We start from the raw sequence: 117,601 nt of genomic DNA, 5'->3' as shown, positions 1-117,601 counted from the left end.
GCTTAAAATTTATTTCTGGTTTATATTGTAAAACTTAAAAAAATAGTCTTCTTCTTCCTGTTAGATGCTATATTTTCTTTTCTACGTTCCAGACCTTTCTCATAGTTCTATATATTTTTTATGCTTACTCATCCTTGAAGGTTAAAAGTTTTATCTATACTTTGCCTTTGTTCCCAAACAGGATGAGCTAATTCTTGGCTCCCTGTCTGTCTATTCGGAGGCTGTTAGAATCTTCTCATATCTTAGGTTGAAGGACTGGTTACCTTCCAGCAGCCTGAAGAGAGAGTGGAGGGAGACATCTGACAAAGAATGTCATACCTGCAAGATTTCTTCTCAATGCAAAGCCACTGTCCCAAGGGACCAAAGGTTATCTGGTCTTTGTGCTCGAGTCCTTCCTGGCCAGCAGCCAAGCTGGATGTGGCCTGGCCATGCTCCTGAGATTGCCATCTCCAGTGTCATAGAGGAGACTTGCCACTCAGGGTAAAAATTCCCCTTCCTTACATGCAGTGGGCCTTTTCAATGAGAATTGGGAAGGGAGATTCAGAAGGCTTGGCCAAACCTCCACTTTTATCTGGAAGTATTCTGGTTATCTATTGCTCCATAAAATAACACCCCAAATTTTGAGGCATGAAACAATGATTACTTACTGTTGTTCTCTCTCATGATTCTGGTGATTGACTGGGCTCAGCTAGGTGGCCTCTCACCTGGCTGCCATGAGACAGGAATGATGCTGGAGTCATCTCGAAGGATTCCTCATTCACATGTCTGGCCCTGAGACTGGGACAGTTCAAACGGCTGGGGCTGGTACAGCCGGGGCTCCTCCGACTCTCCCTTTTTCTTCATTTGGGCTGTGCACATGGTCTCCGCAGCATGGCAGCTTCAGAGCAGCTGTACTTATTATATGGCTGCTCAGGGCTCCAGACGCATATGTTCTGAGTGAGAGAACTAGATGAAAGTCGTATCACCTTTGAAGACCCAGACTTGAAAGTCACATGGCATTACTTTGGTTGTGCAGTCACAGAAGCCCACCCTAGAAGGCCACCTTAGAAGCCCACTCAGGTTCATAGGGAGGGGACAGAGATGCCATCTCTTGACTGGGGGCAGGGAGGCAGGGTTTTTGGAAAAGCATGTAAGACTGAATTGGTCACATTGTTGTGACCAATTTTAAAAAATACAATCTACCACAGAAAGTTTGATACAATTTCGTTGGATTAATAAATGACTGTATACCATACACAGTAAGACCTATTGACATCTACTCTATGCAAGTATCTAACTCATAGAGCTGTTGTGAGGATTAACTGATTAGAACTGTATATCCAGAGCACTTAGAATAGATTGGCACATAGTAAGTGCTTATGTAAATGTTAGCTATACTCTAAAGTTCAGGAAAATTAGAAATAATAATTACAGGTAGCATTAACCACTCTTCCTTGCCACTCAATTTTCAGTTGTCCATTCTGCTATTCACTTTTTTTTTTTTTTACCTTCTTGGTTTACCTTCTTGTTTTGGTGGAACACATCATCTGAAGGCTTCTTAAGAAAAGGCACATGGGAGATAAGTTTTTTGAAATCTTGCATGTCTGAAAATATCTTTATTGACCCCCAACTTGACGGATAGTCTGGACAGGTATGAGAATCTATGTTGGAAATAATTTTCTCCCTGATTTGTAAAGTCTTTATTCCACTGTCTTCCAGTTTTGTGGGTTGCTGTGGAGAAGTCTGATGCCATTCTGGTTCTCGGCCCTTTGTATGAAAACTCATTTTTCCCTCTGGGTGTTCGTAACATCTTCTCTACGTCCCCAGTCTTCTGAAATTTTATCATGATGTGCCTTGGCGTGGTTCTGGTTTTGTCCATTGTCTTGGGCTCAGTGAGGCCTTTCAGTGTGGAAACTCATGTCCTTTCGTTCTAAAAATATATACAATTGAAGTATTTAATGGATTTCTTCTCCTCAGTTTCCCAGATGTCCTGGACGAGCTTTCTAATTTTCTGATGCTTTCTTACCTCTTTCTCTTCTTTTTGCCTTTTATCTATACATTCTAGGATATTTCCTCTACTTTATCTTCCTACCACTCTATCATATTTTTAATTTGAAAGAGCTCTGTTTGGTTCACTGAGTGTTAATTTTTTAAAATTTTATTTATTTATTTAGTGTGAAGAAGATTTGCCCTGAGCTAACATCCATTGCCAATCCTCCTCTTTTTTTGCTTGAGGAAGATAAGCCCTGAGCTAACATCTGCACTAATCTTCTTCTACTTTGTATGTGGGATGCCTCCACAGCATGGCTGATGAGTCAGCACCCGGGATCCAAACCTGTGAACCCCTGGCTGCCAAAGCAGAGTGCGCAGAACTTTAACCACCCGGCCACAGGGCCAGCCCCAGAGTGTTCATTTTTTAGAGAATCTATTCTATTGCATTCTATTTTTATTTCTCAAAGGAGCTAGATAATAGATTTTTCAAAGTTTTCTTCTCTCCGTGTAGTCTCCTGTTCTGTGTTTCATGCCTGATCCCTCCCTTAAATTCTGATGACCTTCGGCTGTCTCCTCTTATTTAAGAATGCCAGATTTAGCAAAGCAAAATACAACAAAACAAAACAGGACACCTATTTAAATTTGAATTTTAGATAAACAACAAACAATTTTTAGTGTATGTTCCATGCAATATTTAGGACAGACTTATAGCATATAAGTATTTTATACTTTAGTAAAAAATTTATTTGTTGTTTATCTGAAATTCCAATTTAACCAAGTGTCCTATATTTTGCCTAGCAAAATCTCAAAAATCTCTTTACATTTAAACTTTAAAATTTGCCTAGTGAAATCTCAAATGCTGCCTGGGAGCTCTGTGTGCACGTGTAAGTGAGCAGGGCTTGATTACTGCCAGTTGCTCCAGTTTCACTGAGTAACTGATGACAGTTCTTTAGGTCTTACTTTTCCCTGAAGGAGAGTATTCAAACTCCCTAGCCTGGCTGCCAGTGTTGCAGAAGCCAAGTGAAGGAAGAACACTGAGCAGCTCAATATTCATCATATTAAGTTTCAAATAGACCTTCAATTCCCCTACCTTGTGTGGTGGATTAAAGGTGGATTAAAGGTGGTTGCAATTTTTTTTGCTAGTCCCCCCATTCACAGATGGAAGGGGATTTAGCCCCTTCTCTGGAATCTGGGCTGGCCTTAGTGACTTGCACGGCCTAGAGAATGCAACAGAAATAATGCTCAGAGGCTTCCAAGCCTAGATAATAAGAAGCCTGGTAAGTTCTGCCTGGCTCTCTTGGAGCATCCTTTCTAGGAGCCCTGAGCCTCTGTGTAGGAAATCTAGCTACCCTGAGCCTGCCATGTGGAGGGAGCCCGTGTAGGTGCTCTGGTCCACAGTGCCAGCTGAGACCAGACTTCCAGCTCTCCTTGCCATGGTGCCAGACATGTGAGTGAATCCTCTAGACTGGCCCATCTGCCAGCTGAATATCACCAAGTGACCTTTGTTGATGCCAGGTGGAACAGAAGAATTGCCCAGCCAAGCCTTGTCCAAATTTAGACCCACAGAATCATGAGATATAATAAAATGGTCATTGCTTTAAGTCACCAAGTTTTGGGGTAGTTTGTTCGGCAGCCTTAGATAACCAGAACATCTTGTCTACACCCGGTATGCCCCACTCCAGAGATCCTCTGCTTTACCTCCTCCAGAGACCATGTTTCCAATCTTCTGCCCGAGCGGGAGAGGGGCAGTGGCATCTGTGCAGTACTGTGAAGGGGGTGGAGGAGACTGCTTCCTGTACACACTTACAAACAATCCTCTTGTTTTCAGTCTTAACTATATACCCACTTTAAGAAACACCGGGGGCAGCAGTTTCCTACGTATCTTGAGAAATTCTACAGTATCGTGTTGCTTCTCAGCTTTCCCTACTCCTGGCTTCGGAATCAGTTTTCTCAAGTCTGCTAAGTCAATTCTCACCTGTCTATCTGCTTTCCAGTTTCCAAAGTTTTGCTATTTTTCCTCTCTTGTTCTTATGAGATTAAAAAAAAAAATCTACTATTGCTTGAGTTGGATTTCAAGAGGGAGCTGAGGTAAATGTTTGGGTTCATTCTGCTCTCTTGAATTCAAAGGCTCCGTTTTGTCTTTAATTTCAACAATTGTATGAATTTTTAAAACACTCTGTGTTAGATCAGGTTCCCTAGAAGCAAAGCGTAAGAACGGGATTCTTGTGTAAGTGCCTTAGTGAGGGAGAATTCTCAGGAGAAACCTGCGAGTAAGTAAAATAGCACACAGAGGGAGGCAGAGCGAAGCCGTGGTTTCCGCTGAAATGTAGCCTCAGCCTAAACCCGTGGGAGCTCTGGAATATAAAGGTATCACAGGTTTATTCCTGGCCTTTGGTACCCCATAAAAGCCAGCTTCTGCCTGTGGCCTCCCAACCTGGCCTGAGGGCAATTACGGAGAAAAAGGGGCAGCTGTGAGCTGGGGGCCCCCTCCTGGGAGAGGTGATCTCAGCCGGGTGCTAACAGCATCTGCTCCATTCCTAACCTTTTATTTTTTAGGGTGGCCTAATTGTTATTTTTTAGGGGATGCCATAGTCTTTCTAATCTCTCTGAGGAAATGAATTATCTTTAATTCCTTCTTTTTATACTGTTTGTCTTGTTAATTTTGTTTCCTCCAGGTAAGTTCATAAACTGAAGCTCAGGACTTTTAAGCAGACCCAGGTCTAGAATCCCCATCAGTCTGATCCTTGCTCTTAACCATGTTAAACCAGCGCCTTTAGCTACATCTTAACGAAATAATTTAATGTTACCTCTCCAGCTTTAAGGGTGCAATTAGGCGCCTGGATTTTGGTCTGCTGGCTGGCAAACACACTCCCAAAGCTACCTACCCTTTGCTAAATAAAATCGCAATTTGCCTGTAGACTCAACGGATTCATGCTGCAAGCATTCACTGAACACCTATGTGCCCGAAACGGTCCTGGGCGCGGGTACAAAGATGCCTTAGACTCAGCTGGTGCCTTCAAGAGGCTTGTCTCCAGTCGGGGAAGCAGATAGGAACACACAAAACCGCGTTACAAGAGGGGAGCGCTGCCCCAAGGCCGAAGTCCGGAGCTACTGATCAGTGCCCAACCCTGGTAATTTACAGGGGAAGAGAGACAGATCCGGGCTGCTCCTGACCCTCTTTCCCAAAGGCTTCCCCAAGGGAAGGGAACTCTGTTTTCCTCAAGGGAGATGTAAAACTCCTGGGAACTTTTTGGAACGCACGTTTTAACGTGCCAAAGGGAAACGCAGTGTGCCGTTTTGATTTGACTTTCCACTCTTCCGGCCACAGGCTCGACGTGAGTCCTGACGTTGAGAGAGAAAGTGCAGTTTCCTAGGAGGAAGTTTGGATTCCCGGGCGCAGGGAGGGTGCGGGCGAGGCCCGAGGGCTCAGACCTCCGAGAGGGTGGGGGCGCCCGGGCGCCGACCGGCCGGAGAGTCCAGCTCTCTGCGGGGGCGGGAGCCGGGCTGGGCGGCGCCGGGCGGGCTGTGCGATGCGGGCGGGCACGAGGCTGGGAGCGGGGACAGCGGGCCAGGCCGCGGCCCGGGGCAGCCCCCCACCTAGGGGCGAGGCCGGCCCCTCCCTGGGCGCCCTGCGCGGCGGTCCCGGCCCCGGCTCCAGGTGCGCTCGGTCCGCGGAGGGTTTTCCGGTCCCGTGGGCAGAGGAACGACCAGGAACTCGGCCTGTCTCCACCCCGCAGTGGGGCGGGTCCGCCTGCAATAAGACCCGCTGCCCGGCCCCCAGGAGGGTGTGACCTCCGTGGCCGCAGAGGACGAGCGCCGTCCCGTCTCGGCACGAGCGGTAAGGGGGCCCGGGGCCGGGGGGTCCTGGGCTGCGGGAATGGGGCGCGGCAGCCCCGAGCGCCTCGCGGGGACGGCCGGTTCTGCGCCGGGCCCCGGAGGGGTTGCCCGTCGCCGGCCTTCGGGCGGGGCCCGGCGGCCACAGGGCGGAGCGGGAGCCGGCGGCCCGAGACTGGCTCGCGGTGGGCGAGAGGCAAGCCCGGGATTATCCACTGGCCCCGTCGAAAACGATGTCCAGGGCGGGTTATACTCAGGATGTAGTGCTGTTAGAGACCAGAGCAGTTACCTACTGAGTTCATGTGCCAAAAACACGGTGTTGGGTTTGGGCATTAAGAAGAAAGGATTGTATGATCTCGCTCATGTGTGGAAGATGAAAAACAACAAACACACAGATACAGAGATTAGATTGGTGGTTACCAGAGGGGTAGAGGGGAGGAGGGAGGGGGAAAGGGGTGTAGGGCGTGTGTGTCCTGTGACTGATGGTAATTAGTCTTTGCCTGGTGAACATGATGTAGTCTACACAGAAATCGAAATGCAATGATGTACACTTGAAATTTATAAAGCGTTATAAACCAATGTGCCCTCAATAAAACTTAAAAAAAAAAAAAGGAAGGATTGAGTTCATATTCTCTGGAGCTGACTCAGACTAACACCCAAGTTTTACTTTTTAATTCTTTCTTTGCTCCTTTTAAGAAACTTACTGCTTTCTCCTAGTTTCTTACTGCTTCTCTCCTTCTTGTGTATCTAATGCCTTCTGCACTATGCCTGGCACATGGACATCTGTTATTATGAGGTCCTTAACTTGGCACAGTCTGGCTCTTTTGTCATGGCTTTGACCAGCGGGAGACTTTGGGACCAAAGAAGTTATTGCTTTTCAACAATCGGCCTAATTTCAAGTGCTCCCCAAGTTGGTGCAAGTCCTCTCTGAGCTGTTTGGGGCATTGTGGGTCCTGAGTAACCCACACCTTTCAGGAAAAATGAGCATTTGCTCTCTCCAGCTGACAGAATGGATAGGGTCTCCTTCACCAAATTATGTATCTCTTTGCCCATCAGTTCTAGAACCCTCTGCCTCCTTACACTGCAAGTACAGTGGTCCCTCGATTTTGGGGTGGAATTGGTTGCAGGACCCCTTTGGATACCAAAATCCGTGGGTGCTCAAGTCTCTTATATAAAATGGCATAATATTTGATATAACCTATGCACATCCTCCCGTATACGTTAAATCATCTCTAGATTACTTATAATACCTAGTGCAATGTAAATGCTATGTAAATCGTTGTTATCCTGTATTGTTTAGGGAATAATGACAAGGAAAAAAAAAGTCTGTACATGTTCAGTACAAGCACAAGCATTGGAGGCCTTTCGGTCTGTGATTGGTTGAGTCCTGGGATGTGGAACTGCAGATATGGTGGACCAACTGTAACTCTACTGATAGCCAAACCGGAGCTCTTTAGTTGCCAGGGAATTCTCAGATGACAGAGAGATAGGAGAGGAAGGGGACAGGCACGAGAAAATGGGTAACCATAGCCCCCTAAGACCTGCTTTCTTCCCAGAGCCCTATCTGGCCAAAGCCACATCTCCTACATTCAGCTCAGGTCAGATTTCTGTTGCTTTGGGGACACACACACACACACAGACACAGACACGAGCATGCCCAAATACACAACTAGTAGATCAAGGGGTCTACAAATTTCCCTCCTGGATTTTCTTGCATTTGGTTAGGGATAAGTTTTCTCTGCAACGTAGAGAGTAACATGCGCAGTCAAGTTGGACCACACCAGCCCTCAGCATCTGGAGGGAGCCTCCTGGTCCTCCCAGGACTCATACCCAGTGGCCCGTTCCTTTGTTTACGTCCAGCACTCATTCGTTTTCCCGATCTTGCCCATCCACTTGCAGACTAAGCCTGCTCTTCTCCATGAGAGATGAAGGTGATGGCAGGCCCTGGAGATGGTAGGCTGTGTGCCAGAGAACACCTGAAGCTTCAGAATAAACAAGGGGGGGGATTTTCCTTGGATGTCAATTTTACCCAGATATTTGAGGATAAATCACTTTTCATATTCAGACAATCACGGATATATTGTGGACTGAAGTTCAAAATTTAGATACTTTCTTAATATAAAGCAAGAAACTTCAAAACATTTTTGCTTTGGCTTTGGGTTGCACTTTGGCCCCAACTTAGTCCTTGAGAGTTTGCTTTCACTGCAATTAGGGCTGCTGATGGAGGCAGTTTGATAGATGCAGCAGTGTCCTCCCTGGAGAGACTTTGAAAGACAGTCATCCTAGGTGACTCATTTAATCTTATTTCAACCAGAGGTGGGGTCGTTAACCTTGTTTTACACGTGAGGATCCCAAGGCTCCCAGCTGTGGTCCTTGGTCCAGGTTAGACCACTTGTAAACAGATATATTCTCTCTGCCCCACTGTGGCTCCATCAGAGCTTGGTTTATAATGACTGGGGATTTAGATTTGTGGCTTCAGGGCTTATTAACTAAATCTTTACCAAATGTTTTCCTTTCGCTCTTCAACTTTCTTCTTGCTGAGCTGACATATGCGATACGGTTAAAAGAACTGGAGCTGTTTCACCCGGAAAGGGAAGATTGCAGTGGGTGATGGAACGCGTGTTAAGGGCCCTAAATTCTTGAGGGCCTTGGTGTGTGGACGAGGGAATAAACTCACTCCTTGTGGCATTGAGTGGAACTGGGTAGGAGTTTTTTGGATGGTGAATTCTGGTTAAATTTAGGGAAGTTGCTTTTGAAACCCCCGGGTCAGGTGGCCTGGAGTTGGCCAGAGCTTTCTCACCAGAGGTGTTGAAACGGAGGCCCCACAGCTCCTTTTTTTTTCTTTTTTTTGAGGAAGATTAGCCCTGAGCTAACTACTGCCAGTCCTCCTCTTTTTGCTGAGGAAGGCTGGCCCTGAGCTAACATCCGTGCCCATCTTCCTCTACTTTATATGTGGGACGCCTACCACAGCATGGCGTGCCAAGCAGTGCCATGTCTGCACCTGGGATCTGAACCCGCGAACCCCAGGCTGCCAAAGTGGAACATTCGAACTTAACCGCTGCGCCACTGGACCAGCCCCCACAGCTCCTTTTTGATAGAGGGTTTTGGTAGAAGGTTAAACTAAGGTGATTTCTAACGCCGTAGTTCCCAGACTTCAGGGTGTATCAAAATCCCCCAGGGAGCTTGAACAACATCCAGATTCTTGCCCCACTCCCAGAAATTCTGATCCACTATGACAGGTGGGACCCAGGAATCTGCATATTTAATAGGTTCTCTGGGTGATTATAATTCAGGTGTTTCTTGGACCTTGCTTTGAGAAACTAAGCTTTAGAAACACGTATATGAATATGCACATGCTTGTTAAATTGAATAAAGCATTGACAAAAAGATAGGACTTAAGGGATCTTAGGGCTGTTGTTATGCTCTAAACTCTGGGTAACGTGATAAATGCTGAAATTGTCCCCACTCACAAGGATAGCTCTTTATTACACTTATCACGTCAAATTCACCCCATGGTTTTACGGTGCTTAACACTTCTAGACATACATGGGGCTCCAACTAAAGATTTTTTATTTGTTTTTAAATTTAATTGAAACTGAGAAGAATTACTGTATTAAGATTAATTTCCCTAAGAGAAATCAGTACTAGAGACGTAACGTACGGCTTGACGACCGTAGTTCACGCTGCTGTGTGACATGGAGGAGAGATGTCCAGAGAGTAAATCCTGAGTTCTCTTCACAAGGAGAAATTTTTTCTTTTCTTCTTTCTTTTCTTTTTATCTATACGAGATGATGGATGTTAGTTGAACCTATTCTGGTAATCATTTTACAATATATGTAAATCAAACCAAAAAAAGAAATTAATTTCCCCAGGAGTTTAGGATTTCCATCTAAGGCCGGTTGTCGGTTTTGTTGGGAGTAACTTGTCGTGTTCAGTTGTGTTTGAACTGGACTGAGAGCTTTTGCTATGGGAACCTGAACCACTGCCTTTGAAGAATTCTTTTTAAAGGTTCAAGATGTTTGAGGTCGGTAAATTGCCTACTGCTTCTTGGTCTGGACTGCTAGGCATAAAACCCAGAGTGAATGTTTTATCCACAATCAGCAGCAGCGATAAATTGCAGCTAAAGGCCGGACTGTAAATTATTCTGCAAAAGACCTTCCACCTTTCCCCTCTCAATGTCATTAACCCTTTAAGGCCTAGATATAGCAGCATGAGCAGCAGGAGGCCCCATGAGTGGACTTCTGGGAAGTCATCAGAAAGGCCTTCCCGCCCAGTCACTGTGGATTCAATCCTCTGGGTTAAGGCCCTCACTTCCCCCCTCCCAGGAGGTAGCATTAAATTATTACCAGAAGCTAAGGGAGAGGGGCTCCGTGATAAGTGGGAACAAGTTCTCCTGATTTATGTGTGGTTGAACCAGCTCCCCTGGAGGAGGTCCTACAAACACAAGCCCGGTTATATAATCAGCCCCCAGCATCTTCCCACTCACTCCTCTCCAGGGGGCTCAGGAAAGCATTTTCTGGGTCCTGCTTAGCTTCAGCTTCTGCTGTTGCTGCTTTTTGATGCTGTACCATGACCTGTTGACTCAGTCGTTCTCATCTTTGTTAGAGTCACAGACCCCTTTAAGAATCTGGTTAAAGCCATGAATCCTCTCTAGAGAAAAATAAACACATATTTGACATTTTTCATACAGTTTCAAGGGTTTATGGACACTCTTCTACACCCAATCATGTATACCTAGCAGGTATGTAGACATCATGTTAAGAATTACCCTGAAATTTGGCAGTGTTTGTCAAAGTAAAAAAATGCATTTACCTTTGTTCCAGCAATTTGAATTCTAGGAACTTATCCTAAAGATATACTTGGACATGTGTAGAAAGACATATGTACAAGGATATATACATTGTTTATAGCAGCAAAAGATTGGAAATGACCTAAATATCTATGAGTGAGGGACTGGTTGAATTATGGAATATCTATGCTGTGCAATATTGTGTAGCTGTTAAAATTTTTTTTTTAAAGATTGGCACCTGAGCTGACAACAGTTGCCAATCTTCGTTTTTTTTATTCTTCTCCCCAAAGCCACCCAGTACATAGTTGTATATTCTAGTTGTAGGTCCCCCTGGTTGTGCTGTATGGGACGCCATCTCAGCATGGCCTGATGAGCGGTGCTGTGTTTGTGCCCAGGATCCAAACCAGCGAAACCCTGGGCCACCGAAGCAGAGTGCATGAACTTAACCACTTGGCTGCAGGGCCGGCCCCTGTGTAGCTGTTAAAAAGTGATACAGGTTGATAGGAACAGATAGAGAATGATATTGAAGGTACATTTTTATTTTTATTTTTATTTATTTATTTTTTTGAGGAAGATCATCCCTGAGTTAATATCTGCCACCAATCCTTCTCTTTTTTGCTGAGGAAGACTGGCCCTGAGCTAACATCCGTGCCCATCTTCCTCTAACTTTATATGTGGGACTCCTGCCACAACATGGTTTGACAAGCAGTGTGTAGGTCTGCACCTGGGATCTGAACTGGTGAACACCGAGCCGCCAAAGCAGAACATGTGAACTTAACCACTGTGCCACTGAGCCGGCCCCTGAAGATACATTTTTAAAAAAACAAAATACAGCCTTGCATGATGTGCTACCGTTTCTGTATATGAGAATGATGGGGGCTGTTTATAGTCTTTTTTTTTTTTTAAGATTTTATTTTTCCTTTTTCTCCCTAAGCCTCCCAGTACATGGTTGTGTATTTTTAGTTGTCGGTCCTTCTAGTTGTGGCATGTAGGACACCGCCTCAGCGTGGCTTAACAAGCGGTGCCATGTTCTTGGCCAGGATTCGAACTGGCGAAACCCTGGGCTGCCGAAGCAGAGCGAGCGAACTTAACCACTCAGCCACAGGGCTGGCCCCTATTTATATTCTTATATACTTGTTAATGCATTAAATCCTTCTAAACGAATACACAGGAAGATTACAAGCATGGTTGCCACTGGGGGCGAGGAGGTGGAGTTCTTACAGATTTATCACTATATACCTTTTTGTGTCATATTCTTTATGTGTCATTTATTCATAAATTTACTTATTCGCTCGTTCAGCACATATTGATTTCATAGCTACTTTTGCTGTTACTACTCTAAGCGCCAAGCTCACAGTCTGAAATGAAGCAGAAAATCCCCAAGCTCCCTGAGGTTTCATCTAAGCATTTACTCTGTCCTGGGGCCGGGTTCTCTGAGGTCCTGTGACAGAGCATGTAGCTTCTATAATCTAAATGTCTCTAGGTGACTATTTAACCAGTGACCTCGAAATCATTTTACGAGCTTTGTTAGAAGTTCAGTTCTCTTAAATATGAACTTAAATGGTTTAATTTGACCTCTACATCTGAAGTATGTGTGAACCACATAGAGATTTTGAGGTTTTTTTAATCATATTCTTGTATTGTCAGTTTTTTAAGATAGTTACAGATATCGCCTGCCCATTTAACATTGTTTGTGAAGAAGGGAATGAAACAGAAATGAAGAATGTATAATTACCAAATTTTCCAAGCTCAAAATTAATATATGACCGTATATTTTCTTATTCGTATACAAAAAGCTAACGTGCACCTAGGCTTCCTTTTCCAATGAGATGAAGTAGCAATCGCTGATTCTTATCATACATTTCAGTTGGGTTATTTTTCCGTTTGGCTATACTTCAGCTTGTTCCAAAAATACTGTAAGGTGCCTTGAATTGCATGGTGGGGAAAGCTCTGTATGTAAATGGTCTGGTCGGTTCCATGTGTCTTTAGCTGCAGAAGCAGAGAGAGGAGGTGGGCGATAAGTCACGGCCTGTAGACCAGACAGACTTGCTGGGGTGGGGCGCTTTGTCAGAGAAAGTCCTGGCAGTGATATCAGGTCGTGGGCACTGAGGGGCTTGGCTTTGGCTTCAGGACCTGCACCTCCTTCTTCAGCCACACTGTGCCTTAGTCTTTGAGGGTGCTGCCTCTCTGCATGCCGGAACCTCCGTGCCGCAGCTATCAATAGCTAATGTTCACCAAGTGTCTCCTATGAGCCTGACCCTGGGCCAAACACCTGGCGTGGCTTTTTAAAAATTTTTCACCCATATTAGGTGGGTGCTACTAGTATCATCCCCATTGTACAGATGAGGAAACTGAGGCACAAAGGGGTTGAGCAGTTTGCACGAGATCACCTACTAGCAAGTGGTAGAGCCTTGGCGGACTGATTCTGTATCCTGTGCTCTACCACTCTGTCTACTGTATAATGGGCTAAAAGTGGGGAATCAGCCTGAAAAGGCAGGGCTGGGGGATTAAACTGACCATGGGGCTGGACTCTCTCAGAGGGGAAGTGGTAGAGTCTGTCCAAACCACTTGTCCAAGAGGAACTTGATGGTGACCTGGGTCATTCTAAGTATCCAGGGGGTCCCAGATGATAGGTGAGGAGGGGAGGGCAGACAGTGAACCGGGAGGATGTGCTGTGTCTGGATTCTGGGGGCACATCCCTGTGGGAGCAAGACGTGGAGCAGCATCTAAAGGCAGGAGAGGCAGCTCAGCACCTCAGGGAAGGGTCTTCAGCTGTTATGCAGGATGTCAGCAGCCCCTGCCAAGTGGACCAAGGTTCATTTATTTATTATGTAATGTGACAGACACTAGAGATTCAAGGATAAAATACACAGACCCCATCCTTAGGGAGATAAACAATCGAATCACCAATTCAAAAATCATGGGACTGTGCAGTAAGTGATTTGATGCTTTATGCCAGACTCCCCATGGAATAACAGACGAGGTGCACCTAACTCATCACGGGTAGTCAGAGAAGGCTTCCTGGAGGTAGCATAGGAGAAGGGCTTATTTACAGGCATGGGGATGAGAAAGCAAGACCAGGCACACTGCAGGAGTGGCATGTTGATCAGAGCAGGGCTAGTCTCAGAGGACAGAGCAAGAGGGCCCTCAGAAATTAAGGTCATTCCGTAGGCCTATTGGAGACATGACCAATCAGTATTGGGGGACAGGTCCTAGAGAGTCCAAGGGTCCCAGGGTAAGAACTGCTGGCCTGGATTATGAATCCCTCTTTTCTTTTGCATCTGCTCCACTGCTTAGCACAGTTATGTAATACATGTTTTTGAATAAGATGGAAGCGCTGGATACCAGGAAGGAAATCAAGGCAGAGATCCGGCCTTGGAAAAACAAGACTCCCCACTGCCCTGTCCTATGGCTGGCAACTCGGCTTGGACACAGGCTCCTTCCCTGACTGACTGAATCTGGGTGAGGGCTCACTGTGTGCTCCTGTCTCTGGGATTCCCCATCACAGGAATGTTCACACCTTATTGTGTCTGATTATAGGACTGTGTCCTCCACTCAGCTTTGAGCTCCTCTGCAGGTAAGGACCACGCAGCCCCCATCCTCTGGCCTAGCACATAGTGGGTGCTCACCAAAGGTATGCTGAATGAATGTACGATTGCCCATGGCCTGGAAAATTTAGTCAGCCTCCAAGCCTGGCCTGCTGCAAAATGATCCACTTTTGAAAATTACTTTCCCACCCCTTGTCTCCCACCGTTCTCTTCATTTCCTTAAGCTCCAGCCCAACTCCATATGAATGACCACTATTTTGCAAGGGTCTTACCATTTGTGATCATAGCTGAGGCTTCATTTTTACTGTTCTTTCTGCCCGAAATCTCCTTCCCTTTTGAAATCCTGTCTGTCCTTATAAGCCTTAGTCAAATAGAGCCCCTTACTCTCTGGAGTGTAGAGGGGGACTTAGTCTGTCGTCTCCGCTTATCCTGCAACTCCGGTAATAGTACCGCATGCTGCTTTGTCATCGGATTCGTTTGTTATATACCTGCTTTGTTTCTCTTCCTAGCTTACATGCCCCTCCAGAGCAAGATCACGTGTCCTCCATCTTTGTTTCTCTCACAAAGTCTGGTACTTGGTAAGGGTAAGATAAATATTTAAGGAAGGGCTGTAAGTGCCTGCACACACAGCCAGTGGAGGTTTTGGAACTGGGGTCTCCTGCAGGGACTGTCTGCATGAGAATCAGGGCCTGGAACTGGGTGCGTGGCGAGTAACCAGGGGTGCTTATTGCAACTTGATTAAATGAGGTCTCTGGGCCCCACCTAAGGTTTCCTGACTCAAGCTCTGGAGTCTAGCATCCCTCAGATCTGTGTTTCTAAATGCCCCCTGGGAGATTTTGTACACAGTAAACTTTGAGAACTTTCCCCGGGTACCATGGTAGGTGCTCTGCCCTCTATATTAGATTAGGATCCTTTTGAAGCCATTGCTCTGGACACTGTGTCCTGACATCATCCAAGGCCAGAGAAAAGGGGGAAGTTGGCAGGCTGACTCTGCCTTTTTCAGCCTGGGCGAAATCCTTTCTCCAAGTTTCTGGGCAGGTTTATCTTTATTTCTCATTGTCCAGAAGGGGGTCACACGGCCACTCGTAAACCACTCGTAGAGTTGTAATGGGCTTGTCTTGGACCAGTCATTATGTCCTCCTGGGGTGAGTCCCGCCTTCTTGGTTTACCAAATCCACTCCCTGAACTCATGAAGGTTCTCTTAATGGGGAAGGAGGGTATAGTGGGGGTTGACGTTATTGCTAATCCTCAAAGACGTCCTGCACAATAGTCACTACTATCTGAATTTTATGCCAGAATAAACTGGCTGTTATAGGTGGGGTTAAGTCTGGAGAGCAGAGCAGGCACTGAAATGTGCCCTTACTCTGGATTCCCAGCCTCTGGTCTGCAGCGCTGAATGATCTTCACAGCCTGTGCTAGCGCTCACCTGTGGGAGGAGAATTGAATTTGCAGTTCCATGGATTTCATAAAATAACAGATCAGGCTTACCAGGAGTAATGCATGTTTGCAGTGGGTGGTTTGAGGACTCTGGTGTTTAAATCATCTTTGGCCAACACGTTCCCTGAGTCATATTTATACAGACATTTTAAAAAGTGTTAATGTTGTGGTTCCCCCCTCCATGAATGTAATTCCTCTTGTTTTTCCCCCCTTTTTCCTTATACTTGATGTAAGATCAAGAGTGGGAATGTACACTAATAAAATGCCCATGAGGTGGAATCACCTGGAGGGCTTCTTAAAAAGCAAATTGCTGGGCCCCACCCCCGAATTTTGGATTCTGTAGGTCTAGGGTTGAGCTGGAGAATTTGCCGTTTTAACAAGTTCCCAGTAGATGGTGATGCTCTTCGTGGGGGGACCACACTTTCACAACCACTGAGTTATGTGAACCTCTTTTGGGTTGAAATACTGCTCTGGATCTATTGAAAAGATAAACACAGTGAGATTCTAATCATGCACATGGCACATTCTACCCTGTCCAAATTCTGTGTGCTTCCTCTTAAAGGTGCCCTGGGACCGCCCCACCGGGGCTCTGCTATACGTGGATGGGAACCCGGGTCTTCTGTACTGTGAATCTGGGCTGGGCTTATTCCTGGGAAGGGAGACGGTGGAGTAACATCCACACACCTCCCTCCAGGCCAACCATGGTTGTCTGGGCAGCAAAGGTGGCCCTAAATCTTGGCCTTAAAATCCCACTTTCACCTTGAAAAGGAATGAAATTTTGATACATGTTCAAAGATGGATGAACCTTGAGAACATTAGGCTAAGTGAAATAATCCAGACACAAGGACAAATACTATATGATTCCACATACATGAGGTACCTAGAACAGTCAAATTCATAGAGACAGGAAGTAGAATGATGGTTATCAGTGGTTGGGGTGAGGAGGAAATGGGGAATTATTGTTTAATGGGTACAGTTTCTGTTTGGAATGACGGGAAAGTTCTGGGAATGGATAGTGGTGCTGGTAGCATGACATTGTGAATGTAGTTAATGCCACTGAAGATTACACTTAAAAATAGTTAAAACGGTAAATTTCGTTATATGTGTTTTACTACAATTACAAAAGAAATCCTGTTTTCGTTACTGTTGTGTCTCACAGTGGTGTGCTGGAGCATCCTTTGCGTCCTTGTATCAGCTCATCAAAGCTGATTATTAAATTTCCAGGGTTTTGCCAACTGATTGTTAAATATAGTCATTATTTTAAAATTAAATTATATGAATTTAGGAGTAAATAAATGATATTAAAATATAACTGTTTATAAATAAGTTATATTTAAAACAACTCATCGCTTTCTAATTATTTTACTACCTCTTACTATTACATACGCTCTTGAGGTTATTTATGTCTATTCTGTCTGTGTGGTGGAAATGCTATATAATGGTGTACTACTGCCTACTTATTCCCAGCTACTAAGTACGGTAACATCACATTGGTGACTTGAAACCGGTCATGATAAAAATATTTACACCAGGAGCCAGCCCTGTAGCCAAGTGGTTAAGTTTGCCCGCTCTGCTGCAGGAGCCCAGGGTTTCACCGGTTTGAATCCTGGGCGTGGACATCGCACCCCTCATCAGTCCATGCTGAGGCGACATCCCATATGCCACAACTAGAAGGACCCACAACTAAGAATATACAACTGTGTACCGGAGGGGGGCTTTGGGGAGAAAAAGGAAAAAAATAAAATCTTTAAAAAAAAATTTACACCAAAGAAATAGCTACAAATCAGGGTTTTCTTTCCTTGGAGAGCCATTTGTGAAGTTCTTCAGGACCCCTCTGGTCTTACCGTGCCTTGTTGGTGGGGCAGAGTTGGAGTAAGTTTGGAGGAATAAAGCGTTAGCTATTTGAGATCTTCCAACGAAACTTTCTTTTAATTGAATTCTAGCCCCTTCCAAATAGCACTGCCTTTGGGCGTTTTTGCGGTGCCTAAAAAAGAAGAGGTTGTGGCTGAGTTTGGTGGGTGGGAAACAAGATGAGTCATATGATAAATGACTGACTTATCCTCCTGGGCAAGAGTTTCCTCAACTGGAACGTGAAAGGGGTGGGAGAAAAACTAGTGGAAATAAAATAAAGTGATTTTTCTAGCAATGGGGAAGAGAGACTTTTTTTAAAAATTTGTATTATGGACATTTTCCACCATACAACCAAGTGAGAGAATAGCAGAATGAACCCCCATGTTTGTATTCAACGCCCAACTTAACAATTATCAGCATTTCACCCAAAAACAGACTTTTCTAACTATTGAATAACAGGGAGGAGTACAAAGGAAAAGATGGATAGGTATGATTTAACATTTTTCTTCCAGATTTTGAGTATACTAAAAGGAGACTATTAAAATTGGAAAAATACCTAATAATAAATTTTAAGTATAAAATGTTAAATTTTACAATGTATACATAATTTCTATAAATATGTTAGTAAAGCAGCAAGATCCTAAAAATGGGCAAAAAATACAAACAGATAATTCACAAATAAGGATACTAGTAGGAAAAAAAGTAAGATTCAGTGTTCCTACTGCTGATTTTAAAAAGCAAGTTAAACCAATGATAAAGTTTAATATTACACCTAAATATTAAATTATAAATAAATAAAGCAAGCTTATAGCTGGCTGGGCTTTGGATAGCTTTGTAACTTTGAAGAGCAAAGGGAAGTGTTCATAATTTTCAGATATTGTAAGGAATAGGTCAAAAGGAGAATAAAACATCTACAAAGCTCATTATGGAGATTGTAGTCATGGTATAAAAAATCTGAACAACCAATAGTAGGGACATTGAATAAATTATATCAATATGATGGAAGAGTGTAAATTTATTGAAATGATAAATATGGTGATTGTGTAGAATGTGAAAAATTAAGAGGAGAGAGTAGAACACAAAATTATATGCATACTGAGATTACAGATGTTCTAAAAGATTGGAACAAACAGAAAATCCAAGTAAATGGTAAGTTACATTGTTTAAAATGTCCTTTTCCGTGCTTACAGTTGATTTAATAACTTACAAAATAAAATGAAAGGGGGGGTAGATGATTGCTAACGGCCTTACAGTCTGTAAAATTCTATGAAAGTTAATCTTTTCGAAGGCAGTTCAAAGATCCATAATTTTCAGCATTACAATGGAAAATGTTGCCTCTCCCCACATTCTGCTGGGTTTGGGAAACAAGTTTATTAGATTAGGTAACAGCGGGAGGAAAGGAGAGGTTAGGAGTGGCAGGTAGAATTAGCACTCACTCTCCAGGCTCCATACTTCATTGGCACCACCATAAAATCCTGAGTTGCTAAAAGAGACATAAAACCAAATAACAAATTTTATGCCATGTACATTTATTATCGGTAAAATTTAAAAATAAAGGTTATTTTTAAATAGCTAACCAGTATATTCTGTTTTATCTTTTCTGTGATTTCCTGAAGTGTTAATATTCAATTTTCTATGATCTCTGCAAATAGTCTCCATTTCTTTTAGAAGGATTCCTGCTGGAGGATTCTATTTTATGAAAAAAAATTTTTTTTTAGTTGAAACCCAATAGTAGTGAAAAGAATGATACTTAGATATGATTTGGTAAGCCCTCTTAAATATACTTGTGTGTTTTAAAAATCTAAAATCTCTTGCCTCTTGATTAAATAGAGAAAAGGAGGAAAAGAGTGATCATAGAAAATTAATCTTGGCCTTGATGTGCTGAGTACGGAATATTTAAGCCAAAATCTTTAGTCTCAAAGGATTAATTGATATTCCTATGCTAGTCATTTTTCTCCTCCTATTTAGAATGCTGTTATTCTGCCAAATATTGAGGATGCCCAAGAGTTCCCTGAATGTTTCTTCTGAATAATGAAGTGGATTATTTTCAGGGATAAGCTTTTCCTTTAAATATTCCAGGCTTTGTTTCCTTCCCCTTGTTCTCTAGCATTTTGTCCTAGGTCCACATTGTGTTTTTCTTGCTTTTTTAAACAAATGGGTAAATGAATGCATTAAGAAGATAGGTTTTTTTGTGAGATTTAAAAGAGATAATCTGATCATTCACATAAAGTGTTTAGAATAGTATCTGATACAGAATAAAATAAGTGCTGGACAGTAGATCTGATTATTACTAAGCAAGGTGAAATATGTCTAGAGCAGTGCTATGCAATAGAAATAGAAAGCGAGCCACAAATGTAAGTTTGAATTATCTAGTAGTGACGTTTTAAAAAGTAAAAAGAGGCAGGTGAAATTAGCTTTAATAATATAGATTATTTTACCCAATAGATCCAAAGTATTATCATTCCAACATGTAATCAGTATGAAAAAATTTTTTTTTTAAGATTTTATTTTTTTTCCTTTTTCTCCCCAAAGCCCCCCAGTACATAGTTGTATATTCTTCGGTGTGGGTCCTTCTAGTTGTGGCATGTGGGACGCCGCCTCAGCGTGGTTTGATGAGCAGTGCCACGTCCGCGCCCAGGATTCGAACCAACGAAACACTGGGCCGCCTGCAGCAGAGCGTGCGAACTTAACCACTCGGCCGTGGGAAAAATTATTAATGAGATATTTTACAGTCTTCTTTTCATACTAAATCTTAACAATCCGGTGTATATTTTACGCTGACAGAACATCTGAATTTGAAGGCTAAATTTTCATCAGAAATACTTGATCTGTGTTTAGATTTCATAAAATTGAGTTTTCACATAGATTTACATACCCAAATTGTTTTGAACATACGTAAAAGTTTTCCAGTATCTGAACTGAGTACCAAAAATAATTTTGCTTTAATATTTGCATACACATTAAAAAAACTGGTTCATCTTTTTTAGAATTGATTTGACTTTAAAATGAAAAGCATATCACTTTTAAAACTACATCTGCCCATGTTAATTCACTAACTCCTGTTCCGGTTCAGTCTCTCTTTCTTTACTTACCAGTCTTAATGCTTCTGCCTCTCCATGTAATTCCACATCAGTAACATGCCTCCATTTAAAATTTTAAAATGTGTCCGTAATCGTTTTTTTCAAACTAGAAAATAATTTGTTATAACTGAAATAAGTATTTAGGGGCCAGCCCCGTGGCATAGTGGTGAAGTTTGGCACGCTCTGCTTTGGCGGCCCAGGTTCAGATCCTGGGTGCAAACCTGCACCCAGGTTTGCACTTGTCAGTCATGCTCTAGTGGTGACCCACATACGAAATAAAGGAAGATTGGCACAGATGTTAGCTCAGGGCTAATCTTCCTCAAGCAAAAAAAGTGGAAGATTGGCAGCAGGTGTTAGCACCGGGCAAATCTTCCTCTGCAAAAAAAAAAAAAAAAGTATTTAAATTTAATGACAAATTACAATTTACATAAATATCACTGTAACTCGTGCTGTCTGTAACACATATTCAAATAAACACATTAAAAATGTTTCATCAGTGCATAGAAAAATATCATTCCAAGTGGATAACTCTGTTGATACCGACTGGATTGGTGATGTGGTTAGGTGTAAGACTAGAAAAGATGGCGTGCCTGACGTGTGCACTACACAGTGTGATGTGAAAGTGAAATAAACGTAGCAGGACCAAAACATTAAAGTTGTGTGTTATGGAAAAATGCCTTATACCGCTTCAGTTTTAAAATTTAAATTTAATTAAAATTAAACGAAATTAAAAATTCAGTTTCTCAGTCACACTAGCCACATTTCAGTTGCTCAGTAACTCCCTGTGGCTGTGGCTGCTGCATTGTTCAGCTTGGGGATAGATTGTGTCTGTCAAAAGACATGGTGAACAGAACACCTTAGTCTCACCCTTTCCACCTTGCTGTGTTGGCATTGGCTTTGAGCAGGAGAGAAAGTGATACAGTGCCTGGTCCAATTCCCAGTTTCTAGCTGGTTTTCTCTTTGTTCCCCTCTGCCTCTCCAAGGTAGCAGCTTCTCCTATCTCCAATGCCTGATTCTCTGAGCTAAATATGTGTATATACATCCCAGCATGCATTTCTGCCAGGGGTCTTCTCATCGGTCGTCTTTTCCGACATCCACTCTGCCACCACAGTGTCCACCCCAACACCTCTTGGCTAGTTTGGGGGTGAATAGGGTCAGTAATGGGTCCACCTCACAGCTCCTCAACTCAGGAGGGTGGGCTGGGATGGGGTTTTCTGAATAGATCTCTACATCAGACAGCTGATGGAGAGTTATAACCCGTATCCCCAATGTCACACACACACACACACACACACGCACACACACACACACACACTCCATCTGCCTTAAGTTAGTTTCATTTCCTCTCAGCTTCTGACTTTATCTCATGTCAGTCGCAGTCTTTTTTGTTTTGTCATGAGTTTCTTCCCTTGCCTCCCCATGCCTCCATGAGGTTTTTAATGAAGAATTGGGAGGGGCTTCATCAGAAATAGCAAGTTCCCTATGTGAATCAGATATTCACTGTGGAAGAATTTTAACTGTTCTGTTTTTGTATTCTTCTGCCAGAGTCAGCTTGAAGTCTGGAAAGATTTGGAAATAGAGCCCTGCCCTGGCCCACTGAGGGCGTGGCTGATCCAGGGGGAGGGGGAATTGTCCACAGAGCTAGCCCTCACATATTTGCAGGGCATGAGAGGCGTCAGAATAAAATGTGACATTTAAGAGAGCAGTGTTTCTTCTCTGCTCACTTCCAGGTCTCCAAAGTTGAAACCAGTGTCATCTATGAAGGTAGACTCAGCTGCTTTTCCTGTTCATCTGGGAAGAGAGTTTTCTTCCCTCATAGGCAAACAGGTGGTGGTGTTAGTAAGGAAAAGACTGGCCTGCATAATGCCTGTTTTCCTACCTACAGGCAAATAAAACAATGGGAAGCCTGGCCACTTGTCTGGCCTTCTCACTGACTCACTGCAAATCTCTTACCTCCTGTACTTTTGTTTTTCATTTGGGTCCAGTCTGCGTATTCCTTTCCTGCATCACAAGGATTTTGTAAAGAAGGATGGAGTGAATTTTAGTTTCTCTGGGAAAGATTGTAAGAGAAAGACCAGATGCTAGACTTAGTGTTCTTTTTTCTGATGAGGTGCTCCTCCTGTTTTATCCCCAAGACTTGTGATTGCTGAGACAAGAGAAGATATCGAGAGTACTGGTCAACCTTGGAATTTGAGTCTCAGGATATGGCGGCCTGCAGTTTGTGATTCGTAAGGAGAGGCCAGGGGTGACCCAGATGCGGTTGGACATATGAGAATCCCTGGTACTAGAACAGACGAGACCTGGAGATCAACGCTAGTAGCTTGTGATCAACTAGTTGGGGTTCCTGTATGAACAACTAGTTGGGATTCTTGTGTGAACAACTGGTTGGGGTTCCTGTGTGAACAACTGGTTGGCCTTCCTGTGTGATCAACTAGTTGGAGGGTGGTGTCGCCAACTTCACAGCCTAGTTGCTAATTTTACATGATGGCCATTCAGATAGGCAGGAACTCTTCCCTCCTTTGAATCATCCTTCCTTTCACATCACCCTACGTCCATAACAAAGTGTCTGGAGCCCAGAACCCAACCACTCAAGTTTATAACTCTCCTACACATACTTCCTAGCTACATGATTTGGGGCAAGTTATAATCTCTCTGTACTTCAGTTTCCTCATTGGTAAGATGGAATTAGTAACAATGGTTACTTTATAGGGTTGTTGCAAAGGTTCATCAAGTTATTACATCATATGAAGTAGTTAGAATGGTGCACCCATTATGTACTCAACAAATGTTAGCTATTCTTTTTATTACTATTCTCTCCAAGTAACCACATCTACGTGTTCTAGCATTACCTGTTTAGTGAGCTGTTTAAGGTGTGGGTTACCAACTCTACCCATATTAAAAACATCTGTGGTATACAGAGATCAGGCTTTCACATCTACCAACATGTCAAACCAGATTTACCTTATGGTTCTTTTGGCCTCCAAGTCAATGAGGTCCTGTGTGTCCGTCATCTGGCAAGATCGTTGTCCTCACACTGCCTGAATTCTAGGACAGCACCTTCACTGGTGCCTGATGGACCCACCCCTTACCTGGAGACAGGGCTGTTTCCTTACCTCTCAGCCTTGGAATTGCTCGCTCACCTGTGGTTTACTTGACATTTTGATTAGAAATAGGGGAAAATCAACTCTGTGAGAGGAAAAGAATGGTTGTATTTTAAAGTCTAGAGGGGCACTGCCTCTGACGGCATAAGTAACTGCCATCTAGGGCTTGAGAAAACATGTCATAGCTGCGCCAAACCCATCTTAGGCTTTGAATGAAAGCCCAAAATGTTTTCTGTTCTTAGCATAAGCTAGAAGAGCTATTTCTGGCATTCCTTCTCTCTCTCTCTACTGCTCTACGCTGGATAGTCTTACTCTTGCTGGCACTAGGATAAACATAACCAAATGGGGTCATTACTTCTAACCTCCTTGGACACTGGATTCGGACTACCCCAAGGGCGCGAGGCATCGGTCTGTCTCTGAAGCGGGCTGCACTTTGGGCACTTTTATGTTGTGGTTGAATCAGCCATGACCTCCCTCCTGCACTGAGCTCAGGATGCTGGGCCCTGTTATGGGGCGGGGGTGAGTACAGAGTGTGCCTGGATGGAATCTTTATGTCCTTCTCAACTGGAGATGGCACGACTCTGACCACGTGTCTGCTCCGAGAGGCATTGTCAGGAACCGTGTTGCATTGTTCTCCCACCAGAAAGGCCGGATGGCTGAACTAGGGCAGGCATTTGTGGGGTTGGAGCTGTCCTCGCTCTGCAAACAGCCCCCAGCCTTGGGTCAACACTTTCGATTGGGAGCTGTCTGCCAGTCAAAGTGTGGTCCAGTGTCCACCAGGTTAGTCTGGGAGAGGAGTATTTTTGTTGTTGTTTTATTTTGTTTTGTTTTGCATGCAGCTTGTTAAAGATATGAAGAACAAGAAAACGTTTAGCTCAGCAAAAAAAGTGACAATTTAAAGTTTTTATTCCGTTATTACCCTAAAAGCTTCTAGTATTGTCACCTGCCTTTATACATAATTACACACACATGTACATACGCATGCATTTGGCCTGGCATGATACAATGCTTTCTAGAGTCAGACGGACCTGTGAAAACACAGCTCCTATCACCTACTACATGAGTGACCCTGGGTGCTGTACTTGACTTTTCTAAAACTTAAGTTACCATGCCGAGTTCATTGGACAATGAGAGGACAAAATAATACAATATTGATAAGAGCACCTGGCACTCATATAACTAAGTAGTCAATAAATATTTATTTAAAAATAAACTCCCTCTAGCTCCAGTGCACAGAACAAGGACCACAAGGCCATCTTTCCCGAGAAGTGGCAAAGCCTGCCCCGTGGAGGAGGGAGCCCCGTGACCAGAGGGAGGATGACTGACGGCTGGGAGATGACCATTCAGAGAGGTTGTATCACGCCCTCGCAGTGGGAAGGAAGTGCAACGACCTCATTGCCAACAGCTTCCAGGATATTTTTTTCATGATAAGTTATTCTTGAACAGACAAGACATAGGGGATAATTTTCTGCATAAAGGGTATATAGATGGAAATTTAAATTGTGCCTTTTAGCACCTAGAATGGTATTGGTCATGGGGCAGGCATTCAGATATTATTGCATGAGTGAATGAATGTGCGTGAAACATCAGTTAAACTGTCATATCAGTCCCATGACTGTGAGCAATAATCGGCATTACCAGTACATCCACTTCTTGTTTCTGTGGTCACTGGCCTGAGAGGAGGGGAATCTAAACAGTTTGTCTGCGCTTAAAAGGCAGAATAGGGGCCAGCCGGGTGGCATAGTGGTTAAGTTCGTGTGCTCTGCTTTGGCAGCCCAGGGTTTGCAGGTTCGGATCCCAGGCACAGACCTAGCACTGCTTGTCAAGCCATGCTGTGGCAGCATCCTGCATAAAATAGAGGAAGATTGGCAACAGATGTTAGCTCAGTGCCAATCTTCCTCACCAAAAAAAAAACAAGGCAGAATAGTTAAAAAATACCACCAATGACAAAAAGGCCAGCCAACCAGAATTCCAAAGATCTCCAGTCCACAGGTGGCACTAGAAGTTGCTCACATAAGAAAAGAAAATCACTTAGGAAAATCTGAAACACTGTACTATGCAAACTGAATACCAGAGAAACAAAGTAAGGTAGCTACACATTTATAAAGTTTATTAGAATATGCTTTGGTTTGTACCCTACTTGAAGCTTGAGCCTAGGGAAACTGAGGTATTATGTGAAGTAGAAAGACATTTAGTTAGGCACACATTGAACTAAGAGTGCAGGACTCAACCACCTCTCCCAGTTATCATTTAGGCTACCTCAGTGCTCTTTTCATTTTTCTAATCTTATCTCTCTCTCTTTTTTTTTTTTTTGAGAAAGATTAGTCCTGAGCTAACATCTTCTGCCAATCCTCCTCTTTTTTTTTGCTGAGGAAGACTGGCCCTGAGCTAACATCCATGCCTATCCTCCTCCACTTTATATTTGGGACACCTGCCACGGCATGGCTTGCCAAGTGGTGCCACGTCCGAACCCAGGATCCGAACCAGTGAACCCCGGGCCACCCGAAACGGAACATGTGAACTTAACTGCTGCGCCACTGGGCTGGCCCCTAATCATATCTCTTAATACAATATAGAACTCACCATAGCCAGCGTTCGTTATTCTATCATCCAGCTGGGTTGTAAAGTGGAGATGATAATTATGACTGTAAAGGTTATTGGGTAGATTAAGAAAATGTAGAGGAACGTTTAGTAAATGTTCCTCCCCTCCTTCTCACTGCCTTTTGGACAAAGGAATTGTTGGAGTAAAACCTTTAATAGACTTTGGCATGATGTGAGAATGGTAGAGAAGGAGTGGGGATATTTTAAATTGTGTATAAAATATGTGTTTTCTATTATTTATAGATTGAAATTACTATTATTATTGTCCCCCCAATGCTGTGAATAAGTGGCTAAAATTTGGATGAAAGATTGTCAATAAGTTACCTGCCAGGAGCTGGCCCCGTGGCCGAGTGGTTAAGTTCTCACGCTCTGCTGCAGCGGCCCAGGGTTTCGCTGGTTCGGATCCCGGGCATGAACATGGCACCGCGCGTCAGGCCACGTTGGGGCGGCGTCCCACATGCCACAACTAGAAGGACCTGCAACTAAGATATACAACTATGTACTAGGGGGATTTGGGGAGATAAAGCAGAAAAAAAAAAAAAGGATTGGCAATAGTTGTTAGCTCAGTTGCCAATCTTTAAAAAAATAAGTAAATAAATAAGTTACCTGCCAGGTGCTGGGTTGGAATAGATCCTTTCCTAAGATGGTTAGCAGGCAGGTTTCCAAATTTGTCTGCATTCATTTATCTTACACATCTTGCCTTTGATTAAATGTTTGAAAATGCTTATTTCTCCAGACTCAGACCCATGGTTGCAACAAAACTTCCTTTACCTTTAGAAGGATCTAAGTTCCAAGGAAAAAGAGTTGCTTTCATTTTCCTACTTCATAGACAGTTTTGAAAGCTTTTAGTCTTGGGTGGGGCCCAGGCACACCCTCCACAAATCTACAGCCTAAAAGTTTAAATTTGTCATCCTGTGGGATGTAAAATGAAACCATGTACCAAAGAAAAATGGTGAATGACTCACTCACATGTGATCTTTGGGGAAGAGAGGGATTCAGTAAGAATGTGCCACAAGGACAGCAAATCCCTTCATAATGAACGTTCCCGTTGCCTGTCCTGGGATGTGGGTCAATGTTGTGAGTCTGAATGGAGGCCATCCAGTTAAGCTGGAGTTTCAAAGAGAGCATCTGGTACTGGGGTGAATTCATCATGGTGCCACATCCAGCAGGACCAGAGAGATTGTATTCATCAGCCCACCAAGAAGGGATTCAAGTCTCAGGGACAGGTTCATATTTACAGGCTGACCATACACCTGCACACGCATGTGTCACACACAAACACACACGCTGCTAATTTATTTATTTACATTGAGAAATGTAATTGTTACTTAGACAAAAATTCTCCTGCTCCAGGACTTTGTAGACAGATCCACATGGGAACCCACACTCTAGTCCAGAGGTTGCCTGGCAACCATGGAATCAGAACAGAGGGTTTTAGATGGGTAAAATTCATCTTCACAGTGGGGAAATATCTGACCCTGGACCACTGGATCCTGGGGCCACCCCCCCCTTTCCTTAGGACAGGGCTTTGATGAATATTTCGAAGTAACCTCCTCTGAGGGTTTTGCGTGGAACTTGCATTGCTGGTGGACACAGTTTTTCTTTAAATATGCTAATACCTTTCAGCAAGCTGGCTTCATCCCAGGAGCCATTCTTTATCTTTGAAATGAGTTTGCATATCTTTGTTTTGATAGTGATTTGCTGATTTTAATAGTTTAATGCTCAAAGAACAATCTAATTTGCCTGCTCTCCAAGTTCTGGGTGAGCGGGGAGGAATACACCGCATTGCTGCCTCCACGTGTGGCATACTGAAATATTGCTTGAAGTCAGAGGCCCTTGTTCCACGGACCTGCAGTCTGCTATGGGGACATAAGAAACTTTGTACTTGAGTCAGCACCTGGCTTGCCAATTTCTAGCAGGGTACAATAGGACAATTTGCGGGATAGTGAAATAATTATCCTTCTGGACATCGAACTGGAAAAAAGTAGGGATGTGTTCTTTTTTGTTTGTTTTTTGTTTTTTTTAATTAAGATTATGATAGTTTACAACCTTGTGAAATTTCAGTTGTATGTTATTGTTAGTCATGTTGTAGGTACACCCCTTCACCCTTTGTACCCTCCTGCCACCCCCCTTTCCCCTGGTAACCACTGATCAGTTCTCTTTGTCCATATGTTAACTTCCACCTATGAGTGGAATCATGCAGAGTTCATCTTTCTCTATCTGGCTTATTTCACTTAACATAATACCCTCAAGGTCTATCCATGTTGTGAATGGGACGATTTTGTCCTTTTTATGGCTGAGTAGTATTCCATTGTATATATATACCATATCTTCTTTATCCAATTGTCAGTTGCTGGGCACTTAGGTTGGTTCCATGTCTTGGCTATTGTAAATAATGCTGCGATGAACATAGGGGTGCATGGGACTTTTGGAATTGCTGATTTCAGGTTCTTAGGATAGATACCCAGTAGTGGGATGGCTGGGTCATATGGTATTTCTATTTTTAACTTTTTGAGAAATCTCCGTACTGTTTTCCATAGTGGCTGCACCAGTTTGCATTCCCACCAACAGTGTATGAGGGTTCCTTTTTCTCCCCAACCTCTCCAACATTTGTCACTCTTGGTTTTGGATATTTTTGTCATTCTAACAGGTGTAAGGTGATATCTTAGTGTAGTTTTGATTTGCATTTCCCTGATGATTAGTGATGATGAGCATCTTTTCATGTGTCTATTGGCCATCCTTCTATCTTCTTTGGAGAAATGTCTGTTCATGTCCCCTACCCATTTTTCGATTGGGTTGTTTGATTTTTTGTTGTTAAGCTGTGTGAGTTCTTTATATATTATGGAGATTAAAGTAGGGATGTGTTTTTGACATGCCTAATTTTTCTTTATGAATCCATCATAAATTATGTATGCAAATTTATGTAATCTTCTCTGAAATAGGTCGGACTTATTTACAACTTATTAATCCTTTATGTAACTGCTACTGGGGTAGATCTCTTATGTGTACTTCCAAGCTGTGTTTCAGTTGCTCTAAAACTATGTCTTCAGATCGTCGGGAGCCGTATCATGGGCTCTAGTTGTGGAGTTCCAGTATTATGAAGGTAGTGTAGTTTCCCGCCCACAAACTGCATAACCCTTAGATTTTTTCAGACATCACTAACATATGGTCCCTTCAGTCTTTACCTTTCCATCTTGAAGAGTCCTGGTGCTTTTAGGGCCATTGGAGCCATGCTCAAACCTGAGTGTGTTTGCATTTTATAGATGTAAAAACTGAGGCACAGTTGCTAATTATTTTGCCCCACCTGTGAGCAGCAAAGGAGTTTTTAAAAAACCAGCACAAAGTCTGAGTCATTGGGAACTTGGTGATATTGTTCAGGTTATGGAATTGTAGGCCAGCCTTCAGAGAGAAAGAGTGAATCAAGGAAGTGGAGGCAGAAAAGGATTCCTGTAAAGAATCCTTGGCTTTGCAGGGCGGTGGAAAGGGTGGGAGGACGTTTACAGATGGAGCTTCAGGGAGAAAGGCCTTTATTGTTTGGGGGCTGGTTATTTTGTGCAGTTAAGAAGAGGCCTACAGCCATTCTGTGTCCGGGGAGGGGTGTATGTGATTTCTTCCCCTCCTTTCCGCTCCCCCCTTCCTTGCCGAGAGTAATTGAGACCTTCCTCAGTGCCAGACGCTGTGCTAGGAAGCGTTTGTGTGGATTAACTTTACATATATTATCGATATCTAATGAAAGAAACACGGAGTACCATTGTCTGCATTCATTTCTATAATCTATTTAGAAACTCAGTTGGTACTAGTAAATAATAAATATACAACAGCTGTCTGTGTATAAATGGACTTATGCTGTGTGCTGTCCAAGTTTCAAAATAAATTGTCTGGCTAAAAAGCACCCCGTGTTCGAGTATGATACATTTTTTTCCTGTAGTAAAATATTTCTAGCTCATTGAATAATGGCTCTCAGTATTTCCAGAAGGCTTTGCTCAAGCGGTCTTTCTACTTCTTGATATGGTAAAAAGGACCAGAAGTGTTCATATTAAAGGCTGGCTTCTTGGGGAGGAGTCCCCATTCTCTGCCTCCTCACTGGTTGTCATTGATTCCAAAACCACATGGAAGCAAAGGGCGGGCCCTTGCTCCTAAAAGCTGTGTATGCCAGGTCATCAACCAAGCAGCAGCAACTCAGTCCAACTCACATATCAATTATACTTAGGGATATGGATGCATTTTGATAATTCATATGATGTGAGCCAGGGCCTCCAGGTGAAGGAGTGGCTAAGGCCCATGAAAGTCTCAAGCAGCCCTGCTCATGGCTTCCCCTAGCACATTCTGGGCAAGTGAGAAAGAGGCACCCCTTCCTGCCCCACAGATGGTCCTGGCCCACTCCAGCCCCATCTCCTGTCACTCTGGCCCTTGTTCTTGATGCTTTTGTCTATCCCTGAAACACAGTAAGTTTATTCCTGCCTCAGGGCCTTTGCACTAACTGCTCCCTCTACCTGAAACGGTTCTCCTCCAGAACTGTGAATGGCCAGCTCCTTCTCATTCAGGTCTTAGCTTGGATGTCATCTCCTTGGAGATGACTTCCCTGATCACCCTCTCCAGGCCAGCTCCTTTCCAGTAACCTGATCATGTCATCCTCCCTACCAGGGGTCAGCGAACTTTTTCTGTGAAGGACTAGATATTAAGTATTTTCAGCTTTGTGAACCCCACAGTCTCTGTCATAACTACCCAGTTCTGCCATTGTAGCATGAAAGCAGCCATAGACAATATGTAAACCAATGGCTGTGGCTGTGCTCCAATGAGTCTTTACCTATGAACACTGAAATTTGAATTTTATGTAATGTTCACATGTCATGAAATATTACTCTTTTGGTTTTTTTTGTCAACCATTGAATATGTAAAAACCATTCTTAGCTAGTAGACCGTACAAAAACAGAATTTGGCCCATGAGCTGTAGTGTACTGATTCCCATTCTATACCATTATCCTGTTGTATTCTCATCTTACTGGTATCTGCAATTGTCTTATATATTCATTTGTTTATTTGTCGTCTGTCTTTCCTGGTAGAGTGTGAGCTTCTTGAAGGCAGGTTCCTTGTCTTAGTCACTGTATTATCTCTGTCAGCTAGAACAGTGCCTGGAATATAGAGGGGCTTTATGAATGTTTGGTGATTAAATCCGTATAGTCCATGAGCCACTAAATCCAGTAAAGTCTCCCTTCCAAAGTTTCCCTGTGTATATCCTGTTCCAGGTGCCACACCCTGCTGAGGCATTTGCCTCGGCCTGTCTGTTCCTGTAGTGGAATCTTATGCCTTCCTGAGCCCTTATCTCTCACTCCAATCTACCCCATGGTATAGTCACTTGCTAAAGCATGTCTTTTATTATATCATTTCTCTGGAAGAACCAAACACTTTCCCCTGTTTTCGCTTTACCTACAGTGTGATGTCAGACTCCTCAGCTGGGCATTCAAGGCCCTTACTAATCAGTTCCCCAGCTGCTTTTCCAGTCTCATCTCCGAGCCTTCCCTGGAATGAGCCCTCTGCTCCAGCAGCCTCCTGTCCTCATTGTCCCTGAAGCCACTGCTCGTTCCCACCCCTGCACCTTTGTCCAGGCTGTGCCCCAGAACCATTTCCCCTTAGGAAGGGATTGACCTTCTGTGTGATATGAGGCGAGTCTGCAAGGAGTGATGGGAAACAAGGAAGAGTGGAGCTGAGCATAAGGGAAGCTGGAAGATGAAGACTGAATGTGACCAGACATGAACTAATCAGTAGGAAAGTGGGTTAAGAAGGATTTAGTTATTCTGGGGAAATAATTGAAAAGTGCTGCTTGGTAGAACTGTCTAGGTGAGGGCTTCTCAAACTACCGTGCAGACAAATATTTGGAGAATCTTGCTAAAATGCAGAGTCTGGGAATAGGTCTGGGGGAGGCCTGAGATTCTGCATTTTTAACAAGCTTGCAGGTGATGCTCATGCTTCTGGTTGTTTGAGTATCAAGGATCTAACTAAATGCTTAGGAAAGGAGCCTTTTCCATAGGACCTAGATATGGAGACAGGAAGCCAGTGGGCCTGCCCTTCAGAGGCCTGCCTCTATGTCATGAGAACCCCCCAAGGGTCCTAGTCTACAGTAAAGACAATGCTTGCATTCTGAATGACTGAATAAATGTGTGATGGTTCAAGTCTTTTTGATGAGGGAGGGAGTGCCAAAGAGAACTAAGGACAAAGCTGAGTGTGGAAGGCTGCAGCTTAAAGGGAAGAAGCCCCTCTAAGTCCTGAGATGGTGGCAGTGAAAGTGATCACTGGGAAATGAAAAGAATCTAATGCTGGTTGGGCCGCTGACCTGTCATCACACACGCACGCACACAGACGTGCGCACGTACACAGAATAGAAGCGGGAGTGAAGTACTTTTCCCTGATGCAGTTGGATTGTCTCTTCTCTCCAGAGAGACACCTCTTCTGATCCACTAGAGCATACAGTTCAAAATCTAGGTTAGGCTTGAGTACAAATATGTACTTCACCCTAACAACACAATAGGAATCATTTCTGTAACGCGGATCTCCAGACAGAAGAGCAGGTACGTCTTTTGCTGGTGTAGTAAACTTGCCCGTTCAAACAGTTTCTCTTTAATTATTAACCTGGCCCTTGTATCTTTGGCTAATCAGTAGCTGGCTTTTTGATGAAATTGGGTGTTATTTCCCTATGGCTTCAGTTCATGCAAACTACAAGTTATCCCGATTAATGATTTTAATGACACTCCCTCACCACAGTAATTTCCCCTCTGCTTTTCTCACAGAGGAGCTTCTTCAAGGCGGGCTGAACTCTGATCCCGACAGAGAGTCATGGCCATGGTAAGTAGGGGAGCGCCTCACCCTACCTGGTACCAGCCACAGACAGGTACAGGATGTATACTTAGGGACCGTTGGCTTATACAAAGGCTCGTTTGCTCAACAGAGGGGCGGGAAGAGGAAATGAAAAGGCAGGTTTTTTTTTTTTAAACACCAGTTTAATTTCTTTCAGAGGTGGTGAGTAACTTGACCCTGAAAATTAATTCAAAGAGAGACTCCTTTGAATTCTTCCAACATCTTGAAATACAGAAACAAGTTATAGTTTTCTCGCTGCGGAAGCACCACATGTTCGTTGGAGAAAATTTAGGCAAATAAAAAGGAAGAACTAAAAATCCTGCAGATTCTACCAGCAGGAGATGACTGCCATTCACTTTTTGGTGTAACCCCATCATTTCAGGCTCATCAAGAAGGGTGGTTCTTAGCCATGTGGGCTTGTCATCTGCCTCCTGCTTCTGGCCGCGACTGGACTCCTCAGAGCTTGGTTATCCGATCTTTGAGACAGGCAGGGAATTGGATCCCTCTGAGAGTTCCATAAAGTTCAGTGCTGGTGTGGAAGCTGAGCCTCTGCACTGCTGACATGGCTCTCCCTGAGGCTGGCCATCTGCTCTCCGTCTCCCACCCAAATGAGGTTTCTGAATGGGCGGGTGATGCTGATCCCTGGTCTTCCAGGAGAGAGTAATGGAAGTAGAATCTTATACCTGGAGAGGAGCTAGGGATCCCACCCGTTCTAGATGCCTTTCTTTAGGAAGATGGGTGTGTGTAAACTGTCCTGAACAAATAGTAATATACTCTTAACGTTTTTTTATATTAGACATTCTAGAATTTTATTCATCATCCCTGATAGCCAAAGTCCTACTTATGTCTGCTCAGAATCTCTTATGCTTTAATTTAAAATCCATTTCTTCTTGATTGAGTCTCCCAGGACATGGAGAACATGTATTTAGAAAGGTTTATGGTGCTCCTACTTTGTGCCAGATGTGGTACTTGGCTCGGGGACTCAGAATTAATGGGACAGTCTTTCTGTCTTCAACAAGATCACAGCCTTCCTACACTGAGAACTGTAACCAAGTGACCCTTTAGTGTGCCTTCCACTCGAGCAAAATCACCTCAGTCGCTCTTGTCTTTCATCTTAGAACCTGTTTTTCCATCATGACTGTTATTTATTGGACAGATAAAGAACCTTTTTAAAGGAAAAGAAAAACAAACAATAGTCACAATATTATAGTTCCCAAATATTTTCCATCATTTTATTTTAGACCCTATTCATATGTATAATGGTTTTTAAATAGTAGTAATAAGAGCATAAGTAACAGTTAGGTGTATACTTACTCTGATCTTTGCTACGCTAACATGTTTATATTACTTTTTATAGCATCTTAAAATTACTTCTATGAAGGGGTAGAGTTATGGGTGTTTTAATTTTCTTCTTAATTCTTCTTTTTTAAAAATTTCCAAATCTCTACAATGACTGTATGATACATTTCTAAAAGGAAAACATGTTTTAAAAGCCATTGTAGTCAAGTATTAAAAATTTTTTTTTCTAGAGGTTTAATTAACATATAGTGAAATGCACAGCTCTTATGGTTGCTGGTAGATGAGTTTTGACAAAGGCATGTACTCTTTTATCAAGATAGAACATTTCATCACTCCAGGAAGTTCCTTCATGCCCCTTCTTGCTCCCACCCTGCTCCTAATTCCACACCAGAAACGCAACCACTGTTCTGATTAGCCCCATAGATTAGTTTTGCCTATTCCAGAACATCCTATAAATGGAATCACAGAGCCTGTACTCTTTTGCTGGTTTCCAGTGCTGAGCGTTATATTTTTTGCAATCCATCCATGTTGCTGTGAGTATCAGCAGTTTGTTCCTCCACTCCTTTTTATTGCTGATTAGTATTCCATTGTATTTTAATCTTGTGGACATTTTTCATCTTCCTGATTATTTTAATAGCCAAATAACATTTCATGGATTGTGATATAACATCTATTTCTAGCTGTTAGTTTTTATCATTCTTCCCTACATCCTCCCTGTTTCCTTTGTCTGCTGCCACAAGAAGCCTTCCTGGGTGGAATCCCCTGCCTTCCCAGAACAGACAGTGGTGCATTATACCCTGGAATTTAATCAATACGGATACTTTAGGGCTGACAGGAACAAATTTCCTGAGCTTATCTTTTTCCTGGAAAAAAGGAGTCACTAAGAATGTTAATTGATAACCTAACTATCTTTGCAAATCCCCCTATCGATTCATCTTGTTAGATATTAATTTTAATCCCACAGTAGTGTCCCACAACAATGCAGTTTGCTTTAAAGTTGAATGCAGTATTTGAATACCATCCAGAATTTTTTCAATACTCAAGTTCCAAAAAAACATTGTGGAACATTTGACTCACAAAGCTGTCTCCTGGTGGGGCCAAGGGCTGAGTTAGGCCATGTTGGAATTTTGACAGCAAATCACCAATTTGCTTATTACTATAGATATATAGTAGAAAAAGGGGAATAAAGTGCTATGTTAATTTCCTAGGGCTGCCATAACAAAACACCACAAACTGGATGGCTTAAAATAGTGGAAATTTGTTGTCTCAGTTCTGGAGGCCAGATACCCAACCAAGGTGTGGGTAGGGTCGTGATCTCTCTGAAACCTGTAGGAGGCTCCTTCCTTGCCTCTTTCTAGCTTCTGGTGGTTTGCTGGCAATCTTAGTCATTCCTTGGCTTGCAGCTGCTTCTCTCCAGTCTCTGCCTTCATCCTTATGTGGTGCTCTCCATGTGTGTCTCTGTCTTCACATGTTGTCTTCTTATAAGGACACCAGTCATATTGGATTCGGGGCTCACCGTGCTCCAGTGTGACCTCATTTTAATTCAATTAATTACATTTACAATGACCCTATCTTCAAATAAGTTCACATCCTGAGGTGCGTGCATACTGGGGGTTAGAGCTTCAACATGCCTTTTTGGGGGGAAATACAATTCAGTCCATAACAGTGCCCAAGGAAGTTAATGTTATAGATTTCTGCTTTTCTCTGTGAGGTATACAGAGCATAATGACTAAGTGCTGGATGCTGACCATATCCAGGAGGTGAAAGCCTGGTCTTTCAGCAGACGAGGCCCATACCCTCTGGTACCTGAGGCCTTTGGATGGGCTCGACGTGAGCCACAGTGGGCCTGAGAGGTGCAGGCCAAGGTGGACTAGCTCATAGAGCTCAAATCTAACTGGCTAGAGAACTGCCCTAAGGGTGTGAAAATCCTCCATTCCTTTAGATGGCCCATATTACATCCTTGGATCAAATTAAATCATCAGAGAGCTTCAGATCTATTCTACATCGTTTTCACTATCTACATCGCATTGTACAAACTCCCTATTCTAGATTTTGCTTTGGAGTTACCCCATAGGCTTGTGTTAAGGGATATTATCAGAAATAGATGTAAGAATCTCATTATTATTTCTACTGTGGAGATGTTGTTGACATCGTATTTAGTAATAATGGTGATGATGATAGCCGCTAAGTTTGAGTCTTTGTTTTAGTGTTCACTGTTGACTGGATTCTGTGCTGAGTGCTTTGCTATATTATCCTGCTTCATTATTAGAACAACCCTGTGGGTTGATATCATTATCAACACACATGAGAAAAACAAAACTTCCCCTAGCCCATCCAGCCAGAAAGATTCAAACCCAGTTCTATCCCACTCAATGCCGTGTCGCTTCCCGCTAAGCTTTGCTGCCTCTCACTGTAGGCCACCATGTCTCCCTCATGAAGACCCGCAGATGAAATTCCCCCAATACTAGGATTCCCTTTATAGTGTTCATGACTCTTTGAGTGATGTAGAAGAGACAGCACTGACTGTCTCCATGAATATTAGTACATTTTAGCGGAATCATGGGCACGAGACTATGGGGTACATTTCAACCAAAGCTTATATAAAACCCTTCTCCCTTTGTAATAATTCATAGTCATCCCCCTGTTCTGTTCCCTCCCATCACCATAACATCTTACCACTCATGACTACTAAAAGAGGCATTATCAGAAAGGTTAGGAGAAACAGACCTGTTGATGTAACCTCAGCCCCAAGTTTAGCCTTGGCTGTCTCTTCCTAGCCTCAGCTGTGAGCTCTTAGCATCTTAAAAGCACAAAGTACCAGCTCTGGACAGAGGACGGTTTCCAGATGGGTCTGAACTCCATCGACATCTGGGCACCAAGAATATCACTTAGATCCTTGCTCCTGTGCAGCCTTAGCTGATCAAATGTACACCACAATGGCAGACACCTGACAAATTAAGGGAAAAGAGACAAGGCAGAATAATTTTAGAAAGTGCTGCTTATGACTGATTAGGCCGTTTTTAAAGACAGAATTCAGAATATCAAAACATGAATTGCTGAAGGGTTGTAGTAACGCTTAGTGTCAGCACATAGACGGGAAGATATATTAAAGAGTAAAGCTAGTTTGATTCTACTCTCTGCTGCTAAATCAGGGAGCCGAGAAGAGCTCCGCTAACACAGATTGCATCTCTCTAAACTCAGTACAAAGAAAGGCGGGGCGTTTCTTGGGCAACTGGTTTCTTTTCTTCCCATGAACACAACAATCCTCATTACTGATTACAAATCTCTCTTGCTTTGGCTTCTAGGCAGAGAAATCTGTGGCTTCTCTCTAATAACTGCACAGGCCCTTAAGGTCTGCAGTTTGGTTTCCTTCCCACCTGCGTGACTGTACCTTAATTTTTGATGTTTTATGTCTCATCACTGAATTTCTTCATCTATTTATTTACTTTTTTTTTTTGGAGGAAGATTAGCCCTGAGCTAACTGCTGCCAATCCACCTCCTTTTGCTGAGGAAGACTGGCCCTGAGCTAACATCCATGCCCATCTTCCTCTGCTTTATATGTGGGATGCCTACCACAGCATGGCTTGCCAAGAGGTGCCATGTCTGCACCCGGGATCTGAACCAGCGAACCCCAGGCCGCCAAAGCGGAACATGCGCACTTAACCGCTGTGCCACTGGGCCAGCCCCTATTTACTTTTTTATACTGAGTTATATGTATTTCTCTTTGCTGTCTCATATAACATAAATCACATATTAATAAACTGGTAAATACATTAGAAATATTCAGGGCACTTTGATATTAATCGGTAAATTATCTCTAAGTTTTAATCCAACTGAGATGGTTCCTACTGGTCATCAACCCATGTTTTGCTTGTTGATGTTTTTCATTTTTCATCTTTCTTTGCAGAGGGTCAGGGTCACTAACTTTTTGTCCCTGGTACCGTATCAGAGTACGTCTTACTTTAAGGCAGGTTGATCATTTCCAGTGATACTAGTCATCATCTCGGTTGTCTAGAGTTGGTGTCTCCTCTTCATGACTTTCCGTTCTCCCCTCTGCCCTCTCAGTCAGGCTGTGTCATCTCCATTCCACTGGGAAAGCTCTTGTCAGGATCACCAGGCACCTCCATGTTGCCAAATCTGACCATCCCTTCCGTGTCCTTCTCTTATCCCTGCCTCAGCCGGCACTGACCGCTCCCGCCTTCCTCAGCCTCTGGACTGCACACTCTCTTGGTTTTCCTTTTACCTCAAGGACCAGTCGTTCTTGGTCATCCTTTCTGGATTCTCCTTCTCTGCTGGACCTATACTGCTGGAGAGGCCTAGGTTTGTCCTAGGATCCCTGTTCTTCTCTATCTTCATCTCGTTTAATACCATCCAAATGCTGAAGTGTCCTAAATTTATTACTCTAGACTTGACCTCTAGACTTAGATTGTATAATATACTGTCCTTTTGACAACTCCACTTGGATGTTTAATGGACATCTCAAACTCAGCGTTTGAAAACAGAAGTTCTAAATCCCACCCCTACTGCCACCCCAAATCTGGCAGTCCTCCGGCTGTCCCCATCTGGGTAAATGCTACCACTCTCTGCTCAGCTACTCAGGGAAAAAGATTTAGAGTTAGACCTGATTCTTTTCTTTCCTCACCTCCCCCGTCAGTCCATCAGCAAGTTCTGTCGCCTTTGCTCCAAAACATGTGCTGAGTCTGTTTCTTTCCATCTTGACTGTTTCACAAGGGTGAAATGGTGGGCAGGCATCATATCCCTGGATCTTGGCCCAGATTCTCAACTGGCCTCTGCATCTCCCTACAGCAGCCTGAGTGGTCTTTTAACATGTAAATCAGATTGTCTATCCCATCCCCTTGCTAAAAACCTGCTGGTGGCTTCCCACTGCACCTAGAATAAAATATAAATTTACCCAGTTTGTGAGGACTGCCTTGTTCTGGCCCCAGCCCACCTCTCTGATTTTCTTTCCCTTTTAAAAAATTTTTATCAGGGAAAATTGTAAACACATACAAAAGTAGACCAAATATTAAAAAGAATCCCATTGTTCCTAACAATAATGATTAACTCATGGTCGATCTTCTTTCTTCTTTATTTCCACTTACTTCCCCCCACCTGTGTAATTTGAAGCAAATTCCAGACATCTTATCAGCTCTCTATAAACTATATATAAGATTAGAGCTATTAAAAAAATGTGTATAACCAATACCATTAGCATACCTAAAAATGTTAACACTGATTCCTCAATGTCATCTAATATCAAGTCAGGGTTCAAATTTCCAACTGTCTCATAAATGTCTTATCTTTTTTACTGTTTGTTTGATTTAGAGTCCAAATAGGGTTCATGCATTGTAATTATTGACATGCCTTTTTAATGTTTTTTAAGCTACAGTTCCCTTCCATCTCTTTCTTTTCTAATTCCCCTTGCAATTTCTTTGCTGAAGAACCTAGCCCATTTGTCAAGTGGTGTTTCTCAGTCTGGATTTTGCCAATTACAGCCCTGTGGTGGGAGTGAACATTTTCCTTTCTTCTTGATTTATGGTCAATTGGTATTTGGCTCCACAGGCTTGATCGGATTGAGGTTTGAGTTTTTCCCTTTTTGAGGGACGTGATAACTTCATAGGTGGTGGTGTAACATATCTTACCACTCTCCTCCTTGCTGCCAATTTGAGCCACTCTGGCCTCTGCCCCTCTCCTCCCATAGAAACTAGTTCCAGCCTCAGGGCCTTTGCCTTAGCTGTTTCCTCTGCCTGTGATGCTTTCTCCTCCTTTGCATGGTCAATGCCTCATGTCAGTCGGATCTCAGCCTAAATGTCACTCAGAGCAGCCCTTCCAGGACCTTTCAATCTCCATAGCACTTCTCACTGCCAGGCACTTGTTAGAATATTAGTTTGTTGGCTTGTTTACTATCTGCCCTCCCACCCCACCGCCTGAACTAGAACCTCAGCTCCATGGGAGCAAGAGCCTTATCTGTCATCATCACTGCTATATCCCCAGCCCATGGGGATGTCTGGCCCATGGTAGGTGCTCAGCAAATGTTTGCTAATGAGAATCTCTTTGTCAGTAAGATGCTGCCTGTCAGTCACACCTTTCTCTGTACGCTTAGGCAGCCAAAGGTGGCACCGTCAAAGCGGCTTCAGGATTCAACGCCATGGAGGATGCTCAGACCCTGAGGAAGGCCATGAAAGGGCTCGGTAAGTGTCCCACTGGAGGTGAGCACTCTCATGTGTTGTGTCTCAGAGTCACACAGAGGGTGCTGTGTCCACTGGCAAATGTGAGCAGGTCTCACTCTCAAAAAACACAGTGGGAATGAGTTGCTTTTCAAGACAAATTAGGTGGGAGGGCATTAATTATCTACTTTTACAACAGAATTGTAAATTTAATGCACTCATTCTGGAGTTCCCCAATTATTTAAATCTGTTTTGCATTACAGCATTCTGAATCCGTATGTAAAACTTTAGAAATGTATTTGTTTTCCAATTAGTGCTGTATGTTTGTAGTGCCATGAGGTTTACAAAGCACTTTCACAAACATTATCTCAGTGTGTACATGCAACAACCCTGTGATTTGGTGAAAGCAGCTATTACTGTTGTGATTTTCGCCTTGCTGTACAGATGTGAAATTGAGATCCAGAGAAATTAAGTAACATAGTAAGTCACATTGTAAGGGGAACTGAGCCATGAGTCATGCTTGGCAGAGCCCGTCTTGAGGTTGGGCCTGCAACTCTAAGTCCATGGTCTTTCCCTTGAGTCCCTCTGCCTGTTGCTGCTGTGATGGGCATAGCGGGGAGGTCCTGACAGGCAGCGTGTGGGATTTCATGTGAGAAGGCTGTGTGTACAGGACCAGAGCACTTGTCTTCCAGTGCTCTACCCTCCAGCTGGCTCCCCGAGGGCAAAGGCCTCATGCTGGGTGGGCACAGCCATGCGGGGTGCGCTTCAGGCTGCCCTGGCCTAGCCCCTTGCCTGGGTGGACATTTGGCCAGAGAAGTGCCCTCTGGTTTGTAGCTGCTATTTAGAATCTGCTTGAGATTTGGATTAAAAAACTTGACCATGAGGCTTTATTTCCTAGTTTTTTAACCCAAAAACGGTTCACTTTACTTAGCCCCCATGCTACTAACAGCAGCAACAGCAATAAAAATAATAGTGGATGTTTGTTAAGCTCTTCTATGGGTTGGGCATAATTCTCCACGTGGATTGTTTTAATCCTGACAGCAGCTTGTTTTACTGATGAGAAAGTTGCGGTTTAGGGAGATTAGCTAACTTGCCCAAGGTCTCAGAACTAGTAAGTGTTAGAGTCGGGATTCTAGGCAATTCTAGGCAGTCTGACTCCAGAGCTGGGGTTAAGTCACTGTGCTGCCCTGCTGCCTACCTCTGCACAGAACATTGTTCTGAATCTACGTATCCTTCTCCTCATCTTCCATTTTTCACAAATAAAATGGAAAATGTACTTGGCCCACCCTGTTTTCAGGTTATCCTCATTCTTTGCTATATAGCAAAAACACCATCTTTCAGAACGTGGACCACATGGCATTCAGAATTTTCAAAATAAGAGTTAGGAGACATTCGACACAACCAAGCATTTTCAGTGCCTGTGTGTGGGCCAATGCAAAGTGGATGGTTGGAGGAGACAAGTATTATAAAACCTAGTCCTTGTGGTCAAATAGTCCATGGGTGCTAGGTGGCTAAGGCGTGTACAGAAATAACTATGATCAGTTCCTAATATGATAGAGATAGGAGGGGCACAAATAAGACCCCATTAGGGTTCACAGAGGAGATCACATTTCAAATGCGGGCATCAGGCAGAACTCCTTGGAGAATGTAGAATTTGAGATAGGCCTTGGGAGATGAGGTGAGTTTCAGTAAATAGAGATAAAAGAGAAGGTGTTTCAGGTGAATGGAATAGCATGAGCAGAGGTGTGGGATGAGTGTGAGCATCGTCCCATTTCCTAGTCTAGCTGAGGCCCAGGGCAGTCACAGTGAATACATGGAAAGGTGGATTGTAGCAGGAGGTACTTGCAAAGCAGGAGTAGGCTGGTTGGGAGCTTTCTGAGAAGACAGATAGCAAAGAGAGGGCCTGGAAGTGTTACTGAGAAGGCCACCTGGAGAATCACAGACATGGGGGCATGGTCCAAAGGCATTGGCTGGGGGACAACAGATGCCAGAATAATGACACTAAATGGATGAGGTTAGGGAGACATATAAACCAATAGACTGACAATGAAGGAGGTCAGGAGAAAGGAGTGCAGTACAGTTGGGTCAAGTATAGTTATTCAAGAGCTGAGTCGGTGGATCTGGCTGCCTGGTATCTTTTTATGTGGGTATTTATGATAGTGAATGGGATCTCGTGGAGAGTCTCGGATGGCAGACTGCAGCGCCTGTAGTAAATCCAGCAGACCAGGGAGCCATTGTGTATTCCCGAGCAGGGGAGGAATGCATTTTAGGAAAATGAATCTGGCAAGACTTTGGAAAGACCAAATAGGAGGTAAGATTACTAGTTAGCCAACTTTACAGTTGTCTAGGAAGAGACCCCCAAATCCTGAACTGGAGTGGTAGTGGTAGGAATCAAAAAGAGGAGGTGGATGCAAAAAAGGTTGTAGAGCTAGATTTTGCATAACTTGGCAGAAAATTTGAATGTGGAGGAAGACAGAAAGTGAAAAACATCAGAGCTGTTTTGAGGGTTCATACTTGACTAACTGGAAGAGGGGTGGTGCCCTTTCACAGAAACTGGGTGAACAAAAGGTGATGGGCCTTCTCCCCGCAGCTGAGAGCTCTGAAGGTTGTGTCTTTTACCCTCTGTTTTTTTTTAAGAGACCTGAAAGTAGGTCCCTAAGATATATAAACTTAAAGTTCTGTAGCTTCCTCCCTACACCTCACATTTTTCTGGATCTCTAATCTTGGAAAGAATAACTGTGATGAATCTATATTTTTTCATTTCTCCCTGAAATATTTAAGTAGAATCCCTTCTGTAACCCATCACAACGCCCCCATATAGTATAAACAGTGAAGGAACAGGAAACTCACCAAACATGCATGAACATCCAGCTGTTACTAAGACGAGGGACCAATTTGAAAAATCAGAATAAAGTCCCCCTATAAAAGTTGCTGCAAGAAACAGGCAAACAAAACTTAGGACATTTTTAATTTGTAATTCATATTATAAAGCTTTGATAGGATATCGCATCATGGGAATTTGTTGGGAGTTATAAAAAGGGAATCATCTGAGATCAGGAAACATAGCTTGGAGATGAAAAACACAATTACAGATCTTAAAACTCGGTGAATGCAGTGAACAGCCAATTTAAACCCTGCAAAGTGCCAAATCAGTGAATGAAAAGACGAGTTTGAATTGTTTCAAAGCTTGGAGGAAATGATAAAGGGATAAAAACAAAGAGAGAAAAGGCAAGAACATGGAAGATAGATACAGGGGATCCAAAAGACATTATAAGAATTCCAGAGGAGGGGAAGAAGCATGATCCCAGTCAACACTTACTGAGTATTTAGTAAGTGCTGGGCATTGTGCTGAGTAACTCACTTAAGGGAAGTACTATGATTACTCCCATTTACAGATAAGGAAACTAATGCCTGGAGATGTTAACTATTTTGTTCAGTGGCAAACAGCTAATTAAAGGAGAGGCTAAGACTCAAATCTAGTGTCTGTTACCCCCACAATAGACAAACCCTCTGAACAAGGACCTCTTTTCTTAGAAAGCTCTCTGCGTGTGTTTGGGTTACTCCAGTGTCTGCAGAGGAACCCATTTTCTCATCCCTCTCAAATCACATTCACTCACTGTCTCTGCTCCACTCCCAGGCACGGATGAAGATGCCATAATCAGTGTCCTCGCCTACCGCAACACCGCCCAGCGCCAGGAAATCAGGACAGCCTACAAGAGCACCATTGGCAAGGTAGGCACAGTCTCTCCATCTCCGTGTTGACGAGGGACCTGTCAGGCAACAAGGAAGCAGGGCTACTTCCCGATCTAGGTTCCTGAAGTAGCCCTGTGTTTTTAAAAGATGGACCCCTTGCCATGTGTAAGGATGCTCTTGAAAAAAAAAAAAAAAGAAGACAATTTCAACACGTGTTTCCTCCACTATCCTTAGCCAGAAGTGATGTCGGGGAGCTCTTGATTCATGGAGCTCAGGCCAAGCTTAGTCTCTTCCCACTCAAGTCTTCTCAGGGACTTGGTTGTTGAATGGACTCAACCACCACCCTTTTGAGCACCGGGCAGGGCTGAGCTTCCAGTGTGGCTTCCCTGAGCCGATGGCTTCTTTTAGGCCACCGTGGATGAAGACCCTCCAAACTGACTGAAATATTTAAATTCAGTTTGTTTTAAGTAGGCTCTTCCACATAAACCCATTTGTAGCATATATTCGTTCCTTTGATGATCCGCAATTGAGGGACACCCCCTTAGATTCTAGAATGGGGCTTTATGTGTGTATGTCTGTGTATTTTAGTAGCTCATGCATTCAGAGGTTGTTCACTCACCATGTTTTCCTCTTTGAGTCTGAATCCCACATCCCTCAGGAACCCTCTCTTAGTCTCATTTTCAATGACTCCCTTGCCAGAGTCATTCCACCCCATCTTTCCACAGCACTGAAAACCTATCTCTGATTAGCAAGAATCTTTTTATTGAGGAAACATTATCAATAAGAGCCTCCAGTTCTCAGAGTACAGTAACTCCATGACGTGTTTCTATCCTCGAGATACTTTACAGCCAGTCAGACGGCCACTGCTTCTCAAGGACAGCACTAAACTGCTGCGTGGGACAGGGCTGCTCCGCTATGGCCTAGAGCGTCTGATGTGCACCTTGGCTGGGCCCCCCCGGTCGGGAACAGGATTCTTCTGATCAGATTGCTTGTACTATCTTCTGTGCGTTGTAAACTCTTCTCCATCCCCAAAGAAATTTATTGAGCAGAAATAGGCATGAACGTGCGTGTGATGTGTGAACTAGAGACCTAAAGGGTGTTGCCACACACATTCGGGTTGATTATTCAGCTTCAGAACTAAGCTAGTCTGGTGGCAGTTTGTTAAGATGAGCAACATTAACGGATTGACTGAGCACTAATTTATTTAGTCATTCATTCATTCATTCATTCATTCACTATGTCTGGACATAACATAAAAATATACACAATAGGTTGAAATACAGTGTTATGGAATCAGGTTTGTGGGAATCAGAGATCTGGACTTGAATAGCAATTTAGCCCCTTATTAGTTGGTTGATCTTAAGCAGGTTCTTAAATTCTCTGACCTGTTCTAGGAGGAAATGTGAATAAATGTCTTTAGTATTTTGTCCTTTGTCCAAATAAGTACATTTCTTTTTAGGAAGTGAGCCTTAAGAAATAATCATGAGGAAAAAAAAAAAAAAAAAAAAAGAAAGAATCATGAGGGGCCAGCCCCGTGGCATGGAGGTTAAGTTCACACATTCTGCTTCAGCAGCCCGGGGTTCGCTGGTTCAGATCCTGGGTGCGGATCTATGCACTGCTCATCAAGCCACGCCGTGGCAGGCATCCCACATATAAAGTAGAGGAAGATGAGCATGGATATTAGCTCAGGGCCAGGCTTCCTCAGCAAAAATGAGGAGGATTGGCAGCAGATGTTAGCTCAGTGCTAATCTTTCTCAAAAAAAAGAAATAATCATGAATGATTGCAAAGATACAACTAAACGCATGTGTAATTTAACAGTAGAGAAAAACCAGACACAGGGGACTGGTTAAAATGTTATTGCATCTACATATAGAAATTGTAACAGCTATTAAAAATGTCATAGATGAATATTGATTTGGAATATATTCAAGATATATTGTTAAGTGAGCAAATACATTTAACTCAGTGTCTACTAAATTTTTGATCTCAGGACACTCTTAAATTACTGAAGACTTTTTTGTTTTTGTGGATTATATCTGTTGATATTTACCATATTAGAAATTAAAATTGAAGACATTTAAAAATATGTATTTGTTAACTTATTTAAAAAACAATAAACATATTACATGTTAATATAAATAACATTTTTATGAAAAACAGGTACATAGTCCAAAAAAAAAAATTTAGTGGAAAGATTGGCACTCTTTTACATTTTGCAAATCTCTTAACATCTGGCGTAATGGAAGATGGTTGGATTCTCATATCTGCTTCTGCGTTCAGTTTGTTGTGATGTGTGGTTTTGGTTGAGGTATATGAAGAAAAGCTAGTCTCCTATAGATATGTAGTTGGAAAAGAGAGGACTATTTTAATAGCCTTTTAACATAATTGTACGTGTGTCAAGTAGCCTTTGGAAAACTCCGTTGTACAATTGTGAGAGAATGACAGCGTAAAGGCAAATAACGTCTTAGTGTTATTATGAAGATAGTTCAACTTTGTGGGCCCCCTGAAAGGGTCTTGGAGACCCCAGGCGTCCCTGGACCACACTCTGAGAGCGGCTTGTTTCAGTTACTACATGGAGCAGTTAAGCAGAACCGCTTTCTTGCATTGTAGGACCTGATAGACGACTTGAAGTCAGAACTGAGTGGCAACTTCGAGCGGGTGATCTTGGGGATGATGACGCCCACCGTGCTGTACGACGTGCAGGAGCTGCGAAGGGCCATGAAGGTTTGTTCCCCCTCCTCGCGTGCTGTCTGTGCCGTTAGTGCAAACGCTGGGGAGCTTTCTCAAGAAACTGTGATAATGGCCTTCTGAGAGTGGGGAGGATGAGGTACAGGAGAAAGATTTTCCTTCATTTGTGACAACTTGAAAACGTGACATTGCATTATAGCAATTGTAATTTTAAAATTGTTTTCCGAGAGTTATGGAAGCATTTGCTCTTTCCTATGGCTCCAGGGGGAATGATTATAGTTGTGCTTTTGGTGCAGTTCCAGAAACTTTCTTGTCGTGTTAGTACTTTTGAGGTAGGAAACTTTATGACTGACACGTTGGTGGCCTCTGGGCTGCTGTGGGCTCAGAACTGGCGGAAAAGGTTGTCTGCCTCCCTAGATGCTGGATCCACTGTGCCCTCACCCAAGGTCTGCCAATTTTTAATGACCAAGTATGAAATTCAAACACAATTACCCTCCTCAACCGTGTCAATAAATACTCAGCCTCATGGAAGGTTCTGGGCTAGGCTCTGGGTAAGCAAAGAGTCTTTGCCAGAAGATTCTGCCCTTCAAGGGAAAAGTACAGGGACGTCCAGGAAAGATTAAGTCCCCAGAGGGCAGAAACTGTCCCTAACCTGGCACCTTAACTATCAGTAGAAAGAGCCCATGAATGTTTGTTGTTACTAATAATGATTATGGTAAACACATTGGAATTTGAGCAGGACAGTTAAAAATTAGCAAATCCTGTTGCTAGAGCCCCGAGGGTTGTCTTTATTCTCTACAGATTCCTGGCTGCATTCCTTCTGTGTCTGGCACTCAACTTTGTAAACTGGCTCATAACACCCTCTTCCTCTGGGTTTCGTGTTTAGGGAGCTGGCACGGATGAGGGCTGCCTGATTGAGATCCTGGCCTCTCGGTCACCGGAGGAGATCCGGCGCATAAACCAGACCTACCAGCTTGGTATGTAGCATCCTCAGTGGCCTGGCTGAGGTTTTGCTGGGATTTGAGAAGTAAACTAGCAGCAGGTCGTTACCCACTGATTAGACCCTGTTCATAGAAACACTGACCATGAGGCATCCTCAGTTCCAAGCTCTGCTTTCAGGCAGATCCCCGTCTAGGCAAAGACTGTCTGTTGGCTTCTCAAAACTTCTCAGGTGAAGATGCCACTCTGCTTAGGCTACCCAGTGCAGTGTTCTAATCTTCTGAAGGCTGGAAAATTGTTCCTTATTATCAAGCAGAGAATCAAATATGCTTGTTCAAAAAGGGTGGCACCAGTGAATTCTCTTGTTCCAAGGAATGACCTGGAGGGGCCGTCTGGCCCAACTTCTTACATCCAGATTGGACTGTATGTCCTCCAGCCTTCTCAGAATGCTAGCCATTTACTTGCTTCTTACAAATCTCCAGAGGACAATACATATGAAGAGCCTTTAAAAGATGCATACCTTTTTTCCCCTAAGAATATAATAAAAAAGTGCACAAAGATTTAGGTCCTGCAGTGTTTGTTTGGCATTGTTTATAGTAGCTAAAAATGTCCAACAGTAGCAGATTGGCTAAATAAAATATGATACACTCACACAACAGACTATTATGTAGTCATCAAAATGTATACTGACAGATAATATTAAATTACATTACATGATATGGTATATGGATGAGTGAAAAAAGACAAATTATAAAAAGTATGCTATGATCCCATTTTTTTTAGGAAAGAAAAATAATATGTGTATGTGGGGAAAAATGAGGAAGGATATTCACCAAAATGTTATCAATGATTATTATTTTGGGGTGATTAGATTATGATGTGGTTTCCCCCCCCCCTTCATTTTACTTATTTGTTTTTTCCTAAGTTTTCTGTAGTAAACATGTAGTACTTTGGGAGAAAGAGAACAAAACAGTAAGAGGTTTTTGGTAAGTGTCCAGAGCCGGAGATTCTAAACCTGGAGAATGTGGTTCTGGCACCGGGATCTGCATGTCTGCTGAGGGCAGGTCTTCTCCCCGAGGACTGTGAAGGGTTGGAGCTTCTCTGGGGATGCTCTCCAGCTTGTGACATGGCAGGGAAGGCACATGCTAGAATTTGAGCCTGACAGCCCCCTGCTTGTCCCCACCACGGGTTCGGAAACTCGGCTCCCTTTGCCTTTCTGCACGCCGATCAACAGTTACTGTTCTCTGTGTCCCCGAAAAGCACGTTCAGGACAGACCCCTGGACAGTAGGGACCGGAGAGTGAGGATTACACCCCAGCTGTCTCGACCTCCCGTTTTAAGGGACAGGAACATCTCATTTCCACTGTAATGACAAGCTAAGCTTATCTTCACTGTTTTATCAGAGTTTAGTTTTTGAAAAATCGTGGGGTGAAAAACCTCATGAGGAGCTGCGTCAGTAAACAGGTTGGTCCTGGAGAGGACAGAAGGCTCCGGAGTGTGACACAGTGTTGGGCAGGACTCTGTCCTGATGTTGCTAATTTTACTCTCTTGCTAGAATACGGGCGGAGCCTTGAAGATGACATTCGCTCTGACACGTCTTTCATGTTCCAGCGCGTGCTCGTGTCTCTGTCCGCTGTGAGTGGTTCCCTCTGGTGGCTGCTTCTGGTGGGGGTTGGGTTTTATTGAGACTCTTACTCTGTATCCCCTTTTCCAGGCTTTCTCATCCTTTCAACCTCCCAAATGTGAACGTTCCCCAGGTGTTTTTCTTGGGACTCTCTGTTGTTTTATCTTCTCTGCTTTACAGTCTCTGGCCAGTCATGGATGCCCATTTATCCTAATTTTACTTATTTAGTTAGTTCTAATTTATAGTTAGAAGTACCTAATACATGCCAGGCACACTGAAAATTAGGAAGATGATTAAGAGGCAGTTCCACGGCTTTAAGAGTTTATATTGTCATAAGGAGTATATCAGGTACACAGTTGCTATAATAAAGGCATGAAAAGTTAAGTACCAAGGGGGAGGCACAGAGTAAAAGGAAGATTCAAGAAGTGAGTTTGGTTGCAGAAACAAAGGAAAGGCTTCATGACAGAGGTGCTACTTCAGAGTGTGGAGGGTTTGCTAGGATTTCAAGAGGCAGAGGTGTGGGTGGGTATATTCCAGGCAGGAAGAACAGCAAGAAAGGGCCAACGAGACAGGACACAGATATATTCGGGGAACAACTGGCTGAGCGGTTGGGCTGGTAATTTTAGGAGCAAGGTGGAAGGATGAACTGGGATTCTGTATGGGAATGAGTTTGCCCTTTCTTTGGAGAGCAGTAGGGAGCCACTGAAGGTTTTGGAGTGGTAGAGTGGTGTGATTGGAACTGCGTTTTCAGAAGAGTGATGTAATAGTGATGTGTAAGATGAGTTGAACTGGAGGCTGGGAGACCAGGTAGGAAGTTACCGCAATATTCTAGATGAGAAATAAAGGAGGACTGGGCTACTGTTGGAGCAGGGTGCCAGAAAAGAGAAGATGGATACACGAGATATTTCACATGACTTCCCAATTTTATCTTTATCCCTGACCTCCTTCCTGAGCGTGAGACTCATTTCTCACTGCTTTTAGATGATTCCTTATGGACATTCTACCATCAACTCAAATCAGTCCTCCTAAACTAAACCTGAACTCATTTTCCCTCCAAACCAGCTCATCTTCCGGACTTGCCTGTTTCTGTTCATCTTGGTGCTGTTCTTCCAACAACCAAAGCAGAACCCCGGAAATCATCTCCAACTCCCACCTCACTCTGTCTCTGAGATTTGTTTAACAATGCCGGCCTGCTTTTCTTATTTCCTACCCATTTTCTCTTTTCCTCCCACATTTACCAGTCTGCTGAGCCAAGCTGAGACCATAGAATATTGAGACAGCAATAAGAATAGCCTAACAAACCAGAGTAGCTTATTTTGTCACTCTTTAGCATTCCTCCAAGCCTTCAACCCTGCTCTCCCTGTGAGCTGGTGTTGGTGAGGGGTGGGGGCATTTTCATGTGCTCCTCAAGCCCCACTGCTGGTCCAGATTCTCTTGATTCTCCTTTCCCAGCCCCTATTTGGCATAAATGATCAGTGTAGATTTGCCAGTTTGGAAGGCATGAGTCAGCTGGGGAGACACCGGAGTGGGGGAGGTGGGAAAGGAGAGGAGGCAGTCGTGGAGGGAGTGGTCAACAGAGAGCATCTGTTCTCCTTCTGCTGGCAGAGACACCCACGCAACATTAGGGAGCCACACTGGGGCTCGCCCTTTGGTTGGTGGTGTTCTCTAGGCACAGATCAGAGCCACAGATAATGCAAGCTCATTCAAAGGACGTCTGTTCTCTCTTCCTAGGCTGGAAGAGTGACCACTAGTGGCATTCTGTCTAATGACCATGTGCTTAGGTTCCCAGACATTCTGTCTTAACAGCACCCCCCAGTCTTGGTAGATACTCTCTTATTTTCTTTGGTTTGTTTTTCTCGTCCTCAGGGTGGCAGGGATGAAGGAAATTACCTGGATGATGCTCTCGTGAGACAGGATGCCCAGGTTAGTGGAACTGCAGCTTCTTTCCTCTCTTTTGCCAGTAAGACAGGCCTTGGTTGGAGGACACCCTCTTATATTTCAGTGTATAATTGGCCAGGCTGGGATATGTTATGAAAAAAAGATTCCTACAGGTAACCTTCAACAGAAGAAGTTCCTTGCAGATCTACTTAGGGCTGGGGGTGGCACAGGACATCATTATGTAAAGACCCTTGGATTCCAGATTTCTTGACATTGGGACCATGGTGTAGCCACCCCAAAGAACCACGGAGCATCTTCTAAACTACTTGGAGGTGAAGGGACCTGCCTTTGCTTGGTTTATTTTGCATTTTTACTTCCCAAAGAGAACATTTGATAAGACCTGTGTAAAACAGCTTGGCACAGTGTGTAACCTGTTGGGTAAAATTCATACCCAACCCCAAGAAGGGGTTGCTTCCCTGGTACCCAGCCCACTGATGGTTGCCCTGTCCTAGTTACAGTAGCCAGATAACACTAATAATAATAGCTAATAAAAAGTGGGTTCTTACCAGTTACCAAACATTCTTCTAAGCTCCTTATATGAAGTAAGCTGTTGAGTCCTTGCAGTAACTGTATGAAGTAAGTATTGCTATCGCTGTTTTATGGACAAGAAAATTGAGGCCAGAGAAGTCAAGTTCTTTGCTCAAGTACACAGATAATAGATGGCAGAATTGGGATTTGAACCCAGGCAACTTGGACGTAGACCCTGTGCTCTTAACCAATATACAACCATAGAGAAGGACTGGTCCCACTCGGTATGTGAAGTATGAGCCACTCTGGATTCTGCAGGAGAGAACCTGTTGCTCTCATAAGAGTTCTGAGGACTCGGGGTGGCCCATGCCCTACAGGAGATACAGGAAATTGCCTTTAATCCAGAAGCTTGGAGGAGGGAGAAGGTATTGAAAATACTGGAACTCTTGGATGCTTATGTGAATTTCAGTTACCTCAAGGAGAGCATTTTTGGGCAGGCTGGAAGGAACCTAATAGCCCAGGGGAATCCCAAATGAAATGAAGGGTTAGTGAGCAATTTATTCCTGAAACACTATATCCACTGTCAATTTTTGGTGGGTTTACTAGGTGCCAGGCATTGTGTTAACTACTTTACATTTTTTCCTTACAACAAATCTGCTAAGTAGATATTATTACTTCTGTTTTATAGATTAGGAAACTGATGCATAGATTTAAATAACTTGTCCAAGATCACATATTGGTGGAATTGGGCCCTGTGAATCCAGGTCTGCCTGATTTTTATTTTTCAGCTTTTTTTTTAACTTTTTTTTTTTTTTTGAGGAAGATTAGCCCTAAGCTAACTGCTTCCACTCCTCCTCTTTTTGCTGAGGAAGACTGGCCTGCTGCCACTCCTCCTCTTTTTGCTGAGGAAGACTGGCCCTGAGCTAACATCCGTGCCCATCTTCCTCCACTTTATATGTGGGACACCTACCACAGCATGGCTTTCCAAGTGGTGCCATGTCCACACCTGGGATCCAAACTGGTGAACCCCGGGCCACCAAAGCAGAACGTGTGCACTTAACCGCTGCGCCACCGGGCCAGCCCCAGCCTGATTTTTTTAAAGCATGCAATTCAACAAACAAATATTTTTGGGCTCTTCAAGGAGCACAGTTCTCTTTGGAGGTGACCAGGTGAAAAGGTGCTTCCAAACAACTTTGGGCTTGGGAAGGTGGACAGAGGGAACAGAACTCAGAATAGAGTGTCTCTGGATCCTCCAAGTCTTACCAAGAGGCGAGGAATTTAAGAACAACTCCAGCCAAGATTTCAGCTTTTCCAGGATCAGACAGTAGGAAAAGCTGGTCCATCTTTGCTCTTTAATTTGCACCAGCAGCAAGGGAGTATTTGCAAACTTTGGGTATTATAGCTGGATTTCAATGTAGGAAAGTAAATGAGTTTGAGATAAGAATGATCAGAGCAGGTGGAATTAGGGACTAATTTCTCATAAAAGGTAGAAATTTTAAAATATAGAGAGGCTATTATCTAACAAGTCGAATTTTATCTATTCTTGGAATATAACTTGCACTAAAGGAAATAATAGGTGATCAGAATTCCTACTTTAAAAAGAAATTCATGATATATTAAAACTACATGAAAAATACCCTTTGGAACTTTTGCTGGACGATGACACATATTTGATTCCCTTCTTCTGAAAGACAAACAAACCAGGAAATATAAAAATAGGGAAAAATCTGCATCAATACTGGAAACTGTGGAGGAGGACCATTAAAATGCCAGATGGGCAGCAAACCTGGGCCAAGGAGGCGGGAGGGCCCTTCCTGCCCCAGAAAAGAGGCTCAGCACCCGGTCCCCCCACCCCCTCCCAGGGAAGCAGGCACAGCGGCTTCATGCAAACAGGAGGCAACCCCTCAGAGAAGACTTGCTCTCAGCTGCCCCGAGTGCACTAGCCACAAGCGCTCCTGCTTGAAATTCGTCCAAATGAAAAGTGAGGAGCTGCAAGAAGAACGCACTCACCTCGTTCTGGGGAACAAACAGATCTGGAAACACTGCCCCTCATTTAAGGATGAATGAGCATGAAAATCAACAAATCCTCAACTCAAACACGATGTGGCCTCTGAACAAACTGAGGCAGGAGGGAGGCAAACATGGCCATACCACAAGAGACAGGTTTCAGAGTGCTTTGGACCCTAAATAGATGAGAGAGAAATGGATTTTAATTAAACAAGAACTAAAAAAAAAAATGCAATGAGAAAATAACAGAGATGAAAATGGAGCTGGATGGAAGGTAAGCAGAGACAAAAAAGGGAGCTAGATGAATGGAGGAGAAATTTCTTAGATGAAACAAGAAAAAACAATTTTAACGTTTATTAGAAGCAAGAATGATCAGAAATGACATTGCCAAAAACAGAATCATTGTTGTGGAAAGCGATGCTGAAAAAAATCTCCAGAGTTCGGAAGAAAAGGACAAAGCGATCAGAGAAGAGGAGGAATATAGAGGAAAGATGATGGAGATTAGAATCCTGACAGCCTTGATCTATGTTTAAATAGAAAATAAAGGTAAAAATAAGTTAAAGCCTGTGGTCCTGGTATAAGAATAGAGAGAAACCAATGGAATGATTGGACAGTCTGAGAGCAGGACCAAGCCTGTGTCAGAATACACAGGTAGCATTTCAAATCAGTAAAACACAGATTACTTACTCAGTGGAGTTGGGACAACTGCCAACCATTTGGGAGAGAATAAAGTTAGATCCCTACTTTCCCCTCACATCATAATGGGTTCCAAATAGACTGAAATCTTAATGTAAATAAATGAAGTCAAAAAGTTATTGTAATAAAAAATAGTTAAATATTTTTCTAATCCGGAGCTGGGAAAGGATTTTGTATGCATGACGCCAAAGCGTGAAACCATAAGGAAAAATGATTGGTAGTTTGGCTACATTAAAAAACATACAATGCCAGAACTAGAAGGACCCACAACTAAAATATACAACTATGTACTGGGGGGATTTGGGGAGAAAAAGCAGGAAAAAAAGAAGAAGATTGGCAACACTTGTTAGCTCAGGTGCCAATCTTTGAGGAAAAAAAAAAAATATATATATATATATATATATACATGAGTTGTTTTAGCAAACAATACCACAAAAAAAATTAAAGTCAAATGATGAAATGGGAAAAAGTTTCACCTTATGTATAATAAGCTTAATATATAAAGAGGTTTTATAAGTAAATAATATAGTTAACTATGTTATTGATAAATCAAAACTACTGTTTTGTTACTATGAATAAGAATACCCCAGTTTTTTTAAAAAAATGGACAATGAACATTAACAGCTACCTCAGAAAAGGAAAAACAGAAATGGCAAATGTGCAAAATATGTCCAACCTCACTAGTTATTAAAAAAATTAACACAAAAAGATAGCATTTTCCAAGCATTATTTAAAGTTACTCTTTTCAAGGTCATTTTTATGGTATTTTACAAAAGTATTCGGTGACAGTTGAAAGTTGGTTCTTTACCCACATGTTATAGTTACTATTTCTGTGTAACACATTATCTCAAACTTAGTGACCAAACAACCACCATTTTATTATGCCCATGGATTCCATGGGTCAGGAATTCAGACAAGGCACAGTGGGATGGCTTCTCTCTGCTCTGTAATGTCTGAGGTCTTAGCTGGGAAGATATGAACAGATGGAGGTGACTCAACTGGCTGGGGGCTGGAGGCTCCATCGCTTATGTGTCTGGTGTCTGAGTTTCGCTGACTCAAAGGCTGGGCCCACCTGGGACTGTGAAAAGGAAGAAACAGATGAACAGATGGAAGTAACCCCAATAAGTGACAAAATGTGTCAATTAAGGGCATTTTGAGAAATTTAACAAGCCAGCTGCTGATTATCAATGAACAGTAGGGTTTTTAAAAAAGAATTTTTTTTAATTTTTTAATAAAATACACCATTTTAACCATTTTTAAGTGTTAAGAACTTAAAATCTCCAGAATTTTTTCATCTTGCAAAACTGAAATTCTATACGCATTAAACAACTCATTTCCCCCTCCCGCTAGCCCCCGACAACCAGTATTTTACATTCTGTTTCTATGAGTTTGACGACTACAGATGCCTCATATAAGTGAAATCAGGCAGTATTTGTCTTTTTGTGACTGACTTATCTCAGGTAGCATAATGTCCTCAAGGTTCATCCATGTAGTAGCATGTGTCAGAATTTCCTTCCTTTTTATGGCTGCATAGTTTTCCATTGTATGTATACCACATTTTGTTTATCCGTTCATGCATCGATGAACATTTCTGTTGCTTCCACCTTTTGGCTATTGTGAATAATGCTGCTATGAACATGGGCATACAAATATCTCTTTAAGATCCTGCTTTTAGTTCTTTTGGGTATATACACAGAAGTAGCATTGCTGGATCACATGGTAATTCTATTTTTGAGGAACAGCCATACAGTTTTCTAGAGCAGCTGCATCATTTTACATTCTCACCAATAATGCACAAGGGTTCCAATTTCTCCACATCCTCACCAACACTTGTTATTTTCTGTTTATTAAAAAAATTTTTTATAGCAGGCATCCTAATGAGTGTGAAGTGATATGAACAATAGTTTTGATTTATCAATAATATAGTTAAAGTGACCAGAATTAATTTCTTATATTCCTATTTGGTTAGAATATAAGCAATTACTAATGGGGTTCTGGTTCTATTGTGAGACCTTCTGTAGCCTCCAGATAACCATAGATCATTCTAGATCAGTGTTGTCCAATAGGACTTTCTGCGGTGTTGAAAAGGTCTACATCTGTATTGTCTAGTATGGGTAGCCACTAGCCACATGTGGCCACTGAGCACTTGAAATGTGGCTACTATGACTGAGGAGTTGAATTTTAAATTTTATTTAATTTTAATTAAAATTTAAGTAGTGGTTAGTGGCTACTGTATGGGACAGCCCAAGTCTAGGGCATTCCTTTTAGCTCTTAAAATAGAACCACGTCATCTGCCTAGAGGGGGCCGCTGGTGTTTGCCCTAACTCTCAAGGAGATATCATAGGGTCCCATTAGGAGCTAAGGAAAAATCCTGAGTCATTTCCACTCACTGCCAATGCCACTTCCACCCCCATCACCAACAGAATAAAACTAAGCCAGCTCAGCTCTTTGAAGTTCTGGAAATATTTGCATATGTCCTGGCACCTTCTCTGCGGTGTTTTCAACTTGTGCTTTGTTTGGCTTCAGGATCTGTTTGAGGCTGGAGAGAAGAAATGGGGGACAAATGAGGTGAAATTTCTAACCGTTCTCTGTTCCCGGAATCGAAATCATCTGTTGCATGGTAAGGCACTTGTATCATCTTCCAAAGAAACTGTTTGAAAGATAGTGAAAGCTGTATTTCCCATAATTAATTGATAACCTTTTCCCCTTTCCTTGGTACAAAGAACCGATTGTACTGAACTGTCTTAGATGTCTTACCTTGGAAATGTATGAGTGCATGAGGGCCAATTTCTAAAAGATTAACTATGAATAATTAGCAGATATACAATGTATTCATAGAAGTTTGGCATTCCTGTTTTAGGAAACCGACCTTCCTAATCAGCCCTTTTTCGAAAGCAGCCCATTTTAAATTTAGTTACATAAGAAAAAATCTTCAGTAACATCAGTGAACAATAAAATAAGAAATATTGGTTGACATTTATTCCTGTTTAACATCCAAGTTGTAAAGCTAATAAAAGTGATTTCTTTAGGGGGTATGTTGCATAAGATGAACAGTGGATAATTTCAAATTTTATTTCCCATGTGTGATGTTTCTAATTTGCTTGTGATAATGCTAGTCTTTGTAATGTGCTTTTAAGTTCTTTGGGGAAAAAGATACTATACAATTGTAGCATATTTGTTGTCATGTTTATTTTCTTCTTGTAAACAGCAATAGAGTTTAATAAGATATTTCATCTTTTATGTAAACTCTTTAGGTCTTTATTCTATATCATAATTTTATAAACCCACCATGCCCTTATAATCACACACAATTTACAAAGCTCGTGGGAAAATTGAGAAGAATGAGTTTGCTATGTTGAAAACATAAATAAAGTAATTGAAAAGTACAACACTTTGGAAGCTGCAGTCATTTCAGATATTCCACAGTGAGAACAAATAGGCAATTACTCCTGTTAATAAATGCATGAGCTACCATCACATGCACCGACTTCTGACTTAGCTCCTTATTTCTTTGCCTTCCCTTTTGTGATTACTGACAACACACATCTCCCCCTAGTGGCATGTTTCAAGAACTGCAGGTCCTCAGAAGGCGAGTTAGTGCAAATACATTTGTAACAATTTTCAATTCCTGGTGCGACTCCACAGTTGGATGCTTATAAAATACTATCTGCCTGTAAGCCACTTTTAAGTGCTATTTTGATAAAGAAAATTTTTTCATCTTCTTAGCAACCAACACAAATAGTGAGGATTTACAATAATGAAGGTTCATTGATAATTCTCTATCTTCTAGGTGCAGTGCTAAGCATGGTATAAGCATTGTTTGTTGCAACATCCTAATGGAGCAGCTATTATTTCTCTTACTTTATAGTGGAAAAAACTGAGGCTTAGAAAATGTGTCAATTAGATTTCTTTGATTCCAAGTAATATTCACTGACTCTAAGTAAGAAATGAGGAAATAATATAGAATGGGACAAGAGGAACATGGAAGATACTGATCGCTCACTGAATTAAAGGGAGAGCTGAACAACTCTAGGAAGAAGAAAAATCAAGGCAGTTCTGGGGATCTCAGTAGAAGGGAGTCATGGATTTTATTTCTAAGGCAGAGTTTCCCAAAGTCTGGTGTCCATTCTTGAACCCCTCCTTCAGACTTGCTGACTTAGTGTTTCAGAGAGTGACACCCAGGAGGTTTGACAGGTTTCCCGGGTGATCCCTATGTTCTCTGAGGTTAAAGATGACTCAGTGCCTTTGGCCATCCCCATGATCTGCTCAGTTCAAAAATTCCCAGGAGGGTAAGACTGATTGGTCCTGGTGGGTGAGCCCATCACTCATTTGGTAGACCTAATGGTGCATGCTGTGGGGCAGGAGTGTCCCAAGACTGACATTTGGGCGACACAGCACCCCAAAGAAGGTGATGTAGATAAACGAAACAGATATCCACTCTCAGAAGGCTCCAGAAGGAGACAGCAAGAAAGGAAAACATGTTCATCACATTAAAAAATACTTGGCAAAGATGCAAGAAAAAATTATGTTAGAGTCTATTAAAAGATCCAGCCAGCTGTTATCAAATGTGACTCAGTTTTGAAGAGGTTGAGTTTCTCTAATTTTGATGAGCCAAAAGGAAACAATGAGAAAAGCAAATCCCTCCAGAGATTATCTCCATATTATGTGTGAGAAAACAGGGTCCCAGATAAGGGAAGAGACTTGTTTGATGTCCTCCAGGATTCACAGTGTTCCTTCCTCCGCTCCTTGGGCCCATTCCACTTGCCATATGTCTCCTGGGTTCTCATTCACTTTGCTAATTAGCTTCCTCTTGAAATGTGCCAAAGAATACATGGTGTGGTCTAGTTAAAAGATGCTCACTCTCCATAAATTTTAGTTTTCTTTATTTTTTTATTACTTATTCTTTTTTATTATTTATTATGCTGTCTTGTTATTGTTTGTAGTGTTTGATGAATACAAAAGGATATCACAGAAGGATATTGAACAGAGTATTAAATCTGAAACATCTGGTAGCTTTGAAGATGCTCTGCTAGGTATAGGTAAGCTGGTGGGGGTGGGGAGTGGAGAAACAAATGTCTATAGACTTTCCTCATTGTTACCAGTTTGTTGTCATGGTGATGCAGAATTTTTTTTCAGGAATAAAAAAATTGTTTAAATTACTCATGATATGTTCCAGAATTTTAAACAAGAAATATTATATACAACCTGATTGTTATTGTACCACGTGGTTTTATATATTTCATTTCCTCCGTGCCTTTATTTTCAGTATATGACAAAGATGATCCTATACTAACTTCATTTGCAAGTCTGTGAATGGTTAGAATTAATAACTGTTTCATATGGGAGAGATAGTAATCATTTTGAAACTATTTGCTGCCTTTTGCTTTATTGGCCTTTGTTAATTACATCTCCAGGAACTTGTCAATAAATTAAGGATACTTTCCATCTGTGAAAATGTTTTCAGCGTGGCTTATGTTCATGAAACACTGTTTGGCTAAAATGTTTTCAACAAAGCAATCAAGAGATAACTACTAAATACCTTGTAGAAACAGAGGGAACTGTCATTTTTTTCCCATGGATTTTCTCTGTAATCTTTTCATTTCTTTTTTTTATCTCTTGATAGTAAAGTGCATGAGGAACAAACCTGCATATTTTGCTGAGAGGCTTTATAAATCTATGAAGGTAAATGGCTTCATTTTTAGCATCTGAATGACTCTGTCATGTCTTACGTCCACCTTCATATGCTTACTTACATCCACCACTAAAATTAGCCAAAATCAGTCTAAGATAGTCAATTCAATTCATTAGATAGTTCATTGAGTGCCTGCCAATAATAACACTAGGTAATATTGGATACTTATGATGTGTGATCACTGTTTCTAATGCTTTATATGTATAATTTTATCCCCATGACAGCTCTATGGGGCAGGCCTATTATCAACCCCCATTTTACAGATGAGAAAACCGAGGCATAGAGAAGATATGCAATTTGCTCAAGGTCCTTTGTGAGGAAGCAGTGGAGCAAGGATGCAAACACTGGCTGTCTGGCTTCAGAGCCCAAGTTCCTAACCATGCATTGTACTCTGTGCAAGCACCCTTGATGGGAACCACGGGAGGTGCAGGAAAGATCAAAATGCAGTCCTTGCTCTCAAAGAACTTCTAGTCTTGAGAGGAAGGCAGGTGTATACAAAACACCTTTAAGAACAAAAGAGAATGTAGGACCATAATTGAGGATCCAAATATTATAGGAACACAGAAGAAAGGATATTTTGTTTCAATATTTGTTTAGGAGACAAGGATCAGAAAAGAATATATAAAGAAGTTGGTATATTTGAGCAGGACCTTAAAGGAAGTTTTATATCAGAGGATTTTACATGGTAGGAAGGAGGGTAAGGCTGGGGAGGGAAGGATGACATGTGGGGAGGAGTCATTGCAGGTGAGGCCAGCAGGCTGCAGAACACAGGAAATGTGTCTAGAACGGCTGAGGGCGGTCTCCTCTAGTCAGAACACAGAACGTTGGAAAGGTAGGTTGTGGAGAGCCTTGAAGACTATGGTGAGGAGCAATATTCCACAGGCCTCTAGGCTTGTGGTGCAAAGGACATCATCATCAGGAGAGTCATACATCCTCTTGCCTTGATAGACCGAAGATGAGCACTATCTGAAAACAAGAGAGGCTTTGATATGCAGCAATCTTGTTTTCTTCCTTAGGGCTTGGGCACCGATGATGACACTCTTATCAGAGTGATGGTTTCTCGAGCAGAGATTGATATGTTGGACATCCGAGCAAACTTCAAGAGGCTCTATGGAAAGTCCCTGTACTCCTTCATCAAGGTGGGTCATGGGAGGCTTGCCTTGGCCCAGGGGAAAGCTCTGATGAAAGGATGGGGTCCTCACCTAGCTATTTAGATACTTCTTATCTTTTCCTCCTCTGCAGATGTCATTCCCTTGAAAGATGCTCCCCTAATTCAGAGATTTCCAGTCTCTCTCCTTTCACACAGATGTTTAAATCTCTGCCAGGTTAGAAGCTGGAAATGTTTGCATCTAAATATAGTAATTATTTCATTTGATCCCAGACAGAGAAAGATCATATTTTAATGAATACTTTTAAGAGCACAATTTCCTTGTCTGCCTGCTTGCAGTGAAAGATAAGCAACTGAATCAGTCACCCAGAACCCTTCCGGGGCCAGCTGAGGTCTGCTGAAAACATGGGAAAGCATGGTAGTTATCTTAGATTGCTGTTCTTTACCTGGCACCAGACTTCCAGGAGTCCTAGCATGGCATGGGAGTGACGAGAAACGATTCACATCCCTCAAAACCCTCATTACTGGGATTTTACTTCTTGAGGAAGACAGAAGGGTCTCATGAATAGGAAAGCCAAGAGCCATTTCCCTAGAAGCTGGTGTTGGGTGCACAGTAAACTTCAAAGCAGGATTTGCTCTGTGAATTAAATATTCTGAATCCTACTCATAGCTTGGAGAGGTGTAACTATTAGGGGATTTGAGCTGCAGAGTTTGTTACTATGTCTACAAGGCATTCAGGAACCTGTTTCTGTTTCTGTAGAGTCTATGAGGTCACTTTATTTACAGAGCTGAAATATAGCTAGCTGTAAGTAAAATACAAGATTCAGGGATGACCATAAATGAAGTTATGGGAAAATATATTTGTGACATATAATAAGGGTTAATATCCCCATAGGAAGAGCTTCTACCGATCATTAAGAAAAAGGACAAAAATCCAAAAAGAAAAATTGGGCAAAAAGAAAACATGCACTTCACAAAAGATGAAACACAAATGGACAATAAATATTTAGAATGTTTAATCTCACTAATATACAATGAGTTGCAAGCAAAAAGAAATCATCGTTTTTCACCTAATACCTTAACAAAGTTTAAAGAGATCATATCGGCATTGAGAAGGGCCTGGGTTAAACTCACCATCTCTCATGGAAGGATTGTAAACAGGTCTAACTTTTCTAGGAGGCAACTTGGCAAAACTTATAGAATTAAAAAATAAACTGTAACCGTTACTTAGCTATTATATGTTTAGGATTTCTTTAGAGAAAATAATAAAATAAAAATGCACTAATCTACAGAATGGGAGAAAATATTTGCAAATCATATCTGATAAGGGTTTACTATTTAGAATCTATAAAGAACTCCTACAACTCAATAACAAAAGGACAAACAACCCAATTGAAAAATGACAAAGAATTTGAATAGACATTTCTCCAAGGAAGATAGATAAATGGCCAATAAGCACTGGAAGGGATGTTCAACATCATGAATCATTAGGGAAATGCAAATCAGAACCACAATGAAATACCACTTCATACCTACTAGGATGGCTATAATTAAAAACAAAAACAAAAACAGAAAATAAAAAGTGTTGACGAGGATGTGTGAATGTAAAATGGTGCAGCTACTGTGGAAAACAGTGTGGCACATCCTCAAAAAGTTAAGCATAGAATTACCACATGACCCAACAATTCCACTCCCAGGGAAATACTCAAAAGAAATGGAAACAGAGACTCAAAAAGATACTTGTACACCAATGTAAACATTATTCATAATAGCCAAAAGTTGGAAATAACCTAAGTGTCCATCAGACAGATGAATGGGTAAACAAAATATGGTACATAGATACATAAAAAAGAATGAAGTTTCTGATACATGGATAAATCTTGGAAGCATGCTAAATGGAATAAGCCAGACACGAAAGGACAAATACTGTATGATTCTACTGATGTGAAATATTTAGAAGCAGTAAATTCATAGAGATAGAAAGTAGATTGGAAGTTACCAGGGGTTGGCGGAAGAGGAGAATGGAAAGTTATTGCTTAGTGGTTACAGAGTTTCTAATTGGGGTGATGAAAGGGTTTTGGAAATAGATAGCAATGATGGTTACACAACAATGTGAATGTAATTAATGCCACTGAATTATACACTTAAAAATGGTTAAAACGGCAAATTTTGGTTGTGTGTGTGTGTGTGTGTGTGTGTGAGGAAGATTAACAGCTGTGCCAGTCTTCCTCTACTTTGTATGTGGGACGCCTCCACAGCATGGCTGATGAGTGGAGTAGGTCTGCACCTGGGATCTGAACCTGTGGACCCAGGCAGCTGAAGTGGAGCATGCGGAACTTTAACCACTTGACCACAGGGCCAGCCCCCCAAATTTTGTTTTATATATATTTTTTACCACAATAAAAAAATCTATGACAGAATTTGAATAAAATTGTTTCATGAAATGTGAAAAAAGTACACTAAATATTATATTTTATCATAGCATTATTTAGATTTGTATAAATAATGTCATACATTTATAGTATATAACATTACATATTATATTATTTTTATTAACCAATAAGGTATGACTCAAATAAATTGTGGAAAGTCTATATAATACTATTCATGATGGAGTACAAAAATATTGATTGGCTTGGGGAAACATCAATATAAATATAACATATTTACATTATATGTTTGTATATATATAAATATGTAAATATATATGTGTATTCACACACTCACACAACACTGGAAAGGATTAAAAATGAAGAATACATTGCCCATTCAATAACAATTGCCAAAAGGAGAATAGAAATATAAAATATGCAAATAATAGAAAAAATGACAGAAGATAAAAATGTAAATTATAATAATAAATAAAGTCTCAGGTTAGGTAAAAATATAAAATCCTACTCCATGCTGTTTAAAAGGAACAAGTCAGGGGCCGGCCTGGTGGCACAGCGGTTAAGTACACAGGTTCCGCTTCTCGGTGGCCCGGCAGGTTCAGATCCCGGGTTCCGACAGGGCACTGCTTGGCACGCCATGCTGTGGTAGGCGTCTCACATATAAAGTAGAGGAAGATGGGCATGGATGTTAGCTCAGGGCCAGGCTTCCTCAGCAAAAAGAGGAGGACTGGCAGTAGTTAGCTCAGGGCTAATCCTCCTCAAATAAATAAATAAATAAATAAATAAATAAATAAATGTAGTTAGCTCAGGGCTAATCCTCCTCAAATAAATAAATAAATAAATGAATGAATGAATGAATGAATGAATGGAACAACTCAAATACAGTGACATGTAAGAAGCTTTAAAAAAAAGGCCAGGGAAAAGCACATTTGAGAAATACAAAAAAGAAAGCAGGGATTATAAGTAAAACGAATTTACAGAGAAACAGCATTAAATAAAAAGTGGATCACTTTATATTGATAAAGGCAACAATTCACAACAAAGATTAAATTGTCATGAAACTACGTGGCAAATAGTATTGCATTCAAATATATAAATGAGAAACTTGAGGCTGCAAAAGACGACATTGATGGAAATACTGTGCTAGATAGACTTGAACATATCCTTGTTCTTTGGCAGATCAATGAGACAAAGTATGAACAAGAATATATTAAGATTTATTTTAATAGATATATGTCGGGGCCGGCCCTGTGGCCAACTGGTTAAGTTCACGTGCTCCACTTCGGCGTCCCAGGGTTTTGCTGGTTCGGATCCTGGGCGCAGACATGGTACTGCTCATCAGGCCACGCTGAGGCGGCATCCCACGTGCCACAACTGAAATGTGCAACTATGTACCAGGGGGGTTTGGGGGTACAATACACAGCTTATAGTCATCTAGGTTAACTTTTTCAATCTTGTCTGGATTTTTCTCAGAGATACAATTTTTTTTGGTGAGGAAGATTGGCCCTGAGCTAACATCTGTGCCAGTCTTCCTCTATTTTGTATATGGGACGCCGCCACAGCACGGCTTAATGAGTGGTGTGTAGGTCCATACCCAGGATCCAAACCTGCAAACCCTGGGCCGCTGAAGCGGAGTGCACAAACTTAACCACTACACCACCGGGCTGGCCCTGTGTATTCCATTTTAAAATCCATTTATCTGACTGTAACTTCTCCTCCTTTGTCGCCAGGGTGACACATCCGGAGACTACAGGAAGGTACTGCTCATTCTCTGTGGAGGAGATGATTAAAATAAAATCCAGAAAGGATAAGAGGATTCCCAACTCTTGAAATTTTTTTAACTTCATCTTTCTACACTGCTATTAGCAATATCTCACAATGCTTATTTCCAATTAAAACGCCTACAGATGCCTCCTAGGATATAGACTGTACTATTATTCGTCTATAATTACTCATTATGATGCTTTAAAGCTGTACTTGCATTTCAAAGCTTATAAAACATAAAAGGAGATTTAAAATTAGAAATAAAAATGTGCTCTGTGTTTCAAAGGAATTGGAATATTTTAAATTATTTCATGTTTTCTTGTTGGTGAAAAACTATTCAAGTGGAAGACTTCTAAAACCACTTTTCTTCCCTAATTCTGTCTTTAGAGTGGCTGGTAATTTCTTGATTTGGAATTGTGAGCACATAGTCAGTAAGAACATCTATCCAGTTTGCTGTTTTACAAAGTCATGGTTTGAAAGTGTCCACAAATCTCTTTGTTTAGATTTTGTCTATAGTGTTAATTGACCTTTCCTGAGTTTGGCCTGGGAGACTTCCTCCATCACATCTTATGTTAAGATCACTCACTCTCTCCAGGTTAAGTGTAAAGTGTACCAAAATCACCAACTTGTCTGAACAAATTAAATTGTAAAAGTGTGGTTATACAGATCCTATGTGTCTGCTTACCAAACATGAATGCCGAACATTCCACAATATTATGGTTAATGTCTTAATCCATCTTGAAGATGAACGGAGAAAAATAACTGTCAAACTAGGTATCCTGGTGATGGTGTAATGCTCTGAGTTTACTTTTACTTAAAGGAAATTTTTTGTGCTAAAACTAGTTTTAAAAATCACTTTCGATTTCGTTGATTTGTAATTTACATTTGCACTGTGCCTTTCAACCCCAGAATTATTCTGAATGCGTACTTGGATTTCATTCAAAAGTTCAGTTTGTATCCAAGATGGAAAAATAACTTTAATAAAATATGGTGCCTTTAAAATGAAGTATGTGCTTTCTTTGACTGACTTTGCCACTTGTGAGTTTTCTCATCCTAGACCCTGAAAGGGACTTATGTTACTCGGTTTCTATGAGGAACTACAACTTAAGAGAAAATAACATATTTAGTCTTATGTGGGCTTAGTGCTATAACTAATGTTCCCATATACTAAAGACTAATGATATAATGTATTTAATTTATTCTTCAGAAATGAGTGATGCTCTCTATTCTAAGTAGAACATTTAGAGTATGTGTCTTTGTTTATTCTATAGTATCTATTGTATTTTGATAGGTGAAATATAAAGATTTGTTTCTACTTGCCTATTATAAGTGCTTGATCTATTGGTGAAAGCTATTTACATGAATATTTAAGTCATTCCAATTAATTATAGGAAATACTACTGCAGCTTTGATACCTACCCAGAAGAGTATGGGATCTCTCAGTCAACTTTATTTGGCTTTGGAAGCATTACAATTTTTTGATAGTTTTATCTTTAAATTATATGACTTAGCCAAAATTTTAAAAGAATTACATTTGTTGACTGGACATCTTCTAGAGGCCAGGATTAAGCTTCCCTTGAGGAATGTTTATTATATAAACAAGCATGACTCTGGAATATAATTATGAAGCAACTTTGATTTTCTCTCCCACTGTCCATGTACGTTTCTTCATCGGGCCTAGTTCTCCTGTCTTTAGATGAAAATTCAGATAGAGGATAGAGTCATGACTTTCCTGGTCACGCTTAGGTTTTAAGAAGTCCTACTGTGCCATCCCTTAAGGTCATGAAACAGTGTCATTTCAGTAATTAATATGTCAAAATTCCAAACCTGATTTACAGTTGAGACTCCCTCCCTCGTTCAGCTCTGGCCTAGCGTCAGCAGGAAACTGGCTTTTGGGAAAGGGGATATGTAGGCTTCTCTTCTTTCTCCACTATGGCTTCCTTCCAATACTTCCCCACCCCCAACCTAGCCCCGGTTGTAGCAGGAGGAGGCAGGAGAGTGAACAACAGCAGCAAAGGTTCTTACTCCACTGTTACTGCTGTGGTGGTAGAGGATCAGCTATGTTGGCAGATGTTTAAAGTGGATTGTTGTGCGCATTCTTTTGTGTTCCTTTATCAACCCCCATCACCAGCGAACTACTCATTTTTGATTCCTTTGGCAAGGCAAATACATTTTTCCTTTTTCAGCCCCTAGGAACTCTTCAGGTTCTCTGTTCTGAAGTCTGTTGGTCCTTCCACCCACACCTCTTGGACAGAATCTAAGATGATCCCATGCTGGCTGTCTTATGGTGGCCCACACTTGTTCCACGGGAAACACTTGCACATGCTTTGTGCTGACAAATTCTGGGCATGCACACTGATCCCCCTGCAGCCATCATTCTCTGCCCCTCCCTACCCCCCCAAAAGCTGCCTCAGCCAGCCTCTCTCCATACAGATTTCTCAGGCCTGAGTCAGACACCAGTCCACTAACGCCCCCAAACTACATATACTACTGATGGGAATATAAATTGGTGCAGTCATTTCAGAGAGCAATTTGGCAATAGCTACTAAAGGTAGAAAGTTCCCAGCAAATCCACTTCTAGGAATCTATTTAGTGAATCCCTTGCACATAGTGTTCATCATTGTTCTATAAGAACGTTAAAGTAGAAACAACCTAACTCCCTCAGTAAGGGAAAAGATAAATTATGAGTTAGTCTCCAAAGAGTGGTGAAAATTAACTAGAGATTGTCAATTAGATAAATCTGAAAAATATAATTTTGAGAGAGGAGAAAGGTGTAGAATGGTAGGTACAGTATGATTCCATTTAATTACATACCTAAATGTGCAAAAGAAAATATATTGCTTATGGGTATTTGTATAAGAACATACATGGGAATAATGATACACACCATTCTCAGCATAGTGGTCATCACAGTGGAGACAGACAGACTGACATGGAGAGGGAGCCTCTGCCTACCTCTATTGTTCTATTTAAAAGAATGAATCAAAGCAAGTATAATTTAAATTTAAGGTTTAGATTATCCTACTTGTGGTAGGCCCATGGATGTGATCATATTACCCTATTTGAGTAATTCATTATAAATATTTCATTTAAAATATCTCATTATAAATACTTTATTTAAAAAGTAGCAGAAGGGAGTCAAGGAGTTAAATCTGACTGTCCAGAGTCCCTGACAACGGCTGCATACTCGAGGCAGACAGCTGTCAATTTTGCTCAGACACATGTAAATTTTGCTCGGGCCTCCAGAAGGCACTTTAAGCCCTGACAGTTCCGGTACCAGACCCTATTCAGATGTCCCACTGCTGCTAGGAGGCAAGGGAAGGAGTGCAAGGAACGTTTGTCCTAATTCCTCCAGGGCAGAGGAGGGCTGATGTTTAAGAAACCCAAAGGCCTAGCAAAACTCCACATTCTAGGTCCTCCTCCCCCAGGAAGCCATGCCCACCTCCGACAGGGCGTGATCCCAGCACCGCTGAGCTCCTCCAAAGAAGAGTCCAAACAGCACTGTCTTTTTTGCCCCCTGCCTAGCACAGGGCCCAGCAGGCATCTGGAGCTCAAGGGAACCTGTGCAGAAAGAATGAATAAGCTGGAATTCGCGGCCCTGCTTACAAAAACGAGTGTACGAAGTAACGCTTAAAGGTAGGTCGGCCCCAAAGTTCCAGCTGGTATGAGACCCAAGCCGACCAGAAACCAACAACTCGCGCGGGTCCCACCGCCACCCCTGCGTCTCATTCTGCGCAGGCTCCACCCGCCAAGCACGCCTTTCCCCGCCCCTTCCGGAGGCTCGCCGCACGCATGCGCCCGTCGGTCGGCGCTTTGTTGCGAAATCGAGGGGGCGAGGTCCTGCGCTCCCGGCGCACCGCGCGGCCAGTCGCGGCGGGCGGGGCGGAGGATGGAGGTGTGAGCGTGCGCTGCGACGGTTGGGGCTGCGCGCGAGAAGGTGGCGGTGTAGGCGCCCGGGCTAGGCGGGGGCCAGCGGCGGCCGGACCATGGCTGGAGACGGTCTCCGCTGGGCTCCCTGAGGTGCGCTCCCTGAAGTCCCAGGGAGCCGTGGCCCATGGGCTTGCTGAGCAGCCGAGTCCTGCGCCAGCCGGGGCGAGCCCGAGCTCAGCAGGACCCGGGGTCTGGGGCGGGGGGCTCGGCCCGGAGGCAGGAGACTGGCGGCGACGCGGCCGGCCACGGCTTCTGTTACTGCCCGGGCAGCCGCAAGCGCAAGCGGAGCAGCGGGGCCTTCTGCTACTGTCACCCCGACTCCGAGACAGACGAGGATGAGGAGGAAGGGGACGAGCAGCAGCGGCTCCTCAACACCCCTCGAAGGTACGGGGGGGCCGCGCCCACGCTGACCCGCCCCGGCCCCTGTTGGGGGCTCCCGCGGCCCGGCCTGGGGACTAGCCCGGCGCCCGGTGCCTTGGGCGATGCGGCACCCCGCAGCCTGCGAGGCGCCGGCGTGCTCTTGATAGGGTTATGTGGGAGCCGGCCGGATGCAGGGCGGACGGGGGGCACCTTGGGAGACGCCTGGTGTCCTGCAGTGTAGACCACAGACGCTGCCAGGGTGGTGGTACAGCCCCAGGATGAGACGCCAAGCCAGAGCTTGCTCCTCATTAAACACCCGGCGGGCTGGCTGGCCGGTCTTCGTAATACACCTTTGTGGTCTCTGAGTAGGTGGCGGTAGAATAAGTTGTTTTGCATCCGGTTCCTGAAATAGGACAGACACATAAATTTAGCGTCTGAAATGGGCACCCCTGTTGTCGTGCACTCAGTGTAGGGGCGATGATTACACACAGGAGTTCTCCTTAACTGTAAAGGTGAGGTTTATCAGGAGTGTACATTTGTTCCTTACCAGGAACAAAGTCTTTCTAAGTCTCTGGTACTTGGACGTTGACCCTGAGTATGTGTGAAGCTGCGCTGCAGCTTGCTTAACCGTTTTTCACCGTTGAAAAACAGGATATTGACTTGTGAACTAGAATGTAGTTTACAAGTAGAATGTATTTTCACATAAACAGTCTGGTTGCTCCGTTTTGTTTTTTTAAGGTCATCAGTGGGGTCACATAGATGTAATTTTTTAAATGAAACTTTAAAAAAAGTTTCAAAAATTTTTTGCTGCACAAGGGTTAGGTGTTTATTGTAAAATAAAAGTATCAAAGATAATCTCTTTAATAGTTTGGTTTATAAAATCTGGCGTACAGTTTTGCGTATGAATGCTTGTATTTATTTACAAAAATGGTCCCCCACTGTCGTTGTTTAGTTACCTTTTTGGAGAGTCAGTGTAGTATAGTTTTAAGAGCTCAGATTCTGAGTTCTAGTCTGTATTTTGCAATGTAGTAGCCTTATTTCTTCGTGAGTAAAATGGAGAAACTAATACTTGCCTTACGGGGTTTGACAAATATTAGAACACATAGAATGCACAGTGCCTGGTGTGAAAGCCCGAGATAAGTATTATGTCTCCTTGATGAATTGACCTCCTTTATCATTAGAAAATGTCTCTCTTTATCCCTGGTAACATAGCCACTACCACCTTCTTTTGATAGGTGTTTAAAAGGTGTATCCTTTTCCATTTTGTCTGTGTCTTTATGTTTAAAGTAGGTATTTTGTAGACAGCATATAGTTGGGTCTTGCTTTTTTAAAAATCCAATAGGATATTCTTTGCTTTTTAATTAGTATTTAGACCACTTATATGTAGTGTCATTTAAAAAATATGTATGTTAAAGTCCATTTCAGAGAGAGAAATCACACAGTAATTTGAACAGGGAAAATTTAATATAACCATTATTTTTTTTTAAAGATTTTATTTTTCCTTTTTCTCCCCAAAGCCCCCTGGTACATAGTTGTGTATTTTTAGTTTGTGGGTCCTTCTAGTTGTGGCATGTGGGACGCTGCCTCAGCGTGGCCTGATGAGCGGTGCCACGTCTGTGCCCAGGATTCGAACCGGTGAAACCCTGGCCTGCCGAAGCGGAGCGTGTGTACTTAACCCCTCAGCCACAGGGCAGGCCCCATAATATAAGCATTATTAACAAGTAACTGGGAATTAACTACTGAAGGTAAACTACTAAGGTAAAGAGATCTCTAAAAAATACAGGAATAGAGGATATAAGGAGCAGTCACTACTTCTAGGGCTGAGAAAGAATATCCAAGGGAGGAACAAACTTGGAAGAGGGACCACCTGTCCCAAGCTGAGATTCAGATGTTGAAGGACGTGTGGCTGCAGCCCACTAGATGGTGGAGAAGTTTGCTGAGATGTGGTAGGCTGAGGCCAGTGGGCAGGAAACTGCCCAGTGGGATGATGACAGAACTCGCTTGGAGGCTGTCTGGCCCACGAAGCTGAAAATATTTACTGTCTAGACCTCTACAGAAAAAGTTTGCCCACCCCAGGACTGCATAAGTAGACTGAAGTGGAAAAAGTCTTTAGAGCAAACTTTTATTATAAAACGCATTTCAGAATTTAGTATGTTTTATATCAATGGAAGATGCCTGGCTGATTCAGCCCAGCATGAATGAAGGGTGTAAGAAAATATTAAGACCTAGAATTTTGTATGTTGGCACTAATATGCTTCTTGAGGTTATCTATCTGGTGTGTTCACCCACTTCAACCAACTACTTGAAAAGCTTCGGCTTCCAGGTCCACCTTTCACTTCATACCTTTTGTCAACTGCCTGCTTTACATTAACAGACTGTTAAAACTCAACTCTTCTGCAACCTGATCTTGAATGTTTGATGTCCCTAGATTGTCTCTAAAAATCGAAATCTTGTAAACAGTATTTGTTGTTATAATTATGTAAATATTGTTTACTGCAGAGTCCAGTAGTGTGCTAGGATTATAAATCATACTTCTTGGGTCCAGTGTCACAACCCCTTGCTTTTCTTTTTTTTTTTCTTTACTTTTTTATGTGTGTGAGAGGAAGATTGGCTCTGAACTAACATCTGTGCCAATCCTCCTCCATTTTTACGAGGAACGCTGCCACAGCGTGGCTTGACGAGTGGTGCCAGGTCCACGCCTGGGATCTGAACCTGTGAACCCCGGCTGTCGAGGCGAAGCATGGGAACTTAATCACTACGCCACTGGGCCAGCCCCCACTTTTTCTCTTGGAGAAATTTTCTAACCTTGTAGTTAAATGAAATCTTTTTCTTGTGTCCCATCAAGTGCTTAAAGTTGGGCCCTGTTTTCATTTTATCTTGAGATAATACCTTTCATTGTATTGCTTTTTTATTTTCCTAGAGTTTCTACCTTTTCCCCCCTTTGTTGACAAAAGAATGATACTTCTTAATATCTTCAGATTTTTCTGTCTTTCCAAACACACTTGCATGGAGTCCTTCTCCTTTAAAACCAAGACCACTCTCTTGGGTCCCTTCATCCTTCTGTTCCATTCTGGATCCACTGCTCTCTAGGTCTGCATTTATCTTGGGACTTCCTTTCACCGCATCTCTAGGTTTGGATCCACTGTTTTCTGTAGTGTATATCTTTTTCTTTCTCACTCATTTTAGGGAACTACATCCTTAAATATTTTCCTAAGAAAAGGTACAAAAGGAGGTAATTTGTACTTATCTAAATGTAAATTTAGTCTCTCGCTTTATTCATCCTTTGACTAGGTATGGAAATCTAATGCAAAATAATTTTTCATACCTTTGATGATATTACTTCATTGTCTTCTAGCCTATAGTGTTGATGAGAAATATGATGCTGGTCTGATTCTCTTTAGGTGATCTTTTTTTTCTCCCTGGAACTTTTACGATTTTTTCTTTGGTATTTTGAAATTTAACCAGAATATACTTAAATGCGGGTTTTTTAATGGCCTTGGTACTCGCTGGATCCTTACAATCTGGAGACTACTTTAGTTTGGGGAAACTTTCTTCCATAATTTCCTTTCTCCTGTTATCTTTGTTTTCTCTTTCTTGGACCCCTATGAACTGGATTTTGGATTTCTTGGATTGTACCTCTTTCTCTCTTTTTTCTTTCTAAGTCTTTTTTGCTTTGTGTTTTGGGAAATTTCCTTAACTTTCTCATTTAGCCTCTCTTTTGGCTTTTTAATTTCGGCAACCATGTTTTTAGTCTCTAAGAGCTCAGCTCTTTTTTTTCTTGTTCTGAGTAATCCTCTGTCATAGCATCCTGTTATTTTGTAAATGTAATAATCTCAGCTCTCTAGATGTACTAATTAGAGTGTTTTGGGGTTTTTTCCTTAAGTTTTCTTTTCCCTGAATTATTTATTTCCTCTGGGACCAATTTCTATCTTTAATAGTCTTTAATACTCCTAATTTTATTCATGTTGGGTTATCCACGGTTGTCCACTTATATTTAAGAATGAATAACTGGTGTGTGTGTGTGTGTGTGTGTGTGTGTGTTTTAATTGAGTAAGTAGATGTATTTCTACTAAGCCTCTTTGAGTAGGAAGACTGAGTACTAAGTTGGATATGGCTGGGGCATGCTTTGTTTTAGAGCAGAGATTCCCAGACTTTCTTCGTTAACAGCACCCTTACTGTTTCAGTAATTTTTTTCATGGCACCTCTGGTCCTAAAGAAATATCTCACAGTTAGGTCCAAACAACCTAATAGTAGATTACGTGGTATCTGAAAGATGTTGCTGTGTTTCCTTCAAATTTAAAATATTCCACATGCCTCCCTGAGTTTGCTGTGGTGGTCCAGGTGCTTTGGGAGCACATGATTTACACAGTTTGGGAACCATGATTCAGGGTGAATGGGTTAGGATCTAACAGGCTACAGATTCCTCAAATGCCAGAATGAAGATTGCTTTGTCTGGGGCGCCAAGACCCACACTAAAATCTTAGATCTTCCTGATAGATTTGTTCTGTTTCTTTCCTGAAGAGCCTGGGGATCTTTATGCCTCAGTTATCTGTACTCTGGTTATCTGTACTCTGTGTTCATACAAAGTGGAGGCGACCTTTAGGGGAATAAGTTTCCCCGTTTGCTGCCTCACTTCTCACTTCTGCCTTTTGTTTCCCCTGAGACCTCATCCCCCAATGCCTGGGTTCTGAAAGGCAGATGGGCTTCAACTTCCATCTAGACTTTCATGATATATTTTGGGCTGTGGCTTTCACTGCTCTTTTCCATTCCAGTTTATTTTCTAACTTCCAGATCCTTAGAATTCTCTCATCAGGTGATAAGCCCACCCTTACCTGTTTGCTGTTGTGGGCTTACTCTTTTCTATACTTTTACTCTATTAATGCAGTTTGGGGAGAGTGCTATCAGGAACTGGAAACTACATTATCTCATTTGTTTCTCACAGTAACCCAATGAAGTGGCTACTATTAGTATTCTCCTTACCTCTGGGGTACCTGAGCTGTGGTGGAGCTGGGACTCAAACTCAAGTCTGTCTACCACCAAAACGTGCTATTTTTACTGTCTGTTGGGAAGAGGTGTTAAAAACACTGGTTCAAGACACCATCTGAAACAATTACTACTTCATTTTTAAAAAGATTTAAAATTTTTAAGTACTAGGAAAGCTGTCGGGATTGGCCAGGAATTATAAAAGATATTGATCATCCTCTGCCTAGGGCTTCTCTAGTAAAGACCATCTTGAGCAGTGATTATCAAACTTAAAAAAAAATACAATTCTTCCTTTAAATTAAATCTTATGCAGAAATCCAAGATGTTTACAGATATAATATGTGATGCTGCTCTGCTGAAAGTTAGGTGGGATGCCCAGAGTTCACTCCTCGGCTCTTCCTGGTGGCCCCTAAGACACTTATCCATTGAGCATAGTTTTGAAAACTTTCGGTCTACAGCTGCAAATCATTTGTCCCATGGAAAAAAATTTTTAAAACTAGTTTAAGAATAGTTTGGTACCAAAATAAAATTAAATGTAAATTATTTAAAAAATTACGTAGATAGGTGAAGTTTTTACTCTTGTTCTCCATTTTGTGGTTGCAAAGCAGTATTATTGCATTTGTATTGAGATCCTTCATACTGTTGATTTCTAAATAAGGAAATAAGCAAAAATCACCATGCTGACTTATCTTCTTAATTTATTAAATAGACAATTCACTTAGTTCAAAAATCGAAATTGCCAAAAGGTATACAGTGAAAGGTCTCCTGCCCATGCTTCCCCCATCTAACCACTTTTACCCCTCTGGGGAATACAGTACTTCAGAGATAACCAGTATTATTAGTTTCTTATGTATTCTTCCATACATGAGCAAATTTGAACATATAATATTCCTCTATCCTTTTACACAATGGACAGGTTGGCTCCATTTAATAAAAATTTAACAAAAGGAGTATTTTGAGTTATGTGCAAAATCAATAAAACAGCATTACATATATGTAACATTTGCATTTCTTTTAACAGGAAAAAATTAAAGAGTACCTCCAAATATATTTATCAAACATTATTTTTGAATGGTGAAAATAGCGACATTAAGATTTGTGCTCTAGGAGAAGAATGGAGTTTACACAAAATATATTTATGTCAAGTAAGTATTTTATTTTTCTTCTTGAGTAAACAAGGTAGTTACTTAAAAAACTCTGGGACCGGCCTGGTGGCACAGTGGTTAGGTTTGCGCACTGCGATTCCACAGCCCAGGGTTTGCCGAGTCAGATCCCAGGCATGGACCTGTGGACTGCTTATCAAGCCATGCTGTGGTAGGCATCCCACAGATAAAGTAGAGGAAGATGGGCACAGATGTTAGCTTAGGGCCAGTCTTCCTCAGCAAAAAGAGGAGGATTGGCAGCAAGTGTTAGCTCAGGCTAATCTTCCTCAAAAAAAAAAAAGAACCAAACTTAAACTCTTTTAAGTGATGTTCTTTCTCATTGCATTTCACAGTAATCTTTTGTTTGGAGAGTAGTTGTTTAAGTCATATCATCTGATAAAAAGCCTTTGTTTTATTGGAAATATGGCGAACATTGTTACTGAAAATAATCTGGTCTAGAAAACAGATTTTGAATTTTCATTGTCATACCTGCCTGGCAATACCTTTTTGTCATTACTTGAATAAGTTGTTTATTTTGTTCTTCTGTCTTCTGTTGTCAAAAGGGAAAATGTTAGGGAAAAAATGTTTAACATTAAAGTTAAGATTGCTGAATTTATTTTGTATATGATTATTTTAATTGGATAAATTCAGCTGAAATGTTGCTTTGTAGTTAAGCTTGAATGTGATTGGAAAGTTCTTTTGTTTTTTTTTTTTTGAAAGAAAGTGCTTTGTCGATAGCATCTATTGTACTGCAGTTTTCATAAACCATGATTGCCTCAGGTAGTGTGCAGGGATAAGAACCCCTCCAAGAACTGATTTATACCATGGATATTAAATATGTAGACTCTCTTGACCCTGAGAGAAAAACTAAGGAGAATTAAGAGGATTTGGGGCAAGTCATGGATCCATAACAATTATAAGGAGAAAAGGGGAATGCATCGATGATCTCCTAATTTTCATGATTAGCTTCTGAAGAACTACCACAAACCATTTTCAAACAAAATAGTGATCTGTTTGCGTCACTGGACTGGTCCTATGGGATAATTTTATGATTTTAATATATGTCTCAGTCCTATCTACAGTTTTTTGAGAGCATTAAGGCACATTGCATAATAAATTAGATACTGACACCTGAGTTTGATGCTTCTGTCACAGAAGAAAATATGAACAGGGCCATATGATGTTATCTGACATGGGATCACCAAAGAGTTTCCAGGAACCTTTAGCATAAAGATTGAAATGAATCTAAGAAATTCACATATGGGGGAATGTCTGTTCATGGAAGAGAATACAACAAATTTGAAATCATAGCTTTTAAATCCTCTGCCCAAGCCAGTAGCCAAGGGAAGAGAATCAATATAAGAAGTTTTTACTCTCCTGGGAAAGCACTTTTGGAGATATTCCTCTATTCATTTTAACTCTGACAACTTCCTCTTTGACATGCCATCATCAATTCATGACATTTCTTTTTCTTAAAAAGTTTTATTCAATTTATTTAAACTAAAACTCCCAAAAACAGTTCACCCATTTCTCCTACCCTCACTTCTCACCTCTTGCAAGCACCAATTTGTTTTCTGTATCTATGAGCTTGGTTTTTTTGGTTTGTTTTTGTTTTTTAAGATTGAGTGGAAAGTTCTTGACACTTACTCTTCCTTCTTTCCTGCAAAATGCAGTTAAAGACAAGACCAAAAAAGTATTTTAGACTAAGTCATTTAGCTGATATACCTACTTGATTTCTATGCTGCAAATACTGCTATTTGCCACCTCATTTTTAAAGATTCAAAACTTCCAAAATAAAAGAAAATGTTGCTCTAATGGCTCGGATGTTTTATTCATTTATTCTTTCATCAAACCTATCTATTCTTTCTTCAAATCATTGTTCTAGGCACTGGAAATAGAACAATTCAGTTCTTATCCAGTGGAGCTTATATTTTTCCTCTCTTCTTTATCGTTTGACGATAATTACTGGTAAGACAGTATGGTATAAGATTTTTCAGTAAAAACATTTGAAAAGAATTTTTTCTCTAACATTTTAGTCATAATGTTTTTTATTTAATCTTTTTTAACAAGTTTACTTTGGCTTGAAGTATATAGCCCAGATAATATATCAGGATATTAGTCTCAACTTGAAGATATGGTCCATATCTTTCTTTTTAATCTCTGAAAGCAGTTTTGTGAATTTAAGGATAAGAATGCCTCTTTTAAGGCTTTCCCTCTCCAGAGAAACTGGATTGATTATAGTGCAAGCCACATGGTAAAATATAAGCCCCCTGAGGACAGAAACAATGTCTGTTTTGTTTACTGCTATATTCACAGTGCCTTATATGTACTAGGTACTCAGGAAAATTTTTTTTTTGGAATATTAGCCCTGAGCTCACATCTGCTGCCAATCCTCCTCTTTGCGCTGAGAAAGACTGGCCCTGAGCTAACATCCGTGCTCATCTTCCTCCACTTTGTATGTGGGACGCCTACCACAGCATGGCTTGCCAAGCAGTGCCATGTCCGCACCTGGGATCCCAGCTGGCAAACCCCGGGCCGCCGAAGCGGAACATGTGTGCTTAACTGCTGCACCACTGGGCCAGCCCCGGGAAAATTTTTTAAGTTAGTTAAAATTTGATCCATTCCAAAGTAATTCTAATTATGAGAGGTGCTGTCAAGGAGGTAACTAAAGACTTCATTCTGATACCTTTCTAAGAATTCAGGTCCATTCTGGAATTTTCTGATTGGATAAAACTAAACTTTGGATTTTCCCTAATTTCTTGGGGATCATCCTATTGTGCTGACTTGGGACTGGTCTGGACCCTTTATAGCCACTGATGTACAGTAAGGATTCAACATTTGAGGGCTTAGTCTTTTCTTCTGTCTTCCTCAGTACGTTATCATCTATCTACCTTGTGTGTTGTCATATGTTTGTGAAATATATTTATTGACACAGTTTCTAAGCTTGAATTTACAATGTCATTGAGAAGGAAAACATACACATGTAATATACTCACAAACTTTTAACTAAATAAAAAGCTAATGAGGTTCAAATAGTAATATAAGGATTCAGTTCAGATAGTGATAGAGGAATTTCATTTAACTTTCATTAAATTAGTCCTAAACTGAAAGTATTTTGATAGACCTAGTAGTGTCCTTATCTTTCTTTTCTCTTGTAGACATATTTGGCAATTCTTTTTCTCTTGAAATAACATGATGGGTTAGGCTTGATAGAATAGTTGCTTGAAGTTAGAAATGAGAAAATAATTTGCAAGACAGAAAGCACTGGATAATTGTTGTCTTTTTTTTTTTTAAGTCTGGCTACTTTTCTAGTATGTTCAGTGGTTCTTGGAAAGAATCCAGCATGAATATTATTGAACTGGAGATTCCTGATCAGAATATTGATATAGAAGGTAACCACCATCATAATTACTGTTATGCCAAAATCGTAAAAACATAATGTTTTTATTCTTTTGGTAGAAAATATTTTCTTCTAACTCTGTAGGCTAGAAAAAAGCTTCATTTAACACTCTCAGGTGACAATGTTATATTGATTTGGTCCATAGTTTATCACTTCTGTTTTACCTGTCCCTAATCTATTTAGTCATGTGGGCCTTATCAGTCTGTTTACTTATGTTTATAAATACATCTGCCTGGGACGTGGAGAATGTAGAGTGAAGAAGAAAAACTATGACCATTTATTAAAATTATGTAGAAAAGCTGGTAAATAATATTCATTGATCATTCCCTACATATGAAGACCTTTTCTAGGAACAATAATGATGTGAATCATGTAATCAGTGTTGTTTTAGAGCTATAAGGGTTCTTAGATGAGGAAGCTGAGGCCCAGAGGATTTAAGGGACTTGTTTTAGATCTCAGAGCAGTTTAGTGAGCCTAGGTCAGACTGTAGTTCACTTAATTCCTATTCCACTCTCCTGCCCCCCTCTTTGATAGCCCAAGTGGAACTACCCAGTACTCACCACATAGGCAAAGGAAAAGTTCAGACTATTTATAAAGCAAACCATGTGGGACATGCATGAGAATAGCAGTGGAGAGAAGGATGGACAGGCTTAGATAGCTGTGGTGGCTGGGTGAGAATGTGTCATGCACCTGACCGGGAGCTATTCCACACTCCCCAGTGGTGAAGCCCTGAAAGCCCCCCTAACCCAGGGGTTTTCAGGTTAGGAGGATCGCTGGATCTGTGTACTTGTACTTAATGATTGGTCTGCTCGGAAGTATCTTTATAAAACTTTTTCCAAGGGTGTCAATTCTCACCACCAACTAATGTCAAGATTAGATGTAGAAGAATCCAGCTCAGTTTGGTAGAATAAGTGGAAATTTATAACATTGTTATTGAATTAGCACCGTCAATCAGTGACCATTACTAGCATTTCAGTTAGTGATACTTCTCTTATCCTTTTATATATATACTGGATTTAGACATAGGTCTTAGTGTGTGAAGACATTGTTATAATTTTTGTAATACTCTTTAGAGATACAATTGTTATTTCATTCTACATGTGTACTTTTGCTTTCAGCACTGCAGGTTGCATTTGGGTCACTGTATCGAGATGATGTCTTAATAAAGCCCAGTCGAGTTATTGCCATTTTGGCAGCAGCTTGTATGCTGCAGTTGGTAAGTATGCACATTATTCAAAGAAAGGATCACAGTTGTATCTTTGTTTTGAAGTGTCTATTCCAAAAACAAAAATAAGGCTTGTCTTTTTGCAATTTTTAAAATAAAAATTAAATGTATAAATATGCCACTTGTGATAAGTCATTTAAAATGCTTAACCAAAAGTAATGTATTACAGTTAAGGAGGTCATGATATCTGTGTAAGATGAATGCAAGCTATTTCTGTGTAGATATCTTAGAATGACTAAAGTGGAGAGTATTTGCTTGTCTAAGTCCATTTACAGATTTTTATTCTTTAATGACTTATCTTGACTGTTATTAAGCAGATGGCTTATGATTACCAATTCGTTTAGTTCATGGATTCGAAAAACGTTGAGTGCTTACTATGTAAACTTTTTCTTAATTATAATATAACTGTGTGTAAACCACATAAATGTGTATAATCTATTGATAGAATGACAGATTTGTTCATTCAACGGAAGTATATTGAGCAATGTATCAAACTAGGCGTAGAGATCCAAAGGTAAATTAAGATAGGTCCCCACCTGCAAGGAGCTCACAATATACTGTGTCTGTGGAATGGGGCAGGGAGGGTTGATAGAAGACCCAAAGGTAAAGTAAGAGCTGTCCAATATTATAGGTACAATAGTAAACATCCTGTAGGATTGGGTGGATGCTCAAAGAAGGGAGTGGTCACTTAAACTTGGTGGTGTCAAAGAAGGAAGTCATGTTTGAGGCTGAGTCTTGGAAACTGAAAATGTGTCTTTCGAGAGAGAAGAGGGGGAGGAAGAACATTTCATATAAGAATAAACTAAGACCCAGAGATGTGAAACAGTGGCGGATTAGAGAATCCGAGTGGAACACGGCTGTATCATAGAATAAAAAGAAGGGTTGGAGAGAGGGAGGCAGAGGCCAGATCATAAAAGTCCCTCTGTACCTTGTAAGAAGTTTACCTTTATATATAAGTACTTTTGGAAGATTTTAATCAGGAGAAAGACAAAGTTATGTTTTATAAAGAATACTTCAGGAATAATGTGAAGGATGGATTGAAGGAAAGATGAGTATTACATTAGAGACAAAAACCTACTTCAGTAGTCCAAGTGAGGGTCTCAGTTAGGGTAGTAGCAGTAAGCATGGAGAGGAACAAAACTGGATACTGGAGAGATTAAGCAGGGATAATCCTCTGGACTTGGGGAGAGGCAATATGTTCAGAGGAAAGGGGAGGAGTCTAGAATGACTTCCAGGTAAATTTAAAATCCTAATGGATTCAGTGTTTTATTTTGATCTTTTGAAAAAGTTGTTTCCTTTTATGTGGCATTTGTATACTGATTGATTTGAAGTATTAGTTAATATCTTGCTAAATATACTTGGCTGAGGTCATTTGATTTTTTAAATGTTTTGATCCTTTCAATACTTATTTCCAATAGTATACTTTATTTTCTAACTTTAGTCCTTTTGGTTTGTTCTAAATCTATTTTCTGCATTACTTTTATAACTTAACTATTTAACTTAATAATATACTTGCATGATGATTGTATTTCAGAAATTTGAGTATAATATACTTGCATGATGATTATATTTCAGAAATTTGAGTATAATATACTTGCATGATGATTATATTTCAGAAATATGAGTGAAAAGTGACATTCTTTTCATATATTAAAGTTAGTTCATTTGAAATCTTCTATGTAAACAATTTAGATTAAAATTTCAATGTAAATTTAAAACAAGATATTTGTCTTACATGCATTTCTTAGATATTGTTAGATATTTTAATCTAATAAACACTTTCTGATGATCCACATTGTTTACTTGCCTACTCCATCATATGGTCAACTGACTATGTAAAGAGCTCCTAATTTAAACAGAAAAGGTAAAACAGACAGCAAACTGCTTAAAATTGCAAAGGTCCCGGAGAGGGGAAGAATAGGAAAGGAAGAGAATAACAACAATATTCATCTCCACCTTACTGCTTTTACCCCCTCCCTTCCATTTTTCAATTCCAAGTATTTAGTTGACTACTTGCTGGATTTTTTTCAGTATTTTTACTGGACTTATAAAAACCTTAGGCTTGCTGCACTTAATGAGTTTTCTTTCTTCTTTCTTCCTTTTTTTTCCTTTTTTTTTTTTTCCTTTTTAATATGTAAAAGCACATATTCAGAGCTAATTTTTCCCATGTGGAATGGGCCTTTCCAGTGCTTATTTATATTTACAGGATGGTTTAATACAGCAGTGTGGTGAGACAATGAAGGAAACAATTAATGTGAAAACTGTGTGTGGCTATTACACATCAGCAGGGACCTATGGATTAGATTCTGTAAAGAAAAAGTGAGTTACTTTTCTTGTTTTTCCTTCCATCCACTTTTGGGAATTTGGCTGCTTTGGTTTCTTAAGAGACTGTATAGCTATAAGAAAGAAAAAAAACCAGGGGACTAGAATTTTGTTATTAAAAAGTCCATTTTTACATTTGGCCTAATTAGTAAATTCCTCAAAAGTGTTGTCTTTGTAAGAGACCTTGGGTGTTATACATGCTTATAAAAACTATAGTCACTCTTTACAGTACATTTTCTGTTGAATTTTTTTTATGTAGTAGGCATAACAGTCATTATAAGAGTGCAACTGCTGGCAGTGTTTTGAATTCTTGAGATTTGCAATACCCACTTTCAAATTATAAAGAAGGTAATAGAAGTATGCAAACTCCTTCATAAACCATTTGACATAAACTTGGAATGAAGCTTTCTTAATTAGAAATGCTTTTATTAATATAAAGGGAATATTGCCTTAACAACTGCTGACAAAAACAATACTAAATTTCTGTTAAATTAAAAAATTTGAGCATGATCTAGCAAGACTAATAATCTGTTTTTATTTTAACTGTAAGTCCTACTTAGTGAATTATAAATATGTAATGTATAATTCCATGTTTTAATTTCAGGTGCCTTGAATGGCTTCTAAACAATTTGATGACTCATCAGAATGTTGAGCTTTTTAAAGAACTCAGGTATTTGAATTTTAAGTAACTTTATAATTAGTCATCCTAAAATCATGTTTTTCATTTGTTAAAATATGGAGAATGTTTTTACATAAAAACAAAAATGTATTACTTATGAAAAAGTGAACAAATTCATGAAAGGTCTCTTGGCTACATGCAGGAAGTGAACAAATGCTTCACAAATTTCTGTGTCATAAATGTATAAGTTATATTATGTCTACTGTTTTAACCAATTTTACTAGAAAAATTCATTGCTACTATAAAATTATAGAAAAGTCTCAAATGTTACCTCACATTTGCTGGGCTCTTAGAGAATCTGAAAGTCTATTTATTTATTTATTTATTTATTTTAAAGATTTTATTTTTCATTTTTCTCCCCAAAGCCCCCCCGGTACATAGTTGTGTATTTTTAGTTGTGGATCCTTCTAGTTGTGGCATGTGGGACGCTGACTCAGTGTGGCCTGATGAGCGGTGCCATGTCCACGCCCAGGATTCGAACCAGTGTAACCCTGGGCCGCCAAGGCAGAGCACACGAACTTAACCACTCAGCCATGGGGCCAGCCCCTAAAAGTTTATTTTAAAAACCATCTTTACAGGGCTGGCCAGGTGGCACAGTGGTTAAGCTTGCACACTCCGGTTTGGTGGCCTGGGGTTCACTGGTTCAGATCCCAGGCGTGGACCTATGCACTGCTTATCAAGCCAGGCTGTGGCAGGTGTCCCACATATGAAGTAGAGGAAGATGGGCATGGATGTTAGCTCAGTGCCAGTCTTCCTTAGCAAAAAGAGGAGGATTGGCAATGAATGTTAGTTCAGGGCTAATCTTCCTCAAAAAAAACCCAAAAAAACATCTTTACCATTGAGAAATTAAGTTGAAGAAATTGTTTTAAACTTTTTGCTAAGCCTAATGAAATTAAATTCACAATCAAATTGGCCTTTTGAATTAAATCTGCTTATTATTCATTCATTCCTTCCTTCAACAAATACTTTCTGAATGTCCACTGTGTAATATGTATAAAGGTACTCTGTTAGGGGCTGTGAAGGATGGAGAGATGATTCTGTCATGATCTCTACCCTCAAGGACCTTATTTTAGTAATGGGGCTAACATATCTGCGATGAGTCTGAGAAATGCAGGGAGGGAATGAACTTTTTTTTTGGATTGGCACCTGAGCTAACAGCTGTTGCCAAACTTCTCTCTTTTTTTTTTTCCCCTGCTTTTTCTCCCCAAATCCTCCCAGTACATAGTTGCATATATTTTAGTTGTGGATCCTTCTAGTTGTGGCACGTGGGACACCACCTCAGCATGGCCCAGTGAGTGGTGCCATGTCTGTGCCCAGAATTGGAAATAGTGAAACCCTGGGCCGCCGAAGTGGAGCTTGAGAACTTAACCACTCGGCAACAGGGCTGGCCTCGGGATGAACTTTTAAAGGACGTTAGGCTTTACAGTCGTTTTCAGCCTTGCATGTTCTTGACAATGGTGCTTCTGAGACAAGGGTACAAATGTCCTTACAAGTATGTGGCATTCTGATGGAAATGTACAAAACCAAAGACTTAACATTGCATAGTTCCCTGGGTTGTCAATTTTACTGATTTTTTTTGCAGGGGGGTGTGGGGAGAGAGGTAAACATGAGTAGAGAGAATTCACTCTTCTTTGAACCTTAAAGATGAACTACAAGAATTAATAGAACTGTTATTTTTATGGCTGACTATCTCCTGGATTCCTGGATCCTTTCTTTTCCTCTGCTCTTAAAGAGGTACTTTGGTAGAAAAGTTGGAGAAGCGTTATTCTACAAAAAAAATCATCACCTAGTGATGTCAAGGTATAAACAAAACTCTTCAGTGTGTTTGGTTTAAAAATCATTAGAAACACTTTAATTTTTTTCTCTTTTATAATTTCTCATTGAGCTTTTTCAAAAGGAGATAAATCGTACTTGTCATCTTAAAAATGGAGATGTTCTTCTGGCTTTTTATGGCTTAAAGGAAGGAAAGAAAAAAAAATAAGAAAAATAACTTGTGATATCATTTCCACTCTAAATTTAAACTAACACATGTTTCTTTATCTTACTCTCTTTAACAGTAATAAAAACATGTTTTTTGACTAAGTGATTCTCTTAAGTCTAGAGTTAAAGGTTACTTTGAAGATACACATGTTTCAGTGAATTTTGACGTGTCTTTTTTTTTTACATAGCATAGGGAGGAAAGGCAAAAGAAGAAGGCTGCGACTTTATCAGAGCATACTAAAAAGTTATGTTGTTGGGACCTTGCTTTAACTTGATTAATTAGCAGATCAAAGCTCTTCATTTTCCTGTCAGTGCAAAAAGGACCTTTGATAGCACTCTGAGTTAGAAGTATCCTTGTGTTCAGATAGTTTTCTAATTTTTATTATGTTACATTTTAATTCCACATTTTCTTTTGATAAGAAAGACTAAAAAGTTTTCAGCTCCATGAGGGTCTTTTAGCCTGCACATGAAGCTAAACTCACTACCTCTATTTTATCTTTTCTAGTATAAATGTCATGAAGCAGCTTATTGGTTCATCTAACTTATTTGTGATGCAAGTGGAGATGGATGTATATACAGCTCTTAAAAAGGTATTGACATAATACAATATATGTAAGTATATCACCTCAGCATTGCTTATAATAGTGAACACAGCTAGTGTCCAGTGATAAAGGAATGGTTACGAATGTAAGAGAAGGAAAGATGCCAAAATGTTAGAAAGTCTTTATGTTTAGGGATTTGGTATCACAAGTGATTTTAATTTTGTTCTTTATACTTTTCTATCATAGGAATACATTTCTGTTTTTTTCCCAGATTTTTTTCAACAACAACAATGTTATTGTTACGTTCTTTACATAATCAGAAATGTTAAATGTTTTATGTGATTTTCAGGAATGTTTTCAAAGTTGAGCTTTAGTTGAATTTAATGACTTTATGATGAAATTTTCACACAGAGTTTTTCTAGAAAATGCTGAAATTCTTTTAAAGACCTCATTTGCTCTTTCAACCTTTTTAATGTAATTTATTTTCACAACTCCCTATTATACTTGTTCTGTAGATGGTAAGACTTAGAATTCTTATGATTACTAAGTGGCAGACTTGAAGCAGAAGCCAGGTCTTGTGAGCCCTGGTCTATTGCTTCTTCCACTGCATGATTTTGCCATTGGCCTTTTGTCCCCAGCAACTGCATTTAGCACAGTTGTGAAATCAGGGAAGGAGACACCTTCTAGGTTATGTCATTGCGATTGCTTGTTTTTATGGTAGAGATGAGATTCTGGTACTATTTTTCTTCAAGGAAGTTTAGTGACTGGGTTATCTAGTCGTTAAAGGAGTGGTCGATAGCCCATTTCTATCTCTGAGCCACTGGTAGCAGCTATTCTTTCCTGTTGTTGTAACTGCTTTTATGGCACTAGTGATAAATGCTTACTATGTGCCAGGCACTATTCAAAGTACATGACACATATTAATTCTTTAATGTCCTATGACATAGACATATTATCATGCTTATTTTACAAATGAAGAAATTAAGACCCAGGGAAATTAGCTAATTTGCCCAACTGTTAAGTGGCAGGGCCAGAATGTAAAAGTCCATGTTCTTGACTGCTCTGCATACTGTCTCCACAGCAGTAAGATAACAAGAAACTACTTTTTCTCTCATTTAATTTCTTGCTTTTATGATCTCACATAGTAAGTAGGGAAAGTGAGTTAATTGGTGAGTGGAATAAATTAGTATAAATTACTAATCTAATATATATATTAGAACTTTGCCTCTTTAATAGTGTAACTACAGTGTGTTTGAGGCCATAATACTTTTCAGGGATTACTTTATTTCTTATCACATACTCATCTAGTTTTTATCATTGGTCTATGATTAATGCCATGATGAATATTTTAAATTTTTTTTATTGAGGTAACATTGGTTTGTAACATTACATAAATTTCAGGAGTACATCATTATATTTTGACTTGCGTATAGACTGCATCATGTCACCGCCAAAAGTGTAGTTGCCATCTGTCACTGTGTAAATGTGCCCTTTTACCCCTTCCACCCTCCTCCCATCCCTTTCCCCTCTGGTAGCCACCAGTCTGTCCTCCGAATCTGTGTGTGTGTTTATCTTCCACATTTGAGTGAAACCATACGGTAACAGTCTTTCTCCTCTGAGTAATTGTCTTTCTTGGTCTGACGTATTTTGTTTAGCATAATACCCTCAAGGTCCATCCATGTTGTCACAATGAGTGCTGTGATGAATTTAAAGGCCTATAAGCATGTCATGTCGTAGTTCTACTTCTTTCAATTGCTTTTAATAGAAGTTAAATTTTTTAGATATTATGTTTTAAGGTGGAAGCAGTTTGAAAATGTAAAATCATAACATGAAGAAATCTTGTAATTTTTTCTTTATTTACTTTTTTTTGAACTTAGTGGATGTTCCTTCAACTTGTGCCTTCTTGGAATGGATCTTTAAAACAGCTTTTGACTGAAACAGATGTCTGGTTTTCTAAGAGGAGAAAAGGTATGCTTGAAGTTTTTATTGAGAATTTGTTGTTTTGGTTTTTTTTACATTGAAATTTATTAAAATCAGGCCCTGCCTTATTTATAGACCTAGGGAATTTTAGAGCTCAAGAGGACCGTATCAGTTATCTAATTCAGCCTCTCATTTACACTGAGAAAATTGAGGCTGGATAAGAAAAATGCCTTGTCTAGTATTAACTTAATTATTATTTGTTGAAATAACACCATACTTTGATCCCTCAAACTACTATTTTTCCCATTTTATCACCAACAGATCTCAGCGATTACATTGTCTCTTGTTTGACCACATTGAATTTTCCCTAACCAATTAAATCCTGTCTATCAGGTAATAATTCTTAACATAGGGGCCCATGGACAGGCTTTGGTGTGTCACTAACCCCCAGAAGTAGATGCAGAATTTTATGTATATATGTGTGTTGCATGCATTTTGTGGGGGGAGAGCTTCCATAGTTCTCATCAGATTCTCAGGGGAGACTGATCTAAAATGGTTAAGATTGCCATAAGGTCTTTCTCAACCTGGACACGGGTGGAGCATGCATTGTAGTTATTTTTTACTTTGCTAAAACAGATATAGAACAAAAATTTTAGTAGCCCTCTGGTGCAAAGAAGTGGTTTAGTTCATGCTTTTCTTAGTTCACTGTAATTTTTGGTCTATGGCTGGCCACCTTTTTTGTTTAGTTTTAATAATGCATTGAACCTCCACGAACTAATCTTCAAGTACTAGAACATTAATGACTTCAGTTTACTCATGTGCTTCTCTCCTCTTGTGTCCCTCTGACTTTCCCCAACCACTATCTTGAGTTTTGTGTTTATTATTCTCTTGCCTTAAAAAAAAATGTTATTGCATTATGCATGTATATCTTAACATACATAACATAGTGGTGTGCTGGTAAGCTGGTTCTCTGAAAAAAATCCCTGATTGGTAGCATTTTAAAAATTTCTATGATACAGATTCTTCTAGCATGGCTGATTTTAAGCTCCCAATGTGACATCACTGAATGTGGAGTTGGGAAGTGCACATCGTCAGCTCCTGTGAGCCAGTACAGACCAGCTTCAGCACACCACTGGACAATATATTATTTTGTTTTAATTGCTATTGAACTATTTCATATTGTGGTCTTGCTTTTCATTTCCTTGAAAACTAAAGAGATTAAACAGCTCTTTATATGTTTATTGGCTATATGTTTCCTCTCCTGTGAAATGTCTGTTCAGGTCTTTTTCCTCTTTTAATATTGTATTTGTCTTTTCTTAAGGATTTATAGGCATTCTTTATATATTTTTGATAATCAATCCTTTGTCACTTATCTTCCAGTTTGTAGGTTTTACTTTCTTAAAGGTGTCACTTGACGAATAGAGGTTGTTAACTTTAAAATTTAGTGCTTTTTGCATCTTGTTTAAATAAATTTTGTAGACTTATTTTATGAAGTGAGATTTTCTGGTTCAGAGCCAGATAAATTATTTTTCTGTCAAGCTCATGAACCAAAAATGTATGAAAGACTATACCAATAAAATCTAATTTGATTTACTTAAAGAACAAAATACTAAACTTACAGCTTAAATTATACTTTAGTGCTACTTTGTGGTAATTAAAGAAGGATTAGAGAAATTATTGAGGAGGAAATTTAAATAAAAAACGGAGAGAGAGAAAAACTGAAAGAGATAAGGAGGGTGGAGAAGCTAAAAAGACAATGGGACTTAATAGAAACAGTAGATGTTAGGTAAATGTTTATAGAAATTTATGCTCATTTGAGCTCCAGATGGATTAACCATAGCAATCCATCAAGAGAGAAATTATTCTGTGGCCTACATGGCAGAAACCAGAATAGGAAGCTGTGGTCCACTTCTGGTTTTCCCTCTCTGGGCTCTCCATCTCAGCCTCAGTAGTGTAAAAGTATACAGTTTAAGATAATTTTCCAGGGAGAGATTTATTACATAAAGCAAAATATATGTCTAATGCCCTTGTTTTTCAGTGAGGACTTTTGAAGTAATTTCAAACAATTTAAAAATTTTAAAGTGGTGAATACTCAGGAAATAGGACAGAAAAATCACTTGTAGTCCCCTCACCCATGATATTTTGGTATATATATTCTCTTAGGTTTTCTTAATTATTTGACTTTTCATATGTCTATGGGTCAGAAGTACAAGAAACAGTAGAAATTGAGAAATTTTGCTACACAGTTATATGTAGGGATTGCTATTGAATTTGTCTAGTGCAATTAATATGGCCACATTTTGGCCAGCTAGAGTCTTTAAAACATATTTTTTTCAATTTCATGAATTCTTACAAAAGTAGGTGAGCCGATCTCTTCTATGCCCTTGAAGAAGAGGGAATAATTTCCAGATTTCTATGAGATGATCTAGAATTGGTTTTGTTGTTGTTGTTGGGGTTTTTTTTGTTTTTTGTTTTTGGGGGGGTTTTTTTGCTGCGGAAGATTTGCCCTGAGTTAACATCTGTGCAAGTCTTCCTCTATTTTGTATGTGGGTTGCCACCACAGCATGGCCACGAGGGGGTGGTATAGGTCCATTCCCAGGAACTGAACCCAGGCTGCCAAAGTAGAGCACACTGAACTTAACCACTAGGCCACGGGGCAGGCCCTGGAATTAGATTTTTATAACTCGTTCATGTGATGGAGCACCTGTAAGAACATAATGGTATTCTCAGTACACTTTATGAAATTGGCACATTTAACTCAACATGTGAACTAGAACTAAAGTTACAATTAAAAAAAAGATAAGACATAAATCCACAGTTAATGCCTGTTATATAAATAAGCAAAGTTAACTATTAATTTTTTTAATGAATTTACTGCTTTCTTGGACTCTTGGCAGGCACCAAAGGAATACAAAAAATGTATGGGATAAAAATTTGAAAATCGTGAAAATTCTTTTCATTAACTTAACTTTTTGCCGTTTTCAGGAAAAAAATATTTTAGTAGGCAACACCTCCTTTCTGGTTGAAGCTTGGTTAGAGACATAACAGTCTGCAGTAGCAACTCTCAGCGTTTTTTCCCTGTCCTTAATAGCAGCAGGGCTGAGTGTGCTCCCATTGGTGTACCTTGTTTAACAGAAAACAGACTAGAGCTTATGCACAAGTCCCTGTTTGATAGCGTAACTCTAGACCTTTCCTTCCCACTCATGAAAGCACATTGAAATGTACTAACTTTAAATTTTCCCTAAAAGAAAAAAATTCATATACTCGTAAACTTGAATTGTTTTAATAATACTACCCATGTGTTGCAAATCCATCGCTACAGTGTCTTTGTATCTTATTTTGTAGATACATATAGATTGTAGATATAAATCGAGAATTAACATATTAACTAGTGTTCATGACATGAAGCTAAAGCATAAGTTAGGAGAATCACAAGAGACATTCCACGTCCCATATGTCTTGTGAAGACCCTTGAGGGAGGCATTTGGGCTCTAGAGGTCCACTGGAGCGTTCAGATCCTGGGAGAGGGGAGTCTCGAGAGAGACTGTAACCTAACTACCATTCTCAAGCCTGCCTTTCCTTGCTGCTCTGTAAGCTCAAAACCCCAGAAAGGCATGTAACTGAATTCCTAGCCCAAGAGTTTACTTAGGACCAAAGTTAATTTCCTGTGGCTTTTCCCTAAATCTCCCCAAGTTTTTATCTACACTCCTGAGGTTAATAAAATCTTTGAAAACTTGGGAACTAGCTTATTTGTATTCTGATAGACGTTATGTGTGTGTGTCTGTCTCTCCCTACCCATGAAAACTTTTAGGAATAAAATATATTTAAAAAGAATGGCTATTTAATTTAAACTTTTTTTTTATAGATTTTGAAGGTATGACCTTCCTTGAAACTGAGCAGGGAAAACCATTTGTGTCAGTATTCAGACATTTAAGGTTACAGTATATTATCAGTGATTTGGCCTCTGCAAGAATTATTGAACAAGATTCTCTAGTACCTTCAGGTAAGAGAACATGATGAAATCATGATTTTAAGTTTATCTTTCTGATTATAAAAGTAATATATATCATAGAAAAGAATAATAAAGAAAATAAAAATTATCCTTAATCCCAAGAACGTATACATTTTTATACCAAAACCAAATCATACTATATAGGTACTTTTCTGTGTTCACATTATATATTATGGGTATTTTCCCATATCATTAACTGCTCTCCAGAATATTTAAATGGCTATATAGTTTTCTGTAATATGGTGTTCTTTAATTTGATTGACTAGTACACTATTTTGAGCCAGACTTTTAAAAATGACTTCTGAAGTGTTACTTAAAGGTCATAACTGCTTTTTCTATTAATACTCCTTAAATTTTCTTATTTTCTTTTTTTATTCTAGTCTTAAGCCTCATGTCAAAGCAATTGTAATATCTTTGCTAATTATAGCTTAAATTTTTTTTAAAAATTACTGATTTAACTAAGTTAAATCTCTAGTGCTCGTATAAAATTCAGTTTTAGTACTATATATGCATATAAGAAATAGAAAATAGAATTTCTGTTTGAAGATTTATTTGTAAATTTATAAACATTAGTAATAGTATCATAGATTTGTCTGAAAAGTTGTAATTATTTTTGACACCTCAATTTTTAATATAGCTGTGTGTTTACAGAGTTAAGTTGTTCTTGAAGTCTGTATACGTATTTGGAAAGATATTGAATGGACACTACTGGAATATTCGAAAGTAACACATTTTTATAAAATCACTCTAGCAGACATGTTTTTCTGTTAATTTTGTATAAATCAGCTTTATAGTATTAATTTTAGAGAGCCAAGATGAGAGAGTGTGTATTATATTTGTGTGAGTGTGGTTTCTCCGAAGATTGTATTTCCTGTAGTATAGAAGTTCTATGATAGTTTTAGTATGTGTTATACACCAGGCCCTGACAATGGTGTAATACTAGATGCCAAGGCTGATTCCTCTCTAATCGTACTTCCTTTATAAAACTCTTTAGAAATGAATTTTGAAAGAGATTTTTAAAAAGTGTGTTCTAAAGTAGTTTAATTTAGGTGTGTCTGTGATGCAAGTGGATAAGCTTTATGTTTTTGGAATACAAGTTGAGTACAAGTATTTCTAATCTGAAATATTTTATTCAGTATAAAATTGAAAAGAATTTAGATCCTATATTTCTGACCAGATTTCAGCCATTTTTTTCTGAGTTGAAATTATAGTAGAGGGCTTTTTTTTCGTTTTAGAATACTCCATCTTACAGATATAAATGGATAAATAGGTTTTCCTATATGTCCAAATAAAAGTTATAGTTTCAAAAGCAGAATATAAATTAAAATTATATCCTGTGCTCTTTGTGAGGGGTCAAAAAGTGGCCACATAACTCAAATTATGAGATAGATTGGTATATGCTTTCAATAGCAAGGTATCCTAGATTTGAAATAAATTAAAATAATTTTGATTACTTAGCTAAAATTCATTGATCATTTTTCAGAAATGGTACCAAAGAGGTGTCAACATTCTTCAAAGTTATGCATTCTGGGGAGTTTTAGTACATCCATTTTGACCATCTTTAGGTCAAAAGTTTTAGAAATATGTTTAATTCCGAGTTAAATCAGGATTTTGTATAGAAGCATTGTATTTTAGGATTCACTTGGGTCAAGTACAGTTGAACTCCATTATTTCATGGAATTAGATTTATTATTTATTAGTCATATCATTGTCTGTTTTATTCCGTACTCTCATTGTCATAATTCCCTTCCCCTTGATCCCTCTGACCTGTCTTGTTACCATTCCTCCCAAACCTTTCTATTAATGTGCTCCAGAACCAGAGTCAGCAAACTCACATCTTCCGTCTATTCCCTCACATTTATTTAGCACTCCCAGCAGATGCCATTTTGCCTCCATAGACGACTTTCTGTCAATTAAGACACTGCCAATATAGGGCTAGGAGGCCAGACAGTCTTGGTCCTAACCCCTCAATGCCCTTTGCAAATGATTATCGCATATGATCTGAGTCACCCTCTATCCTTTCTCTTCTGACCCCCAGTCATTCCTCCACATTCATCTAAGACTTGGACACTTGGTTTATTGTCTACTTCTCCACCCCTGTCCAGTCACATAATGTGTCCATATCATCATTCCATTTAATACCCTAGCCTCCTAGTAATTTGACCTCAACTGTAGTAACATTTAGATTTGCTAAACATTCATTAGGCACTCGCCACCCATGGAAACACCATGACTCTTGTAACACGGAATTTCTCAGCATCAGAAACCCAGTAGTTTTCAGGCTGTATATAACCTTTTAGTGTGTTCATAGCCTCATTCCCTTTTACACTATTTGACTTCCAATCCGTTTTAAGCCCTCCATTTTCTTTCAGACCTCTCCTGCCTTTTACAGGCCAGGATTTCATGATAGATTATCTGAGCCATCTCTCTCACAATTGCCTTCAACTCTGTTCTTCTATTTGACAAAATCCTAAAACTAAATTAAACCTTCTTTGTTCCTATACTCTCTATTCTGTGCTGAGTACTGCTGCAGAGCATTCTATAACTTTTGAGTTGGTGCCACTGCACGTTCGCATTTCAACACTAAGCTTGGACCTTGGGACTCCTTATATCGTTTTTACTTGGTCACTCCTGTTTTTCATTCACTTCAGCATTTATATCAAACCTCTACCACTCTGTTGAGGCTTCCTGTCCAGTTACCGCATTGCCAGTGTGGGAACTCTCCTTCTGTTTTTTATATAAATTTGAGGTAATCAGGTGATTTTTTTCAAATTCCATCTTTCTCTCCTATCTGTTCTTCCTCTCCTGTCCCACAGGTTGAGGTGCTTCCTCTTGTTAGGCCAACCTTCTACTGTGTTCATAATCCTATCACTTCCTGTTTGTTCTAGAATTTTATTTTATCATTTAATCTGCATCTTTGATCTTTTCCTCACCTATTCTCCCTTAGTCTATAAAATGTCAAATCTCTTTTATTAAAAAACAAAACAAAAAACACTCTCTTGACCCTGAGCGCCCCATAGGAATAATTCTCTCCCTTCTAAGGCACCGTCTTCAGAGCAGTCTACAGATGTGGGCTCTATCTCCTTATCTTTCAGTTATTTCTCAACCAACTACACTCTGTCTTTTGCCCTCACTGTTTCACTGAAACTTTCTAGCAAAAGTTAAGATTGTCCTGTGTGCAAAATCTAGTGGCTTCATTTTAGCCTTATTTTAACTTCTCTAGCATTTTATATCATGGTTTGTTAGTTTTTTCTTAAAATTCTCAACTGTACTACTTTAGTTTAGAAATGCTATAGCCTCCTGATTCTTTTCCTATCTCTCTACCATTCCTTTTCTTTTTCTTTTGTAAGCTTCTCTTATTCTACCTGCCTCTTAACTTCCTGAGGGTCCCCTTGGCTCATTGATCTTTTCATTCTGTGTAGTGTCCCTGAGTAATCTCCTTCATTCATATGATTAAAAGATTCCAATTCTGACCTCTCCCTGAGTTTCATACTTGGACATCCAACTGCTGGCTAGCCCTTTATAAATTGCTTCAGTTCATCTGTTCAAAGCAGCACTCCTCTTCCCTCTCCAGCCCCAATCCCTGCTTGCTTTTTTCCCTGGGTTCCTGGTGTAAGTCTTCGACGTCATTAATAACCCAGCCTCGAAAAAGGGCAAAATCCTGGAAGTCATCCTACACTCCTCCTAAACTCTTTCTCCACATCCTTTCACCGAGTCCTGTAGATTTTTTTCATAGATAATTCTCAAAATCACCTCCTTCTCTTGCCCAAGACATTTTCTTGTTTAAGACACTGCCATCTCTTGCTACATTACTTTAGTACAGAAGGTATCTGTGTCTTTGTTGGACTGTGAGGGCCATATGTTTTTTATATTTTTCCCTCCAGTACATAGCACAGTGCTGGACAAGAAGGAGGCACTCAGTTTGTATGAACTAAAACTGTTTTCGAAAACATGTTAACTTACATATGGCCTAATAGTGCCTTTACTCTCTCAGAAAAGTTTGAGTTCTAGCTCCCGACCTAAGATCTTTAAAGAGAACGGGGAAAAGTAAACAAATTGTGTAGTTTCTTCACAGTGTCCCGGGTAATATGCCAGATTACGCATTTAACGTCTATTTTGTAACATAATCTTTGAAATTTATCAAGACAGTTGTCCCCATTTTATTGATGAAGTGAAGTATAAGTATTCTGTCATATAGCTAGTGAGACACAGAGCTCAAATGCGACCCCAAGTCTTTCTTGTTCTAAAGTCCATATATATAGTTTTTACTATATTTTACTGGTTACTTAAAAGAATTCCACTATGTTTAATCTCTTTAATTTTGTATATCCAATTATAGAAACTTGAGCAGTAACTTGGAATCACCATTTTTTTGAGCCTGCTTAATTTGTTGGCTTTTGATAACAAAGTAATAAAATAGATGTATTGTCCCTTATTTTGCATTGTGAGCAAGAAAATAGGTATTCTTGTAACTTTTTATATCAGGAATAACTGTTATGGGAATAATGGGGAAACCTAATGTTTAATATTATTGTAGGTGGAAGGGAGATGATATGTTAAAGCAATATGAGTTTTGTGAAAATAAGTTGCTGAAAATGAAAAGGTATATAAATCCATGTAATTAATTTTATTCAGAAAATAGCTTTGAATTATTCAGTACAGTAAATTGTCATCTTTGAGAACTAGATTTTTAGGTTATTTACGTGAGAATTTTTGAGCCAAAACTTCTTCATAATTTTGTACTAATACTATATACCTAGTTGCTCTGTCCAACATATTCTTATTTGTCCGTATAGAAATTTTTTTATTATGTAAACTTTTTATTCTTCACCTTCGTAATCTGCATCTGACTTATGTGTTTTATGTAACAGTTCAACTTGTAGGCTGTTTTATGCTATAAGCTTTACTGGTTGTAAGTAAATTTTTGTGTGTCTATATACCCGAAAATACACTTTTCTTTCACTTAAACAGTAGAATACTGGGCATGTTAGCAATGTTTCTTTTTGTTTGTTTTTTAAAGTTTGTAAATCTAAGACATTAGATTTTCAAATAGTATGCTTTTGGAGGCCTCCTTCCCCATATCCTTTGTGTGAGACAAGAGAAATAATCTAAATAAATTCATTCTGACTTATCTCATTTATTCTATTGGAAAAATACTGTGTTTACAGTTAAAACTGCTATAGACTAGATCTGCAGCTGCTGATCCGTGGCACTGTCAAATACCACCTTGATGTGCCCATTTTGAATTTTGTTTTGGACTTTGGTCTGATAAAGTTTAAAATAAATGCTTAAACTAGTTTTCACTGACTGGAAGTTTCTTGAAGGCATCTTTTCAGAATCTTCTCGCTGACCATTAACTCTCTGCCAAAAAGGATTCTGGCACACTGCCCAGTATATCTGCCTTTTGGAGATATGACTGCATATAATCATATTATAAACTCTGAATGGTATAAAGGAACCTATTTCACTTATTTTCATCCTGTGTTTTTCAAACTCATTTTAGCAGGATTCCTTTTTTTCCCCTTCATATCAGCTGTCAACATTGCATTTGAACTAGTGTTCTACTGACTTATGTTTGGGTTACTGCTATTGGATGAACTACCAGTGACGAGAAAGATTTCTAGTTGGACTTTTGTTCTTTTGGATTAAGGCAAGAAAGGACTTGGGACAAAAATACGTACCCATGTTTTTAACTTGTTGAAATGCTTTTGGTTTTAAAGATTATTCAAAGGTTGTTAGAACTTAAATTTTAAAACATTTTCATGAGATATTTGAGAATATATGTGTGTAACTCTTTCATTCCGATTTTATAAATGAATCATGAAAAGCCATAGTCTCTCTCTAGATCAGAATTTCAAACTGTAGACATACCCATTAGTGAGTTGAGAAATCATTTTAAACAGGAAGGGATCAACTTTTTTTTTTTTTAAATAAAATACAGTAGAACGGAATTTAAAAATCTGAATGTATTGCAAATAAGATATACGATATGTGTGTATGTATACTGAGTCACATAAACTTTGCTACTAGTCTTTACCTGCTGAAGACAAACTGTCTGTGGCCTAGATATTAGCAATTATTCCTTATAATAGCAAGAATATTATTTTGGGGGAAAGAAACATTCAATAGTGTATTTATAGAGAGTTTTAAGGAAAGATACCAATAAATCAGAGCACGTCATCTGGATACCTTTATTTAAGTAGAGACTTATGAAGTGAAAATCCAGATTTTAACCTACCAGAGTTTTCCCTCTTCCTTTAGGTAGAGATTGAGAAATGATTTAACTTTAAAAATAGAAAAACTATTAATTTGGTTGGGAATAAATAAAGCACAGAAAAGTAAATATGATTCTAAGCCAATTCTACTTATTTTTAATAAATCTATGTTTTTATCTAAAATAATTAAAATTTCAGCTTACATAAACTTGTTTTGTGGAAAAATTTGTATGCTTATTATTAAAGGGAAAATATCTATAATTTCTATTTCATTTGAATAAATTAAAATCTTTTATTTTTAATAATAGTTACCTGAATCTAATATGCCAAAATTATTTGTGTGTATGATTCATCTGATAATTTAGGGAATGATTTATTTCCCATTAATTAGTTTTTATTTTTAGATAATTTAATAAAGAAACAATCCATTATTCACTTTTCTGTTAAAACTTTTGTTTCTGTTAAAAACCATTAAGCCATAAGTATTGTAGCATATTTGTAAAATATAAACTACCAACTTTATTTATTGCTGTTTTAAACTTGAATTTAGAAATGGTAAGAATTTTATCAACTTGTTAAAATTTTTAAATCCTTTATGTTCTCCCATATTTCTTATTCTTCTTATATTTATTTATTTATACATTTTAGAATGGTTATCTTCTGTTTATAAACAGCAGTGGCTTGCTATGCTCCGGGCAGAACAAGACAGTGAGGTGGGGTAAGTATGTTACATTTGCTATGAATTTTTAAATGCGTTCATTGTATTGAAAAATCAAGTGACAGTATTGAAAAATCAAGAGCTGTTAGAAGTAGAGAAAAGATCATTAACCTACTTTTATTCTTAGGTTTCTATAATATTATCAATCTTATAAGTATTTATCTTTCTGGTCAATTAGTATAATAGGATGTTTGAATTGTCATTTGCTATATTAGTAAAATTGAATAAATGATATACTTTGTTTCTCCTAGTATTATATTATGATTTTCTTTCAATATACTGAAATATTACTTGGAATAATGCTTTCATAAAACATGATTTTCATATTTGTGTATAGGTAAAGGTAATTTTCTTATTTGTGATAGTATCGTCAAATTATGATTAATGTAATAGGTTTTTTAAAGACCTTTGAGTCTAAAATAAATTAACATCATCTGGTTCAGAAGCCTTCGCCAAAAGCACATGACCACCTACAAAGTATTTATCTGCTTTCTTCATTTTAAGGGAAAGCAGATTTTTTTATTCTTTCAATATATAGTGCTTTGCAATTCACAGAAGTACTTCCACATTTTTTACTTGGCCTTTCTATTAGCTCCTTGGTATAGGCAGTGTGCAGAGACTGTGAGTATATAGCAGAGGCCTCAAGGAGTTTTTTTTTTGCCTGATCACTTTTAACCCATTTTTATACACCAAAGAACTTCCTAAAATAATGGCCTAGTTATGTTTATATCCAAACAGTGAGTGTATGAAAGTGTTATATAAACTTGTGATAATGATTATGAGGTAATTATTATCCAGAGTTCTTAGTTTCTACTTTATTTACATAAATTTATATTCCATCTTTTCCCAAATATACGCACAGCATACTTACCCTGCACAAATGCGGTAAGATTGTTGAAATAGAAATAATAAATCAGAAACAAAAAAATGAGTTAATTTAATGCAATTAAGATTTTTGAAGCATTTTGTAATACATGAAATATTTTATAAATCATCCTACTTTTATATATTCAGTTTTAAAATGTTATTCTTTATTTTTCAAGATTTTTGTCATCTATATCCTTATTGAGTTTATACAGAGTCTGACCTAAGAGACTGAGCTAGAATAAGTGGCTTTCTTGCCCTCCGAAGTATGTGATTATAGTGCCCTCAGTGAAGTGCTCTGTTCCACAGATACTAAGCATCCGCTCACACTGCTGCAAGGCTACAAAAGTGAGGAAGACAGTGTATTTCCTGGATACTAGGTTATAATCTAGTAAAGTCTCCCTCCAAGGTTCTTCTCTTCCAAACTCTCTTTCGTGTTGCCAACAGGGTTCTTTTTCTAAAGGAGAAATATAATTGTATCATTTCCTTGCTTAAATATGTCCAGGGACATTTGATGATAGTTAGGGATTAATGCTTTATGTGTGATATATATTGTTAACACTTTTAAAAGTCTTTATCGTTAAGAAATGCATACTGAAGTATTTACAGATTAAAGGATATGATGTCTAGAGGATTAGCCTCAAAATAATCAGTCGGGAGGGATGTGGGGAGCAGTGGGTTGGGAGTAAAACTAAAACAAGGTTATTGAAGCCAGATGGTGAGAAAATTTGGCTCATTATACTATTTTCTCTACTTTTATGTGTTTGAAATTTTTCGTAATAAAAAATTGGAAAGTAACAGAACAAGTACCTGAGAACTCTGTTATCTATAGGAAAAGTTGAAATGCTTATTAGCATAGCCTGAGGCCCTTCAACAGTCTGTCCCAAATGCTTTTCTCTTCATCTCCTCTCTTGCTCATCTTGGGTTCCAGGTGCACTCAATTCTTCATACATTTGGTATTCTTTTATGCTCCAGTCCTTTTTTACCTACTGTTCCTTCTACCTGGAATGCCCTTGCCCTGCATAGAATTCGCCCCCCACCTCCACCCCAACAAACTCCCACTCAAGCACAAGTAATACTTCCTCTGTGATGACCCCTGCTCTAACTCTGGGCAAGAAATCTGTGCCTTCTTCACGCTCTTAACATCACAATTCTTTCCACATTATTATAATTATTACTTATGTCTAGTTCCCTATTAGACTGAGCTCTTGGAGGTCAAGAACACGTTTTCTTAGTTTTATTTACATTTACTTTTTATTTATGATATTTGTTTCAGTATTTTTATATTATGATGTTGATGTCCCCAGTATCTAGGTACTTAATAAATGTTGTTTATGAATGAATATATTGTATTATTTTTATCATTTGGAATTCCAAGCTAATAATAATGCCATTTTATTAATACAACTTGAAATAACAGTGTTTCTCTTAGTTGATTAAGTTTTTAAAGTAGGGGACTGAGTAAAGATCAATTGATAAAATTCTACAGCTATTTCTATTAAATACTAGTTTGTATGGTTAGACTACATAAAAAGATGGCTTACAACGTCAAATGGTAGGTGATAGTCGCATCTTAAATAATATATTTTATTTTACTTAGTAGTTAGACTTTTAAGTGTTTCATCTTCTTGATGAGCAGAATTTCTCATAGATTTCTTTTCCCTCTTTTCTGGTTTGGCTGAGCCCTCATAAAAGTATTCTAGAAATCAGGGCAATAAGTGAAACATTAAACATTTTAAGTCTTTTTTATTTCGCAAAGGCCATGGGTTAGATTTAATTAATGCATTCTTAATTTTTATCTATTCCCCCAAAATTTATTTTTAAATCTAGTAGCAAGTTTTTCTAGTCTTTCTAACTTAAAATTCTTTTTTAATTATTAGTTGCCTATTTTCTACGAGATTTCATGTCTTATGTATATTTCTAGGCCTCAAGAAATCAATAAAGAAGAACTAGAGGGAAATAGCATGAGGTGTGGTAGAAAGCTTGCCAAAGATGGTGAAGTAAGTATGGGTTGTGACTCTGAATATTCTGATACAAATTGTTGCACTATTAATGCAAAATACACTTTCAATAACAATCATGATACTTGTCATACCTCAGAAGAGCTTTTTTAGTACAGTTTCTGTAGCATGATCTCCTGGGCAAGGAGTTACATGCTCAGTGGTGATTAATTATTTGGCCTTCCCTGAGACTTGAAGTTTTTGGGTCCAGATAGATATGAAGAGAGGATCCCTCAGTAATCCATAAATTAGGATAAATAAGAAGTTATATGGGAGCTGTTGCATAGTTTTAAAAGGGATCCTTTCTATTTTACAGTTACCCTAAATCAAAGACATTCAAACTCTTTGATTGCTACCCACATTAAGAATTACATTTTTCATTACCACCCAATATAAATGTATATAAATGAACAAAATATTTTGAAATAATGCTTAGCACTGCTGTTTCCAAAGATCCTATTTTCTATTTAATTTTTTTAAAAAGCTGATTATGACTCATTTAAATTGACTGTACAACCCACTAATGGGACATGAACTACATTTTTTAAAATTCCACCCTAATTGTAAGTCTCATGTTCAAAAAAAATTTAGCCTAATTTAAATAACCATTTGGTTATTTTTCTCCCAAATTTTCCCTCATTTTAACTTTATTTTTAATTTTTAAAAGTTAATTATTTTACATTTGCATTCATAATTGTGATAAATGTTCAGTCTGAAAGAGGAATAGGTATCTTCTTTATTCCTTAGTCTTCCTTGTTTCTGCTTCCATACCTTGTTCCTCCCTCATCCCTAATTGAACCACAGCTCCTTTGAAGCGCATGCTTTTCTATACGCCACTCCCTACCCTTATTGTGGCCGTCATTCACTGGGCTCACTGTTTTTTCATCACTGTTCTTGATATCAGTCTTGGTGATTTCAGTATCTCTGTTCCCTGACCTTCCTTCCACCAGTGATCTTTTGTTCCACTCTGCCCCAGACACCCACTTCCTGTGAGCATATCTTCAATTTTAGCATTACTAATTAATACACCCCCATCAAAAATCTTCATTTCAAGCATAACCGTGTTCAGCTTCTGCTTCCCATCATCTTTCTAGCACCCTCCCTCTAATACCTGGATTCCAACCATTTTTTAACCCCACCAAAATGTATAATACATTTTTCTTACTACCTTTTTCCCATTACCCCTCTCAACACATCCCTACTACTTTCTTTACTTGACTTATATTTTATGTTTCATGTTAAAATTGGTCCCTGGCTTCTACTCTTAACTTCTTTTTTCCCCTTTTCACTCTCTCAGGCTCACCTGGCTAAACCCCAATTCTTGTTAAATCCCAGCTTTTCATGTACTTCATGTCTGCTTCCAAACAGATGAATGTGGCTAAAGAAAAACACCATACCCCAGTAAAGCTCTCTTGAATGTCTGTAACTGTAAACTTCAAGCAGGTCTCTATTGCTCCATGGTGATCCTCTTACATTTCCTAGTGAATTTATCGTCCCACTCTTTGAGTAACTCATACCTTCTCAAAAGGGCAATGCTGCCACCCTCATTCTTACCTGATGGCCTTACTTTTTTCTTCACTGGGAAAATAAAAGCAATGGGAAGAGAATCTGTACATCCTCCCACCAACAATTCTACCAGTTTACCTGCATCTGTAGCTGTGCGCTGTGCTTTTCCTCTTATTAGAGGATGACCGTCTGCTTCTGTCCTAGTCCATCCCCTCCCCTTGTAATGGCCTCCACCCCTCAGCTATTCAAAAGCTCCAACAGTTACCACCTCCCTCTCCTGCATCATTAGTTTTTCTCTTTTACTGCATCATTCTCATTTAGCATATAACATGCTGCAGCATCACCCATCTCAAACCCTGACATTCTCCTCTAGCTACCACTCCATTTCCTTGCACCTTTTTAAGCAAAAAAAAAAAAACTTGTCTGTATCTGTTGTCTATACTTCCTGTTTTCTGATGCTCTCTTAATTCACTCCAATTCGTTTACTCCAGTGAACTCCAGTGAAACTGCCATGCCATTCTCACCAGTGATTTCCACATTGCCAAATCAAGTAGTTAGTTTTTAGTCTTCCAAAAGCTCTTGGCAGCATGACATGTCTGTTCATTCACTCCTTCTTGCACATTTTCTCCATTTGACTTCCAGGACAGCATACTCAGCTGGTTTTCCTCCTGCTTCATTGACTGCTCCTTCTAAGTCTTTGCTAAATCTTTCTGCTCTTTGTCAGCTAGTGTTGGTGTGACTCGAGTCTCAGTACTTGGGCTTCTTTCTTATCTGTGTCCACTCCCAAGTGATCTTATCTAGTCTCGTGACTTTACACTGATGATTCCTAACTCAAGAGTCATATATTCAGCTACTCATTTGAAATCTTTCTTAGAATCCTAATAGCATCTCAGATAGTCCCAAGGTGAACTCTTTTATTTTCATCCCCAAACTTCCTCCTTCCCAAGGATTCTCCAAACCATAAATGGCCCCTCTTTTCATCCATTGCATAAGCTGCAAACTTTGGATTCTTCCTTCTTTCATACCACACCTGGTATCCATAAGAAATTCCTGCAGGTTCTACCTTCAAAATATATTCTTAGCATGTCTACCACTACCACCCAAGTCCAGGCCGACGTTCTCTCTTGCTTGGGCTGTTGTAGTAGCCTCATAACTGCTCTCCTTATTTTGCCTCTTGCTCTTCTACATTCTGTTTTCCATACAACAGCCAAAGTCATCTTTTTCAAATGCAAGTTAGAGCTTGTTACTTTGTTCCCTAAAAGTTTCCATTAGCCTCTTACTACACTTGAAATCCAAACTCTTCCTTACTATGAACTAACAGGCCCTAGTGTTCTGGCCCCTGACTGACTCTCTGAACTCATCTCCTCTGTCCCTCTCAGTTATTGCCCTTCTTTCTGTTCTTCAAATATGCCCGGCATGTTTTTACCTCCAGACCTTTGTACTTGCTGTTTTCTTTGTCTAAGTCACTCTTTCCCCGGATAGCTACCTGGTCTACTCCTTAGTTGACTCAGGACTCTACTCACCTAGTATCTCCTTAAAGTGACCTTGCTTGACCACCAGTCTGAACCAGCCGGCTCCCCAACTGGAAGCCCCTCCTCTACCCTGTCACTTTCTCCTGGCATTCTGTTCAGTTCTGTTGTCTTCCATTCTGTGCCATATATATTATTCATCTCCTTCCACACAAACATATACACATATTAAAATATACATTCTACTAGGGCAGAAACTTATTTACTGCTGTTTCTTCAATACTTAGAGTAGTACATAGCACATTATATGTGCTCAATAAATATCAGTGAACTAGTGAACTAATGTTGTAATTCAGAGTGTTAACCAAACACTTGAAGTCCTAACTTTACCTCACTGTACGACACCACCTTACTTAATAGTCTCTCTTTAATTATTAGGCAATAGAATAAACAAACTTGTGACCCTCATGATGGTATTTAAAATAACTCCGTTGTGTATCTGTTGGCCAGTTCCTTAAGGTATTTTAGAGTATTTTTAAAGCAAGATAGGTTGTAATGGGTTCTTATTACCTCTATCTAGACTCCTAGTCCCCTAAACTATATCTACTTAGAGTTGCAGTGAAAAGCCATATTACTTATGATAGAATTACAGTGTGGAGAGAGAACGAAACAGACCATGAAGAGGCGATATTAGGAAAGTACCTCAAGGAATAATCATAAAGGCTGCTTTTCTGGCTTTGATATATTCTGTATCTATGTGGCAAACCCTTATAATTATTCATAAATATATTCGGTGTTAAGCCTTAAGGGAAAGGCACTGACAAAATTAGGGACCCATGAGAGAAATATTTGGAATGAGTCACAGAAAGAAAAGACATTTTGAACTTTTTATTTGTGACTTGCTAGTATGAAAAACTGAAGTAAATCTTCCTCTTTTGCATTCTTAGTACTGCTGGCGGTGGACAGGTTTTAACTTCGGCTTTGACCTGCTTGTAACTTACACTAATCGATACATCATTTTCAAACGCAATACACTGAACCAGCCATGTAGCGGATCCGTCAGTTTACAACCTCGAAGAAGCATAGCATTTAGGTAGGATGCAATTTTCCTACCCCACTCCTGCTCACTCTAGAAGAAATATAAGAAATGGTAAAACCTTGATAATTTACACAACAATAGTAGAACTTTGATAAGATACAATATATATAAATGTGCAAGAAAATGATAAGCCTCCATTCCTATGAAATATTATTAACAATCAAAATCATAAGATCCAGATCTAATATGTCAGGGAGAAAGAATAGGCTGGAATATGAATGATGCGGGATGGATACTGCGCTTGAAGCTGTTGCCTTGCTGCTACTCCTTGCAGGTAAAAGGTCCGAACTGGAAATACAAGAAGGTATTTTTCCAGGAAAACATGTCTGGTATTATCCTTCACTTTCTATAGGATTTTCTATGTCCACCTTTGCCTGATAGTTGTACTGGCAATATTTTTCTGGAGAGAATGCTGATAAATTAGAAAATCGCTTAATGAACGGGTTTTTTTAAAGTCATATATTTAATACTTACCTTATATCATATACGAAAAATAACTCAAAATGGATCAAACACCTAAACACAAGAGGTAAAACTATAAAATAACTCTTGGAAGAAAACATGAGGTAAAAGTTTTAATGTTGGATTTGGCAATGATTTCTTCAATATGACACAGAAGAAAAAGATAAATTGGACTTCACCAAAACTAAATACTCTTGTGCATCAAAGGACACTATCAACAGAGTGAAAAGGCAACCCATGGAATGGGAGAAAATATTTGCCAACCACATTTCTGATAAGGAGTTAATATTCAGAATATATGGACCCCTCCTAAAACTCCACAACAAAGAAACAAACAACCCAAGTCAAAAATGGGCAAAGGACTTAAACATTTCTTCAAAGAAGATATATAGATGCTCAATAAGCACATGAAAAGATGCTCAATATCATTAATCATTAGGGAAATGCAAATCAAAACCACAATGAGATACCACCTCACATTAAGATGGCTTTTATCCAAAATAAAACAAGCATTGATGAGGATTTAGAGAAATTGGATGCTTGTGTATTGCTGGTGGGAATGTAAAATGATGCATCCTCTGTGGAAAATGGTATGACACTTCCTCAAAAAATTAAACATAGAATTACCCTGTGATCCAGCAATTCCTCTTCTGGGCATTTACTCAAAAGAATTGAAAGCAGAGACTCCAACAGATATTTGTACACTCATTTTCATAACAGCATTATTCACAAGAGCCAAAAGATGGAAACAACCCAAGTGTCCATCAGTAGATGTCCATAGATAAACAAAATGTAGTATATACCTACGATGGAATATTATTCAGCCTTGAAATGGAAGGAAATTCTGACACATGCTGCCACATGAACCTTGAAGACATTATGCTAAGTGAAATAAGCTAGTCACAAAAGAACAAATATTGTATGATTCCACTTATGAGGTACCTAGAGTAGACAAATTCATAGATACAGATAGTAGGATGGTGGTTGTCAGGGGCTAAGGTAAGGGGAAATGAGGAATTCGTGTTTACTGGGTACAGAGTTTTAGATGGAGAAAGATGAAAAAGTTCTGGAGATGGATGGTGGTGATGAGTGCAGAACAGTATGAATGTATTTAATGCCAAGAACTGTGCACTTAAAAATAGTTAAAATGGTGAATTTTATGTATATTTTACCACAATAAAAAAGGCATATTTATGAATTATTTTTATATCTCAGATATGTATAATAGCACAAGCTTGTAAATCTAAATGGAATCATAGTTTGAAAAGACTTTTTAAAGTCTTTTATCAAAAGACTTATAAAGAATATGGAAGAAAAAATAAGTATTAAAGTGAGGGAGGGCTTATTTAAATTAATCTGTGATTTAAAAATCATGTTTATTTTTTTATTGGTGTGGTTTTTTTAATCCTAGATTACGTTTGGCCTCTTTTGATAGTAGTGGAAAACTAATATGTAGTCGAACAACTGGCTATCAAATACTTACACTTGAAAAGGATCAGGTATGTTGGATTACTTTTCTGTTCAGTGTTTCATTATAGTATTTGTCCTTTGAATCCTCTTTTGAAAATTCCTAAGTAGAATTAACATTTGATTTAAAGATTGTTTTGAAAGTTTTTTGAAGGTAAAGATGGAAGTGCCATGTTTACTTCTGCATAATTTATCCCATTCTGCTGTAAATGTAAGACAAGAAAAGAAAAAAGAAAACAATTAAACTTGAGGAGCAGGGAAAAGCTGATAATAGGGAAATAATTGTTTATCCTGAATATCATCTTCAAAAAGTTACAAATCTTAATTGCTTTACCCATTGTGTTCATGAATGCATTTATTTATATATTAATAGCAGACACCTGGAAGATAATCCAGTACGTCCCTGTAGCTCCTGAATATTAAGAGAACATTATCCTCTAACACAACAGGTTTCTAAAATGACAGACATCTGTTCCCAAAGTTCTTTTTAAGGCCATTTGTTTGTTTATTTCGTGCATGTGAAAGTTTCAAAATGTCATGATGAGATAGTAAACCACTTTCAAAAAGTAAAATGAGGGACGCCACCCCAGTGGCACAGCAGTTAAGTTCACACATTCCGCTTCGGCAGCCTGGGGTTTGCTGGTTCAGATCCTGGGTGTGGATCTAAGCACCATTTGTCAAGCCATGCTGTGGCAGGCATCCCATATATAAAGTAGAGGAAGATGGGCATGGGTGTTAGCTCAGGGCCAGTCTTCTTTAGCAAAAAGAGGAGGATTGGCAGCAGATGTTAGCTCAGGGCTAATCTTCCTAAAAAAAAAATAAAGTAAAATGAGGACCAGCCCAGCGGCATAGTGGTTAAGTTCACACACTCCGCTTCAGTGACTCAGGCTTCGCAGGTTTGGATCCCAGGTGCAGACCTAGCACCTTCTTCAAGCTGTGCCTATGGGGGCATCCCACACAAAATGGAGGAAGATTAGCAGACACATTAGCTCAGCAACAATCTTCCTTGAGCAAAAAGAAGAAGATGGGCAACAGATATCAGCTCAGGGCCAATCTTCCTCACAAAAAAATATAATAAAATGAGCTGTTAAAATATTGAGGAAGTTTGTTTCTATTAAAATGAACCAGCATTCCAAAGACATACTGTTGTAATAAAGGGTTCGGAGCCTAGAGTTCATACAAATTATTAGAAGTATCCCTCAGACTGAAAGAATCTCATAGAACATCAGAATTTACTTGCAAGGAAGCTTGCAAGTGATAGTTCAGCCTTCACATGCCCTGTGTGAGAGCCTTCGGACAGCGTTCTTACAAAGGATCCCTCACCCATTGTTAGGACTCTAGCAACAGAGAGCTGACTCTCATGTGGCAGGTAGTATTTGAGGAGGTAGATACACTGTAATAAGAAAGTTCAAATCTGCCTCCATTGGAATTCTCTCTTGGTCCCCCCTGTGCCCTCGGAGCTGCATAGACAATGGCTATACTTACGGTCTACCTGGAACTTCATAAAACAAATATTGTCATGGCTCAAAGCAGCCAGACACTTAAAAAGCACCAAGCCAAGAAAATAGTTGTATTCCAAGTGTTTCTTGATTTGTTCGTTCAGCAAACATTTGCGTCCCTGCTGCGTGCTAGGTTCTATGCTAGGAGTGGAGGAAATAAAGAGGAGCTTATGTTGTATAGCTTAATATAAGTAGCATGATAGAAATGAGCTCAGAGTAGTGTGTAACCCTTACTGCGGGGTTGGGGGCAGGTGTCATTATTGGGAGAGGACAAGAAGGGAAGACAACTCAGGGAAAATGTCCTCTCCTGGAAAAGTTGAAAAGTGAACGGATATCTGAAACAAATCTCAAATGACGAGTAAGATGGAGGCAAGGGAGCACGTGAGTCATTCAGGGAACTGAAAGAAGTGGGGAAGAGTTCAGTAGGACTGGAGCCAGGGCATCATGGGCTGTGGATAGAGTTTGGACTTTTTCCTGAGATCTGTAGAGAGCTATGGAAGGATTTTAGTTGGGGAGTCGTATATGTGTGTTTACGTGAGTTATAGATGTTTGTTATAGAAAATATAAATAAGCAGAAAGAAAAATCATCCATACCCCACTTAGAAATGACACCGAAATTGGATCTTACTGTTAACTATCCTGTAATCTGCTTTTTCTCCACTTGTACATAGCTTTTGTTGTCAATAAATATATATCCACAACATCATTTTTATTACTGCATAATATTTAGTTATTTTGGATATACCGTAATTTAAATAATTCTTCCCTTTTTGTTGTTTTTTTATTATTGTAAAAAAAATGTACATATGTCTGTACATTTTTCTGATTTTTAAAAAGATCAATTCCAAGAAATGGAATTCCTGTCAAATGGTGTATACATTTTCTAATGGCCAAATTGCCCTCTAAAAATACTGTCCAATTTACATTCCCTCCAGCAGTATAGGAGAGTATACCCAACATAGTATATTATCATTCTTTCCAATCTTTCCTCCAATGTAAAAAGTGGAAACAAATTGTATTTGTTTTAATTTTCATCTCTTTGGTTTTTTGTATGTTTCTTGGACATATTATCTTGTGTAAATTGACACTTTATTTTGTTTAAATTTTTATTAAGGTATTTATATTTTGTTAATGTTTAACAACTTTTATATGTTAAGAATAATAACATTTGTGATATGCTATAGTTTTACCATTTCGTCATTTGTCTCTCAACCTTCATGAAATGCTCTATCAGCCTATCCCTTTAATGATTTCTTCTTTTGGTGTGATGATCAGGCCTTCTAACTAGGATTATATCCGTATTTTTTCTATCTTTTCATTTAATTTTTCACATTGGAGTATTTTGATGATACATCTGAAGTGTATTAGATGTATTAATGTATTTGAAAGGCCATTTTTATCCTATGCTAAATCCTTATATACTTGATTTCATTTCTGAACTTTGTTATGTTTTATTGATTTCTTTGTTGTAGAGACAATACATTGTTTTAACTAGACTAACTTTAAAATGAATTTTTAATACCTAGTAATGCAAACCCACCTTCATTCTTCTCTTTTCAAAAATCTCTGGGTTCTTTGTGTATGATTATTCTTCTGTATGAGGTATAGAATCATTTTGTCAAGCCTCCTCTCAAAAATTCCTGTGAGAATTTTTATTTATATTTGTTAAATATATAGAGTAATTTGTGGAAAATTGACATTTTTCCCTTCTGGAATATGGTATTTTCTACATTTATTTAGGTCTCTCTCTAAAGTTTAGTTTTCCCCCATATTAATTCTATGTATGTCCTAGAAGTATAATGCTAAATATTTTATATTTTAATTGCTAATATGAATTGAATCTTTTTTTCTGTAGTTTTTGATGACATATAGGAAAGCTAGTGATTTTTTTTTTAAGATTTTAATTTTCCCTTTTTCTCCCCAAAGCCCCCTGGTACATAGTTGTGTATTTTTAGTTGTGGGTCCCAGTTGTGGCATGTGGAATGCCACCTCCGCATGGTCTGATGAGCGGTGCCATGTCTGCACCCAGGATTCAAACTGGCAAAACCCTGGGCCGCCGAAGCAGAACGCGAAAACTTAGCCACTCAGCCGTGGGGCCGGCCCCAGCTACTGATTTTTGTATATTTATTTTACAACTATCCATCTTATAGGACTATGTTAACTAAATTTGCTTTACAGAAAGCTCTCTCAGCAATACGTAAGAAGGATTAGAGACATCATAATGGCAGGAAGACGATTTAGAAGCTACTGCTATAATAAAGATAAGAAATAATGAGAACCTCAGTTTAAGGAAGGTAGCAATGGAGATAAAGAAATGTCTTTGGGTTCTAGAAATAAAGCAGTGCAAGTGATAGAATTTGGCACCTAATTGTGTGCGAAGGTGAGAAAGTAAGTAGTCAAAGATAGTTCCTGGTTTTCTGACTTGGGCAACTTGATTTATAGTAGTAATCTTTCAGGGCTGGCCCATGGTGTGGCTGTTAAGTTCGTGCACTCTGCTTCAGTGGCCCAGGGTTTGTCAGTTTAGATCCTGGGCACAGACCTACACACTGCTCCTCAAGCCATGCTGTGGCAGGCATCCCACATATAAAATAGAGGAAGATGGGCACAGATGTTAGCTCAGGGCCAGTCTTCCTCAGCAAAAAGAGGAGGATTGGCAGTGGATGTTAGCTCAGGGCTGATCTTCCTCACAAAAAAAGAAAATATATATATATAGTAGTAATTTTTCCTCAGATTTGAATTAGAGGAAGAAAAATGAACATGACTTAAAGTGAGGGTGAAGAGATGTTGAATTCAGTTTAAGGCATATTTAATTTGAGGGCATTGAGGTATAAATTTGACAGGCCAGTGGGTAAAAGGATCTGAAGTTTATAAGCAATGCCTGGGCTAGAAAAAAATGATTGGATGAGATAACCTACAGGAAATGCCTGGAGAGTATGACAGGATGGAAACCTAGGGAACACTGGTATTTAAGGAGTGGGCAAAAAAAGTAACCTGGTGACACATTCAGGAGCTGGGATGGGGAGTCAAAGCCAAATTTCAAGAGTGAAAGTATAGAAGGCCAAGAAAGAAAGGAAAGAATAGGTAGTAGCCAGTAGCTGATGGTTTGAATTTGAGTTGCTTTATATCTAAGGGAAGATTTCCAGTAGGGAATTGGATTTATGGATCCTGGAATTTAGACCTATACAGTAGAATATGGGGAAGTAATAGGGGTGTAGTACAGAATAAGTGGCATGAGCCTCAGAGAAGCAGGGATTTATAAATGAAGATGGAGAAATAATGGTCTGGAAGTAGAAATGGAAACTCGGGAAGATACTGCCACTCTGTCTGATGCTGTGATGTGTGGGCGTCTCAGCTTCCACTCCATAGCAGAAGGAGGAAAGTGGAACTTTATGGTGCTTCAATGCAAATGTAGATGTAAACTGAGCCCTCAGATGGAGTTAGAGGTTTGCTGAAGCTAGTGTCAGATATGGGGATTAATACAATTTAATATTCAGAAATTGGTGTATCCTTTCAGCTCCCAAGAGATGTCTACATGGTTCCCTTGTTTTCCTGGAGTTGGCCTTTTGACCCCCCACCCCAACCTTAACTATGTTCAAATACCAGAATACTAATCCTCCTCAGAGTCTTTGTTTTGTTGTGGTGCTGAATCTTGGTTTTTATCATCAATATACATATCGTCAAAGCATATGTCCTCAACAGATTTAGTAAATATGCCTTCACCTGGGTTGTTGCTACCAACTGCCTAGGTCAGGGTGACTCAAGCATCTAAAGATGAGCTATGCTTTGACCTCATTCTTCTCTTCTAACCCAGTTAGCACCTGACCCCATCATCTTTTCCATCTGGTTCTCTAACATTTTTTTTTAAAAACACCACTTTCCCTGTTTTGGGGTATATACAGATATCATGCACACGCGTATATGTGTGTGTGTGTGTTTGGGTCACATTTGTATTCCTTACCTTCTTTATCCAGTTTATCTGCTACTCCCCCAACACAGAAGCTGTGCCCAGTTGAGCTTGCGTCAGTCACTCAAATATTTCAGTTTTAGTCCGTCTTCATTGCAGGAACGTGTTCCTCAGTAAAAAATTAAAACCTCTAAATTTAAACAGTGTTTAATAGTATATTCTCCAAAATGTATAAAATAAAGTGAAATTAATACATATTACTGCAGAGAATGTATCCAAGTATTAAAAAAATAGTTCTCATTTTAGTGCTGCTGCTGTTAACTCTGAGGATTTATTCTGTTCACACCAAATGCTATGGTAAAGGGTTCCAAATGGAGATCTGTAGCATGAGAGATGGTTACATTTGTGTCTCTCAGGTGCAGTATCAATTCCTGTCTCTGTGTGATTTCAAGGCATTCTCATTTGTATTGACGTAACTGAAACTGAAATTGATTTTACATGATAATGTATTTTATGTTCCAAGAGACAAATAACATTTTGCATTAGAGACGGGAGGAAATCTTAGACAAGAATGAGAATCATGCTTGTTGGTGACTCCCCCCTATAATTATTTGCTGTACCTAAGGGCCATCAGAAAACAAAGCCAAATGAGAAGTCTGTATATTTCTGGACTATATCTGCTCACAAACTATGTAGGTACTTGATAGAAATTTTTCAGTAATGAAAATAACTACCGTTATTGAATACTTCGTATATGGCTGACTTTGCTGAGCCTTCCATGTGCATTGTCTCATTTAATCCTCAGTGTAATCCTATGAGGTGGGTACTCTTATTGTCACCAGTTTACAGTGAGGAAGCTGCAGTTGACAAGGTTAGTGACTTGCCCAAGGTCACACAGCTAGTGGATGTGAGTTTTGAGATTTGAGCTGTGATTCTCAGACTCTAGAAACAAGCTCTTAACCACCATACGATCTGCTTCACTTCACTCAATTCAACAGTTTGATTTTCTGTTTTATTTTTTTAATATTACTATCTACTTGTCCTGTCATTAAAGCTATAAATTTGTTTTATAGGAACAAGTAGTGATGAACTTGGACAGCAGGCTTCTGATCTTCCCTTTATATATCTGCTGCAATTTCCTATATATATCACCGGAAAAAAGAACTGAAAATAATCGTCATCCAGAAAATCCAGAAAACTGAGAATCTCATCAGTTGGAAACAGTAGCACTTTGAAAACTTTGGCCAGCTTTAATTTAATGGCCCTACTGATATTCACATCCAAGGTGACTAACAATGACAAAGGCCTTATGAACTGTACAGATAATACAGAAGACTGTTCTTACCCTCATTACATTTCTATGCATATATGAAAAAAACATTTTAAAGCCAAGAAAATATCTGTGAAACCATTTCTGTTAGAAAGATGTCGACTCATGCTTTTAATTTAGCACCAGTAGAAAATCACTGTAGGTACATTTCACATTTCTCTGCAGCCAAATATAGATTTAGCTTTCAGCTTAAACTCTGATCCTGCCTAATGTTAGTGAACCTCAGTTATCCATCTGTGAATTTACTTTTATTTGGCTAAAAGAATGCTAAAGGAATCAGCTGAATGGCCAATTACAAATGCTCTTTCAATTGGTGCATTTAAAGCCGTCCTTTAATTTTTTCAACTGCTCTTTATGATTCCTCCTCCTATTCTAATATCCTTCCAATCTATACTTGTTTTTAATTGTTAAATACTTTTTCCATGGTTTTGGAGACTTAAGCTGGGGAACTTTTTATTTGACTTAAGCATTTTCAGGCTATTTTATTTTGCTCTTAATTTAGCTTTCGTAGGATTTTAACAACAAAAAAATCAGCTTAGACTCTCAAATGAACTTATTAGGGGAGAAAATCAGTTTGATTCTGAGGATAATCCTTTGCCTTACGTGGTCTTTTCTTTGACATTCTGTACAACTCTATTATTAGGTCATGGATTATTTCTGTACCAAATATTATACTTTAAACATTTTCATATTCTTTGATCTTTAGAATTATTTATGTTCAAATTTAGTTGGGAATCCTATTTCCTACTTAAGCTCAGGACTTTATAACCTCTGAATTGAGTGCCTTTGAGTTACACATGCTAATAGAAATTTCATAGTAAATGTAAATAAGGTTGGAGGATCTCATATAGAAGCTGATAATAAAGCATTAATGTAAAAATAGAACTTATTTTTGTCAAAAATGAGATGTACACTTGTCATGATTTATATATGTTGGCTTCTTGTGTTTACTGCTATTTTGAAAATAGCCATGCTCATCTTTCCAGTCAGAGTAAGTACTTTTTGTGGTTAATGTATATTTTTAGTATTTTTTTAAATGGGAATCATTTTTATGTATCTGTACAAATAATAAATACCCATTTGGAAAAGGAATAAATAAGCTCTTATATAAAATGAACAAAGAAAAAACGTCGTTAAAAATAGAATTTTTTTCTTTCTAGTTGGATTTCTTCCAATTAGGTTAACTTTTGGAGTGTATTGATAGTTTTTCTTCCCCAGTAATATGTCCATAGGTTCATAAATTGCTTTTGTCCTTTCAAAATTCATCCTCTTTGAACTTAAAGGAACCTTTTAAATGTCTCCCCCCTCCTCCGTCCCCACAACTATAGTTTAAATGTTTCCAATACAATAATTTGGCTCTTTCAGTAGGCTACATTTCTTATTTTTATATTTGACTATAATTATATCTCTTTCAAGAGATGCTTTTGTTTTCTTATTATAGCATCAGAAATTCCTTATTCTTTATATATTTAAAATATAAATAATCTTAAATTGATTTGAATAATCAAATTTTTACAAATCTTGAGAGTAAAAATAATTAAAATTTGAGTATATTAGTGAGCAAAATTAACTATTTCACTTCACTTATATAAATTAACCAAATTGGAATTATATGTGGTTCCCATCCATTGGTTCTTTCCTGGCCAAATTGCTTCTGTCATCCACAAACAGAGTAACTATTTCTTCAGTCACAAGTAGGTTGTGTTCTCATTTGAGAAACTGGTAATTATCAGCAGTACTTCACATTGATAGTAAAGATCTGCTTTTGTTTTCTTACCAAATACTTTGTGTTTGCGTCCTTTTCATTCTTTTCAATAGGAAGATTTTCAATAAAGTATTAATAGTATCAGCTGAAATAGCATACAAACTGTTACATATGAAAGCTTTTGTGTTTGTCAGCTTTTGACTTACAGCCTTTGCCAAGTCTTTTTAAGTTGCTGGAGCTGGAAAACAATATTTATCCATTAATAATTATTTTGCTTGGCTATCAGTAAAGAAGAGGTCCTTAAGAAAAAATGTTCTAGAGTCTCATGTTAAGTTATTAAAGAGGGATATGAATATACCTTTCCTTTTTTAAAAAAGGATTTTTAAAAAATATAATAAATTAAAAATTATTTAAATTAAAAAAAAATTTTTTAATGAATATACCTTTTCTTTTTTTTAAAAAGTGGATTTAGCTTGAAACTCAGCAAGGTAGGCAAAATTAAATGAACAGTGGTGGTCACTAGCTTTTTTACCGAGTGTTTAGCAGCTAATGTTTTATCACATCTCAAGTCCTTCAATGGGATTACCATCAAATATGAACAACTTCCAACATCATATGCAAAAGCTGGGTTACCAAGAGCCATTGTGGTTATTTGAATTTAAGTTAATTAAAATTTAAAATTTACTTCCTCAGTCACATTAGGCACATCATAAGTACATTGTGACCACATGTAACTAATGGCTACAGTATTGGACAGTGCAGATATAGAATACTTCTATCACTGCAGAAAGTTCTGTTGAACAAAGTTGCTCTAGAATATTGGACTGTAACATTGAAACTATGTCAGAAGTGGTATTTCCTTAAAGAAGAACCCATGTAAAGAATAGAAAAGATAATAGAGCCAGGGGTGCAAATAACAGATAACTTGTCAATCACCTGAAATGATGAGTCATAATTTCAAGCAATGTGGACTTAAAAAAACAAAAGGCAACAACAAAAAAATCAAACAACCCGATCAAAAAATGGGTAGGGGACATGAACAGACATTTCTCCAAAGAAGATATATGGATGGCCATTAGACACATGAAAAGATGCTCACCATCACTAATCATCAGGGAAATGCAAATCAAAACTACACTAAGATATCACCTTACACCTGTTAGAATGGCAAAAATAATCAAAACAAAAAGTGACAAATGTTGGAGAGGTGGTGGAGAAAAAGGAACCCTCATACACTGTTGGTGGGAATGCAAACTGGTACAGCCACTATGGAAAACAGTATGGAGATTTCTCAAAAAATTAAAAATAGAAATACCATATGACCCAGCCAT

The 117,601-nt window shown here is 39.6% G+C and overlaps 2 protein-coding genes across 3 annotated transcripts; both read left to right on the top strand.

Moving 5' to 3' along the window:
- The first annotated feature begins 5,477 nt into the window (after positions 1 to 5,477).
- Positions 5,478 to 66,543, top strand: ANXA4 (annexin A4). Of its 2 annotated transcripts, XM_014731105.3 has the most exons (14): positions 27,670 to 28,196; positions 32,647 to 32,778; positions 32,998 to 33,052; positions 40,467 to 40,554; positions 44,168 to 44,262; positions 46,835 to 46,948; positions 47,799 to 47,889; positions 49,406 to 49,485; positions 51,341 to 51,397; positions 57,110 to 57,203; positions 59,527 to 59,622; positions 60,207 to 60,265; positions 61,292 to 61,414; positions 65,504 to 66,543. In XM_014731105.3, the coding sequence occupies exons 3-14, from the start codon at positions 33,044 to 33,046 to the stop codon at positions 65,561 to 65,563; spliced, it is 966 nt and encodes a 321-aa protein (XP_014586591.1). In that variant the 5' UTR covers positions 27,670 to 28,196; positions 32,647 to 32,778; positions 32,998 to 33,043; the 3' UTR covers positions 65,564 to 66,543. The 2 variants fall into 2 exon arrangements, with proteins under 2 accessions (XP_023474726.1, XP_014586591.1); XM_023618958.2 differs by lacking the exons at positions 27,670 to 28,196; positions 32,647 to 32,778 and adding an exon at positions 5,478 to 5,809.
- Positions 66,544 to 69,293: 2,750 nt separating this feature from the next.
- On the top strand, positions 69,294 to 116,346 carry GMCL1 (germ cell-less 1, spermatogenesis associated). The gene is made up of 14 exons (XM_005615045.4): positions 69,294 to 69,851; positions 75,832 to 75,955; positions 79,248 to 79,344; positions 80,471 to 80,568; positions 82,784 to 82,896; positions 83,504 to 83,569; positions 86,064 to 86,148; positions 87,978 to 88,068; positions 91,886 to 92,023; positions 98,896 to 98,965; positions 101,754 to 101,829; positions 105,752 to 105,897; positions 107,777 to 107,864; positions 114,309 to 116,346. Exons 1-14 carry the CDS (start codon positions 69,592 to 69,594, stop codon positions 114,435 to 114,437), a joined length of 1,581 nt encoding a protein of 526 aa, XP_005615102.2. The 5' UTR covers positions 69,294 to 69,591; the 3' UTR covers positions 114,438 to 116,346.
- The last annotated feature ends 1,255 nt before the right edge of the window (positions 116,347 to 117,601 follow it).

This window comes from Equus caballus, chromosome 15 (genome assembly GCF_041296265.1).
Source record: "Equus caballus isolate H_3958 breed thoroughbred chromosome 15, TB-T2T, whole genome shotgun sequence".
NCBI lineage: Eukaryota > Metazoa > Chordata > Mammalia > Perissodactyla > Equidae > Equus > Equus caballus.
Note: the sequence above shows the minus strand (reverse complement) of the source record. Positions and strands in the feature narration are given on the sequence as shown.

What these genes read in the sequence shown, in the direction of transcription:
- ANXA4 (XM_023618958.2), top strand. An exon ending in ACAAGAGCACCATTGGCAAG is followed by an intron (nt 44,263 to 46,834) that starts GTAGGCACAGTC and finishes CTTGCATTGTAG; the next exon opens with GACCTGATAGACGACTTGAA. An exon ending in TCGAAATCATCTGTTGCATG is followed by an intron (nt 57,204 to 59,526) that starts GTAAGGCACTTG and finishes TATTGTTTGTAG; the next exon opens with TGTTTGATGAATACAAAAGG.
- GMCL1 (XM_005615045.4), top strand. Translation starts at nt 69,592, where the DNA reads ATGGGCTTGCTGAGCAGCCGAGTCCTGCGCCAGCCGGGGCGAGCCCGA. An exon ending in TCAGAATATTGATATAGAAG is followed by an intron (nt 79,345 to 80,470) that starts GTAACCACCATC and finishes TTTTGCTTTCAG; the next exon opens with CACTGCAGGTTGCATTTGGG. An exon ending in AGCTTGCCAAAGATGGTGAA is followed by an intron (nt 101,830 to 105,751) that starts GTAAGTATGGGT and finishes TTGCATTCTTAG; the next exon opens with TACTGCTGGCGGTGGACAGG.